This window comes from Copidosoma floridanum, unplaced genomic scaffold (genome assembly GCF_036245765.1).
Source record: "Copidosoma floridanum isolate Cflo_tuat_1 unplaced genomic scaffold, Cflo_Japanese_pri ptg000040l, whole genome shotgun sequence".
In the NCBI taxonomy this organism is placed as follows: Eukaryota; Metazoa; Arthropoda; class Insecta; order Hymenoptera; family Encyrtidae; genus Copidosoma; species Copidosoma floridanum.
The window spans coordinates 4,917,939-5,062,117 of NW_028321917.1; the positions used below are offsets into that span (position 1 = coordinate 4,917,939).

At 39.3% G+C, this 144,179-nt stretch overlaps 1 protein-coding gene across 4 annotated transcripts; it reads right to left on the reverse strand.

Moving 5' to 3' along the window:
• Window positions 1-19,265: 19,265 nt before the first annotated feature.
• Window positions 19,266-115,140, reverse strand: LOC106641553 (protein couch potato). 4 transcript variants are annotated; one of them, XM_089597819.1, is made up of 8 exons: window positions 114,043-115,140; window positions 52,223-52,300; window positions 50,226-50,279; window positions 46,265-46,327; window positions 44,079-44,217; window positions 40,904-40,963; window positions 38,071-38,273; window positions 37,140-37,231 (listed from the first exon to the last, which is right to left on the reverse strand). In XM_089597819.1, exons 1-7 carry the CDS (start codon window positions 114,103-114,105, stop codon window positions 38,119-38,121), a joined length of 612 nt encoding a protein of 203 aa, XP_089453945.1. In that variant the 5' UTR covers window positions 114,106-115,140; the 3' UTR covers window positions 37,140-37,231; window positions 38,071-38,118. The 4 variants fall into 4 exon arrangements, with proteins under 4 accessions (XP_089453947.1, XP_089453945.1, XP_089453944.1 ...); XM_089597818.1 differs by having other exon boundaries at window positions 44,079-44,220; XM_089597820.1 differs by lacking the exon at window positions 40,904-40,963 and having other exon boundaries at window positions 44,079-44,220.
• Between the last annotated feature and the right edge of the window lie 29,039 nt (window positions 115,141-144,179).

A 144,179-nucleotide genomic window follows, 5' to 3' on the forward strand; every position in this document is an offset into this window, starting at 1 on the left:
AATTAAATAAGTGTGGTTATTAAAGGCTGCAGCGTCTCCATAATGTTGTAGTCGAACTTCGGCAATTCAACGAGCTGAATTGAGAATGCAGATGATAGTCTTGCAGCCGGGTATCCCGGTTACGGACAACACTCTTCTCTAAAGGGGAAGGGACCTACGTGTCCATTCACCCTGAATCTCGACGAGTTCCTTAAGCTTAAAAAAATATATTAAAAAATTTTTGTCAATCCTAAAATTTTATCACCAGAGCAAAAAAGTCATGGAGCCTCATCTCTTGCCACAATAAATACAAATACATATTCTACCTATATAAAAAGCTAAAAGATTTAAGTGATAACTTTCAGGGCTCTATAATGGAAATCTGATCTCTCACGTAATGGATTCTTTATTTGTCGAATTTGACACTGCTGTTTCAATCTCGGTGAATGTTCTGCGTCAGTTTCTCAAAAATTTGATACATTCGAAGCATTTAAAGTTTTCCTTCCAAATAACCCTCTTGCGAGTGTAGGCATTGTTAAAACTTTTGTGAATTCTAAGAGCTGTTTTTTTTTCAACTTTGTTAAGTTGTAATATATTTGTTGCCAAGGCAGTTCGACGTCAGATGACCCTGAAAAGGACCAGTGAGCTTCTTAAGTAAACTCTTTCTTGACTGAAGTTTACAGCAATTGTGACTGCCTGGATAACTCAGGGTGATCTTCTCTGGCTTGCTGTTAAAGCCCCAGACTGATCGGGAGAAAAATTACAAAGTCCGAAGCTTTGGAGCTTAGTGTAGAGCTCTTTTCCAACGTCTCCTGGTGTTACGTCCGAGACGATGTCTAAAGCACCTTATTTTTTTGCAGAGCTCAGTCGTTTTGGTGATCTAAGGTGGAGAGGTTGGTTCGTGACGCTTGCCCATTGGAGACTGTCCCGTTTGCTCAAGTTTATTTTTCCTTTATAGCTTCACTGTGAAGTTTACCCAGTGCAGACCTCGGAGAGGATCGGTAATTCCTGATTGAATGCTCAGAGCCGAGCGGGTATACTGAGAGAAAAAAGCAGTGAGCATACCTCTTATTATTCCGTAACAGCTACTACACGACTTTTAAGGCGATTTACTAACGGTGTGTAGCAAATTCAATCACATGATATAGTTTTTTTTTTATATTACAGTGCTCTACGTCCGGCTCCTTTGATAAGGGCACTACTATAATGGGCACTTAGCACTTGGGAGAGGGACAAGGGAAGGGATGCGAGGCCACCTAATTAAAGGAGGAGAGTAGGGGGAAATTAGGCAATTTTGCTGCGAGAAGGTCGCCTAAAACCCTCCTCGAGGAGCATTACGTGGTGGAAAAAGCACATGTGAAAAATCACAGAGGTACTTGCCCGAAAAGTCGCACTGGCCGGGAATCGAACCATGAAGTGCGTTCCGTAAGCTCCAGCAGTCTTCAAGTATATCGGTATCCTAGATGACATTTGAGTGCAGGGTGAAAAGTATGACATGATATCTCTCTCACACTCATAAGTTATCTACGCATTGTCTAAATACTTAGATTAAACGGCCAGTGCCTACGGAACGCATCCACGGTCTCCCATGTGCCAATCCACGACCTAGCCAACTGAGCCACCGCGCGCTCTACACGCTATAACTTTAAAAAAAAAATATTTTATAGCCATTTTTTGAGAACGATGCCTTATAGGCTTTGCAATGCTGTATTACTATGCATTTACATGCTATCGTCATTGGCATAGTAAAAAACCGCCTCAGATTTAATTGTGACATCAATCACTTACACAGCAAAGGGGACCTTATTTAACATGGCTTCGGAACCATTTGGCCACAGTTGGTAATACGCACTTAAGAAATAAGTTTCTCAGAGGTGCGAGCCAAGTGAGTGAAGGCCGAGTCTCGAACTCGTGAGCATGTGTTACCAAGCCTCCGAGCTACAAGAACTACAGCCTTTACCACTGTGCTACCGTGGCTGCTACACGATATAGGTAGCTAGAAGCACGCAATGCCGAATGCCGAATAAGACACAAACATATATATGTAGATGTATTGCGCGGCCACGGTAGCACAGTGGTAAAGGCTGTAGTTCTTGTACTTAGCTCGGGGGGGCTTGGTAACACATGCTCACGAGTTCAAGACTCGGCCTTCACTCACTTGGCTCGCACCTCTGAGAAACTTATTTCTTATAAGTGCGTATTACCAACTGTGGCCAAATGGTTCCGAAGCCATCTTATCTTACTAATATATAAAGCAGAAGCGCTAAAACCGTTGTAATCGCTAACCGCGAAAACTACTGAACCGATTTCGTTGAAATTTTGCACACTGATTCATGATACTTCCTAGATGGTTTTAGCATAGTTTTTATCTTAAAAAATTTAATAACAATAGCAATAAATGAGCTCAAAGTTTTGCAAAAATATGCCAGCTTTTCTCTTTAGTTCAGTAAAATCCGCTAGGTGGCGTTGACATACAATCGAAGCTACCTGCAACATAATTAAATAAGTGTGGTTATAATAGGCTGGAGCGTATCCATAGTGTTGTAGTCGAGTTTCGGCAACCCAACGAGCTGCATAGAGAATGCTTATGATAGTCTTGCAGCTGGGTATCCCGGTTACGGACGACACTTTTCTCTAAGGATGAAGGGACCTAGGTGTCCATTTACCCTGAATCTCAAAGAGTGCGATCGAAAAAAAAGCTAATTCCAACCGATGCCATCTCTGCCACAATACCAGGAGACATATGTAGCCAGAGCACAATCTGGTTCAACTCATCAGAGTTGTGAGGGAGTCCCACCATCCTACCTAGTGCAGTTAGAGAATTTTTGGCTACAAATGTAAGCAAGGGAAAACAGCTCTGAGCTCTGACGGGCATGGGCAGCCACAACGGCTACCTTCTTGGTCGTCGCGTCCCCAATGCGCTTACCCACATGTTCCCATCGAACGATGAGCGGTTGGTTATCCGGGGAACGACCCGAAGACGAGATATTCTTTGGTCAGCAGCGTACCTTCCTCCATCACAGTCTCCGTACATCGAGACTCCCAGGGTAAGAATCAAGCAACCGTAGCCAGCTCTTCATCATCAGGAATAAGAATAGCCTGGAAGTTTCACCACTGGCGCTTTTTAGCGCCATTATAAGTATTTACGTCCCCTACTTAACCATCAATTTCATCGGTTCTTTTTAGGATCCACCTAAGTGTAAACTACCTTGCCAACAAATACATTTTTATTACCATTTCCGGAAGCGATTCGTCGACTAAAAGACTATATTAACTAAAGACGGGCACTATTAAACCAAGTCAGCCATTCACTAGCAGATGTCACCTGCGGAGTTGTTCTTCGCAAGGCTGGAAAACCCGGTGACCGACGACCCTATACTACCCTCTCGACTCTAAGTATCAACCAGGAATCACTGATCTTCTCCAAGGTCTGCGCTGGGAAAACCTATAACAGCTATGAAGGAAAAAAAAATTGAGCCAACGGAACAGCCTCCACTGGACAAGTATCACTAACCAATCTTCCCATCTAAGATCACCAAAACAACTGAATCTGCAAATAAAAAAGGTGCTTTAGACACCAACGTCTTCGACGTTATACCGGGAGACGTTGGGAAAGAGCACTACAACTAGCCCCAAAGCTTCGGACTTTGTAATTTTTCTCCCAATCAGTCTGGATCTTCAACAGCAAGCCAGAGAAGATCACCCTGAGGTATCCAGGCAGTCACAATTGCTGTTAACTGCAGTCAAGAAAGAGTTAACTTAAAAAGCTCACCGGTCTTTTTTAGGGCCATCGGACGTCGAACTACCTTGCCAAAAAATATATTAGAACTTAACAAAGTTGACAGAAAACACACTTTAGGGGTCACACAAATTTTAAGCATGCCAAAAGTCGCAAGAGGGTGAATCGGAAGAAAAACTTCAAGTGTATCTAATAAATACAATTTTACTTAGGCGTCACGAAACTGACGCAGAAAATTTATCGAGATTGAAACAGCAGCGTCAAAATCGACAACTAAAGAGTCCATTACGTGAGAGATCAGCTTTTCATTGTACCCTCACAGCAATCTCTGAAATCTTTAAAGATCCTACTTCAGATTTTTTAATGAGTAGAAAATGTATTTGTGTTTTTGTGGCAATAAAAATGTAGAGTTTAAGGTCCAGGACTTTGTTGCTCTGGTAATAAAGTTGTGAGATATGAGAAAAAAATTTTTTTTTTAATATAAATTTTTTGGGGGTTTAAAATCTTAACAGCTTTAAAAAATAGCCGTTTTCGTGAATTACACGGGAAAAACTGTAAATCAACGGCTTCTTATAGCCACCGATTATTTTATGGCATAAAGAACGCACGGTACTTTTCAGCTTAATAATTTTTTTGAATTTTCACACCTCATTATTTAACCAAATAAACTACATGGATTCCGAAAAAATATGTTTTTAATTAGAAGATTTTTGTTCTGAGATGTATCAGGAACATGTGTAAAATTTCTAACTGAAAATGTTTCACATTACATGTCAACACACTACAGTGTTTTATTTAGTAAGTCTCGGGCGAAGCCGAGACGGGGGGCTGCTAGTGTTAAATAAGGTCCCCTTTGCTGTGTAAGTGATTGATGTCACAATTAAATCTGAGGCGGTTTTTTACTATGCCAATGACGATAGCATGTAAATGCATAGTAACACAGCATTACAGAGCCTATAGGGCATAGTTCTCAAAAAATGGCTGTAAAATATTGAAAAAAAAAAAAAAATATATGTATATGTATACGAGCCAAGCAAAAGCTATTGCATGAGCTCTGTCGATAACCACGCAAAAAAATTCATAATTTGCTAACTGTTACATAACAACTGCATTAATTTTCTTTAACCACATCTCAATAGCCATTTTTTCTAAATTCATACAGTGTCATCAATGCAGCGTTTGGTACAAAAAAACAGGTACTTTTGAGGTTAAACATTTTTTCAACTTGTTTTCGCTTTTTCCGGTATAAAGTGTAAAGAAATTTTGTTTACATTTTGGTCCCAACAAAAGATTGACTTTATATTTTCTATTTCATGTATGTAATTGATACCATTAATTATTTTTTAACTAAAAGCCAACTACTCTACACTTCGTAGTAGAAACTACTACACAGAGTTAGTTAACGTCACTCCAACCCCCTTACTACAGTTACGAAGTAGCAACAACCGAATATTAACATAAACTTTACTACATTTTTCTCTCAGTGTAATACAGGGTTGTCGGTAGTCGGGGTATCCAACCTTACGGTGAAAAACTCCGCTTGTGACGTCTGCCAGTGAATAACTGCCTTGGTTTAATAATGGCCGGCTTTATATAGTCTATTAATGGACAAATCGTTGCCAGAAATGGGAGTAAAAATTTATTTGTTGGCAAGATAGTGTAACGTTAATTGGCCCTAAAAAGAACCGATAAGATTGATGGTTAATTAGGCAACGTAAATACTTATAATGGCCCTGAAAAGGGCCAGTAGTGACACTTCCAGTCATTCCTCATTATGATTCTTGATAATGAAGAGCCAGCTGTGGGTAGCTTGACTCTTACCCTCGGAGTCTCTACGTACGGAGATCGTGCAGGAGGGAGGTATGCTGCTGACCAAAGAATATCTTTGTCTTCGAGTAGTTCCCCGGATAACCAACCGCTCATCGTCAGTCAGGAAAGTGGGCCTGGAGAATAACTTCTCTGTGGGTATGCCGTTGGGACGGCAAGTGAGAAGGAGACCGTTGTGGCTGCCTGAACCAGAGCTGCATAGCAAATTATTCGCGATGTCCCAATCGAACTGAATTTGCGCTATCGATAGTAAGCAGCACCGTTCAGTACGATTGGGACAAAATTCAAAAGTGCATCCAGAATCCCGTGAAAATCAAAAAACTTTGACCTAAAATCTTAAGCTCAATAACCCCAAAGTATTTAACCCCTGAGCTCAGAAATCCTTAAGCCTTTAACCACATAACCCAATTTTTAATGATCTATGTAACCCCATTACCTGTTGCCATAAACAGTCAAATTAATTATACGAGCGCAAATTACTAAATAACCTAGGGCACCTACTGTCTACTTTATTATATAATAAAATACCATTAAACAACAACACGAGTGCCAATCCCTAGACAACCCGGGTCACCTACTGGCCACTTTATTAAATAATAAAGTACAATTACACAAGTGCCAATCACCAAATAACCGATGTACCTACTGGTCACCTTATTATATAATAAAATAAGACTAAGCCACATATGTGCCAATCACCAGATAACCCAGGGTACTTACTGCCACTTTATTAAATAACAAAGTACGATTGTACAAGTTCCAATCACCAGATAACCTGGGGTACCTACTGGCTACTTTATTAAATAATAAAGTACGATTACACAAGTGTCAATCACCAGATAACCCAGGGCAGCTACAGGCTACTTCATTAATTAATAAAGTAAGATTTAACAACACAAATGCCAATCACCAGAGAACTCGTGGGACCTACAGGCTGCTCCGTTAATTAATAAAGTACGATTAAACAACACAAGTGCCTATTACAAGATAACCCAGGGCACTTACTGGCCACTTTGTTAAATACAAAAGCACAACTAAATAACACAAGTTGTAATCAATAGGTATTTTGAGACTTGCTACTTAAATTAATAAAAAAATCGATATATAACATTCATCACCAATAACCAAGTATTTCAAAATGTTTACTGCTAAATTTATTAATTAATAAAGTGTCAATTGGAAACACAAGCACCAGATACCAGATGACCCTGGACGTCTTCTGACTACTTCATTGGCTAATAAAGCATTACTTTTGGCGCTTGTTTTTTAAGAAGTGATTTATTAATTTATTTAGATGCCAGCAAGCGCCCCAAGTTATCTCGTGATTAGCATTTATGTTACGAAGTATGGCTTCATAATCAGATAAAGTGTTTATAGGGAGCACTCCGAGTTTTCTGGTGTATGGTGCTTACATCAATAATTGATGGTTCATATTTGAATAATGTTGCCCAAAAAGGATCCAGCTCACCTGGTTACTAGTGCTTGTATTATTAATCCATACTTTATATATATTATAAGGTATCCAGGCAATAACCAGAGTTATCTGGTGATTGATGATTGCGTTATTGAATAGTTTTTATAATAATTGATTAAGCTTCTTACAAGTGCTCTTTAATGATTAGCACTTGAATTACAAAGTAATAATCTATAAAATAATAAAGCTGCCAGTAAGCATTCAGAGTTACCTAGTAATTGGTACTTGTGTTGTTTAATCGTAATTTATTATTTAAGAAAGTGGCAGTAGGTGCCCCGGGTTATCTGGTGATTGGCACTTGTGTTGTTTAATCGTATTTTATTACATAATAAAGTAGACAGTAGGTGTCCCGGGTTATCTAGTAATTTGCGCTTGCATAATTAATTTGACTGTTTATGGGAACAGGTAATAGGGTTAAATGGATCATAAAAAATTGGGTTATGTGGTTAAAGGCTTTGAGATTTCTGGGCTTAGGGGTTAAATACTTTGGAGTTATTGGGTTTAAAAGCTCAGGTCAAAGTTTTTTGATTTTCACGGGATTCGGTATCCACTTTTGAGTTTTGTCTAAATCGTACTGAACGGTGCTGCTTACTATCGATAGTGCAAATTCAGTTCGATTGGGACATCGGAAATAATTTGCTATGCAGCTCTGGCCTGAACTCCTCAGTAATGTTTTCCCTGGCTTGCTATTGTAGCAAAATCTGCTCTGGTATCCCCAGGACGGTTGTAAGAATGGCCATGACCCCACATTGTTGGAGCAGATTGTGCTCAGGCTAGACGTTTCCTAGTATTACGCCAGAAATGTTGGCGTTCAGAACGCCTTTTATTTGTGTCACTCGTTTATTTTAGTGGTTTGTGATGGAATTCGACATAAGTCTATCGTCCATTGGATAATAATGTTTTCAGTAACCAGGATACCCAGCTGCACGACTCACAATTCTATTCTCCATGAACCGCTGATGAACAACTGTGATAAACCGCAATTTTCTCGGGGGTATTGTAACCAGATCCACTTACTTCTGTTGCAGGTAGTTTCGATTTTATTTTTAAGCCACCTAGCGGATATTACTGAACTAAAGTGAAAAGTTAGCGTAATTTTGCAAAACTGAGCTTATTTATTGTTATTGTTATTAATTTTTTCAAGATAAAAACTATACGAAAACCATCTAGGAAGAATAATTAGGCAAGATCTCAGCAAGATCGGTTGATTGATTTTGCGGTTAGCGATTACAACGGTCTTAGCGACTTTGCTTTATATCTCAGTAAGATAAGATAAGATTCATGAAACTTTATAAAAAACGTAATTTCAGTATATTCAAAACATTTAAAGTTCTACTTACACAGCATTATTGTGTTTAACAGAAAAAAATTGTAACTTGTTCTCTAAAATCATATAAATTACTCGATGAAGTTTGGTATCATAATATATAAATATTACAATATAGGTTATGTTTCTATCTATGAAATCATCTTTAAAACTAATCGTTTATATAATGTATTAGAGAGCTCTGCCTTCTGCGCGATTAGCGCGCTAACCCCCGAAATTTCATCAAATCCTAATATTTTATATAGTTTTTTGCAAAATTACGTAAAAAAATAATTTCTAAACAAATTTCTTTATCATTATGCATGTATGTAACCTACTGATTTAACTTATTTTTTAATTTGATTTTCTCAAAATTTATTTTTTTAATTTTTCCACTTTAAAAACTAGGTGATTTGTCTCAACTAATAAGACAAAAGTAAGCTAGTAGTCAGTAACCAATGCAATTGAAGCTGTGCTTTAAGGCAATCAATTTTTTTAAATAGGATAATAAAACTTTTTTTTGTGAGTTCATAAAGATACATAAATTACACAACTATTATAATATTTTTATAAAGTAAATCACTAAATAAATACATGAATTCTCATATTCCATAAATAGGGACATTTACCGTATTAAGTTTATGATATCACCGGCTAGTTCTATGTACAATCTACCTCCTCCCATCCCTTTTCTATATTACTTTTCCTAGTGTCAAGTGGTGCAAAGGAAGGTTGCAGTACACGCCATTACATTGTTAAAAAAATTTAAGTCTACTTATGTCCTCTCTCTATCTACGAAAGCTTCAACATCCCTGTTTGTAATAAGCAGTCTATCCTTTAAATGTCTATGGTTTTCAGGAGAAAATGGTTAAGAAGCTGGGGGTTCCCCCAGAGCTAAGTTGTACTTGCAGCCAGTGCCAGTGCTGTATAATTTTAGTACAGTTTGCGTTCTATAACTCTATCTACAACCTTTGACATCGTGAGCGGGAGGTGTGCCCTGCCCCGTTGTCTAAGTCTGTAGCTTAGACGCCAGGTCAGAAATGAGGCAGATACACCGAGTTGTTCTGGATCAGATTTATCCTACGGGCGATATCCTGGGGGTTTCCTGATCTACATGACAATTGTCATGGGCGAATGCGGAGCAGTTGTTAGGGCCCTCCCCCTTCCAATCCCATCCCGATTCCTTCCCAATCCCAAGTGCTAAGTGCCCTAGGCACTACAAGAGAGCCGGACGAAGAGCACTATGATAAAAAAAAATTCTATTTACAAGAAACATTTAATAGGCGCAGACTGGAATTCCACACAAGGTGTAGATCAGTGTGCCCTGGATGCGGAAATGGATTCTGGATTTTGAATAATAGAAAAAAATTAATGATAACAACTACATAATAAAAGAATTATGATAATTATAATAATCATTTTATTAATTAATTAATCATTAGTAAGCTAATCCTTGCCCAGACACACACATGTATTGTTATGCCATGTTTTACAATGAATTTATCGCTGCTTATATGATTCTTTAAATATATAATATATATACTTCGGCAATTATGCACTTGAGTCGACGCTTACACGGGGCGTTATTATAAATAGAATATATCTTATTGCTTAAGTGATCCTCTCACTCTAATTTTACCATACTTTCTCTCTCTCTCTCTCTCTCCCTCAATCTCTTGCTCTTTTCTTTTTTACTTTTTTTCGCTGTTCTAATCATTTTTAATTTGTGTTCAATCACCATAAGTTACTTTCTTATTAATTCTGACGCGCTTGTTACTGTGAATCTTGCTTATCTTCTGTTCTACATATTTCATCTTTCATCACTCATTACACTAATAGGTACTCTTGCTTTGAAATACATCGCCCATACATATAGGTACCTACCGTTTTTTTCACTCTCTCTTGCATTTAACATTGTATATTTTTTTTTCTCACTCTCACACTTTTTCTCGCTCATACTGACTCCTTTTTTACTCTGTCATTTTAAATAGTAAATAATTCGTAATATATTATATATAATATACGTATCGTCATAGTCATAAGAAGTATATATATATAATAATAATAATAATCATTGATGATAATCATTAATAGTAATATAATTGTAATCGCTTTCGATAATTTTTTATTTTTTTCTTTTTTTCCATCTCTTATCATTTAATTAAATCGTTAGTCATTACAGCTTTACGATGATATGTATTTTTGTAGTCCCAATGATTAATATGCACTCATTTGTGCGGCGCACCGCCCGCACCGCGTCGACAATGCTTGAGTTCGCACGTGTGCGGGCCGCACTTATGGACGGATTTATGTGGTTTTTTTAGCTTACTCTATTTTATCGTACGTTATTAAAATTATTCCTCTATATATTTTTTTTCTTTATTTTATTTTATTTTTTTACTTTTTTTTTTTTTTTTTAAGTTCTTCGTCTTCATTGAGTTAGAATGTGTGCGCTTGACCAGAAACTTGTTCAGGTTTGTTATTTCCACGTGTTCCTTTACACGTTAATTTTTTTATTGGTTGACATTAACGACAAAATATTTGATGTTTTTTTTTTCAGTGCATCGTTACCACGATGATAACATTCCGACAGTTTGATATTACGCACATCATCGACGAAGCCTCGGATTGTCTTTTCAACTTTTTTTTTTTCGTTTCATTGGTTTTTCACCCTAATTTCTGACACGTTACCTACTTTATTATTTTTCTAGAACACTACGGGATTTAATGAGCACAATTTTCTCCTGACCCAGCCAAATACTCGCACTTTTTTACGTACATACAAAAAAAAAAAAAAATGTCCCCTCGCCTCCTGAGGATCCTCCGTTTTTACCAATGACAATCTTCAAATTCGAAGTCGTCGGGGGTGTGATTTTTTGCCTAAGCAAAATTAAATGGTTCGGTCCTTCGCGAGCTTAGAGGACATTTTTTTCCGGCGTGTAATCCAATGATTTTTTTGTAAATCAATCGAGCCGTGCGAGCGTCCCTATTATTAGGTAACTCCTATCCGTACATTGCCAAAACAAAAAGTCAATCGATTTTATTATGGTAGGGCCTGATTGCGATCTTCGTTTTGTATATAAACCCCACCACGGTAAATCTACATTAACGCTAACTTAATCACACTGAACAGCTCTTTTTTTTGTTTATTTATTTTTTTTTTTTTCATTTCCTACTTATTTTGCTTACATATAATTAATAAATATTTCATCGCTTACTTGAATATAGTTCATATAGTAATTCTATGTGAATATTCATGTTCTAAAGCGTCACCTATGACGCCAGGATTATGCTATTGCAGAACTGTATTTTTTTTATATTCTTAAGTATCACAATAACCTCACACAGAAAGCTGCAACTATATTTATTACTTTTTTACCATCCCCTTTCCTTTTTTTTTTTTTCTTTTTTTTGTAATTGTTATGTCTTCGCTTGTCTTCCGTCTTATTTCACAGAGCAAGGATAATTTTATTTGCAAATAATTAGTTTGAATTACAATAGTCTAGTTACATCAGTAGGTTAACCCTTGAAAATTAAACTTTAATGATATATTACGAACTTGTATTTGCTGAACAGCTTTTTCTATTAAACAATGTTTGATATTTTACTGGTACACGTGAAAATACTTTAGAATGAGTAATTAAATTTACGAATGTACGTTAACGAAACGAGAATATTTGGTACCACTTTCTTTTCAGAGGGTCGTGTTAATGTTCTCGCTCGTAGGCGTAGTCATGATAATTAAAATAGTGAATTAACATATATTACTCGCTGCTGAGAGCAAAAATCAGGTATGAACGAGCGAAATTTCATTTAACTTATTGGCAGAGCTGCGGAATGATGACCACGTAATGTTGATTCTCGAGTAATAAGGGGGGGGGGGGACATGCGCACGACCTTGTTTTATTAATCGTATTTCTTTTAATTTTTTATGTCATAGACGAGCTTTCCATTTTCGAATTTGCGCTCAGATGCGCTAGGCACGTTTTATACACACACGAACGAGACGCGCCTGTGATCGTCTGATCTTTGTTTACTATCAATATTACTTTCATATTTTTATACACAATACACGTAGTAATAATTGCTCTGAAACACCCTTTCCAACACAAGCGAAGAAACAATGGAAAAAAAAACAATATCTCACAACAATCGCAATAAAGAAACAGTGTGTATAATAATGTATATGAAGAAATCCACAAAAAATATCCCGTTTTTGTCCCTCATTTTGATAAAAAAAATTGTTTTTGAGGCACACCCTTTAAACCGGACTCATTTTACTTGTAAGGTCAGGTACTGCGAGGTAAAAATTTCGAATACGGGTTTCATTGAGGGTGACACTTTTTTTCCGTGATTCGCTTATTAAAATTACATATATAGCTATCACATATACAGATATAATTTTAACATGTAAATCATGAAAAAAGGGCATCACCCTCACTGAAACCAGTGTTCAAAATGTTTACCTCACAGTACATGATATTACGAGTAAAATGAGCCCAGGTTCAAAATTGTGGCTCGAAAAAAATTTTTTTAATAAAATGGGGGACTAAAAGGGATATTTTTTGTGGATTTTCTCATATAATAAGCTTTTTTATATATATATCGATCAATAGCAATCGAGAGTTTCTTTACTTTCAATCGTTTCAACTGTAGTTTCAATTTACCATTCATATCAAATTTTTCTAATTTTCAATTTTATTTTCACGCTTTATGAGGCGTGAAAGAAGTACAAAACTCGGCATTTTCGAACGGCCGATCGTTTTAACAGGTTTTACGCAAGGTACATCATAATATACGCTTGTAACAGTCGATTACTTTCTTTGTTTGGTCTAATTATTTTTTTTTAGATTTAAAAAATCATAGTAATGGGCTCTGTTGATGCTCGAAAATTTTGGAGCAACAAAGCAACCATTGGATTATCCTAATAGATTTTTCTTTAAATATTTTAACAAATCAAAGTCAGCTAATAACACGGATTTCCCATCCATTTTCGAGGCTCTTATCTGTTATACAAAGTACATTAGACAAAATTTTCTCTCCATCATTGAATTGACACTTGTATTATTTTTTAACTTTCATTGAATAAGTCACTTAATAATTAACATACGCCCCTCCCCCTCTTTTTTCCTTGCCGTACAATAAACAGTTAAATCAAAAAATTCCACTTATCCGTGTTACAATAGACATGTGTCAATATACTTTCATTCGTTTCATTACACTGATTGTTCACCTTCGTACAATAAACGCACTTAAAAATTGCCTTTTTTAATAAAAGTTGACCAGATGCTCATTAAACGTGGATAAAAAGCAAATGGTTTATGTGAGTCACAATATAAGTGCCTCGGAAATTTTGCAAATTGCCTGTCCCACCCTATTGTTTCTTTCATCCTCATCCACGAATATTGACTTTATCACATCGACGCGACGAATAATCGCGACTATACTTTCATTTATTTCGCATCATTATTTTTTTTCCAATAACATCTACTTAAAACCTATACGATAAATTGCAATATACAATTTTTTCTCTCTCCGTTTAAAAAACACTAAAATTATAAACCATATTTTTTTTCAAACTCACAGCTGGCGATGCTATCGCTGTACAACATGAACAAAGCCACTTTTTTTCTACTTGCATTCTTACATTGCCATCAAATTTATTTATGTTTTTTCATACTGTTCTTTTTTTTTTTTTTTTACGTCTTTGGGTCAACATCTTTGGTGATTCATCAACGCACAATCGAAATTTCCATTCCACAGACAACATCGTCATGCTTCACTTCAATGTACTTTCATCGGTTTCGTTTGATCACATAATAATTATATCCATACCTACATAATTAATATACACCAGCATATCATCGGCATTGACCATACAAAAAAAATGAGTAAAATTTTCGCACGTGTGTATATATATTTTCGCTTACACCTATGATAATAATTATATATTATAAACCCTATACACGATTACAATTAACATGATACTTTCAACTCTTTACTTCCATCAAAATAAGCTTGTCCCTTTTTTTTATTTATTATTATTATTTTTTTAAAAATCATTTTAAGCTCGTCACTCGATAAAGAGAAAACAAAAACACGCACGGACAGATCTATAGATATATATTTAATTATATGTAGCGCTCGCGTTCGTGTGGATGTGCACGCATGTGTTGGTATGATTTGTAGTGTACCTTTTATTAAAACTTTGTTTTCGTCGTGATAAAAATCTTTACGTAGGCATTAGATTGCACGTACGTTTTCACTATCTTTATAACAATCATCAGGTATTTCGCGAAAGTTTTGTTTAACGTTGGTTTCGACGTACGTAGGTGTATATGCAATAAATAGTGCGCGCTGCGTATCAATTTTTCCTATCGTCATTATTTCGCGATGTTGCTGCTTATCGGAGTGAAAAAAAAAAAAATCAGACAAAGATTCGGTGAGGAAGGTGATTGTAAAAGAAAAAAAAAAAGAAACAGGTTGGGGGAGGGGGGAGGCGACTCATTACAACGACATTTAACGTACTGCTAGATTGACACGGTATAAAACAGATTATTGACATGTAAACCTTATTTACGGTTTTTGGTTGCTCTCATGCATCTTTTTTTTTTTTTTTTTTTTTTTTTTTTTATATACTTTTTTTTCATTTAATTAGTTATTACTATATTTGTTGCTTTTTTTATTTACTCTCGTTTAACTTTTAAATTTAACCCGTTATGCGACCACAGCTTACGTCCTATTATAATTTCATCTATGAGCGATTACGTTTACATTGCTTCGGTTTTGTTTTTTTTTCACTTTCTCATTTTTACACATCCATGTCGAAGAGGAATACAATTTTGAGGACCATTTTTGAAAAAGATCGACGTGGGTTTGTATGCGTACACTCGATCTTTTTCGACATTTATGCTGCCGTTACTTTAACGTTCAAATAGTACTACGTTTTCGTTTGCTTAATGAATTTTTTTTCATTCAATATCTTTCATCTCCCATAATTGTAAAGAAAAATGCAAGTATCGCTAACAACCATCTATACAGAATACACGTACATCGAAGTGATCTGGATAGGAAAAAAAAAAAATGACGTACCGAGTTGAAATCTCATTGTGACGTGACATCCCGCGTGCGACATGTAAACAAACATATATTACATCACGCGCACCGTCACGATTAATCTTACGAACTTACACGATTAAAAAAGACACGATACAGCTCAGTTCGACGTCCTCTAGTTTACTTTTTTTTTTCCACTTCTCGGCTTCCGTTCTAATTTTTTTCATCCCCTTCAATTAAATTGCTGTACTTTCCACTGCTCTCTTAAAAAGTATAAGAATATACACACATATGCGTAACGAATCGTCATCGTGAATGAGACACATTTTCATATACATACGCGTGTGTCAATAATGTATACAGTATTACGATTAGGGCACGCGATAGCGCGTTCAAAGTCACGCGCACAATGTAAACGCAATCAGGTACGAAAAAAGAAACGTATATATCGTGTAAATAACTTTCCATATATATATATATATATACTTTTTTTGTCATAATAGTAAAACTTACGCGCGAATAGCCGCTCTAAATTCTTTCATCTCATTTTTTCTTTACTATTCATAATAATTTTACTTTCTATATAATTTTTTTTTTGTTTTTTTTTGTTTTTGTTTTTGTTTTTTGTTTTTTTTTAACCTTTTACTCTTGTTAATAATATATAGCGTTCACTAAGCCTACTGATATGGGTTAGTTCTTTTTTAAAGCACTTTAAATCCAACCTACGCAGATACCTCCCTTTCCTCTCGTCCACCCCAAAAGCCTTCCGATGATCGTACAGCGCGTAACATATAGGTACTCACCCCGCGTTTTCGGAAATTCATTATTCCATCTGTCTCCCCCACACCCCGGAGTGTAAAATCTGTACACTCTCGGTCCCGTTGTTATCACCGCTAAAGCCCCGTGTTCCTATACCGATCTGTCTCTTCTCGCGGGAATCAATAGCACAATACATCGAGCGGCTGTGTCGATTTTTTGTTCAGTGTATACGCCAACAGGACATCATAGGGAAAATCTGAAGAATCGCCAAGTTTAACAGCCCATAAAATCTGTTTTGCGAAAAAAAAGCCTCGCCTATCTATTTAACATAGGAATTTAGAAAGGAGGGTGGGGGGGGGAGTTCTGATGATGATCTCAGAGGAAAAGTACAATGGCACGAGGGGGAGAAACGAGCGTGAGGTATCTGGACCGTGGAGGAGTGCAGCCGAGCGTGAAATGGAGGAGCCGCTGCAGTGCGCCTCTCTCACGTTCCTCTTCCTTCCTTCCTTTGCCCCTCCCCCCCCGTGCCGAGCGGGAAGGAGCCTCTGTGATACCCTGTACACCCGATGAGGTGGTCGAGGACACTATACCGGGGCATTTCCTTCCTCCTTCCTGCCCCAAAGTGCGGTCCCTTTTTCCCCTTTGTATGCTGGCGCTCGTCAAAATCGACCCAAATTGGGTTATTTTTTGTTTTCGTTTCGTTGTCAAAAGGTGCAATTTGAAAATTTACTTTCCCAGTTTTCCCGCCCTCGTGGCGTGGCGGTCGCTTTTTTTCGTTCCGAATCGAGTTCGAGTCCTTCTCCCCCATCTTTCCCCGCGCACGCGTTCATGCAGTAGCCGCACGAGTATACACGGCCAGCGCGGCTAATTCAGTCCCGAGATGAGTTTGAGAGATTTTTTACCGAACTCATAAAGTACTTTGCCCGTACCCCCGTTTTTTGATGGGTCCGTCGCACGACGTGGCCTTTCTCGGTCAACTGGAGAATCTAAAACGCCGTAAACCGCTGGTTGACAGTTTCCGTTCCAGGTGCCACGAGGTAGGACGAATCGACTATACGCGACTCGTACGGAGCGCGGATGAGACTCTTTCTCACGATGAAACGGGCCTACGGGGCACGATGGTTTTGCCCCGCCAATGAAGAACTTCCTTCTCCGTTCCGACTCGGGGCACTTTGACTCGTGGAAAAAACAACAAAAAATACAACAACAAAAAAAGCGCAGTCGAACGTACAAGACAGCTTGAACGGAGGAAAAACTTCTGTGATGCCACTTGCACCTTTTAGTCCCTGGAACCGCAACGTGGTACACTCGCGGAGAGACAAGCGCAGCGGTACATAGGAGAGAGAGAGAGAGACTCGCCGACGGAGTGTACAGAGTCACGTTTGAATTCGACCGGTCGTTGAACCTCGTACTTTGCACTCCCTGCTTGAGTCGGAAGGAGAGATTTTCTTTCTCCGCGGGGCCCAAGGTTTCCGGGCAAAAGGGCCCCGGTCCCGTCAGACGAGGACAAGGAGAGGGCAAGGGGCACTCGTGGGTGTACGACAAAAAAAGTCGCGGTGATTCCTCCCTGCGATCGGAGACAGATGTATCGCTATACCTTTTTACCTGCCTTGGACTTTGTCGTTGTGGTTGTCACGAACGTGCCACGTGCTGTCTCGTGCTCTATTGCTCCGTTACACCTTTTTTTGTCTCACTCTACGCGCGCAAAAACCCGATGCGTTCAGTCGTCGGGTTTACGGGTTTGTTATTTTTTATTTTTTTTTTCGTTTCGGTCGATAGTAGAGCCACGGAAGATGACGACCCGGTGATTGTTGGACCACGGCTAGCCGATTGCTAGTCCATATTGACTGTATTCGCGATCGCCCTTCCGAGATGTGGGTAGCGGTGTGTATGCCACGGTTCATTCCGAGTATCGGAGCAGATATTCTACTCGGGGATGTAGTTGACCCGAGCGTTTTGGTACAGACAAAGATATTGGTTTATCTTTCCCGTAAGCTTGACGGAGCAAATTTTGCAAACAGATGGTGTGCAGGTACAGTTTGACGCTGTTGAAGTTTCCAAGTGAGAGGGACGGAAAAATGAAATTCAATGCACAATAATCGCGCGTCACGTCGTTATATGTATTATATATACGCGGTACACGGTAAAAGTGGTCAGTCTCTTCGGACGAGGCTACAAACATCTATAGGTAGGTATATATATATATGTATATACGCGTGTGTACATACGCCTTCATTTAGCTTGCCGAAGTGGTTCTTTCGTAACATTCGCGCGGGCGAGTTACGCATAGGAACATCGAAAATTGTTGAGTTTCAGAAAAATCGTTATTTTCTCCTTTCTTGTACAAAAGTCAACTGTCCGGTACACTAATCTTTTTTTTTTTTTTTTTTTTTTTTTTTTCATTGTATCCGAAAAACCACACGAGACAGCACGCAAATACACATCGCTTTTCTCGCATCCCTGCGTGTACGCTATACGCTTCATCCAACTACACTTCCATGTCGAGAAGGGAAATTTATTTTTTTTTTTTCACCTTGTCATTTTGTTCTTCCCCGTTTCCTTCGTATGATAATATATATATATATAGCATTTAAGTTTCGCCTATGACAATATATACGATATACATATGATAAATAAGTGTATGCACTTAAACGCGATTCCCGCTATTAAAGACTTAAGCCTACTGATATGTTCGCATTCGTTTACATAGTAATATCATAATTGTAATGTTTTCCTTATACTCGTCGACCGATATCTGTCACCATCGTTCGCAAATCCCAACTACGGCATCATCCCCGTGACGATGTCCCATTACACCGCTATACCATTATTATTATTTTATAATAGTACGCGTGTCCTGATGCATTCTACGATACTTACTTACGCTCCCGCAAAGCTAGTCCCTCCTCGCAAGGTTGAATTCAGCCTCCCGACCCTTCTAGCTATGCATAGGACATTTTTCCTGCACACATTGATGCACGTTCTCGTCCTCGCTTCCCCCAATACTTTACATCCCCAATAACAAGACGCGACAAAACGTTAAACACTTGTTACAATTTTTTATTTGTTTATTTAATTTTTTTTTTTATTTACTTATTTTTTTTTTTTTATTTATTTTTTTTTTTTTCTTAGGGCACCTTTGGTATTAAGCTTGATGTTCGCCTCTCCAACTACATAGTTTAAACACAGCGTGCTCCGACACCGGCGTTCTTTTCTTTTTCCTCAACGATCACTCGCGGACAATGAAAAATCATGTCGTCTATACTCTTCCCGTCGATCCACATCGACGCCTCACGCGTGTGTATATAATAAGGACCTCGGGCATTGAGCAAAAGTCGAGCGCGCCGGCGCCGGAAACCGAAAAAGAGTTACCTGTTCGCCCCCGTCCGTCTTTTGCTCTTTTTTCCTCTCTGCAGATCTCTGGCTCGCATTCATACGTGTCACGTTAACTCTTTTTCGACTCGGCACGATCTTATAAAAGGTATTATATTCTCGTTACTTTATTTTTTTATTCCTCTTCTCTCCTCTTCCCGTTACTTAATTGCGTGTAATATGTGAACTTTTTTTCCCTTACGTGTGTGTACGTGTGTGTGTCTTTGTGACCTTAACAGTGCCTTTTTACATTCACTTACGACCAACGAAACGTTTTTTTTTTTTCTGTCCTAATTTTTTTTCTCTTTTTTATCTTTTTCTTCATTCATCTCAAAGTTTGGGCGCGCGGCCTTTCGCGTCTCGTGATCAACCGATCGCTTCTAATTTCAATTCGCTTTGCTCTCCGAGCGTTAATTTTTTCTTTCTTCTATTAGTTCGCTGTGCGCCGCGCGCGCGACTCGAAGGCCCCGTTTCATCATTACTTTCATTCGTTTTCAACTTTTACTTTCATCGGTTTCCGCGCACTCCCCGATGCGCTTCTCACTACCTTCTACTTCATATACTTTCAATGTTACTTTATACTTTCAATTTTTACTTTCATCGAGTGATATTTTTTTTTTTTTTTTTTCCTTACTTTCGATACGATTAATCTATACCCTTACCGTTACACAGTTGGTCAGAGTTTGATACAAATCACCAAGAGCTCGAGGACTCGCGAGAATGCCCTGACCGTCCCTACAAATACACTAATCCCCCAACAACCGCTCAAACGCTTGTATACATCGATGAAAATTTGACTAATAATAAACAGCGGTTTAACTGTAACTTTTCCATCGTACGGCCATAATTACAATAATGATACAATAAACGAACAAGCGAACGAACCAAGCGGTATTTAATGCGCTTAAATTAACTCTACGCTCAATAATAATGGAAATAATAATAATAATAATAATAATAATAATAATAATAATATCGATACTTATGTATATACTACAAACAAGTAGCCAAAAAAAGGAAGAAAGGAAAAATATTCGAGCGAGACCGAAGAACCTGCCGGTCTCCCTATTCCTGTACTCGCTTATACACGTTCCCCGACAAAGCTGATAAAAAAGCCGCGAATCAGTCCCACGGTCCTCCTTTTTTTTTTTTTTTTTTTTTTTTTTTTTGTAACTCTCGGCTAACTGCAGTTCTCCAAGCTCCTTCGTCCCGTTGCATTACCATACTACGCGCCCCGTGCGCGCGAAACGTCACCCTCGCGCCCCAGTGACGTCGCGACAACCCTGATGGTACATCTGTTGGCCTCTTCGCAGTAGCTGTGACGGCGCTTTGCTGCGATAATCGTAGCAGTGGTAATTGTCGTAGCTGTTGTTCTCGTGGTCATAATGATCGGCCGTGGTGGTATCGTTTGCCTCGAGTTGGTGTTGCTGCAGCTGTTGTTCGAGCGACACGACTCGGCGGCTCCTTTCGCGCCGCGGTAGCCTCACATGCCGTTTATGTCGATCTTAAAGTTGCCCGTTTTCTTCTCCCTTGGATCCCTGGAACGAGACAACATTCATTATTATCTGGCACGCAGATGTATATACTGTTTGACATTGTGCCCTGATTGATTTTTTTTTTTTTTTTTTTTTTATTAGCAAAGCAAAAAAACGGTCGGAAATGTGGTTTGGATCGTATAATGGGTAGCTTTCAACACCGTAATAACTATAATACGTAAGAAATTAACTACGCGATAACTCCAAATGTTCCGCTTAAGTTGAAGAAAATAAGCAAAAGAAACGTTAAAAGTTCGATCTAATGTATTAGGAGTGGGGCAGTATTTAACAGAGTTGAAACACTTTGAGATAAGTTTGTTTTAATTTTGATTGAAATTATTTCAACTCTTCATTAAATTGTTCTAATTAAATCTGTACTTAGATTGTCCCTGTGTTTTTAACAGTAGATCAAACAAAATACTTTAAACGAGTATTCCGTTTCGAATAAAATATTTGAAATGTTCAAAATTCCAAGTAAAAATTTATTTAAAACGCAAAAATGTCAAGTATTTTCATTTAAAATGAATGTGAAAAACGTAATTATTTTTATCAAAGTGTATAAGCAGGGAGTTATCAGATAAAAGTAAAATTAATGTTTCAATTTATTAAATTTTATACTTTATTTATTTTGTGACAGGAGAAAACATGTTCGAGTTTTGTATCAGTTGGGCCAAATTTAAATATTAATTTTCAGATTAAAACTAAATTTTATTTAAAATACATTATTAAAAATACGTTCTTCAACTTAATTTTATATTAAATTTTTTTTCATTCTTTTTCAAATAAATATTTTTCCAACATTATCCAGTGTATACTACTATTAGTATGTATTGAGGTGGTTGATAAGTCTCAGTGTATAACTAATTAAGCTCAATTATCATTTTTAAGTATTAAATACCGTTGAAAACCTTTACATTTGAAAATCAATCAAAAATATAAATTTTTACAAAAATGCAATTACTTGGTAATAATTTCAGGGATTTATGAATGTACAAAAAGCACAGAAAATTGTTTTGAAAGTAGGATAACTTAAAACCGACACACAAAAACCTATGTATTTATGTTTTTTACGTGTATATTGATTTAATCTATCGTACACGAGTTTTTTACAAGAATAGCAAGAACGATTTTCACGTAAGATAGAAAAATGTCTCTTTATGGCACCCTTGGTATATTGCTACATGGGAAAACGGTAGCTTGGGGTGCACTTGGAAAAAGAGACAACTAAAAGACTTACTATTCATATTTTTGTATGTGACAGCTTGTCAAAATATACAGCCGGATACGTGATTATAAATTTCGCAATTTGAAATACTTGCAATTATAATTAAAAAGAAGTAACCTTATTTCAAGTACCGTATCATCAAATCATAAAAAAGTTTTTTTTTTTTAATATTTAATGGGACATTTCACAAAAACTGTAATATTTTGATGCATAAAATGAATTTTTCACTATTCAGTGACCAGAAAATTTTAATTAATTTTTCTACGTTAAATTTTAATAAGGGCCAAATAAGTTGAAAAATTGAACATGTTATGTTAATAATTAATGGAATTCAAAAGCGTGAAAATTAAGCTTCGCAATTCTTACGAGAAGAACTTTTTCAAAAAAATTTTTTATAGCTCTAAAGTACAAGAAAATTTGTCCAACACTTGAAACTTTTAGATTACAAAGAGAAAAATATTAAAAACCCATTATTTAGGTGCCATAAGCCGATAAAATGAAATTTTTAAACGGTTCGCGTAACGGTAATTGTATTTTCGTCTATTTTTTGCATCTCTCAGCCACGTGAAAAATTATCTACTGACTTGATTCCAAAACCGTATCCAGGGATAATTAATGTACACCTTTTAAAGTAAAGTTTCACCTCAAAGTAATTACATCCGTCATTTTAAGATAGTTCTTTCATGACTCCCGAATCAAAGGTGTGACTATCAAGTTGATGTTAATTAATACTCCTTAAATTTAAAACGATTACTTGTAAATATTGTTTAGTAAATCAAATTAAGGAGGCTTCCTCGAACTAAGACCAGATGAATTTAATAGTTAAAAATTTACTGAATCCAATGAAATAATTATTTATATCTCTTACTCTGCAAAATTTCGAGATATTATTAATTTAATGTAGCGCTTTCTAACACGTATTCTTATGATGGAGCTCGCACACGCGATGAAAAAAACTTAAAAACTCGAATAAATCGACAGTTTCCGTAATTAGCGCACACGTTTTGTAGAAAAAAACCTCCTCTTTCTAATGACGCCTAGCAAAGTAAATGTTACCCTGGAAGATTTCGAGATATTCTATTAAAAATAATTGATCAAGTCATTGTATTTCCACAGGTTAGCCTATGTTTTCTTGCGTCAGTGATGCCAACTATACCTTACTTTGTAGCCTACAACTTAAGTTGGCATCTCTGCACGAGGGAGCTTCCTTTATAAAAGTTAGTAGGAATGATTATGTAAAATTTGCGCTTAAACTCAAAATACCAGCAGTTGATGCTTACCTATTATACGACATAAATATACGCTTTCAACATAGGAGACGAAAATGTATGCCTGTGTTTCTTTAAATATCTTCTGATTAAGTCCGTGAACATGTATATTTCGAGATAGCAGTACATTTGTAATTGCACAAGCTTTATTGTGCTAGTTTTTTACTTAATTACGTTTACTAAATAAATAACTAAGCTACAATTTTCAGTAAAAAATGCTTAGTTGCCATAAGAGCATATGTTTAGAATTTACTTTTTATTCATCGTTTTTTTGCGTTTATATTCGTCAGCCTACTCTAAAATTTGGAGGGCTAGAGTAATGTAACTTAATAATTAAATGATTCCTCAAGGTTTATGTTATTCTGTTCATAATCATTTCGTGAAAGAATCAGCTTGAAAGCCACAGATATCATGGAATGTCGCAATTTTCGTGAAATGATCCATGTACGGCTTTGCCCAAGTCTAAATACGTGTATCTGCTGCTCCTCGACGGAACATTGACGTTTTTACGGTCGTACAATGATACAAGCGCAAAGTACGTATATATAGGTGTCACGGATAGAAAAAAAACGGGCGGTGGCGCAAAACGAGCGACGCTTGGAGGCGCGCGAGTTAACGTCGGAGACTTGATGTAGAGCACCGATTGTGGCGAGAGCACTGGAGCACATAGCACTGCTTAACTGTGCTTTTCTACTTATTCTTTTCTGTGCTTATTGTCAGGCTCGTCGGCGACGGACGCGAAGCGCGAAAAATACGAGGCAGACAATTATGGGATAACAGTAACGTCGGTGTCCGAGCGTAAGAAAAGTAGCGGATCACGAGCTTCCAGTTGTACGGTCGTGGGAGCGAAAGATTTGCTGTTTTGGCGGGGCTTCGTGACTGAGGGAAAGAAGTAGCCGAGGATAACAGAAAAACCATGTACAAATAAAGGATACAGAGGCCTCGGAAATTAAATAAGCAGCGCAGGTTGAAAACAAATTTTTCTCATCCCTCTCGCGTCGCGATCGTGGGTGTAAGGACATCCGGAAGAAAATAGGTCATTTTTTTGCTATAAATTCTTGATCCAGCGAAAGCAATAAAACGCTCTGAAGACCGAGGTATTTGGGTCTCTAAACATACACTTTTAAAAATTTTTTTTCATTTGCAAAGTTTTATTCAAAACGAATTTTTTAATTTCTTTCAACGCTGCTTTAAATGGTTGATTACCTTAAGAAGTTAACAGACATTTTCAGATTAAAACGTTATTTATAGATTTAGAAAAGATTCAAGTGCGTCAGGTTTCAAGACCTTTGTTTCGTCTAAGCCACGAAATCGATAAAACATATTTTTCAACTTCAGCACGGCCTCTCATGGAAAATTGTAAAAGAAACTAGTCCCTCGTTATGAAATTAAGGGCATGCATAAGTATAGCCTATTGCAACTTTTTTCTCAAGTTTTCAAGCAGTTGTTGACAAATATGGGTGCCCAAACCATGTTTTTCACTTGATTCAAATCAAAGATGTGCAAATACTTCATTTTTAATTTTACGACTATGAGACCTTTGCATTGTCAATTTCCAATAAATAAAGCGGTTCCGAGAAGGAAAGTTTATTCAGATTTGTTTTGACGCTATCATACGCAAAACTATATTTGAGGTAAGGGCCTGTTTACAGCGGAGACAGCAACCGACAGCAAAAGTCAGCAAAGGTTAGGGAAAAGTAGGTAATCAGCGCCACTGGCTGTTGCTGACGTTTCCTGAGTTTTGTTGCATGTTCCTAGCAAATGTATTCCCTTCTTGATACTACTCTGTATACCTATATACAAGAGAGAAACAGCTAGCAACATAAACAGTGGCGCTGATTACCTATGCCTTTCCTTAACCTTTGCCGAGTTTTGCTGTTGGTTGCTGTCTCCGCTGTAAACGGGGCCTAAGTCGATACAGTAGACCATATATGCGTGCCCTTCAGATGAAATTATGGTAATGCTAAAGTCGGGCATTCTCTCATACTCCCCATCAAATCAATCTCTTAAAACTCAAAAGATTGTACGCGCAGTTCACGTGCTCAAGACATTATTCGGAAATGATGATGTTTCGTTAGGTCGGCATTTACCCCACTTTTACGTAATCAACCGAGAGGATGTATTGTTTACGCACTATAGACGTTAATTAATCAGCCAATTCAAAACCACGTGCCTTAGAAACTTAGAGCCCTAAATACTGCTCAAAATACTACAAACCCGCGTGGTTTTGAATAAATTAGATGGTGAGCGTAGTTCTAGTGCAATATACTTAGATGCTTGTGCCATGTACGTATGTGCGTTTAGGTTATGAGAACAGCCCACTGGTGACTTTCCTTTTTACGCTTATATTGGGATTCCAAAAGGTCACGTGACTCTCGCGATAAATATAGCCAATTGGGGGAAAAAAGACAGGTCTTATGGGTGCAGTTCTATTTTTGTTTTTTTTACACGTTCAACGATTGTAACACGATTAAAGCTTTTCAATAACATGTATTCGAGAAGATGACGATACTTTAGCTATTTTTTATCTTTTAGAAGGCTTTTATCTTATTACGATCGTTGAACGTGTACACAAAATATAAATAGAATTACACCCATAAGGCCTGTCTTATTTTTCCCCCTATTGGTTATATACCATTGCGAGAGCCGCGTGACCATTTGGAATCTCAATACCTCTAAGACTAGGTGGACATGACTCACATGACCAATTTTTGAGAACAATTTTTTAAAGTATGCCAATTGTTAGGGGACGCATTTGAGATCCAAAACAACAATTTTAAGCAATAAAATTTTCCCCGATTACGTCACAAGAAATATAATTGCAAACAGTTAATGTAATAAAATATAGTATCTCTGGTCAATTTTTTAAAGTATGCCAAGTATATAATTGCTAATTTCTACTTGGCACACTCTTTGCTGGTATAAAAAATTTGTAGATAAATTGCTAATTTGTATTAAGTATTCTAAGTTTGTTAAAAAATTAAAAAATTTGTAGTAATTAGCAGTTGTTGTTACAGGAATGGTTAGAACTTTACTTGGCATACTTTAAAAAATTGTTTTCTAATGGTACTTTTGTAATGCATTTTGATTTAAATACAAACTATAAACGTATATATTGAAACAGTATGCCTGTAGCATTGGATGGATTGTTTTATGGTTAAGTTGTGTCAAATATACTTGGTATACTTTAAAAAATTGGTATGAGATACTATATTTTGTTACGTTTTGCAATTAACTTTTTTTATGGCGTAACAGTGGGCAAATTAATTTTGTTAATTTAATTTGTCGTTTTGGCTCTCAAATGCATCCCCTGACCCCCAAAAATTGGTTTACTTTAACAAACTGTTCACGAAAATTGGTGATATCCGCCTGGTCTACCTACACATGATTTTAACTAACAATAGAAAGGCGAGAGTTCAAAGATAATTATTCAATTTTTATTTAATTATTCAATTTAATTTAGCTTGATTAGGTTTTTTAAAATTTAATAATTAAGGCCAATGGAACCACCTGTCTACAGTGCCCGAATATACACTCGATCAGTTGGGTAGAAGAGGGGGTAGATACCAACTTAAGAGCTGACCAAAGAATCATTTCCGAATGGAACTTAGGAAAAGATGGTACCGTGATGAAAAAAAGCTTTTTTTCATTTTTAATCGTTCAAAAAAAAGAGTATATCTTAAAATTTATAGCTCGCAAAACTTCGAAGATTAAAATAATATCGTTAAATTCGTGTAATTTTCCACAAAATCGAATGCTTACTTCTGATGCCTCACACTGAGTTTGAGACGTTCCAAAAAATAGATCTTTTTTCAAGTACTTTAATTTCTTCTCTGAACAATTTCATAAAACTTTTTCAAACAACGTTATAAAAGGAGTTGATAAAAAAAATAGAAAAATTCGATTCAAAGTTGAACATTAACAACTTGAAAAAAAGCCGAAACATGATCGACGGTTCTCAGAAAGAGAAAACTAACTCGAAATTGCAGCTAACTCGGATTTTGGTTGAAGAAGTAGCTAACTTGCATAAGTTTTTTTTCCTTAAATTTTGTAGTTTTCTGTATTCTTCTTATTCACTGTATCATTCAAAGTTGCCACGACAAAATTAAAAAGAAAAAATTATCTTCAAATTAGCGAATTTATCGTTAGCTTTTTCTTTACTGTAATTTCGCGTTTTACTGTTTCTTTCACCGAGCCAACGCTTAAACGACTTGTCCAAAGTATTTTATTTATTCTGTATAAAATCCCCAAAATGAGAAAAACGTAATTCTGAAGATGGGGTTTAAATAAAGCCTCATTTTTGGGTATCGAAAACGTAATTTTCTCTGGATTTCCTTGTGTACGCAGTAGTATAGTCGTGAGAAAAGCTTCCGGCCAGAGTTTTAATCTCTGCGTTCGAGCAAATAAAAAACAAAAAACAAAAAAAAAGATAGGAATAAAACCTACTTCCATCCAGAGATTAGTTACGCCCACCTCGGCCATTTTCGACTTTGCGTATTCGATTCTTATGGCTCCCCGGTCGGAGGAGACTAGGAGGGAGCCCTGGAGCGTGGCCATCGCTTGCGCGGCGTAGCGCACGTCTTGAAATTCGACAAAAGCCACCGGCGAGCCGCCCTTACTGTGCATACGAAGCCGGGAGAAACCAGGAAAACTGTGCACAAAGTTTTTTTTCAGAGTATATTTATTACAGAAATACAAGCGGTATACAGTGGTAGAGCGTAATGACGTGTGTGCATCAACGATTATAGCATGAACACTGTAGGTAGAAGGGGACAGATATTTGCCGACTAACATTAACAATAATAATAATAATAATAATCATATCTGTTCCCTCACTGTACTCATCTACTGCGTGCGATTTTTAAGTGTTCTATCGAGTTGTATGGGTTACTTGCATAATAACTGCTGTAACGTATACACAGAGAAAGGATTTAAAAAAAAAAAAAATTTTTCATATTGTTTTGCCAGCGCAAAAAATTTTTTTGAATCACAAGATTTTTAGTATGTACCCGAAACAGTATAAAATTATCGGCGACCGGTTGCAGTAACCAACAATTGACAGACAGTATATAAAATTACAGTATACGGTTTTTTTTTTTTTTTTATTTTAAATTTTCTTTCTCCGTGATGTCTATCAGTAGTGGATATTGACGCCTCGAACTAAAAAAGTGCTAATTCAAAATTGCCGTTAAAAAAAACGCTAACTAAATATTTTGACAATAAGACATTTTTGAGTTGGCGCTTTCTTTGACTTAAATTTCTACCGATCGGAGGAAGAACGCGCCATTTTGGAAAACTCAAACTGTTCTAAAATGCTTGTGCTGCACGATGACAAGTTTTCCAAACTAGCCTTCAGATTTTTAGTCTCAAGATCCATAAATAGAAAGTTTGAGGGAAAAAACCACGTTTCTGCCATAGCACTTTCTCTCTCCGAATCGCACATCTATTATTTTTCTCTTTTTTTAAACTTTTATTTAAACAGTTCTAAGGAGTAAGTGTACAGTGCTAAAAATGTTTTCCCAGTCGAAAAGCAGACGTAAGCTTCTAGATAACTGCAATTAGATAATAACCTCGCGATACAGGTATTCATCGTACCGTACAAGTTGCCTTTTTTTTGTTTTTTGTTTTTTAATTTAAACAATACTTTCAAGAAGCAAAGCAAACTTTACCTCCAATTAAATTATTTATAGTTCAACATACAGTCCGAACATGTAGCTTTTACTCTCCCATATAAGATCAGCGGAAACGATATCGTACCTGGTAGGTACTTTGTAAGTTTTGTTTGCCAGCCATGAGTATTACAAAAATATACGAACTGTTATGTAAAATCCCTGGATATCACTTGGTCAACTTCTGACCATGGTGATCGTCGCGTTACCTCGTGTATTATGCGAGTGTTTTGCATTCCAGAACTGTACACTTTATATTTATAACTTGCAACATCGATAAAAGGAAGCGTTTGCACGTGCAACATGTCATACAATGATTGTACCGGAGCTACAAAACATCAATGATAATTTAACACACGTAAATGCAGGAATAAAAGCGTCTTTCGCCACTGTGGTATGGAAAGTGGATAAAACTAAAAAAAAAAAAAAAAAAAAAAAAAAAAAAACAAAAGAGTAAATAAACAAAATAAGAGTAACAGTATTCCATAAGTGGACCAGACAAAGCAATATTGCAGCAGGGAAGTGCCATTGGAAGTACGAGACTGCTACTGGTAACGTGAACTTATCACGATAAGGAGACGACACTAAAAATATTAATTTACACTACTATAGATTGGTGGTCGGGTGAAGGTGCATAATGACTCTCTCGTATTGGATTTATCTTTCCGGCAAATAATTTTTGTTTGTATGATTTTCAGTTGTTGCATTAGGCATCGCTAAAAAATATTTTACCTACCATGAGCGTTTTTGAGAGGCTGGTGTGCCCTCGGTAGGAAAAATAGTATTCGCCACATAAGCTCCATAAGCCGCAAAATAGCCCCAGAGGCGATGGCGCTTATCCGACAAAAACTACCATTACTACTTGATCGATCAACCAAAATGGAGTCTATTATTATCTATATCGAAATATTATTTTTATTTCTCTGTTTGAAATAATAATCAGCACAATATTGCGTAACGTAAAAGTTTTCGCAAGAATCAATAGAGAAATCGGTGGTTATATTCAAATAGGATTGTTCGGCAGAGCTGTCAGTAAATGGGAGTATTTTCCCGATGAATTGTTTGTCATCCGGATGAAAGAAAAGCCAAACGAATATTGGCGTGCTCGCAAATGGAAAACGCAAAGTATGATTAACAGTCCTATGGGTATGCTGTATCAAATCAGTTGGTGAAAATAACATTTGAAAATGGAAAAAGCATGTTATAGAGCGGAAAGCTCTTATCGATTCGCGGGCTGTACGAATATAGAACGCTCCGTTTCCAGTCTTTCGTTATTCCGTTTCGTTATTGATTTACGCCACATTGGGCGCGTCGAAGTCGAAAGTTTATTTCCATGTATACACACAAAGTACAAAATTGTCAAAAGATTGGCAAGCAAAAATAACAAAGTATATTTATATAATTTTATGTCACGATACTGCAATGGTTTGGAGGAAAATTAAAGTACGTACTTCATTTGTAATGAAAAAGGTCGTATCTCTGTTTTTGGTGGTAAAAAAAGGTATTACTATAAATGGAAGAGTAATAGTAGATTTTGTCACTATTGCACATCTCTTCCAGGGGGCTGGGGTCAAATTGCGTCCTTTAAGATAACACTAATGACTTCTAAGGTCGAGTTGCGTCCCCGTTAATTTTATCTTATGGTCGAGTTCCACCCTGGTTATTACGCCGATGAGTCATAACTATTTTTTCGCCACACTTTATCTAGGCTTCGGACTACCAGTATAAGTACTTGGGGTGTTTAAAAAAAGTTTCTAAGATGAAGACATTCTAATATTGAACGGTAGCAATCACTGAATTGGCTAAAATTTTTTGGACACTTCCTAAAAAAATTTGATATTTGAAAATTACATATTATAATATTAAAAACGTTGTTAGTTGTTTTACAAATGGAACTATCAAATCTTGTCCAAATCGATGGAGGGGTAGGCATGTCATTTTCGATATAATTATTCAAAATATAGTCACAAAAGTTCTCTTTACTTAGACCAAGCTCTTGAATTTTATACCACCAACTTTCGCCTTGGAGGAAACGGCAACCACGAATTTGTGTTTTCCGTAAGGTTTCACTTATTGCATTATGAATTGCTAATTCAAATTCTAAAAAAACAGTAGATGGGTTAAATGATGAATATGATTTTTCACACTCAGACTTTAAAATACAAAAGACTTTGCAATAACTTTCTGTGGATTTATTACTTTACAAAGTAATGATAAGTAAGTTAAAAGAAATGAATAAACATGTTTACAATTTTTATTATAATTAATACATTTTCGTGTTATGTAAATTTCAAGTTTGAAGCCTAGATAAAATGTGCTAAAAAAATTGTTATGACTCATCGGTTTAATGACCGGGACAGAACTCGACCATAAGATGAGAAAATAAACGTGGACGCAACTTGACCATAAGATAAAATCATTGAGGACGCAACTTAACCATGAGATAAAATCGGCGATTTTATCTCACAACTCGACCCTTTTTATCTACATGGAACGCGACTCGACATTTGCCTTACAGGGCAGTTACTGGCTTGAAGGGCGCTTGACAAGTAAAACCCGGGAGACTGCTGTGGTCCACCTGGCTGGAAGCGCATCGGTGGCGAACGCTATTTTTCTGTCAAGAGTGCAGTATAAACGTCCAAATGTGACGAAAAACGCCCCAAGGTAGGAAAAATAATAGATCGCAAGACTTATTGAAGGAATCGGTTTTTTTTTCTGAGATACAAATAAAGACCACATTAAATACGCTTTTCTTGCTAGTGGGTATCTGTCACCAAATAAATTTTTTCAATATTTTTGAAATGAGGTAGTATTGTGGAGACAAACTTTGGTCCATAAAGGCGGTAGGGGCCTCAGTCAATGACGCCTGACGTCAATGCGTTATTGGTTTATGTGTGGTAAACATGACCAATAGCAGGTTAATAAGAAAGAGGCCCACAACATACATGCCTGGGTAAGAGTACAGGTAGCATCTCTACTGGTCATTACTGAAACTGACAAACAAACCAAATTAACATAGTTAAGATAGGTCATGATTTAATTTTTTTGATATCCCTTGTACTTGTTTCATTTTTTTTTTTCTTTTTTTTTTTTCTAAAGCTACTAATTTTTTCTCATCGAATCAAAAAAAAAATCACGATTTTATCAGTCACCATAACTATTGTAAAATTAATTTTAGGTATAGTGAAGAGTTACGTGTGTATGTTATGACAGAAAAACAATAGTATTATAGCACATGTATTATATAAGCACAGCTGGTAAAAATAAGGTACCAGAGCCAAAAAATGGAAGTTAAATGCAAAACTGGTAAAAAAAAAATTTCTGTGCATTAGTGTTGCGTACCCTAATATAAGGTAAATATTAGTTCATTTACGCATTATTTTTCTAAAAACAATAAGCTCCGAAAAAATAGATTATTGCCTGGAGAATTGGCAAACGTATCAGCCAAAATGTGGTAGTTTGTGGAATGCATTTTCGGAAAAACAACTTCTTCAGACCCGACCCAGCACTACAGTACACCTGATTTGACAAAATAAGATAAGCCCTACATTACAAACTTGCTTCCCTTCTTGTAAAGTTCTTACACCCCCGTTTACATATTGTACAATATAAAGCTGAGATCTAATACATATAAATCTTTCTCTATCACAGCCATTTTTCATGATCTGACAGCTGTGTTTGTACCTATATAAGTCTTGCCTGTGATAACATAGGCACCTAATCTTCACTATATTAAAAATTTATTTTACAGCAGTTATAGCAACTAATAAAATCGTGACTTTTTTTTCAATGAAAAAAAATGAATAACTTGAAAAAAAAAAAAAAGTACGAAGGATATTAATAAATATCGAAAAATTAAATCATGACCCTATTTCAACCGTGTTAACTTGGTTTGTTTGCCTACACTAAGCCAGAGGTGCTACTTGTATCTTTACCAAGGTGGAGTGGATTTATACGCATCTCACGTCATCTTGACTGAGGTCCCCATGTTTCTCTTATACGGGCCAGAACTTGTCTGCGATACTACCTCCATTCGAATTTAAAGTTTCGTGAAATTGAGAGAATTCATTTCTTAGATGACCAGTTCCTCTTTTTACACCACAAAACGAGATGGCACCTTCTTCAACTTGAAAAGTAAGATACTACCTTTTTGCTCGTGGGTGTCGATCGGTTGTGTATGGTTCTACAGTTCACAAGTTTGCAAGCTACTGGATGTAGCACAAAATTAGGTACGTTATTACATTATCCGGTTTCGTGCAATCAACATTCAATCAGACGGGTGATAATGAGCATGGATATGAAACAATAAAATCACTATTCGCTTTGAGCGCAATTCCGAAATCGCGCCCCCACTGGGCACTTTGAAAACTATTGGTCATGATTAAAAGAGGTAATTATTGTGAAATCGAGCTTCCGGCTCCATTCACTAGGTGGCCAACCCTTTAATGTCGCTTCTCTACAAGCATATGGAAATCAATCCATAGTACTGTCCTTTTCTAATCACGACCAATTGTTCTCAAAGTGCTCAGTGGGGGGCGCGATTTCGGAATTGCGCTCAAAGCGAATAGTGAGATGGTGAGAAGTGGTGCAAAAGCTTACACATTAAGTGTAATCCTCCTACCCTCCTTCTGCTCCTACGTGTCAAGGGTCTTAAAAAAAAAAAAAAAAAAAAAAAAAAAAAAAAAAAAAAAAATGTAATTTCTAACCCATTCTCATATTGCATTGTTAAAATGAGAAATTGTAGGTATGTATCACCGAGTTTACTGCCATTACTCTATTTCGTGGAAAAAGTAATTTATCTCCTTTAACAAATAGTACGTCATTACGGAGATACGCACGGATGTCCGCACGAAAGTTGTTCCAACGAAAGTAGCCAATAAGTATACTGACAAACAGCTGCAAGTGAGCATTAGTGCAAAAATTCCACGCAAGTAGGTATGTTATAGTATATTACGCACCTAGTGAGCGAGGTTAAGAATGTCGCAGATTTCACGTAAATAAACGCCCGAGGCGAAGCCGAGGGTAATTAACGTGAAATATAGGGCATTTCTTAACCTCCGAACGTGACGCGTATACTATTTTTCTGCATAACCTCGTCGAAAGAGCTGATTATCTGTTTTGGAGCAGGGCAGATATGAAGCACTTTCGGTGGGGGTATACAGAAAAATGCAATTTTGTCTCGCGCGCACGGAAAGTGAGCAAGTAGCAGTTGTCGTGCGGCAAAAAAAAGCACGCACACCCACGCGATGATTTGAGGTTAGAAAAGTCGTGGAAAAGCCGTCATACATTTGTCGCGCACCATGTACAACTCGGAAGCGAAAGTCGAAGCTTGGCTTTCACATGTCTTACACGTGCATGTGCAGTGAGCATAGCACGCGAGGTACACGTACATTGAGAGAAAGGGGGAACGAGAATACTTATATATTATGATGTATATATGCTCGCTGGTGCGATTAGTCTTATCGTGCAGCTGAGTGCGATTAAGGCCACGCGCGTATATGTACGTATACATATTATGTATCGCACGTATATTATTATAAGTACAGTACGTTTCAAACGTGCGTGGCTACGGAGGTTTCGTTCCATCTTTCACGCAAGTGCAAATCGTATAGGTCAAAATCTCCGAAAAATTGATCTTTAGATGCATCACTTTGGCCATCACTTTGCAACCTCTCGCTCCTTTAGGGTTCATGGAATCGTGGTTGTACTGATTTAACTGTGGTTCAACTCTGCATGGAATGTCACGATATGTACTTGTAAAGAAGTCAACCGAGTTTTAATTCGAGCACTCCCTGTTTAGTCGAAAATATTGATCAGGAGGGGTATAACGATCGTTTGAAAAATGAGGGTAAATGTCTTCTGCGTGAAAATTAGCGTGTTTCATCTCGCTTCAGCCATTTTCCAGATTTAATTGATGACTCTCGTAATTTTTCTTCTGCTTGACCTCTCTAGGGTGTGCTATTATGTTTTTTAATGTAAATGAAAAGCTCAGAAGTTCCCAATGAAAAAACCATACCTTTTTCGACATGGTTTAAATTGTAGAGGAACTGTCGGTACAGTTCTCCGGACATGAAATCTCAAAGCTTATTGATCGAATCCTGGCTCTTATGAGAAAACGTAGTTATGAACTGTGGACTTAATCAATCGTAACATAAACAATTTAATTGAACAGCTCAATGTTTAAACAACTAGTATGTTGTTCCACATCATTAAGGACACATATTTACAATGATAAACTGATATTTTCAAATTAACAGCGTTAAAATTTAGGAAATACTTTGATTAAAAGTTTGAAAAACTTGTGCATGCGTTTGGTTTCGTAGCACTCATTTTAAAGTTTTTTAGTAGATTTCTACCTTCTATTCTTTTATACGATGAGGCAATATTATTCTCACGATTCACCAAGAATTATCGTCCTAACTTTTGAAATTGGCTGTACCGTAATAACTCCATTGACCAACCCTCAAATGCAAACTCTTTTGAACCGTTACCTATTCCTTTTCACACGAGTATTCCAAGCAACCTCCAAAATAGTACTACATGTCAACCTGATTCACACCGAATTTTGCTCATTTCTGTGCGACAATTTATTGCCGGGTAGAAAAAAGGGGATGGAGGCAAATGGGGCCTTGACACAAGAGCATCCATGTACTTGCGATTCGACGATGAACCCAACTTAGAAATTACTTTTGTCGGAAAAAAAGGACACGTCTAGTCCTCATTTTTTCAGAGATTTTGACTCGTACATGCCTCTTTCCTTCCCTTTCGCGTACACGCGCGTATTTTTCTTTCTAAAATCACCAGTTCCCCTTCCCACGCGTTCCCCCGCGCACGGCGTCGCGATAGCCAAACGTGAGAAGCGCGACGTCCGCAACGGGTATACATATACACTTCCACATAAATAATGCAAAGGTACATCACCCGTAACAGCAAGAGCCGGCTCGTCAATTAAATATATACATTATTGCCCCAGCACTGCAGTCGTGGTGCTAATAATACCAAAGTCACAATGACTGACAGGCAGCCTCTCGTATGTATGCTCATTCCAACTCGCAATTAAAGCGGTACGTAAGGGCATGTACTAATATATTCTCCTCCCCGGTGATGCGAAATGTCGCGTTAGTCTGTCGGACAGCACTGGCTGCTACAGTATGAGTGATGTACGCGATTTCCAATAAACTTCACGATTATTCGAGTAAATTTTCCGAGTCTCCGTTACTCTTGGCAATCACTACGATTGGAATGCAGGACGCATTTTTTGGGAAAAAGTTTTGTCACACAACTTTTCGGTTTTGCCACTACGCGCTAACAAAGGCACTCGGATACTTTCGATCGACGCGAAAGTTGTGACGAGTTTTCCTTTCCTTTTTTTTTTTCCTATAAAGCGTCATTAGTATTGTAGGGGGGAAAGTCGATGGGCTTCTGGTGATAAAGGCAAGTCGAAGGAAAAAAAAAAAAAAAATTATCATAAGCCCAACTGGACGAGGTACCAAAGCAGTAGTATAATAATCGAGTCAAAGGAGGCGGGAAAACGGGGAACAGCAGCAGCTGGTCTCGCCTTGGCCAACGCGTCCCCCTTAAAAAAAAGGGGGGGGGACAGCCGTTACACCTACCACACAGCGGTATAATATATAGCAGCAGCAGCAGGTTGGCACGTTATAAGTATAAAGTACAAACACACAGAACATCGAACGAGTACGGAGGAAGAGAAAAAGAAAAAAACAGAACATAATAGAAGAAAAAGAATATTGGGCGAACAGTATATAATAGGTAAGTATACTTGAGGTGGACAACGGTTGGGAGTACTGACCTGTTGAAAATTTCCTTGAGCTCGTGTTCGGAGACAAATTGGCCGAGGTTGGCGACGAACAGGGTGGAGCAGGGCGCGTTGCTGACGGCGATGCTCGGCTGGGACGAGGACGAGCCAACGGGCGAGGCGAGCGCCGGCGACGACAAGAAGTGCGGCATCGAGGCGTGGATCGACGTCAGGGCTGTCGGATGGGGCAAAGACATGGGCGCCTGCTGCAAGTGGTGAATCACCCCCGCACCGACGAATCGATCAGTTTTATTTTTTCATTTTCTTTTTTATACTCTTTACGTGCAACAAATATTGGTGAGGTATGCTTTTTGGGGGGGGGGGGCATTAGATAAACTCATTTGTGGGTTACTGTTAAAGTGCAGCGTCAGCACTACACACGTGTGGCCTTTTTTCCTTTTGTTCGCGTGTGTGCCGGTCTCGTGACTTGGTGCTTTTACGCTCCGAGTACCCTCATGTGGGAACATTTCTAGGATTCATTTGTTTCTTCGGTTACGTATAAAAAAAAAAAACACATTGATCTACAACACGTGAGAGGAAAAAGATTCATTTGCACGAGTTTGTACCTATATGTAAACGTTAAATGAAAACAAAAAATGTCGTTTCCGATACATCTAAGCTTTTTGATTTGCGAGTGCAGTGAAACTCGTTGTCTTTTGTAAATCTTTGATACTTTTCTGTTTTGTATGATAAAAAAAAAAAAAAAAAAAAAAAAAAAAAAAAGTTTGATTTTTAACGAATGTTTAATTCGTGTACCTAGAGTTTCCACGTTGTTTTGTTTGCTTGCAGCATTCGAGCAACAGTAAAAGTGCTCTCTGAATTTCTTGGGGTGAAAGCGAGCTTGTTCTTGATGTTGAGAAAAACAGCGTGCGCAATAAGAAACAAGCGCAATTTCCCAAGAAAGTAAAAAAACAATAGGGGCGTTGACAAACAGAGGAGACTGTAACATGCGTACAGTATGAATAGTAATGGGGGGGAAAAAAAAAAGAAAAAGGAAAAAACGTGGCAGTAAAAATAAGAGCATCGGAGTTGTATAGTCACTAACGTGCATCGGGGCGCTCGTCGGCGGTTCCAGAGCTTTGTCCGCAGATAGTCAAAGGTAGGAACGTACGGGGACCTGTGGATGTAACGCGGGATGCACTAGGGTGGCGTGTTGCAGCGTGGCGGGCAACTCCCCCGCCGCGGTCGAGTAAGCCAATGGATGGTGCCAGAGCTCGGGTCCACCCGGGAAGAACGGGCTTCCTAGGGCTGTGAACAGAAAAAAAAGGGCCGGGCCGTCCAGAGTGCCCGGTGTTAGTTTTTCTTTTTTTTTTTAAATTTTATCTCGTTCATGCGCACCTGTACCACGCGTGTATTCCGATAAAACTATAGAGTGACATTTTTTGTTCTTTCCCACGAGCGGCGCAAAGAATATTTTTTGATATTAACAAAAGTGCCGAGAGGACTCCTCTCTTTTTTTTTTTTTATTTTCATTCCTCCTGATCTAAAGTTGCGCCGCTGTGTCGGAGACTTTCCAACTCGGCAGTTCCGCAGCCTCGGTTGAACAAGAAAATAAGAAAACAAGATCTCCGAGCTCGCAACTACATCAAAGTGCAAAACTCCGTGCCCCGGGAAAAGCCGGAGGAACTCACTTTTGCGTTTTTCGCGTTTTCAAAGCCAACCCCGGTGGTACTTTGCTCCGAATAAATTTCAGCATCCGTCTCGAGGCAATCCAATTCGAAGGACCGTCCGCGCGCGCTCGACCCAAAGCTCATCCGCTCGGCGATCACATGCAACAGCCATAATTGATGTGTATGTAATCGTCAACACGAGCGCTACACGTAATCGAAACAACGGCATTACGATTTGACGGCGTGGAACCGGGTCAACTGTTGATCGAGAGCCGAAAGAGCGCACGGAGAAAAAAAAAAAGAGTGTAGCGCCCAAACAATCGAGAGGCGCGTCGGCAAACGTAATTATGATGATGCAACTGATGCGTCCCCGGCAGCAGTGCTTTTCATTAACTAACGCGATGACGTGCACGTATTCGCGGAGGATCCATTCCCGGCTCGATCGCTTCATTAATGGAATACACTTCCCTAATTATCGAATCTCTTTCTCTCTATTTCGGTGTTTTCGGACTATCGGCGCGTCGCCCCCGTTTCAATTGCGCGCTTAAGTATACCAACCTTTGCGTTCACCCAAATTGGAACAAAAAATGACCACCGGACATCGAAAGCTTGTACGAGCAAAGAACAAATTTATTCAAAACCTCGCTCTTTGCCTATTATCGATACACATTACGGCAACAAATGTACATTACCATGTTATTCGATCGAAGGGACTTGGTTGTTTTTTGTCCATTCTCTCTTTCTCTCTAGTTTCTCCCAAGAGGAAAAAAAAAAAAAAAAAAAAAAAGAATACAACAATAAAACCCTCGCCTTCGGTGCACGATATATTAAACACTCTTCCTCCCCCACGTGTAAGCACACGCGCGCACCTACACGAGCTCTCACGGCACCGCCTCCTCGAAGCGTCGCGTGACGCGTATGTATATATACACGTCGCATCGATGCATCATGCTTTATTAACGTGTGCGGCCCCCTCCCTCCCGGCCACCCACGCACATACACACGGGAGCCCGTCACGTATAAAGTTGACGTTCACACGCAAGCTTTCCCCCGTGCACCTATACGTGCACGTATACATGTACACATTGAGCGGTGAACTCTGCTGTCATTGCTTTATCGAGGATAGTCCGTACAGTCCGCACAATGTACGGCATGTATCCACCTTAAGTATATATACCCCCTCGCGTAATCAGAGTTAAATAACATGTAGGTCGTGGGTGTACGACCGCGTGTCGCGTGTGCGTCGGGCTCGCTTTTTTACCCTTCGATCGGCGTTATGACAACCCCCACGCGCGCGCAAAACTGTCTATATATACACTTGGGTGCTTGTATACAGAAGGAGGTAAGGACGGAGCTTTTCATTTTTCTTGTGCGCGAATCGAGGTTATCGCGCGCATGCACACACGTGTACGAGGTATTCGTCAGCCGCGTGTACTGCAAATCGTTGGAATCGTGCTTGGTTGTCGCGTTACGGTATATGCAAAGAGTCGCGATGAATATTGAGGGGAACGCTATCGAATTCCACCGGTACTGATGCAATCGCGGGGGTGCTCGGATTGTTTTCATGTACGCAAAACGTTTTTTCTCCTTAATTATCGTTCCAAAGAAATCAAAGTACTAGAACCTTCGTTAAGTGTCAACTAAACCAACTATAACTTTTATCGCGCACTTGATTCAATTTTAGCTATAGGTATCTTCTCTCTTAATTTGAAATAATGATAAGTATACAACTTTTTCAAAATAGTGCATGAACACTGTAAAATAGTGAATAATATACAATATTTTAACGGAGAAACAGGCTATTTCACAATTTCAAAGTTGTGTACTTATTTGAACCAGTAAATATTCACTATTTAACCAAGTCAACGTTTCTTCATTTAAATTAGTTGGTTAACTTGTTGTTGGTATCACTTGAAATAATGCGTGAGGGTTGTACAATTATTTTTATTTGGATGAAGAAGATCTTCGTTGGATTACTGATAAATGTTTGGAATTGAAATTTATATCGACTGGGCGTGAATAAACGATCCTAATTTTTCACTATTTCGCCAATGAAAATGTTGTTCACTTTCGCAAATAGTGAAATTTTCACTATATCAAATTTAGAGAGATTCGATCATATTTTTGTACAGCATAGTCATGAACTAAGTTCGAGAGAGCGATTTTTAATTTTCTCCGATAAACCCTCAACTTTTGTTCCGTGTCCCATCAACATTTTTTTAAAGACTAAAGCACTTTTTTGTTTTTGTTAAATATAAAATAATTTACCATTTGCTTTCACCCACTGCAACTCGTGCTCTTGGTTTCTCCTTGTTTCAACGTAAGTATCTATTTAAAGAAAAAGAAAAAAACAGACAAGACATTGAATGCCGGGAAAACAATACATGATTTACATAGTTTATTCTCTGAAATATCATATTCATCTCTTAAGATACCTATCATACAACCAACATACTTTGGTAATAATTCCATTAGAAAAAAAAAAAAAAAAAAAAATACACACACACAATCCCATTTTTTTGCGATACAAGGTAATCACGAAATGATTTACGTGAGCGAGATGTTAATCGTATCATCTAATTGTTCATCTAGCGTTGGATGCAACATCGAGTTCATAACGACTTGAGTAAATCTTTGATACAAATAATGGCATTGCACAACACCCCGGCGCGCATCGTTAATCCTCCCCGGAGACACGTCTGACCTAACACCGCGTCCGCAGTACGCGAAATGGGTATTGATTTCGGGCGACGCGATTCACCCACTTTCCCGTTCCTCGTAATTTCCTCAACTTATTGGACTTTTCGTTTATCCAACTGCGCGAGTTTGGGATTCCAGTGGTGGGCGTTGAAAATTAATCTGTTACGGAAATTGATTTCATTTCTTTTTCTTTTTTTGTTGTTGTTGCATGATGCATCGTTATTTTTTTGTTTTTCCTACGTGCAGAGTGACTGTGCCAGAGATATTTCTAAAAGGAACGCCTATATATACTTGGTGCTGGGCTCAACTCTTTTACACAACATTCCAAATCAAAAGACGTAGTGCCGTGGGAGCGAACCACAAAAAGGTTACTACTGCAACAGTTATACTATTACACACTCACGCACGTCCCGAACATTTTTTTATTTTTTCTTCGTAAAAAACTTTGTCTATTCGCGAGTCGCTAAAAAATGTCGAAGAAAAAAAAGCCACGCGAGCAATTACTAGACTCTCATTCGCTTGAGGAAAGGACAATGTATCCTTTACATCGACTTTCCAGCTAAACTCCCGATTAGTATATACAAACGGCATGTTGGCAAGTACGCGTTAAAATACGCAAAAGGACCGAAAAAGAGAGAGAGAGAGAGAGAGAATAAACGATGTCGGCGACGTTTGAGCTCGAGTGAGAAAAATAGACTATTTGATGGAGCAAAAAAAATAAAATAAAATGAACTTGATGGCGTGAAAGTGAGAGAGACTTTGGTATGTTGTGCGAGCGAATAAAACTACACGATCGACCAACCAACTAAAAAACAAACTATGTAAGAAATTTACAGGGCGGAGATATATTATATACGAGAGACTAGAAGAACAAGAGATGTAAGTAAGTGATATCATATCAAGAGAAGAGATATTGGAAATATGGGAAGGATTTGTACAGGGATGTATGGGTAAATCAATGAACGTGTACCTCTCAAATCGGACCAAGGTAAACATTAACCTTTTTCTCAACACGCGCTCCACGAAGCTACTAAGCAAAGTTTAATGCAATCGTAATTATACATCTATAAAAGGACAGGTGGTTGTCGAAATTTTCGTTAGGTTACGTTGTTGGCCCAGTATACTATATAGGCTTAGATGCTACCCGGAAGCACACCCTTATACAAATCTTTTAGGATTAAATAATCCGCTGGTATTAAATTACAGTCTAGACCACTTTACCATTAAAAAAGCAAGAAAAAATTGGTTAAGGATTGTGCCTTTTACGTATGAGCTGTTGTGGTGATTTGGCTTGTTTGGTATACAAGAAGTGCAGTGCTCTCTATGAAAATCATACATCTTAGTAACATCTTCGATTGTAATTATGATCAATCAATTACTAAAAAAAGTGGTAAAATATGTCAATATTAATAAATTTCTTTTCAACAGCAGTTGACATAAGAATATGTACTTGATTTTTTGAAGTTTATCGCGTACGTAAGGCTACGTGTAAAACTTTGGAAGCAATTTGCTCGAAAATCGTATCGATGAACTCGGTATTTTCTTACTGCAAATAAATTAAGCATTTTATCAATATAATTTCTAAATTTCATAGACTTGTTTCATGCAGTTTAGAATAGCCGAAGCCACCTTAAGCCCATACTATTGTCCTTGACATTATTCGAAAAGTTGCTAGGTATATATATATATATATCTAAATGGAATTTCACGTTTTCGTCACCCCATGTCACGGGTATCATTTTCACACTGATAACTCCAATTGTTAATATTTCCGGATGTAATTTTACGTTCGAGCGACCTTTGTTCCCGTCCGCGGTGCATACACGGTTTTCCGTACCCCAAAAGCGTCCACAGGAAGCAAAACTTTCCAAAAACATTTTTGGTAAAAACACTTTTGAAGCATTTATAAGTTAAAAAAAAAATTACCTTGGGCAGAAATATAAAAATCAACAACTCTATGCAAGAGTCAAAGTTAAAGCCATCAACTTTTAAAACCGACCATTCGTTGGAACTCCGGACGAAAATCAACGACGTGATCCAAATCCGTTACCACAAGTTGAGCCGAACGCGATCCCGTGATTTTCACGTCCATGCAAGAACTACCTCGAAAATTGTATTGTTATGCCCATTCGTTTCGACTTACGGTCGAGCTTCCGCGTTACTCGCGCACGACTCACGGTCGCTGAACTCGACCGAATTATTCCGGGTCCGCGTAAATTAACGTTTCGACGGACGTGCCCGATCGAACGCACAACTGCCATTACTTTCGTTTTAGATTGATTTAGCCAGGCGGGGATGAATTACGATACCCCAATGGTATCGGCTACGAGCGCGGTAGACGTGACGGATGGCATCGGAGAGGAAAAACAAAAAAAAGAATCTTAAAGTAATAAATATTGGATTATCTTTCGTCATCGCTTTCGTCGGTCAATTAAAAGAAGAAGCAGAGTACCAACTTGTAAACTCGACGTAAATTGGCGTGTACGTGACAACGTTTTTCTCTCGAAAACACAAATGTTTATCTATATAGTCCGGGCAGTGTAGGTACACAGGGATGCTAAAAAAGGGAGCTTAGAGAAGGAGGGGGTGGAGGGAAGAGCTGGTGGTACGAGAAAATTGAAGAGTAGCCGAGAAAGTAGAGCAAAGAGAGAGAGAGAGAGAGAGAGAGAGGGGTAAGGAAAGAAAAGAAAAGAGACAAAACGTATAATCATCAGCGAGTGTACGAGTGGCGGTGCATACTTACGTCCAGTTAGAGGGTGCATCAGAGCGGGGTGCGAGGTGGCTGCTGCAGCGGCTGGTTGCTTGGGTTTGCTAACCTTTGTGTTACTTTTTGCAAATTCCAAACGTATGGTTTGTGGCATGTCAGGATCGAATCTAACCCCCTGCTGCAAAGATAGAGCCCTAAATTAGTAAACTGGGGTGGGAAAAGTGACGGTGGGGGGTGATTTTGGTGGTTGGGCTTGTGACTTTTTTTGTTGGATTTTTCAGGTATAATACTTAATTTACACGTGTAAGGGTATCATACATGGAAATATATGGTAGGCGCACACTGTGCTCGTACCTTGTATAAATCACATACTGTGAGTATATAATATAAGTATACAAGAATCGTCAAACGGAGAGTATACGTATATATACATACTTGTGGTGCAGTTCAAACTTGTTGTTGGTTGTACGGGATAAGAGTATGGTGCAAATTGTACTTTGATCTTTTTCCCTCTCTCCTCTTTTATACGTACGTGCGGTTTTTTTTTTTTTTTTTCATCGCAAGCTCTCAAAGTCGATGAAAGTTTTTTCGCTTTTCGACTTTTACGAGAGCAAAATTCATTTTCAATGCAATACCAGCTTAAAGCTTTATTCTTTTTTTTATTTTATTTTTTTTGTTGTTTTCCATCGTCCTATATCAAAATTACCATCACGTACACAAGCTGTTCATGTGCACAAACGTGGAAAATATAAGTATAGAAATGTCATTGTGTGCTTCATCGATTCAATGATGACGTTGTACGTACACATAAATACGTGCTTTCGCGTTTTACGGACGGTAATACAAAAGAGAAAGAGGGAGCAAGAGGAAAAAAGTTAGTTTTTTACGGGCATCTATTTATTGATTGTAATTGTGTGTATGTAATAATACGTTTTTATATATATGCGTGATCTTTCAGTGGGCTTGATTATCAATTGTGAGGTAAAGAGGAGGAGCTTACATACATATACAGTATATGCGTAAATATAAAGTACAAAGAAAAAAAAAAAAAAAAAAAAAACGCGAGCCTCTGCTTCTCGGTGTTTAATCGAGATTGGCTCGCTTCTTCGTTCATCTTCGAGCGAGTTTCCAAAAATCCATTGTCCCCCAGTCGGGTGGTTGTGCGCACATATTGTAATGAATATACAAATGAATATATATATAAATTTCTCTCGCGCGCTCGTTTATTATTATGGTTGCCCATTGTTTCTCGGCTATGCAGCTTAGTTTTTTTATTTTATTATTAATGGCTTTACCGAAACAAAGGGCGATCCGCAACTTTGTTGCAAAACGCGTTTTCAAATGTGTTTCGGGGGGGGGGGGGTAAGGTCGTTTCGGAAATTCGCTCGGACACTCGGATGTTGTGGTACAAGTGGTGCGACCAAAGTTAATAATGCCAATCGATACTGCATTTGTAGCCGTGCAAGCTGTTTGTCATTTCGTTCGAAATTCGTCGTGTAGGTATACATGGAATTGCTTTTGCACTGCAAAAAGTACAAGTACAGGAGAGAAAAAGCTTGCACGTTTTTTGCTCTAACAACGCAATACTTTGTTAGATAACAATGTATAAACGATACGGGGAGCAAACGGTTGTCAAAGTATGAAAAAAACCAATAGCTGGTGTAGCATCAACCCGTGCCGGCTACGAGATTTAGGCAACTCGATGATGCTGGACATCTACAGGGAGGATAAACGTCATGGTTGCAAAATAGTAATCATCGTATGGTGTGAATAGTATAGGTGATTCAAGTATGTGTGGAAAAAAACTGCATACGATGTCAAATTGTGTAGGGTATACAGGAGGCAAAAGAAAACAGAGAAAGAGTTAAAGAGGGTCGAGGGAAGGGGGTGCTGAGGCGCGACGTATGACGGGCGCGTCTTATCTCCCGCGGAAGAGTACAGCTCAGAGGAGAGTCTACATTGATTGATTTTTCGTTTTTTTTTCCTCCCCCTTTCGACATCAGAGCCGAGGAGGGTCGGGCTTTGATGTTGATGTTCACGGCTTTATGGAAGCTCGATAAGTTCGCTTCTGTGGTAAGACCATGTTTGAGGGGGTTGAAAATTAAACTTTTTTTTTTTTCTTTCCAAATTGTGTTTGGAAATGGTCGAACGAGAAAATATACATGTATCACGGGTATTTTGTCCATGTCGAGCTAAAGTCCAACAGCAGGAACGAAATTTACCTGAAGGTCCTGTTTTGCAGCCTCGGCGCCAGCCCTCGTGTGAAAGGTCACGAAGCCCACCGGCTGAAAATACAAAAACAAACACGTCGTGTCGTTCATATTTTTTTTCTTTTTTTTTTTTTTTTTTCATCGTGTTGCATAATATTAAATTTTAATGAAAAATAGTTGCATTCAAAAATTATTCTCTAAAAACAAAACAAAAAGTTGGCTGAGTACAATTAAATTGCGTTATGCGCTATATCGTGTCCTTAAAATGGCTAATAATACGAAATGAATTGTACAGTAATCAACTTATGCATCGGTCGACGAGTATGAGACGAATGAATATTACATTTTCATAATAGCGGTCGGGTATAAAGTAAATGCTACCATTAAGTGAATCGATTGCAGTTTAATACTATTAAATTGCCTTGCTCTACATTTTCCTCCTTTCTTTCTTTCTGTACGTGTATAAAAGCTTTCGGTGTGAATATTTCAAATGTTTTTCCACAAGCCGAGCAAAGTTTTCGCATCGATTTTCCCATTCTATTGTTATCAGCGATGAGGTAGAGCTTTCAGTTGGTCAAGCGACACTATATGTCTCTGTTATCCAGCACATGAACTGCTCTTTGGATCTGATAATATTGTTTTCTATAGGTATCGATAAAATCTATAATTACGTATTATTCGGGCAATTAAAATTAAGAGTTAATTAGGAGGACGATAAAGAAATATAAGCACAAAAATCTAAAGTTTTACGTGCTCTTATTTTAACGGAGAGGTTATTTCATTTCATTAATCTAGAGCGAGTTTATACGTTTGTGAATTTTCCAATCCGCAATGATTGAGAAGTGTGATAAATTAGTGCATCGCACGTGAATGTCAGTTTTTCAATTCTCACTAACAAGTGGTTTTTTAAACTACAAAAGTTAATAAGTTGGAAATGGTCAGAATCAGTTTATATATAATTCATTGACAGAAAAATTCATACGGCGATGTATTTTACGTAATTTGAACTAGAATTTTTGTTCGAAAAAAAAGATACAGTAAAAAATAAATGCATTTTTTCGCAGTGGATTAAATAAGACATTATTTACTCTGGCTTCTGACACATATAAATTATCGTACTTCAAGCTTTTGAAACAACAAAATCCAGTAATCTTCATCCTCCAAGCTCTTATAATCTTGAAACCTCGTAAGTTTTATACTTCAAGCTTTCATAACCTAAAAATCTAGTGAGTCTCATACTTAAAGCTGTTATACTCATAAAGCCTAGAAAAATGTTATCCTTCAAATACAACCTCAAATGCAAGTAAGTTTTGTGCTTAAAGTTTAAATAACCTCAAAACCCGGTATTTTTTTCCTCGAAGATTTCATAACTGAAAAACTCGGTAAGTTTCGTGATTTAAACTTTTATTACTTCAAACTCTATAAAGTTGCATATTCTTATAACTTTAATGATTCATGCTCTTGTAACCTCAAAACCTAATAAGTTTAATACTTGAAAATCTTACAATAAGCTGAAACTAGGAATTGTTATTCTCTAAACTCACATAACCTCAAAACCCTGTGAGCCTTATTCTCAAGTTTTCATAATATAAAAATCCAATAAGTTAAACGCTTTGGGCTTTTATAGTCTCAAAACTCAGAGAATTTAGGTTAGTGAGTTTTTGGGTTCAAATTCATTGCATTTCTAGGATGTATGAGCTTGAAAGATAAACGTCAGTGGATTTCGTGATTATAAAAGCTTGAACCATGAAACTTACTAAATTTCAAGTGTGTGTTAGCTTGATCATGTAACTTACTAGGTTTTAAAGGTTATAAATATAGGCACATGAGAAATGCTAAACATAGACGTATAAGAAAAGACGGCTCACCCCCATGTACTGCGCTGAAGCTCACGTATAGAAGGGAACGTATCATCGAATGTGTCTGTCTCATGCACGTAGCAGACGGTGAGACGGTATGGGAGTTTTTATTGGTTTTAGTCAGGACAGTTCCTTATAATCCTTATTACCCCCTACACCGTCGGCCATGTGCTATACAAACAGGCACCCACGCCCGGTGATATATATTTTTTTCTACCTGAGGCTTAGCGTATCACATTGGGATGAGCAGTCTATTTTATGTGGATATTTCCATGGTTATGAGAACTCAATGCATATTACACTCATCGAGGGTTTTTCAGTTAAGAAAGCCCGAAGTACACAACTAATTGCATTTTGAGGGTCTGAGAGCTTCGGGGATAAGAGTTACTAGATGTTTAGGTTACGAGAGATTAATTTTGAAGTAAACATTTGATTCAACCGACTTTTGAAAGAAAATCCATGCACTTATTCTGAATTAAAAATTATAGCTAATGAATTTAACGATAGGTATATTACATTACGGTCCTGAAAAATAAAAAGCGCAATAAATTTCACCAAAACAAATGTTTGGTAAACTATCAGCTAACTACCTTTTGGATTATTGGGTTATGGTTTCTCGGACTCAAGAGCTTAAGTAGTAGTATTATTGTTAATCTGAAATTAGCAGCCGGCTCTTCTAATCTTACAACGCATAGAACCGTTTTAAAGAATTATGTTGTAAGATCATACAAATGAAACCCCCTGTACACATAAAATTTTCCGTATAGCTCGTACTTATAATAGTAGGACTTTAATTTGTTGAGCGGGAAATTGAATCATGAATTACCATCGGCTGGTTCCATAACATAACCTCTCCCATTAGTGTCCGGACAATGTATTGCCAGATGTCGGCTATTTCAAAAAAGCACCCTTCACAGCATTGACCACACGTTCAGGTACACAGGGAGTAAAACAAAAACGAAAAGTTAAAAAAGTGCAGCGGCCGATATCGTTCTTCGAATTTCTGGCAACCGGTTCGCTGAACAAATGATTCAACAAATTCTGACAAGCCCCGGTGCATGAAACATTCACGAGTATATCAATTATTGAAGCTTTCTTGGCTCGAAGACTCCCGGCTGCACCGGTTAAATATTTGAAAGGCGCGCGCGGGGCTCCCGAAAAATCGATTTTCCGCAAAAATTCCGCGCACGCGTCGGACCGGGAATAAACAAATTCCCCCTTTTCCGGCTCTGCTGCTGGTTTTATTATTTTTTACCTTTCCCCCGTGCCTCTCTCATCTCATCTAATTCACTTGGCTCCAGCGCGCGAGATGGAAAAAGCGCGGCCAAGAGTCCGACAGACGGAATAATTGGTGCTCCGCGGCTGGGGTCACTGTACTATACTTTTGTACGTACACACCGAGTACGGCGGCTCTGTTCGGAGTCAAAAGGAGAGCGAGACAGGCCGGAAAGTGATTCCGGAAAATCCGATCGAATCTCCATCGTTGTGACCGCCGACTGCGATAGCTGCGACGACGACTATGGAGGTGCTTGCGGATAAAGAGTATCGATTCGCGAGGCCGCGTGTGCTCTTGGGTGGTGGTTGTACGGCGCTTATACGGTATAGGCGTATAGGTGACGCGGTGGTCGGTCGATGAAAAAAAAAAAAAAAAAAGTTCTCGATTCTGTTGTCAGACTTACACTGTCAGGTATCGAGTATTTTCGTTGTGGGAGATTTTACTCGTTTTCTCGGTAGACTTTTTTTTTTTCTTTTCGACCTTTGATTCCGCACCTTTTTGTAAGCGGAGTATGCGATATTCATGGATCAGTTTCAGGCTGTCAGATTTGAAATAGTTATGTTCGAAAAATCGCACGAGCTGTCAGGTTTGTTCCTATTTTTTCGCTACATCGGTTTTTGACGTTGGTTCATTTTGAATTCTCGTGTTTCGATTTTTTACCAAAAAAAAGAGAAAATAATATCTCCATCATGCCCTTATTTCTTTATCGTCTTCCTAATACGCTATTTGATAAAAAACAAAATATGTACTTAAACGTAAAAGTTTAATTGATCGAAGAGGAAAAGAATTGCCTGACTTGTTAGGAAACAAAAAAAAGCTATCGTGTCAATGTACTTACCGAGGCTGTCTTTCCATTTTTGTTCGTGACTTTCAGCAGAGAGCCTTCGTAGCCCTGTGAAACAGAAAAATTTATTGAGCACGCGCAACTTTAATTGCGTCAGCGAGACTTTTGTTTTTTTATTCAGATTTTTTTTCTTACAGTTACGACATTGATATAATTACAGCTTAATTAGTGGGATGAAAAACAAGTCAATATGACATTTTTTTTATTACAAAAGATTATTTCTTGCGTGAAAAATAATGCAACATCATCGGAAAACATCCCTCGAGGAATAAAAACATTTCTCTTTCTATGATGGAGACAATGATTTTTCAAAACTTTAAAAAAAGTACCGTGGGTGCAAAGTGATTTAAGGGATCTCAGTGATTTTTGTTACTTAAAAAACTACTCAAACTTACTTTTACAGTTGATTGACAAATGGAGATTAGATTAGGTTATGTCACTCAACTCTCGTACGTAAGTTATTTCATTATACATTTCCCAGACCCAGAATTGATTAGTGTGATGCATCAATCAAATCAGCGCCCGCACACATCTAATCTCACAAGAAAGTCCGTGAATATCTGTCCCCGAAGGGAACCCAAGATAATGCAGCGTTCGATTTAGCCGTCCGTTTGTACTTCTTACCTCGTTCGGATCAAATCGTGCTGTATCAGAGTTGGTTCACCATTCCACGCATTCCTTATAACATCAGTTCCTTATTGTGCATTAAACGACCTTACTATTTCTAACGTGTATATATATATACATATATATATATATATAGATAGATAGATAGACAATTTTGTATTTGAAATATAGCTTCACAAAGTAAATCTTACTTGTGAATAAATGTTTACAATTGTTAGTTGTGCTAAAAATTAATATCAATGGATGCAGGAAAGGTGTCACAGTGAAGCATTACCGATCAACGTGTGATTGTAAACAAAATTAAACTCAATTTTTTTCCATATTCAATCTTAACGAAATAATTTAGGAACAACGGATATTTTCTTTCATTATTCGACAGTTGATAAATATTGTAATATTTCTTCATTGTAAACATCAGGCATAAATACGTATTTTCAAACAAAATCATCTAGGTGTATATGATAGTAAATTCGTTCGCTGCATAATAAGGAATTAACATTAGGAACGCATGGACTATGATGGGTCGGCTCTAGTACGGTACGATTAGGTACGAACAACATAATGAACGACGGCTAAATCGAACGAACTATTTAAGTCATTTTACAAAAATATACAATACTTTGATGCTTATAACATTTTCGAAGTTTAGGTGCAATAAGTAATATGAGATTTCGGCCTTTTTTTCACCTTATGGCCATGAATAAAAGATTTTTCCTACTTGATCTCGAAAACGTAATGAGGATATAATACAACTAAACAGTTTTTAAGAAAAGTTTTTTACATCCATCGTTTTTAAATACAGACTTTGTGGAATATCGCAGTGTCTGTGAAATGAATGTCTTATTTAGGAACGGTATGGCGTGTAAGTCACTGTTCCAAAATAAGTTCTAGGACAGACCTCAGTTCCACTGAGTGTAACATCCTTGCAACATATTCTTCAAAACTAAATTCTTACAATATTTCAGAAAATCCGAGCACGTAAAGCAAAATCCGACATCGCAACATGTACCTTATTACGTTGCAGTAGCTTTTCAAAAAGTATACACACCTTTTCCGATAGGTAGTCGTAGGGGGTTGTACTTGAAATTCCAAAGTTACCGTTCAAAGTAAAAAAAAAAAAAAAAAAAAAAAAAAAGAGAAACAGCAAAAGCTCGTGCAACCAAAGAAACTCGATGGATATTAAAAATAACGTGCGTCTAGAACGAAAAAAAACAACATGAATCGCGGAAAAACTTGGTATATACCCGTCCATAATTGAAGCAAGAAATGAATATAAGAAAAAAAAGGCCGCAGGCTGCACTCGACTCGTCGTCATATAGATGTGCAGGTACTCCGAATGGAAAGAAAGAAAGAAAGACACGAACCTCGTACGCTCTGAAGAGAAGGTAGAGCTCCCTCGGCTTGGCATCCATCGGCAGGCCACTGACGAACAGGGTGCGCACCTGAAAGCACAGAAAGCAAGAAGGGAAAATTAATTCGATTAATTAAGCTAATTGCCACCGACGCCAAAGAAATCGGCAAACTATAGGTGGGCTGAGGTGGGGAGAGAGGGTTGGTAATGTACCGATTGTCGAGATTAATAGAAGGGGGCGCTCGCTGTCCCCTCTCTTTTATCCCCCCGCGCATCTGCTGATAAATTCGTTCGACCTAACCAAGTTCCCTTCCCCCCCGCCCCCGCCCTTCCCGAGCCACGGACGTTTTCCTTTCGAAAACATCGTTCCACTCTCTTCAATGTGCGAGAGCTTTTGGTGGACGAGGAGCTTTTTTTCCTACGAAAATTCAGTTTAAACCCACATATAAGGTATCCGACTTGCGAAAGCGAGTGCAGATTTTTTCGTTCCGGGCGCCCACTCCCACCCCCCTCCCTGACACCCAACACCCATATACGTGCAGCTCGGTGCGCTCATCCCTGCTAATTAGAAGACACTTGGCCGTATCTCGGTTAATTTGTTAGCTCTCGCGTGAGCTCGCTCTCTCGCGCCCTCGAGTATAAGTACTTACGTAGACGACTGAGTTTTTTTTTTCTCCTCCTCCTCCTACTCCTCGCTCCGTGAAAAATAATAATACACCCCCTGTATTATAACTGTCACCTGGGAGCTTTCGTTTGAAATTGAGAACGAAGAGGCAATTGTGATCGCGTGCTATATATATATATATATATATATATATATATATATATATATCTCCCTTTTTTCCCGTATCCTTCGAGGTAAATGACCATGGAACGTATTATTATGACAATCTCACCCCTTTCGTATGATACCGTCACGTCCCTGAAACTTTGTCCTCCCGTCTTCATTGCCGCCACTGTCCCTCTTTGGCATTAAAACGAGGAGTCGAGAGGAATGACAAATAAAAAAAAAGGATAACTAAAAAAAACTCCCAAAAACCAGGAGAGCTCGTCGCGCGGTGGAGGACTTCCGGTTTATTATGTTGGGCGCCGAGCCGGGTTCTCGTGTGTTTTTCAAAGCCGGACACGCGCTGTGGGGGCTCGGGCGGAGAGCGGGTTACCGGAGCCGAGCTCCGCTTTATTTTTCACGCGCTCGGGACTACAGCATATACCCACTTCGTGTGCGTCTACATGTACACGCATATATGTGTTTTATACCCCGGAGGGAGGAGGGGAGGGACGGAAGCACGCTTGGCGATCGCCGGAAGTCGCCCTCCCTCTCGCGTTGCTCCTGACGTGTGTCCTCCTCCTGATGTTGCTGCTGTGTTGGGTGTACTTATGTGACGTGTGCGTGTGTACAATTGTAGCGTAGAGCTTGAGTCGGAGGGAGCGGGAGCGCCCCATTAATGTATACCGAGCGACTATTTCGCTCATCGCGCCTTTGTCTCAATCGACATATTTTAGTGATGTTTTTCCTTATTTTTTTTTTAATGCAAAAGTGAGTGATGGCACAACCTAATTGGACGGGCAAAGTTATAACAAATGCACGCAAAAAAAAAGGGAGACGCGAGGTACGCAGGGGGAGCGGAGCCTATTACTCCCTCGATCGAGCTTTGCCTTGTTTGTTTCCGCTGAGCTTGCGGTAAGAGCGTGTAAGATCGTTCACTCGTGTATGGGTAGCTGCAACATCGTCGCCTCGTGCATAACAGGTAAGACGAGCTTGCGTTGCGGCCGATGAGGTGCAGCTGCTGAAGTATGTATACAAGTGCTCTAATACTCGCTGCCGCGCTTGCGGGGGATTACACCGGGAGGCGATACCCAAGGCTTGTTTGGAAAATTCAAGGCCTTAACGACTACTTAATTGTTCGCTACTCCGCTTGGTTACATGTATGCACACGTAAACACACACACGTGTATGGTACGATACTCTTGAGTTTGAGTGTGTGGATGGGGGAGTTTTTGTAGTGTCTACTTCGGCGCCGGGAATATGATAATAACAACAATATTGTGTTCAATTGACGGTGTCGCGTTGGTAAGATACTTGTATCGTCTACAGTGGTAGTGTAACTTTAGCCGAGGATGAGGAGGTTTTCTGTTTCAATCTAATCACGTTTGAAGAGCACATAATATATCACGTACGATACGTGGAGTCTCAACGAAATCTGTAGAGATGGCTATTGTTTTTTTTTTTTGTTTTTTTTTTTTTTTTCTTATTTCCGTTTCATATCAAAAAATTGAGATGAAAAACACCAACCTCTCGCACTTTTGATATTACTTTTCGGAGCCTCGGTGGCGAAAAACTTTGTATGCCTCGATATCGCGAAAGGTCCAATTTCCTAAATGCCCTCGCGCCCCCGAATCTTTTTTCGCGCACTCGACTTTTATCGTACTTTTCGCTTTCATCTCGATCTATTTTAGCCAAAGGGGTACACTTTTTTTATTTTCTTGCTCGCTGCACGTCAACTTTGAAAAACGCCATAAACGTATCTCTGTATGAGTCCAGGGAGCGTTTCGCGTCGGTCCAAGGGCTACGTTGACGAACGAAAAAACGCTCACACGCGTATACATGTTTATGCGTACATAAAGAATAATAATAATAATGCATGGTTATTATCACTTGACGCATCGAGTGCCACACCTCGCGATGAGTACAAAGAGGGAAAACCATGCACGGTTCGGCCCAAACGATTTTGCGGTGGCGTGGCAGTCAAGCGCAGCGATGGCATGCCAAATTGTACTTAATTATGCTCGATTGCAAACTAATTGCAGTAGACCTCGAACTACAGTGACTGAATAAACTGCGACAACAACAAAAGTAGATAAGTGCAACTCGAAAGTGACACATACTCTTGTGCTTGTGTGTAACGAAAGAAGACTCCTGCATATAGGCGAGATGAGTAGAAGAAGAAGAAGAAGTGAAGAAGACAACATACATATAGGTGTAAGTATACTCGCGGGAAAGATTTAATTAACCCGCAGGAACGTGACACCTTGGTGAACAAATTGTACTTGTACGTACATAATTATGTTTGTTCGCATCAGCAAATGGGCGAAAGTTTGAGTTTTCTGTACATAAGAACTGACGAAATGTGCATCATGCACACACAGTGGTGCGATCCAAACGTTGTAACCCAAAACGTCATTATAATAATCATACACGGCCACAATGTGTATAGCTGTATATATCATACCGTACCGTGGGTGCTGCTCAGCAGCTTCTTTAATTGGGTACAATATCGTAAAAGCACCGCGGCTGGCTCAGCGCGCGCGTACACATACGTGCGCAAAAGTAAGTACAATGTGTTATGACGAAGATCCGCTCGGATCGGGCTGAAGCTATGTATTGCGCGATGGTGCAAGCCTTCGCGTTGGGAGCGCGTATACGTGTATACATGTTAACAGTGTATCATACACGAGCACTCGTGTGTGCTGAAATATATTGATGCATCTGTATACGTGAAACTTTGCGCGATATATAATGAATGTGGTACACCGAAGAGTCGGGGAAAATGGGGTAATAATTAGAAGCTCAAGAGTATATCATAGACGTATAAGGTATACGGTATGTAATGTAGGTTCGCTTTTCACGATGAATTAGTTACATCATTACCTACACACGCGCTGTGCGCCGCCGAGTGCCATCAATGCGCGCATAATATACGCTCTTGGATATCCCACGCCGACACGATTGTGCATACATACCTACATATATATTTATGTAGCACAGCCTGCACAGCTCGTCCGGACTATGTACGCTCGTGTGCGAGCGTTTCCGTGAAAAGTGTATACGTAACGCGTTGTTTGAAAAATAAATTTTAATGATGTGTTTTTGCAAAAAGAAAATTGAAAAACCTGTACGTGGTAACAAAATTCAATCGTTTAGCGGCTATCGCGATATATTTTTTACGGAATATTTAGCGATAAATAAATTACCATTAATAAGCACACAAAAGAACGATATTTTTATTTTATTTTATTTTTTTTTCCTTTGATAATCCAAAAGCTGATTTTTCGTGGAATAGCTTGCACTCGCGTATAAGGCATGTGAGCTTGTATGTAGTGGTATACACTTATTAAGTAGGTGTTGTACAGTGGGAGTGGAGAGTATAAAAAAAAAAAAGCAAACGGGCACTGGACAAACGAGGACGCGCGGAAGAGGCGTCAACGCGCTCGTGTGTTATACAATTGATTCGACCTCGTGCGATTTTATTATTGGTACCCACTGGTTGGGTGTGTGTGTGTGTATTTTATGTACTCGTTTCTCACCAATATGCATTTTAAAACAATTTATAGCATTTTTTTTATATCGAGTGTGTTTTGTTGGATTCCGCAGAGTTAATGTTCATTTCGTTTATGCATAAAATTGAATGTTGTATTGACTTTTCCGCAGGATTTTCTCGGCGTGCCTTACCAAACTTGGACTTTATCTACTTGCCAGTAGAAAACTGCGCATACTTTTTTTTTTTAGTACATAGGATAAAAATTTTTCTCCTGGAATAAAAGTTACATCATTTAAAATAGAAAATACCATTTGTTAGCATTCCATAAAATTATAGTTAAATATTTTACGAAAAAAATCAAAATTACTCGTATGCTATGAACATTAGATCATAAGCTTAAGAGTAGCAACATAAAAATTACGTGAAAAAGTGAAGAGACTGTATGTATACATAATTCGTTATGAATACTGAAATTGTAGGTTGGTACAATAATCCTTCAAAAAAAACATATAAATTGTATGTAATTTTGACAAGTAATTTATGTAATTTAATGTCGTACACGAAATATTGAACTTTTATGACCCTGTCTTTTAATAAATCATCTCTTCCGTAAAAAAAAAAATTCAGAAGACCATATACTTCCAAAAAAATATAGAAGCCTCGATTCGAATCCTTCCAACCGCAAAGTTGAACAAACAAACCGTCGTTCCCTCGACAGAAACTGACACTCAACCCGCAAAACAAACAGTCTCGTCGTGCACACACCTACCCATATCTATACCTCCAACAAAAGTACAAACAACAACAACAATCCAACTCAGAACATAATAGGTACACGACTATAGACCCACCCACCCGACAAAATGACAAGTAGAGCGCATAATATAACGTATAAGTATACAAATATGATGTACGAGAACATAAAATATGTGTATATTCTAGATGATGTCCGAGAAAGAGCATCTCGCTTGGCCCAGCACTCGAATTACCACCGTTTAGTCAATGCATACTTAACAGAGGTAATAGGGATTCCATACAAATCGGTCCCGCGATCGGTCAATGAAAATGGTTCGGTCGAAACAATCACGTACTCAGCCGCAATTCAGTAGCTTGCACGTGATGCAATATACACGCAGTTATATGTATATATGCGTTTACCTATAGGTGCCAAATTCATTCCTCATCTTTATTATATCTCGACGTATAGGTTATGTACACCACAAGACTCCAGCCAATAAGATTGAAAAACATGAATCACACTTTCTGTATATCTATATACATGACATTTTAACCTTCTGCTCACTGTCCACTACGTCCTAAAATAATATTCAGCCTACTCGCTTTGAGCGTAATATTATGAAATCGAGCTTCTGGCTCCATTCACTAGGTGGCCAACCCTTTAATGTCGCTTCTCTACAAGCATGTGGAAATCAATTCATAGTACTGTCCTTTTCTAATCACGACCAATCGTTCTCAAAGTGCCCAGTGGGGGACGCGATTTCGGAATTGCGCTCAAAGCGAATATGCTTTCGATCTAAAATTAAATATTGTTACAGTTAATTGGTGGCACAGTTAAATGATTCAAAAAATTCATTATTAATCATACCAACATTCTAAAAATACTTTTTTAATAAACATTTGAATTGAAATTTCAAACTGCCTCTCATTCTTCTCATTGGCTGGAGTATCTCCTCCCTGCTGCCCTCTCGGGTGCGAACTATGTCGGTTGGTCGCAATCCTCATAGCATAGCCACATATGTGTGTACCTAAACTACATGTCTATTCGTATATAATACTGGTGATTCCCCTCACAACTTTCGCCAATTTAGTAGTCCGAGGAATGTAGTTCAAAAACAATGTTAACGAGCCATCGAGTTTCCAATGGCGTGGTTCTATATGAAAAAACAACTTTTAAAAACTTGAAAGGTTCGCATCTCGAGAGGACGGTCACTAGTATTGAACCGCCGGGGGCTGCGCGCGGAGGACTCTGGGACGCTTTTTCGCAGAAACTTCTTGGCTACCTATTTCGTGCTCATGAAAATCGAGCGCCAAGTTATTCCCTCTGCAACTTTATGTATCCAAGTAGGTGCACGCGCTTTTGCCACGAGTCCCGCACAAAACCGTTTTTCGACACGCAGGTATCTCCGTTTCCGGGGTACGAGCCATTGGAACTTTTGCAAGTCATTTTCGTACACGTGAAACTACAACGTCGGCACGACTGCTCGACTAAAAAATGTATAACCACCCGGAGATAGGCTGTATTCGGCGGCTTGAACAAGTTTCACCGTGTGTGTGCTCACGTCTTTGGATTATTTCGAAATAATTTACAACCGTTTGGCTAAAATTGTGCGAACAGCTTTGTATTTGTACCACAACCTGATGGTTTTAAATCACTAAAATTTTTGTCGAAGGCAAATGTTTTACCGAGTATGTGGCCACAAAGCTGCGGATTGAACAAATTCATACACCTGAAAAATACTACTTTTTACCCGTACAAGAAAAATGCTTTTCACGCGTAATAGTGGAAAAAAAAATTTTTCAAGAACCCTCGAAATTAATTTTTCTTGCTATACCTCGAAAATTTAAACTCATTTGGCTAAAAAAAAAGGTATTTTTGTTTTACTATTTTTAATTACTTTTTTAAAAAACATCTTGATGTTTTTAAAGTTAAAGAAAAACATCGAAAAATGTAAAAAAAAAAAAAAAAAAATTCGATTTTTTGGCTATAAGTATATTGGCAACTTATATTTTTAAGCTTATGAAGGTAAAAGGTAGACCTCGAAAGGGAAGCCGAGAGAACGAACGGTGAAGTTACAATGTAGTAATTAAAGACACAAAAGATTGAGAATCAAGACTTGGTAAACAATATGCAAAATTTTGTATCGATAAAACTAGAAATGCCAGTGGTAGTCGAGAAGGCGTAAGTATTTGGTGAAAAAAAACACAGGACAATTACGGCAGAATAATATGGTACAGTGGCACCGTGAAAAGGTTCAAAAAGAAAATTTACGAAAAAAATGATGAAGCTGCCAGCGGGAGTTTTTATACATATGCACGGCCGAGTCGTACAGGACACCAATGTCAAGCGATCATTATCTTCGCCTATAGTCGCCAATGACAATATTTCGTCGTGCTATCGTCGTCGATTTGGCTATACATGCCTACATACGCGTATGTATTTATCGCTCGAAATATCCAATTAGTTTTCCGCTACATATCGAGGACACAGGTAAGCCCAACAATTCCCAGCCCCGAGTACAAACTGAATACACCTATACCATATATTATATATATGTACCGCATGTCTGGCTTGTGTATCGCTCGCGTTCGTCCCACGTCGTAACTATAGCAATGAATCCACGACAGGTACATCGGACACGACGAAAAATCGAAAAGAAGCAAAAAGGTTTTCGGTAACGATGAAAACGAGGCCGACGGACTCGATATTTACTTCAAACAAAAATGAAACGAAAGCCACGGACAAAGTAGTGCTTCATCATCGAGCTCCTACACGTGAAGCATCTTAAGGCCCCCTCACGAAAAAAAAAAAAAATTGAAATAAAAACAAAGCACTGGACAAAGCAGTTGTGGTCTCCTTTTTGGCTCTCGAGTCAAAGTGTAGGTACAAGGAAAAGCCGCCCTGACTTGTGTATATGCGAGCCACATACACACACACACGGAAGAGGGTGTGTATAGGAGCGAAGGGAGGGTCCCGTGGCACCAGCGACGCCAGCAAGTCTGCCCCGATGCTATACAATATGTGTACGATACAGCTGGCGGTGCGCGTATATATATACACGTCCGTGTAAGTAGAAGGCGTGCGCCGCCGCCACCGATCACTTATTCATGGCTCGGGAAACGATTCCTCCGAGCACTGCAGCTCCCCTCTGTTTTTTTCTTTTTTTTTTTTTTTTTTTTTTCACCACCGCTGCGTTTAGTTTCCCCCATTGTAACGCTCGCTATCTGTCCCTCCGTCTCAGCACCGAGCGCGTCTTTTTTGCGATACGGTATACACATACACACGTGCAGGGCTGTTTCCTGCTCCTTGGCAAGTGGTCTCCTCGTTCCTTGCGCAGATGTCTGAATTTTTCAGGGCATAAGCCCCGCTCCGGCCGGTGAGAGAGAAAATTGCCCGGATCCGCTTGCACTGCGCGAGCGAGGTTCCGCGAGAGGGGGAGAGCGAAGGACGAAGAAAAAACGAAAGTGGGTGCGTGCACAAAAAGTTTGCCGTGTGGGTGTTTTTTTTTTTTTTTTTTTTTTTCCCTTGCCCAAAAGTTTTATCGAGTCTTGCTGTAAGTTATACCTACGCGAATTTCAGAAAATGTGATGTATAGTTCAGCTTTATTACCGCTGTTGAATAACTACTTACGCTTGCGTGGATAACTACTTACTGTATTATAGGCCTTTGCGTTTAAACACGCCTATATCACATAGGAAATCCATCAGGTGGATGGATGCGTGTACATTTTTGTCTTTTTTCAAGAAGGAGAGTACGAGGTCTCAGAGACATGGAAATTCACGTGCGACATCATAATTACTCCCCACCCCCGAACTGCTATGAAAGGTGTAAAAACAATCGAGCTGTCTATATACACTGTAACGTAATTTTAAATACCCAAAACGCAACTGAAACATGCCGATTGCTTTTACAAAAAAAAAATAAAAAAAAAAATGGTCGTATTTTCTTTACGAATAGTTATTCGAATTACAATTTTTTTCTTTATTGATTCTGCCTATATACTTAGAAAGAACAATGAAGTGGAGAACCCGCGGGTAGGGGGGGAGTTTGGTGACGCTGGCTCGACACCCATAAGCAAAGCTACACGCGCGTCGAATCGTCCACATATGTATACCGATAAAACATAAGGGCTCGAAAACGCGATGATCCCCCCCCAAATTGGAAGCACATATATAAACGCGCGCGTACGTCGGATTACTCTGACGTGAAATCAAGAGCGCGACTGTGAATCGGCTAACTCGATTGTCACTCATTAGAAACCGGGCGGGCGCGTCGTGCCCCGAAATTTCCGTCCGTCTCCCATTCGTTACTTCTTTTTCCATACGTACACGCTCGCCGGTGATGGCCCGAGCCAGCTCTATTCTCACCCGGGACCCCCTTCTCCCCGCGTTATAAATCGACAATCAAATTTCACCGACCCTGCCGGATTCACTCTCTCTTGCTGGATTTGAGAGCTCGTTCACCCCTGTCTCTACGGTGCATATAGGTATATATTGTCACTTTTGTCGGATGAAAAGTATATAACTTTGGCTATTTTTAAAAACGCTTCGCGTGGTGTGTAGCCGCGGTTTTCAAAGTATTGATTTCCCGCGATTCGCCCCTAGCGCCGCGAGCGCTCGTTATTCATTTATGGTCTTGTATACCGATGACGTGTAACGCGCAGGGAATAGGCTGTTACGGTCAATAATATTGCACGCGTATCGTGAAAGGTGAGCATGTGTATAATACAATATGATAGGCAGTGCTCGACGTAAACTCCTGAGTTACGAAAGTACAGGGTCGTACCACACGTATATATCTTTGATATCGCGTATATGAAAACGTATGAATTTTCCCTTGTATATACAAATGGATACAGTCTTTTGTCTGCCGATGTAATGATTTTAAAGACGGAATGGGGAAAAACGCCGTAAGTTTTTTTTTTATGTCTCCCCACGTTCGGACGTTCCAACTTGTACAGGTAATTGTGTGTGACTGTCATTTCAACGAGTCATAGAGAAAACAAGTAAACCAAAGACACGAATCTACAGAAAAATAAAAACTCGTACATTGTTTTTCACCTTCCCCCCCCCCCCCGAGATGTACCCTCTTGCCCCTCACTCGCACATGTAATGACCTTACCATCTCCTGCTCGTTCTCCCTTTTTTTGTTCTCGGGCCTCTCGCATTGTAATCACCCCCAGATCTAAGACACGGGCGCGCACGCGTGGAGCTAGCGATGGGCATACAAAATGCGCTCAAGCCTATACACACACGCGTGATTTTATGCCCTCCGAAGCGTTGCGCGTGCTTTTTTCCTCAAAGAGCCAACGAACGAGATGGCGATAGGGACGGACCCTGCGTAAAGACGAGAGCGAGAGAGATGATCTCTTTACGCGTATGAACCAACCCACTGTATACTGCCGGCCGGCCGGAAACTTGTACGAGCGTATAGATACACACACACGCGCGCGTACAGCTCGAGGCTGCGCTACAGTGTATACACCGTCGTATACGTGGGTGCAATCGCAATGCGTAAGATTACCTACGTAGGTATAAATATGTTTATTGTACGCGCCCACGCGCGTGTCCATTTAAACGAAGGGAGCTCCGTATATAGCTCGGTGTATTATTATATATACACAACGCGTGCACTCGTTACGGCTCTTTCGGCGTTTTACCGCCGGGTTCCTCCACCCCCTGAAACGTATACATTTACTTGCACAGTGTGTTTTTCCACCGGCGGGGATATTGATTAGAGGCTATGGCTCCCTGGGGAAGGGGTCCGAGGGCAAGTTTTACTTTTCACCGGCGGCGCTCGAGCGTCAAAACTTTCGCGCTGCGAGTGCATACCATATTTTTATACTCGCTTCGAAAGTTGTATATACGCCGCGGTTACGGTACATACCACGTATATATACATATATGTGGCGTGTTCCAAAGAGAACAGGAAATAAAGTACAGAGAGGAGAGTGAGCGGCCTATAGCCTATACTGCATAATGCATGTGCGAGCGTTCGCGGAAATGGTAAATGGCACGGTTGGTTTAATAAGTTAACGATCCGTCGATACGTACGTGGCGAGCGCGTGGCGCCCGAGTATCTTTTTTTTTTCTTTCCCGAGCCTCCTCGCGAGCTTGATATCGTATATGGTATATATAAAACACACAGCTGAGGTTTGAGTTTTCATGCCCCGGTGGGTTGATGCGGTGGGCGTTTTATCTTTTTTCCTTTACTACTGTATGCGGTATATAGGTGATTCCAAAGTGCTGTGAGGAGAAGCTTATAGTTGCAAGCTCATTTTGAAGTGAATCACGCCATCAAAGTGTAAAAATGTATGTATGATGCACCTTCGCACACCTGGGCAACGACTCTGTCCAACAAATGGTTTTCTTTTGACGCGGGTACGTAACGAAGAAATGGGAGTTTTCGTGGCATTTTCGATCGTGTGACTGGAAAAAGGAAACTGGCTCGCGTGAAAAGTGCTCAAACGTACATCCTGTGCTCTGATTTTACAATTTCTCCCTTTTGCTTTCTCAAGTGCTTGCGTAGTCAAGGCTTATGGTCAAAGTTGACTTCGATTGGGCGTTTCAAGGCTGGATTTGTTTATTTCAGCACGAAATTACCCAACGATTCTCACATGTGTTACTTTAATTTGAATGACGGGATACTTTCTGAAAATTTAAATTCTTGCTCTGAGAAAAAACTTCTTAGGATCAAGAAAATATTCACTAGTTTAGTTCCGAGTGAATAGTATCTTGAAATGAGACAATGATTGTATCACTTTTTAAAACAATATTCTCACAATCAGTGTAAAAAAACTATTATCCTGTTTCAAGAGAACACGTGCTTGATTATACTTACCGTTCTATAGTGAATATTTTTCCGATTTTGTTTGCATCTGTATAAATATGCACATGTCACTACTAAGTAGAAGAAAAGATTCAACCGCATGATTCCGCTCGATGGAGTACGCAAAATTAATCACGCAAACAAAAGCCCGTGGAACATCAAACGCTCGGCTAATGGGTGTACCTACACCCGCAAAAACCCGCCCCCGTAAACAAACGACTAGAATATCGAAGCATTAGCCTCGCAGGGGTCGTTCCGCACCGGAGCGAAAGGGCGCGAAAGGGAAGGACTGGCTCAGCAGGAGCTGAAAAAAACACACGTCCGCGAAAAGACCATCGCTGCACAAGAACGCGTCCGCACCCACGATTTCGCGCACATACGCGTCGGTCTGTTAATTGCGGGTGTATATAAAAAAAAAAAAACTCCCCACGATATACATGTGCGTGCGCGCATTGTGCACACTGAGTGAAACAACAATAGATATAGGTGCATGGCGTACAACATAATATACGTACACGAGGGTATAATATACGGAGCATACTATATACGTAGTGGCGACCCTCCTTTACTGCACGTGCCTTTTTGGAAGAGGCTTTCCCCCTATTTTTTCTACCGTACCCTCCCTCTGGCGTGCGTGCACCCATTCCGTAACCATATATACGCGTTGTGTACCCATGTATGCGTACAACATATTATGCGAATAATAACAATATAATGTAACAGACTCTGCAATTTTACGATATATATTCGTATGCAACTGTATACCTGTATGGATAACGCAACGGATTATCTCAACTGTATGTTATACGTGGGCTCAACATAACGCACGTATACTTAATCCGGTTTTCTCGGTGGTCAAGTGGAGCTCACAGCTCGTGTCGTTAGGTACACACTGCAGATATGGAAGCGTGTGTATTATATAGCGATGATCCGCGCGGGACGGCCTCTTTTTGCGGGCATCGCGATCTCCGGGCGCAACGACGCGAGTCGCCTTCGCTCGTCCGCTTCGCGTAAGTTCGCGAGCGCCCAAGTACACAGCGAAACGGGAACTTGAGCGGGAGAGTTTGTTCGCTCGAGTATGTTAGTGCAAAGTACAACTGCACGTGGGTGCGAATGAGAACGCATATGAGAGCTTATACCTATATGCCGTGGGTTGCGGAACTATTTTTAAAGGTATTTTTTTTTACAGAAATGCCAAGATTTGAGGTGCCCCTCCTACGGGCTTGCAGCCTATTGTAATCTCATTTCTATACTGTTCGTTTTTACACGCACAAAATACAGTGATTTTCGTACCGCATATAGGCTTGTATGCATGGTGCTAGCACGGTAATATTAATTCTTTCGTTTTATATGTTCCATTTGCAATAATTTTGAAATCATTTGGCGTGCTTGTATTATGTACATTGATGTGTAATACGTAACCATAAAGTTCACTGTTTGTTGTATTGTATAAACTATTTAATTTTTTTTTGTTCCCGTGAACCAAAAATTGTAAAAATTTTTCCGGTGATGACAAAGAAATGTAGAAAATCGACTTGTACTAAACCAGCCTAACCGATTCAATCGGTCTTTTTTATAAAAAATCAACACTGCATAGCCATTTTCTTTTAAAAAAGTTTTCAATCCATTTTACAAACTCGGAAAAGATTTTACCAACGCTGAACTTCGTCCAAACCCATACTGATGGTATGCCGCTTTGTTTGCTCCTCTTCAAATACACGCTCGGATAAGCTTTTGCTCGTTCAAAGAGATCGGATTTTAACAGCCGCGGTTCAATACGGGCGATAAGAGTCTGTTTTGTTCTTAAATTATAAAAACCCCGGCAAAGGGCGCGCTCTCTTGCAATGCATTGCCTACGTATATACATATATGCTTGCATGTACACGCTCAGCGACCTTTGATGCCGACCGCACCCGAGAAACAAAGCATATTTCTCCTTTCAATGACCCATGCACTTGTGCTGCTATTGAGTTATTACTATGGCGTTACACCAGCTAACTTGGGCTCGCACTTTTAGTTTAGTCGAATGCTAAATCCTTACAAAATCCATGAGGTTGGATTGCACAATTGCAAGACAGAACACGAGGCGATCCCTCGGACAACAATTTTGTTTGTTCCGCCCCTACAAAGTGGACAAGCCACAACTTTGGCCATCAAAGCCACCACCTCATTTTACGCAGAACATCCGCGCAGAAGCAAGTGTATACCTATACGCTGAACTACAAGCCCTGCATCCTTAAACCCCCGGGCCCGTTGATCTCCCAAACGCCAACCCCGATGAATTATTCGCTCGTGTACATACGCGTACACGGACATCCATGGGCACCTATTATAGCTGCGCCCTTCCGGCACCGGCAACATCCACCCATCCATAAATCTCCAAACTAAACTTGATCGATGCCACTTCGATGCATACATACGCATGACTCGCGACGGTAATAACGCGTGTTGACGATGACGCGAGCCGATGTTGCGAGATGATCTTGCGCCACGTATATAGGTACGCCCACGCCTGCAGTCGCGTGGAACAGTAGCAACGTTTATACGTAATGATAATATACCGCGATGCAGCAGTTGAAGCTGTAGGTATACGAAGTAAAAGGTGATGGCAGTGCTACGGGGCGATCGGCACCAAGGAAAGAGCGCTAAGACGGAGAAGAAGAACAAGGAGGCATCAGAGAAGGAGGAGGAGAAGAGTGACGGGAGGTGGATCAGGGTCATTGAACTCGAGTAAACAGCCGCTGCAGGCAGCAGCAACGGAGCTGTGACGCTGCATCAGCCTCTGTGTATACGTAACACACACAACACTCTGCTGCATCTCCTACTTTGCCTTCGCCGTCTTATTCTATGTACATTATCTGCTATACACTCGCCGTGTCGCTCTCTTGTACAAAAGTGACGCGCGGATGAGTCACTCTTGAAATTGCCCTTCTGCCCTTCCTCTCCCCCCCCTGCTTTACCCTATCCGGATGGACAATGCCTTCTATTGCTTCTTCTTCTTTTATTTCTTCCCTCGCTTCGAACGGTATTGACTCTTACGCGAGCGGTACAAAAACGCTCCCTCGATCCTTCCGTTTCCGTTTTCCTATAAATTTATACTTATCGAGTGTTGACCACGGTTACAGGTTACGGTTCACCTGTTTTATCTTTTTTTTTTTTTATCATTCGGATGCAGTGACGGAAAACGGATGCACTTTTCATTCTGCTCGGGAGTCCTGCGCGTATAGGGACTTTTTGCCTAGCGACTATTTTGTCATTCTAGGGATTTTAGGGAATCCCCCTTCTCCGTGAAACCGTACAAGCGACGCCGGCTGCCTGAACTACTCGAAGCTCGATTTTCCAGCCAAACAATTTCAAGTCTCGTACACAAGCCGGGTTGACGATGAAATCAAGGATAAAACAATAAAAGTTGAGCCAAGTCGTCGCGAACAGGTGTCGTAAAATTTATCTTCCGGAGAAACGGGAGCGGGCAAAAACACCGTGTACTTATGTAGGTGCACTCGGCTATGGAAACAGGAGCAGGTAGCTGATCTCCCGATCGACGCGGCTGCCATGCATTTTTCACCATACCCGCTCGAGAGCGCAACTTGCGGACTGAAATATTTACAACGGACGGGGCATGCACACGTGCCACCGTGTCCTAGGTATATGTGTATATGTATGGTGCAGGCGCACACTCGCCGGCTGGCGTCCCGACAGAATTGCCCCGTTCCACCTTTGTTCCCCTCTGCACACTATATGCACACGTACATCCTATATATACATATACACTGCAGCTGCTGTTACTGCAAGCGCGGACACATTCGATTTTCCAAGCGGGAGAAATTATTCACGTCCGCCACTGCTACGCATGGCAGCCCGTTGGGGCGGTCGAGGAGAAGGGGTGGTGATGGCAGAAGAGCCCTTTTCAAGTTTGGCTCTCCAAGTAATTAGCCCGACGTCGCCGTCGTCGTGAAGCCGGGGCAGCACTGCCGGGTGGCTTTGAGCACACGGTCTCTCCACGGACTGTGCGGAGCTAGGGGTTTTTCTTTACGACCCATTGGAATTCTGCCCACCGCGTAAAGTGGCCTGCTCCGTTTCGTAACGTGGTCAAAGTGACTTTTTTTTTTTTTTTTTTTTTCATCTGACGTACTCTTTGCGCGAGGATGAAGTTTGTCGAGTCGCTAGAGCGGATGGAAAAGTAATTGATGGTATACATGCGTTTTTGCGTAACCTTTTTTTTTTAGGAGCCGAGGGGACATTTATTTTTTACTTTTCGACTGCTGCGATGCTGCGATTGAGAAATTCACGGCGTCATCGTGACTCTCGAATTTATTAACGTTCTCCATTGTACTTAGTTGCGCAGATCAACATAGTGGGGGAAATAGTATTGATAAGTTGATGATTGCTTCCGAGTAAGAAATGACATTTGATGAATATTTCAACTTGACATTTCCATTACCTGTAGCTGTGAAATACTCCATTAAAACTGGCAAATTGTTCACCTGTAGAAAAAATTATGGATTCGGAGAATAAGGTGTAAGGGGGATTCAAGTGAGGACTTGTGCAAGAGACTACGCCGAGGGCTACGATACATGAAACGTGATCGTTTCCATCTGACAATATTGTTTTTGTGCACAAACATGTAGAAAAAGTTGATAAGCTCCTTTCAAATTTTTTTCCCGATTTTTCCATTTATATAGTTATTATTCGGTACGGGCACAATTTTGAAATAGCGCCCTCGTAAAATTTTACAGCTATTGGTTAACCTTAGTGGAATATCGATATATGTATATACAAACGTTTAGGAATGTACACCATATACATGCAAATGTATTGATCCTTTGCTCATAGGCCAACACATGGTAGTCAAATCTCACGGTGAGGGCGCTATTCGATAATAATTGTAAACTGCAAACTGGTCAAAAAACGGTGAAATACGGAAAAGATGTATAAAATGGTATTATATAGTTATATGTAAACAATTCAAGTTTCAGCGTCTCAAAGTATTAAAATTATTCTTACACGATTAAACGCGTGATAGCCTCAAACTTCACTAGGATTAATGCATGAAGTAGGCTGAAAAGATACCTTTTACCCAGCACATTACATGTGTGGATATTGAGTGCAATGACTTTTTCTTTGGACAGCTCAACGAAGAGAGAAAAGTCTATAGCCCGGTGAACCGATGACAAAAGACATCGAGTGGAGGAGGTACATCTCGTGCTATTTCGAGCGGAAAATGTTTTTTTTTCCCTCGCTGAAAAATCAGGTGTATACGGGAAAACAATGGTTCCCGTTGCCCGAGGCTGTTTTTTCATCGTGCCCCACACACTATACACATACACCCAGAGCGGTGTTGGTTCGAGTCCCTCTATCACGCGTTTAAAGGGTGATTGTGTTAGCCGAAATTGTTCTGGCTAATGCAAGCTGTTGCGTCGTAAAGATTCATTGTGCTATTGTGCGTGTGTGCGAGAGAATATACATGGCCCAGTGATGGGGCAGGGGAGAGAGGTGTGGGTAACAAAAGTTGGCCGGATTATCCGGAGCGCCTGACGAGTTGGCGAGTAGTTGTAACGACAGAGCAGTCTCCCTCCTTTCTATCCGGCAGCGCGTTTCCCTTCGATTTTGTTTGTTAATTGAAATTTAACGATCTCTTTCTCTCCCTCTCTCTCTCTCGCGTTTTAATTACAACATGAAAACGGGGTACAAACGGCTTCTGTGATGATAACGCGCAATTGGAGCGTTTCGGTAAAATGTAATGGAAATGCAACTTTTAATAACAAGCGTAATGGGAACGGGAGGGATCGCAGAGAACATGCACAAACGGGGAAAAAAGAGTTTACAGAATGTTTTCCGTTAAAAGTACGGTGAAATCGCTTGTACCGAGCCAATCGTAAAAAATGATTCCCACATAAATCACAATGACGCTCCATGTTCTGAGCCAATATAACTCTTACTGTATAGCACTTAAAGGTAATTTTTCTCATTGTGCAAAATTTTAGATAACAAAGGGTTTATATGAATTTTCGTTGGATTCCAATAGGACTACTGTTTCAGCTTAGAAATCGTTATAAAAGTATCCTGAATGTTTTTTCTAATGACTCGTGTTCTATTTTTTGTTATGGATCACAAAAAGGCTTATAGTAAATTAAATCGCCAAATGACATAAATCTACCATGATTTTTCTTACAGTTCAGCATTTAACTAACTGTTTGCAATCGTTAAAAAATTCAAGCCACTTGAAAACGCTTTCCGTGTTTTCAAGTCTGACAGCGATGTAATGAGAGTAAATTTTATTTCCAACCTAATAATATTAATTCAGAACAAGAAATTGTGGTTATTAGGAATTCTTAAGGAACTTTTAGCTCTTCCTGTTGGATATGCTCTACGCCTGAGGATGAGTCGGATGAAAACGAAAAAATCAATGTAAAACTTAGAAAATGAGATTTTCATGGTATCCCGAGTCATCTTTGATTATTTTCTTTAGTATTTTTTAACAGCCCCTTTTGTAAGTAAACAAATATTGGAGTTAAACTCCATGCCACACATTATTATGAGAGTTCACCTTAATTACTTTTCATCAACAAGAACAACAGATTTGTGAAAAAAAAAAAAAACATAATGGATGAATTATTTCTGGATTTAGTCAGCAAAATTTTATGGCTCGTTACAATGCATTTCCATCAAAAACGATTTTCTAAAAGATAAATGGTAAACTTGCCGCCAATAGTGCAAACGAAATTATCTTTTTATTTTACATCTACGAAAATTGTTGCGGCTGGTTTATAATTTATTGTTTGGCTCTAGGGCCAAAAATGCCTAAAACTCTCGTTGAAAATTTTAGGGCTACTTTTTAGTTCAAAAATCCGCAACGCTAGATGGCGCTAATCAAATAAATTGTTACTGATACTTACAGAAGAGCCATTTTATTAATTATAAACCAGCCGCAACTAATCTTGTAAATATTAAACAAAAAGATAACTTTGATTGTACTGTTTGCGGTAAGTTAACAATTTATCTTTTTTCCGAAAATCTACCTCCAAAAGTGTAAATATGTAGGAGGTCGATCACTCAAAAGTGCGCAGCACAATGGTATTTTTAAAAAATGTATACTTTCATAAATAGGTACTACTTGATGTGATAACTGTTTCTTGAAACACGGCTAAAATATAAAATAATAAATAGGCCTCACCACGTGATCTAGACATATTTTAAGAAAAAACGTGAAATTTGTTAATCCAAGTAAAAATCAAAGTTTTTGCGCCTAAGAAAATATATTTATATTGGTACCTACGAGGTTGTATCAAAGTTATTGTTGATTCTGTTAATTTCAAGTAATATTTTTATACTTTGGTGTAAAATATTTTGCCTTTACTCAAAAAAACCCAACTTGTAGCGATTAATTTATAACTTATGTGTGTTTTATAACCACACTTGTTTTCTTGGATGACAAATGGATTGATTGTACGTTTGTATATTAAAGCATATATATTTTTGTTATTAGTACAACAGTCACTGTACCAAATTATACGAAAAATTAAATAGCACAGCATGAAATTTTTATCAGATGTGAAACAAAAACCAAAATCATAAGTAAAGTGGTGTAAAATTTATTTAAAAAAAATATATACATATATAAATATTAGACTGTTACAGGATACGTATTCATGACAAACTGTATCGATTGTAGAACTTAATTGGTTTTAAAATTTTGCAAAGACTACTTGTGTTACTAAAGATGTACATCATTTTGGAGCAAAAAACAAATTGCACCAAATCTTACATGTAACGACATACTTTTCAAAGAGTCTTACAATACAATTCAATTATATGACATAGAAAATCACATATTCTGTTTTACAAAAAAAAATATATACATATATTAAGTACATCGATCTGTACCGATTTAGTTCTCTTATATTTACATACTATACAAGTCACGCACAACGGGTAAAACATAAAATGTCCATTTTTGGCAACGTGGTCAACAATATTGGGAGACCACTGCCTTGAAAATATCAAAAAAAATCGGATTCTGGGTCGACATTAAATCTACAAAATCCGGCCTATTGATGGTATTCTTCGCATTAGTCGCGATAAACCGAAGAGCCCTGTGCCTCAACCTGTCGACGTCGTGTCTATCCGCGAGGACCATGTACTCGACAACGTTGTCGGCGCTCACTTTTTTCACGAGTTTGTCCACACACATCTTTTTCAGCTGCTCGATCTGGTACTTGTCCGCCGCGTACAAAAGGTCAACGGCCACGTCACCCAAACCCTTGACCTCCCCGGTGTACATAAACCGCAGCATTTCCCGCAGAGTTTTGTACTCAATGTCATCGACGTGGATGGTGCTCGTCTTCTGCTCCACCATCAAAGTGCGGAACATGCTGGCGAACACCGGACTCTTCACCGCCAGGACGCACCGGTGGGCGTACATCATTTTACCACCAGCCACGACAACCACGTCGCTAAACTGCTCGTTGTCCAGGAGCATCTTGTAGTCGTCGAACGCCTTGGCTTTTTGCCGCAACAGAGCGTACTTCTTCGGGTGTTCGTCCAACTCCTCCCAGTCGCTTCCCGAATCGTCGTCCTCCTCGACATCCGTCGTCAGATAAACGTCGACCTTGTGGAACCAAAACTCCACCATAAACACCTGTGGCCCGGCCCTCGTGTCGAAGCAATCGCACTCCAGCATCGCGGACTCGCTCGACCATTCGGTCCGTGAGAATTGGAAGCTCCGCGTGCCTGTGTTGTTGAGGAACCGCACTTCCACGTCGCCCTCGATTTTTTCCTCGTTTTTCAAATTACAATGCAATATCTGGTCGTATTCCGTTTTTTCGGAAGACTGTGCAAACGGGAACGATTGGGTGGTCAGTTGGAGCTGCCACTTGTAGCCCAGACAAGGGTCCTTGAACACTGGCGACACTACTCTCCCGTTTTGGCTGATGTCGCTCAGGAATACCGTCCACCGGTAGTGCTTCAGTTTCTGACTGATCACGCCGGACGTGCAATCGGTGTCCAAGTTGAATGATGCCATTTTCTTTCTTGTATTGAAATCGCACTGCACAACCAGTCCTTGGTCAACTGTTTGTTTTGGTGTTCTTTGACTGATGCCTTTGCGATGATTTTCAAAAAGTGAATATTCGAGGTGATACTCGTGGAACAGATAACTATTCTTTGACACTAACCTATTGTGGAGAACGTAAGCTACGACTGATGCCTTTGCAATGATTTTCAACGTACAAATATAACGAAGTGAAAATGGATATTTATCATCGTTCATTTAGTTGGTCGTTAATAGCCAAGTCGGTCTTGGGATTGGTCAGCTACCTGATAAGCGCTTAATGAATTTGGCCCCGGGGCCTTTCTTTTAGACCTCCACGTGCGCTTTCGCTATGAGGTGGCGTACAAACTTCATGCGAAAAATTACGTCAGCTGTTAGTCCGAATTCGCTTCTCGACTTTCTATGCATTCATCGACAACTTTCTTCATGGCTATACTGATAAATGCAGATACGATGCAAACAGCCCAATGCGCCTATCTTCGAATATCTTGTATTCACTAATATTTCAAACTTTTCGCAAGAATATTGAATCTAACGGCCTTTATTTGTCAATTGTTTTATCAAAACTTGGTACAACTGATGGAGTAGTCGACAAAAAATTGGTCTGGTTACTTGTAGGAAACACTACACAGTATTTATGGAAAAAGATATTATTATAAACTAGAGTTTAACCAATGTGCAAGCTTATAAGGACCATAATATGACTATATTTTTATACTTTTATTAAAAAGAGCAATGTATACTTTTATTAATAAATATTAATAATGTTATGAATATTATTAGAAAGTCGAGAAGCAAATTCGGACTAACAGTTGACGTAATTTTTCGCATGAAGTTTGTACGCCACCTCATAGCAAAAGCGCACGTGGAGGTCTAAAAGAAAGGCCCCGGGGCCAAATTCATTAAGCGCTTATCAGGTAGCTGACCAATCCCAAGACCGACTTGGCTATTAACGACCAACTAAATGAACGATGATAAATATCCATTTTCACTTCGTTACATTCTTACGTTGAAAATCATTGCAAAGGCATCAGTCGTAGCTTACGTTCTTCACAATAAGTTAGTGTCAAAAAATAGTTATCTGTTCCACGAGTATCACCTCGAATATTCACTTTTTGAAAATCATCGCAAAGGCATCAGTCAAAGAATACCAAAAAAAAACAGTTGACCAAGGACTGGTTGTGCAGTGCGATTTCAATACAAGAAAGAAAATGGCATCATTCAACTTGGACACCGATTGCACGTCCGGCGTGATCGGTCAGAAACTGAACCACTACCGGTGGACGGTATTCCTGAGCGACATCAGCCAAAATGGGAGAGTAGTGTCGCCAGTGTTCAAGGACCCTTGTCTGGGCTACAAGTGGCAGCTCCAACTGACCACCCAATCGTTCACGTTTGCACAGTCTTCCGAAAAAACGGAATACGACCAGATATTGCATTGTAATTTGAAAAACGAGGAAAAAATCGAGGGCGACGTGGAAGTGCGGTTCCTCAACAACACAGGCACGCGGAGCTTCCAATTCTCACGGACCGAATGGTCGAGCGAGTCCACGATGCTGGAGTGCGATTGCTTCGACACGAGGGCCGGGCCACAGGTGTTCATGGTGGAGTTTTGGTTCCACAAGGTCGACGTTTATCTGACAACGGATGTCGAAGAGGACGACGATTCGGGAAGCGACTGGAAGGAGTTGGACGAACACCCGAAGAAGTACGCTCTGTTGCGGCAAAAAGCCAAGGCGTTCGACGACTACAAGATGCTCCTGGACAACGAGCAGTTCAGCGACGTGGTTGTCGTGGCTGGTGGTAAAATGATGTACGCCCACCGGTGCGTCCTGGCGGTGAAGAGTCCGGTGTTCGCCAGCATGTTCCGCACTTTGATGGTGGAGCAGAAGACGAGCACCATCCACGTCGATGACATTGAGTACAAAACTCTGCGGGAAATGCTGCGGTTCATGTACACCGGGGAGGTCAAGGGTTTGGGTGACGTGGCCGTTGACCTTTTGTACGCGGCGGACAAGTACCAGATCGAGCAGCTGAAAAAGATGTGTGTGGACAAACTCGTGAAAAAAGTGAGCGCCGACAACGTTGTCGAGTACATGGTCCTCGCGGATAGACACGACGTCGACAGGTTGAGGCACAGGGCTCTTCGGTTTATCGCGACTAATGCGAAGAATATCATCAATAGGCCGGATTTTGTAGATTTAATGTCGACCCAGCATCCGATTTTTTTTGATATTTTCAAGGCAGTGGTCTCCCAATGTTGTTGACCACGTTGCCAAAAATGGACATTTTATGTTTTACCCGTTGTGCGTGACTTGTATAGTATGTAAATATAAGAGAACTAAATCGGTACAGATCGATGTACTTAATATATGTTTATATTTTTTTATGTAAAACAGAATATGTGATTTTCTATGTCATATAATTGAATTGTATTGTAAGACTCTTTGAAAAGTATGTCGTTACATGTAAGATTTGGTGCAATTTGTTTTTTGCTCCAAAATGATGTACATCTTTAGTAACACAAGTAGTCTTTGCAAAATTTTAAAACCAATTAAGTTCTACAATCGATACAGTTTGTCATGAATACGTATCCTGTAACAGTCTAATATTTATATATGTATATATTTTTTTAAAATAAATTTTACACCACTTTACTTATGATTTTGGTTTTTGTTTCACATCTGATAAAAATTTCATGCTGTGCTATTTAATTTTTCGTATAATTTGGTACAGTGACTGTTGTACTGATAACAAAAATATATATGCTTTAATATACAAACGTACAATCAATCCATTTGTCATCCAAGAAAACAAGTGTGGTTATAAAACACACATAAGTTTTAAATTAATCGCTACAAGTTGGGTTTTTTTGAGTAAAGGCAAAATATTTTACACCAAAATATAAAAATATTACTTGAAATTAACAGAATTAACAATAACTTTGATACAACCTCGTAGGTAACAATTTAAATATATTTTCTTAGGCGCAAAAACTTTGATTTTTACTTGGATTGACAAATTTCACGTTTTTTCTTAAAATACGTCTAGATCACGTGGTGAGGCCTATTTATTATTTTATATTTTAGCCGTGTTTTAAGAAACAGTTATCACATCAAGTAGTACCTATTTATGAAAGTATACATTTTTTAAAAATACCATTGTGCTGCGCACTTTTGAGTGATCGACCTCCTACATATTTACACTTTTGGAGGTAGATTTTCGGAAAAAAGATAAATTGTTAACTTACCGCAAACAGTACAGTAAAAGTTATCTTTTTGTTTTATGTCTACAAGATTAGTTGCGGCTGGTTTATAATCAATAAAATGGCTCTTCTGTAAGTATAAGTAACAATTTATTTGATCAGCGCCATCTAGCGTTGCGGATTTTTGAACTAAAAAGTAGCCCTAAAATTCTCAACGAGAGTTTTAGGCATTTTTGACCCTAGAGCCAAACAATAAATTATAAACTAGCCGCAACAATTTTCATAGATGTAAAATAAAAAGATAATTTTGTTTGCACTATTGGCGGCAAGTTTACTATCCATCTTTTACCCGAAAGTACAAATATATAAAAGATCAACATTTAGGTAGAAAATGTATTGAAAACTTGCTGCAAACATCACAAACAACGTTAAATTTTTATTTTATATCGACGATAGAAGTGGCGGCTGGTTTATAACTTATCTTTTACCTAAATATCGACCTCTTATGTATTTATACTTTCGGGTAAAAGATAAATTGTAAACTTGCCGCCACCAGCATAAACAATGTAAACTTTTTATTTTGTATTCACATAATTACTGCCGTGCAAGCAGAAAATGTCTAACGCTGGTATGCTGCAGAAAAACTGATATATTCGTTTGTATAGGAAGTAATGTACTTAAAGATCAAAAGAACTAGATTATTGTTTTAGAATAACTTCATCAAGCCTCGTAAGTAAATAACAAAAATTTTGACTAAGTGGTGTTTTTAATTGTCGAGCAAAATTTGCGTATCATTTCGTAATTAACAAAATAATAGTCTTGTTATACACAATTTTTTGGTTTAATTATTTTTGGGATTGAATTTTTCGGAATATTATAATGACAAATCCTTATTTCAAGACCAAAAATTAAAAATTTGAGAATTCCATTCGAGTAGTTACAATATTTTGTCATTTCATTAATTAATAATAGTAATCATATTAAGTTTTATTATTATTATTATTATTATTATTATTATTGTAATAATAATAATTTTATTGTTATAATTATCATTATTATTATTACTATAGATCATATAGTATTGCTGTACTATAATAGCAACTTTATAAATAACAAAAATAGTTATGGTTAACATCTATGAGGCTCTTTTACCGTCAAGCTTGAATCAGATGGCGCCAGGGTACGTCGCGGCTGTCATGGCCGTCTCACTCACACAACATTACTTTTCAGTATTGTATGTACATAGGAAATTAAAGTGTAGTGGTAAAGCGCAATATTTGAAATTTTGAAATGAATAAGGAAGACAAGAAAGAATATTATGGGAGCTTAAAAGTTTCAGAATTGAAGAAGCTTTTAAAAGGGAAAGGAGCAAGAGTCAGTGGAAGAAAAGCAGAACTCGTGGACAGGTAAGTGTACATTTTAGTTTATATTTACAAGGCTATTTATGTATTTGTTTACTAATGATTGGTCTCCCAATTGCTTCGAGCCACTTTTTTTTATCACACTATCAGAAGGAAATTTAAATTGCATTTTCTTATCGCAGGATATTACACTGCACTTCATTTTTCCTACTATCTTTAAACGTAAATGCAAACAAAAATTGTCTGCAAACAACAGCAATCATTTACAAAGGTTATGTCTTATGCTTTGCTCATCACACAGATAGGCTCACGGACACAATACACTACTACTGTAAATTTGACGGTGTGTAAGTGCAACGGCCATGACAGCCGCGACGTGCCCTGGCACCATGTGATTCAAGCTTGACGGTAAAAGAGCCTCATTGAAATCGAATATTAGGTTATGTATTAGTAATTATACAAATATATTTATAAATTATACATTACTGCTCTCTAATGCAATTTGCACTTGCTTCCCTATGATTATACATTTTTTTTTTTTCAAGTGTCTATAAATTGTAATTCAAATTCTCGCGCTTTAGAACGGGAGCGGTTTGGACTTGGGAACTGGAATCGGAGATGCAAGGTGCTACCAACTTAAACCTTGCATCCTCGGAAAAAATATTTTGTCTCCGAGCGCGAAAATATTTGAGCTCCGAGGTACACAGTGTACCATACACCTGCTCTGAAACTGTGAAAAATTGCGAGACGCGCGTAAGAAACCGGGAGTACGGGTTCTGAGCGCGCGTGTGCGTTACTACGTCGAGTAGCCCGCGGTTGCGTCATGATCAACGTTGCATTGCGTGCCGTGCTTTTACTAGTTTACCATTGTTATTCGAACTTTTGGTTTCGGAGTAAAACTGGTACAATAGACGATAAATTTTACGTACTGGTCAATGTGTGTCTAATGTTCATTGTAGGCGATCGGGTGATTAGTTTAATTAAATGTGATACGACAACACTATATTTATATTAACTGTAGTTTTTTGATTAAGGTAGATTGAATACTTAGAAAAAATTATGTTGTATTCTCATAGATATTTCATTTCTTATAATCTTTGCTAGAGCTAAGGGTCAAAATGATCAATTGTTCACCAGCAAAAATCTCAACCAAACTGGAATTAGGAGAGAAAATTGAGAGAAACAGCATATTTTTGCAATGCATTTTTCTTTTAGGGTCAAACCGCGTATGAAATCTGAATTCATTTATCTTTTAACGTTTACTCCCCATTATTCTTCGACCGACTCTATCAACTCGTACTTTTCAAGATACCGCGTTCGGAATAATTATCGCTCGTGCGAATACTCTTTATTTCAATAAAAATTTCCATCAAGATTCAGTTGAAAGCTCTGTACATATAATACCCGTAAAAAACACCCATAAAAACTCGAAGCTGTTTTTACAAGAAGTGAGAAACAAGAGGGCGTCCGATCTCTTGCAGTTGGACGAGTATCGGTTTCCATTCGTTGACTCGACGACTTGGTCCCTTGCACTCGGCAAACCCACCAACACAAGCTACAATCGCACACAGACAATAAAATAAGCAAACGAATGACCCCGTGAACCCTGAGAATGGCACAAAACGGCTCCAACGCGGTGAGCGCGAATTAATCAAAAAGAAGGGGCCAGAACCGCACCAAAGAGAGACCCGTGCAGACCCTGCCTTGATATTACGTACGAGTGCACTCTTGCCCGGAAAAGTATAAGCAGCGCAAACACCGAGGGCGGATGAAAAACGCGCCCTAACGAGGAGCCAGCGGTAAAAAAGAAAAACAATACCAGGACCTCCTCGAGAGGAGCCTCGCTGAAAACAAAGAAAAAAAAAATAGAACGAGGAAACGAGTAGCAATACAATGGCAGAGCAAGATGGGGTGAGCTAGATTCCGCGGCATGAAATATTCAATTACGCCCCCCCCCTTCCTGCACTTAGCTTTGGACGGATATACATATATATATATATAGACACGTGTACGAGCGAGCCCATGTACAGTTTATCCCGGCACAGCGAAAATATATAAAGAAGGTCCGCGGCGGTGCTTGCATCAACCGCGGGCGTTTGTTCGACCAGTGGCACGGTTTCGCGGCCCTAAAATAGACTCTTGGTTAAATAATTCAGCGAGATGCATCCACCCTCGTACTCGAGGCTATTAGAGGTATCGTTGTCGAGCGCTGATTCGATCGCGGGGGGCGGAGAGGATCGATGAATCCGCCAGGACGCTTCGGCAGATCAATGGGAGACTGGATAATGCAGAGGTATATATACGCTTATGTGGGTATAATTGTATATATGTATATACGTGTGAGAGCACGGTGTTTCCAGCTCCCCGTATATCGTAGATGTAGGTATGTGATCAGTGAGCGCGTGTGTGATGGATGCCAGTGCGCGTCGCTCGAGATCGATCGATCACTCATCGGCCCTTGTGTACCCGTTGCGGTCGGTCGATGGAAGGCCGAACCCTTTGGCCCCTCACGACTCTCCCTCGTTTGTGCATGTACGTCTGTCCCAAAGGTTCTCTCCCATCGCTTCGACGGTCAAAATAAAATCTGGTGCCCTCGTAACCAGTAGTTTATGTATAGGTACAGGTTACCACGTGTGCACCAAAAAGGTACAGACTTACAGAGAGGGGGAGGGCCAAGGCGTGCAAAAGGGTGGAAATATGATAATTTTTTCGGAGCACCGGAGGTTCAACCCACACCCAAGCAAGTATACCTACTTCTTTTCTCGATCGGTGCTGTGTTTCACCCGCACGGCCTTCGGAACGGCTCTCGGTATGTGCAGGATAGATCGCGACGATACACGTCACCTCCCTCGCGAGTATACATATGTACATGTGTATTATTATGCGGCTAGTATTCATGAGCCCGGGGGAAAGAGTGATGATGCACGTGTACACCTGTGCGCGTATCGGCTGATTTCTCTTGCTCCGAATGCGAGCGACAGGAGGCGCGGAAGATTGCTTCTTTACGATTGCGCTGCGCGGGGATTCATGGCACGGGGCTGTGTTCTGTGTTTTGTTACAGCGGACTCGTAAATTTGGCTCGTTAGAGGCGTAGCGTCAAATGATGTTTTTTTTTCACCGGACACGCTTTCACAACTCGGGAGGTTTTTCCGGACTTTGGGAGCGGCCGGATTTTCGTGCAGTGCGCTTTAATTGGGATTATTTAATTTACCGGGGTAATTGCAGTCGTCCGGTACTGTATGACTGTGACCCCCATCTCACGTCTTCATGATTTGGTTTAACGGGAGTACGGGATGCCTATCGTTCGTTAGGACCCGTCGAGCTGTGCCTTCGTGCTGGAAGATTTTAGGGCTTTTTGGAAGAGTCATAGTTTGAATATTAATACGGTAGGTACAGCGTACAAATATTTCCGTCCCTAATTTGGGCACTGAAGCTTCTTCGATCTTTCTGAAGAATAATTTTTTGTTGTAAAGTGTCATTTTTTAGATTAAAAATACAGTGCTGAATAGTTTATTTTTCAAATATAAGAGTCCAAAGGCAAACCAACTAAATATACAAAATCAACAAATACGCGAAATTGCCCTACCCTCTCTGATACACGTGTGTAATAAAATGAAAAAGGAAGAAAAATTTATAAGAATAAAACGAAATTGCGTTTTCAGAGCTATACGAGTCTTCGAATAGTAATCAAATACTAGAAGCTTTACCCTCAGAAAAGAGAAATTTTCATCTAAAAAGACTCAGGATTCGGGAAGAAATAGTAACAAAAAAAAAGGAGAATTGGATTGATTTTATATACTCGGTCTCGTACTTTGGTTCTGCGCGAAGCCCCCGGAAAACGACTTGCTTCTATCCGAGCGCATCGTTTGATCAAATCAGATATTCGTTCGCTCCGAATTAGACCTGGACTCGGAGGAAAAAAAAACATCGCTTCCGCGTTCAGATATAGAACGTTTTATTGTTTCAATAAAATAAAATAAAAAGTAGTCACCACAAAAAATATAAAATATTCCATGTTCTCGCGTGCGTATACCCGTCAACTGCTGTTACAAACGCGGACAAACGACATTAATCAACGAGAGAGAAAGATCAGATTTAAAAACCTCTTGGCCGACTAATTAAAAGCCAAAGTGCAACAATGAAAAATAATACGGGCACCTGCACATACGCAAGTAAAAAAAAAGGGGCTAGAGTTTAGCAAAGCCCTCATCCTCCTCGACACGATGTGTGTCGCGCCTCATTACTCACGCGGTGAACTTACCCGCAATCAAAATCACGGCGTATACAGGCACTCTCACGCGCTCAATCCAGGCCTTCCCGCAAAATTTTTCACTTTCATCAAACGAAGAAATAAAAAAAACAACGTACAAAAATCTCCAGGTCATATAATGATTACACGCGCGCCGCGATGGATACTCGATAGAGCCTCGGATTTGTTTTCCCCTCCGCCTTATATATACGTATATACATAATAGCGTGCGACTCTTATGTAAAGTGTATAAGTACATGTACATGGGATAGGTGTACGTGCGCGCGACTCTCGTAACTTTATTTTTTTTCTTCTTTTTCACTCGCGTGGTCGTCGTGGCAGTCCGTCGCAAGGTAAAACGAAAATCGATACGCGCTCGCTCGCGTAGCTAAATCTACGTGCACCTACATACGCATGTATATAGAGGAACTATATATGGACGACCAGTACACGTATAGAGGTATACATGAGAATATACGGGGGATTATGACTGATGCGGATAAAATAACCAAAAGCGAGGTCACTTTGAATTTTTTCCTCGGTATAAGTTTATCTTGGCTTTCCTGCACAGCTTTTTATTTTCTTCCATCCAAGGTTTTGATAAATTTCCAATGGAAATGCGTTGTACTTTTAGGAAACCAGCTGCTTGCAAGGATAACGTTCAGATGAGATCATATGAATATATGATCAAACGCAAAAAGGCCACCGGGGCTTTTAAAATGAGCAAAGGTGTGCTAAAAAGTGAAAAAAACAGTCCACAGCTTCGCGTAGCCCAATAAATAACTCATCGCCGTAATATCACTCGTCGCGAGTAGTATTCCTCCCGCTGCAGCAGCGCACTCGCGTATATACACACACACGCGCGATAAGTACCTCGGCAGCCGGCAGCGTGAGGCCAACCTCCGGAACTCTCCTCCTCCCACACTATTGCTCAACAATCGCCGGGGTTATTCTTTACGATCGTGAAACACGAGCTCGTAAAATGAGTTACTCCATGCCTGTGTGCACTTTTTCGCGGGAGCGCGATAAAAATCGATTCGCGTTTTTCCGCGTGACTCTTGGGCAGGTGCGCTGTACCGCGTGTATACATGCGCTCACATATTATACCCGCGAATCTCACGTGCGGAGCTCGCATTATGCACACGGGTGATGGCGCACTGAAAATGTAACGCAATTATAACATGCCTACTTGCTCCGATTGATGCTCTTCCGTGAAAAACAATACGCGCCCCGTGCGTGTGTGTTGTAGAGGATACTTGACTGTTTTTTTCTCTTTAATTTGCTACCGTGAAAGTCTGCTGCGAATCGAGGAACGTAAAAGCTCGCGATGGGTGCAGTATATTTATTATACCCTTTTTCTTTCCAAACTCGAGTTTGTGTCCATACGGTGCGACGCCCGCATTGTCTTAGGTCGCGATGGCAAAAAAGTCGAGTGCTTCGTTGTATTTGCATACTTTAATGAATCTGCAGTGCCGTGGATGGACGGTCCTCCTCCCCCTTTTTTCGAGCGAAATCGATCCAAGTCTATAGTCGCTTCCAACGCTGTTACACGTATGTATAAATAGGTACGCGTCGATAGTGTATCGATTGAGCTGCATGTAATATTCAAATTAAACGATGCCGGGAAAAACTATGCGGATAATGGATGGGTAGATGTTATATTCACTCGTACAATTTGAAAACAGCAATTACAAAGGCATCACAGTTCGTTTACATGCATCTTTGATCATCCTAACGTAGGTATAAAACATCACAACGGATAAGTCTACGATGTGAGACTCGACACGTCATCGTAAAAATATTGCTTAGCTCATGTTTCCCGCGTCCGTCGGTCATTCGTGACAAAACGTATGAAAGCACGCTTTTTGGGGACATTCATGAATTACTTAATCGTAGGGGGAAAAAAATACGAGTCATTCATACGCATTTGGTCAATAAATGTAGGTATTCGTATTACTTGATTGAAGGTAATACACGTGAAAAAAGGTTATAGCAATTCGAACTAAAAAGTTGGGAGCACCGAATCGTAACTACATTCTGAGTGAATTTTTGACCTTAGGTTCACGGTAACATTTTTCTCATTACAGTAATTACTTTGTCTTAGCTGTATACTTTTTACCTTGAGGTATATAGCTCCCTTGTCTACTGCTCTAGTCAAGTAGGAGAATTTAACTCGTATGTATATATATACACGTACAGAAGTGTCGGTATCCTGCTACCATCTGTCACATAACCATGAAACTGATTTTTACGTCTTTCTTGGCAAATATCTTTTAAAATTGACCGATTACCAGTATTGTCCAAAGTAGAATTGAAAAGAACGGAGTTTTGCCTACAAGTACATCATAAAATATCTGCTCAGATTTTTGATTTTGAGTCGGAAAATGCTTGTACAGCTGGTTTTTGAATGAAACGGTTTTACTGTGAGCTAGAATTTCTCGAAATTTTGTCCGATTTGGAGTAGAAACAGAGATACCATTGGATTCAGCAGATTTTAATCTACCAAATTAAACATATTTTGTTTCTCAAGTTTTCGCAAATGAGCTACCTTAAAGCTACGGTAATTATGTTTCACGAATTGAGGTTACGAATAAGATAAGTATCTCTATTATCGACACATGTTTGTTATTTTTCACGTCATCTTTTTCCCTAATCATGTTACAGGGTAGCTGCAAGGCGAGATGATTTCAATTGAAATAAACTTGGAGCTGTACTGTAAAAATGAGAGAAAATTTTCCTGTAATTGCTTTCTCTTTTGTTAAAAGCCTCCTGATCTCGCTGACCTGCTTTCGTGAGCGTTTTCTGTTTAACAAAAACAGCTTTTCGCTGGAAAATTTCAGTTTTCGCGCGCGCAGGTGTCAAGGCGAGTCTCTTTTGTTTCCCCGAACGAAGTCTCGGGCGCCAACAAAAGCGTCCATCAGCCGACATTATCTTGAATCGCTGTAAAAAGCACACCGCCGCTGGGACGAAAAACACCAGGTTTCTTTTGATGCTCCTAATGGCACTTGCTGGATCGAGAAAAATAAGTAAACGCTCGGATGGACGGCTTTACGATTTTCTTCACGGAAACCACGTTTTCGCGCAACTCTTTCGACGCGCAGTTAAAATTCAATGGATATTGTAATGGAGTTACCAACGAGGCACTGCAATTTATTCCGGAGCTCTGGTTCTTCCATCAACTTGCAAGGTGAGATTTGCACGAACTTAACTACTGCGAATTTTCAGCTTTCCAATTATGAGTATAAAATTTTAGGGAAAACAACATCAACGACGATTCATTCCAGTGTTGAGCAAGTGTGCAAATTATGAAGCAGATGACGACGAGGTTAGAGCGAAAAAACGCACTTTCTCTCTCGATCCTCTACCAATTGAATTTTCCAAAACGAGCTCTTGAACGAGAATCTTACTGAAGATAAAAAAAAAAAAAAAAATTCATCCGATCCATGCATTCCAGAACCGAAGGCTAGTCTAAAAAACAGCTATACGGAGGGGGGTCGATAGAGTCGAGTACTGCACATTTGGCGTCGTATCGACGAGGTGGCTGGAAAACGCTCAGGACTCCCGAAGATAGCCTCGTGTGCATATGTAACGAGGAGGTGGCGTCCTCGAGCGAAAAATTGAATATTTCATCAAACGAGGACTGGAAAGGGGGAAAGTTTTTGAACCGACGGCTATTGATTTGATGGCTTCAACCCTCCCCCCTTCCCCATCGTTGGGTCGCGATCTGTAATTTATGCGGGAAAAGTTTTCCTGGAATAAGTTCCGATGAAACTTTTCGCGTGTGTGTTGCGCTCATGCCCTGCGCTACTGGAATATTAATTTTTTATTAGATGCGGAGTTGAGTGTTTGCGTTTAGGATAATTTGTCGCTTTACATTGGGTTATCGTGTACCATCCATCTATAGCTCGAAAAAATACAGTTCACAATCGATTCACGAGATATGAGCATGTGGATGCGTAAAAAATGAGAAATTCAAGGGGTTACAAACAAATTACATTTTGGTAAGTAAGTTGGATGTACACTGGGAAAAAGAAATCGTAAAAATTACTATGCTGGAATGGTATGGTCTTCCACTGCTTCGTAGTCTAAAGCCTCTTTACTGTATATGCACACGCTTTATAACTTTTGGTATAATCATTTTTACTTTTACAAGCAGTACAGTGATATTTGTTGTTTGCACAGTAGAAATTACTTTTCGGCATAGTTAAAGTTACATATCCAAAAGGAAAAAGTCCATAAACGGCTGAATGATACCAGATTGCTATTCAGTACAGTTTTTAATTATTTTTTTTCTTCTTATTGTAAACACGCATAAGTATGAGGACACAAAAAAATTCAGAGAAATAACATTGGGAGCACGAAATTAAAAAAAATTCACTGAAAAGAATTGAAAGTTGATAACAAATTAATGCACAAAGTGCTATGCAAAGTGTTCTCCGTACTATTTTCATACCGATGATAAACGCGATTGGAAAATTGTTTCGTGTGAAGGCAATGTACGAAATGATTATGCATATATATTTCTCACCACCAAAGTCGCTCTCACGCCATAAAATCGTGTGCAAATTTGCCCAACGATAGAGTAGATGTTCCTGAGATCTAGCGGCACGAATGAGGTGTTCTAGATACTGTAAATGCAATAATAGCGATGGGCAAAGGGCAAATAAAAACGAACGGATGGCTATCTCAGTCACGAAGATTATGGAAATGTCAGTCATCCATCGCCAATTTTTTTGTTTTTTCGACCTACTCGGCATGTTTATATTTTTACCGAGCCGATGTATATTTGTATACCGAGCGATGGGCGTGGGAGGGAAAAATCCCCAAGTCACTTAAAAATACAAGACCGCCGGTAAAGGGAACAATTTAATGTGCCATTGTCCGGCAATAATCCTCCCGTATGAATTTGAAAGCAGCGATGGTTTTTCCAAAAGTATGTATACCTGCTAAAAAACAAAAGGGTGGCACCAGCAGAAAAATCTAAAATTGACCCCCTCGTACCCAACGCTGCAGGTACATCCGTCCAATCTGCGTGTAACGATCCCAAGCAGCAATAGTCTATCAAAAAAGGATTAGGGGAAGCAACCCTACATCAACAGCACCACGAAAAATCAATTTCCCCATTAATCTCAAAATAAGCGTGTAACGTCGTTACATACCCACACAGATATGACGCTTGCGTATACACAAACACAAAGTGGAGAGGGTAAAAGGGGGGGGTCATAATCATATCTCGTCGTTCACGGCCCCCAATTCGTTTCTTACTCGGCTCGATCCTTCGCACCGCACGCACAAGTACATTACAAACCCGTGCGACACATCCTGCCCATTACAACCCCGCGCCGCGCTCGTGCATCTGTCCAACTCATTGCTGTACAATATACACACACTCGAACACCAGACACGAAAATTCCATACATGACTATGTATAGGTATACACATACGAACCAACCCCCCGAGTAAATACAAATTCACCCACCATAGAGACTCTTATCATCTATATACCAATACTCCCCTCTCTCCCCCTTTTCATTGCCTCTACTCTGTAATGTACAACTTGCCGTGTGACCCTCTTATCCCGCTGCTGTATGTGTGTATGTATATACCTGTTATTGTACTGTTGGCCACGTGCTCCCGAGCTGTGTATCGTGTACACTCGTATCAAAAATCGAAGGGCCGGAAAAAAGAAAATAGGAATAATAAGTGACTATCGTATAAGTACATCGGAAGAAAAACGGGAGGGTTCCTCGGGTCCCGGGAACCCAAAGGGGGCGCATCGACTCGGTCTCCTCGCGATACCAGGGGTATCTCCTTGGAATAGCGCCATGTATGTACGTATCGGTTTGTAATTTAGCATCAAGCGGGTACAAGGTGCATAATATATCCATCCAGACTGTACGTGGTATATATGTACGAGTATAAGTAATAGGTAGGTATAGGCGATTACGTTATATAACGAGAGCTGCCCGAGAGAGACAATGGAATAGAACGTTGATATATATATATATATATATATATATATATATATAAATGTAATGTGTGCCTGTACGTGCACACGTTTGCGTACGTCGTGTTGTTTATAGTTGGTGTTGCTTGACGACTGGGACGGTACGCGTCGAAGTGGTGGTGGTGGAGGAGGTACGGCAAAAGCAACGTGGTGCGACGGTGAGCGGATGTTGTATAACGGTTAGCCAGCCAAGAGGAACGCCGGGAGTAGCAAGCCGTAAATGCACGCCGTAAGGTACACCGGCAGTCGCGACTATACTCCGGTATCATTACGGGGTGTATCGATGGAGAGCCAATATTTTTTTTTTTTTTTCGTTCCATAGCTCAGTCGCACTGATTTGCTCGGCGTAGGTGTATATCTCGTCCGCAGGTATACCTGTTGCCCGACGACGAGCTGTTACAGCGAATATTCTTCATTTCTGTTTTACTCACCCAGGAGTGAATTTACACGAAAATTTGCCTTATCAAAATGTGAAAAATCTTTTCTTTCGTGCAAATTGATTCACTAGAGAAGGTAACTTTACGTGATTCATGAATGTTGCAAAAGGCGTGGTACAAGGTGCATTCGAGTCATACACGGTTCAATTTAATTTCACGCCACTCGGAAACTCGGGGGTATAGCGTGTAGGGTGGCATCCCTTATATACTTGGTTGCAAGCTCCAATTAAAAATTATTTCGCGCATACGTTATCAAGAGATCGTCTTCAGCTTTGCGTATTCGCGTATACAAGAGTACTCGGGTATAAAAAATTATTTCAAGACGCACATTCATGGGCTCGACGGAATTAATTTTTAATTAGTTTTTTTCTTTTTTGTTCCCCCGTTTGAAACGTGTCGTGTTACGGACACAGGAAATTGATACTGTTGTGCTTCCGTCGAAGCGATCGATGTATAATTTTACGATATGTACCTGTACACACCTGAATAATTTATGCGAACAGCACGAAAGCACCATCGGAACGAGTTCTTTTTTTTTTTTTTTTTTTTCATTTGTCATCGTGTCCCCCATGAAATTGGTGCACGAAAAAGGCACCAAGCAATCCAAAGCACATCGACCCCGCCGACTGAAAATTCTAATGTTACTTATGTGAAGTAAAGTTGTTTCCCCAATCGCATATTTTATTCCACACTCCATATTATAGAGGGTACGTAAGTACTTGGGATCGTTGAAAAATCTCCCAACCGCGAGCAGCGAACCAGATGAGAGACGTATACGCTCTACCTGCTGGAGGCGATAAAAACGCCACCTCGGCCGGTGTACGGTTCTCTCTTGCGGACGCGCTCGACGCTTCCTTACGTATATATATATATATATATATATATATATATATATGTATATACATATATATGGTATTATGTACGTGTGCCCTGTACACACAGTCCAACCTCCCCGTCATCAGCGGACAGCGTCCAGCGCAGCTATACTTTTCGCCGTCATCTGCCATATACCTATACGTGTAATGGGTACGTACACCGTCGTCGTTCCGGTTCCGCGGCGACCGCGTCAAAGCGAGGAGAGAAACTCCAGGCGCGCTTTCGAAGGGAAAACGAGCTCTCTCTCTCGTATAGCCTTTGGCTATTTTATTTTGCCCCCTCGCATTTTTCCCTCCGTAGTTCCCGGGTTTGTTTTTCTTTCCTTTGGTCTGTATTTTTTTAGAGCTCGGCATGTACACGTGTATGATACGCGCGAATGAATGGTCCCCCTGGTAACCTGAAAAATAGGGGGGGAAGATACGCCATCAGCTTTCTGTGTGTGTACGTAATATGTGTATGTAGGCGAGCGAGGGGCACCCGGAAATGGTGTTGATTTCAGGTAAATCCTCTGCGTACACGTATACCTTTTTTATGTTGTACCGCGGAAGCAAAAGCGACGTTTTTTTTGTGTGTGTATGTGTACTCGCATTTTGAGGAAAATGGAATTATACTCGAGCTGAAAAGTTGTTTTCGTTTGTATAATGTATATATACATAATATATGTGTGCAGGAAGAGGTAGGTATATAATGAGGTACCCGCGGAGCTTATAGGTTGAATTACACGCGTGAATAATTAAATAGCCGTACATGTATACATGGAATTGCCGCGAGATGATGAATAATAAAAGTAGATGATACCTTACGCGCGAGAAGGGGAGTATACCCAAGGTAATATACTACCCATACAGAGCTATCCATTGTTTTATTGCAGCAATAATATATCGTATAGGGGGGTTGCGTATATGTTTTGTATTGATTGCCACACCCGTACAGACGAATGTCCCGAGCTATTGTGTGTGCGGTAGGTGAGTCTGAATATTTTATTCTATTTTGTTCCCTTAGAAATCATGTCCAGAGTTTTTCATATATATACCCTATATATACTCACACACGTTACACATGTAAATCTTTTAGAGTGCGGCTTTTCTAGATATGTAACATGTACATATAATCGTACGTTTGAATACGTCGATGAAACTTTTGTACGGCAATAAATAATAAACAGTGCTTCTAAATTCGGTGTCTTGCGTAATTTTGCGTGAACACGCGAAGAAAGAACGTTAACACGCGCGAGTATACGACAGCGTGCGATTTACGAACGTTCCGTGAAACTTATATATGTGAAATCAAAAAAGGTAGTTCATTGGGGTAATACATATATACGGTATTACGCGCTATAAACTTTGTACGCTAACATGTGGTAAAAAAAAAAAATCCGTAACATCTTAGTTCCTTCACATATGCAGTAGCGCGGAGCTCAAAACCGCGTGACTCAAAAAAAAAAAAAAAAAAAAAAAAAAACGAAAATAAAATAAATGATCGAAATGAATGGTTGAGTAAAAAAAAGGGCTGGGAAACCGCGCCCCATTGACGTGCATTGACTAAGCGCGTATACCTACGTAACAAAAGGTAATACTCTTGCGTCCAATTAGACGTGTACGGAGGAAGCGAGAAAGAGGGGGATGAATAAAGTTCCCGTATCCTCTTGCGTCTCGCACATGGAGGTATATAATATATATGATCGCGTAGAGTATATAGAGAGACACGCCCGCGACGTGTAAGTAGTGCAACAGCACCAGAGCAAGAAGCGTTTGGCCTCTCGAAGAGGCAGCCTAGCGAGAGACTTATAACGAGGCAGAGCCGATGCCAATTGTCGCATGTACCATTACTATCTCCCTCCCCCCTCTCTCTCTGTGTCTATACACGCGAGTGTACCTATACAATATTTATGGGACCGCTGGTGTGCGAGGGAGCTCTCTGATGCATGCTGGTCTTACTTTGCCTCCCTACCAACTGTACAGTTTTTATATTCCATCGTGTTTAGTTTTTCCTCAAGGAAATTTTATTCCACAAGAAATTTATGTGGTTTTAGGTGGACTTATATAAAAAAAATCTTCGTATGTAATAGAATAACAAAAACGAAAGTCTTTTGGTTTTTCCTTAATTTTATTGAGTTATTCAATTTTTTTGGAATGCGATTCCTTTTTAAAAGTATAATGTACTACAACATAATATCTTAAACTATTTTTTTTAACAAAAAAAAAAAAAAAAAAAAATACACTTTATTCCAGGTTTTTTTCAAGTGCTTGAAAATCTTTGAAATAGTTGTGCCGAAGTCTAAAAATATGTATCATTTGAGTGGATATACGTGAAAAAATTCAAAAAGAGTTGAAGAACGTGTTTACTATATAAAAACTCTTCTTAGAAACTGCACATAAGTACATGGATAATATTGTTCTATCACCTTTCCGTCAAAAAAAAATTTATTAATTTAACTCGCTACTTTACAAAATATCAAATAAACTTGAAAAAAAAAAAAATCCTACAATCTTCCATAAAACATAAAGTTTGTTTGTGGAAAAAAATAAAAAATTTTGACTTCGTACTCAAAGAGGGAGGTGAAATAACACATGACTCCAAACCAAAGCTTTTCTCTTCGAGAAAGCCAAAAAAGGAGGGCATATACGATTCAAGCCCTGCAGTATACAACCCACCCCCGCCTAGGGATAAAAAAATAGGGACGAAGGGAAGGAGCCCGTCCATAGCTCGAGGGGGAAATCAGAAAAATGGGAAATCCGATTACGCGTACCGCACTGATTTTCCGATTACGAGGCACACGCCAGCTCGAAAACTTTGCGCATTTTGGAGGGTATACGTGTACGTACCTACCCACAACAAGATAAGCAGGTTTCAGTTTGGGTTATCCGCAGTCCCGTGCATCATACTAGTGCTACCACTGCTCATCTACATATACATCCACCCCATGGCACACCCATGCTCCCGGCTAGATCCATCTAATTTTCCAGCTGGATTAATTTCCTAAACTGCACCGAGTCACCCCGCCCCCCCCTTGCCCCCTTGCATGTACAAAATTATCCGATAATCGCTCCTGCCCTGCGGTCGTCTCTTCGTCACTTTAATGCGCTCACATACTTTTGCCTATATGTATGCAACTTGTCGTATCACGTGCCGTATGTACTTATCTTACAGCGACGTCGTCGTGGTATTTAGTTTTATCTAGCTGTTGCGGGATGGCAAAATTTGTCACTGTTAACGACCCCTGGAACTTTTGTCCCTGTTCTCGTAGGAAGCGCGAGTCTTTTGAGAAAAAACATCTTTGGAATCGATTACTTGGAGCTTATTTGTGTTAAGCGTTTCATCACGTATAACAATACGTTCGTCACAAAAGAGTGAAAAACTAACTCATATTGTGTTATAAGTTAAGTTTACAGTTGAGCAAAAATTTTTGAATCCGAAACAGTACCAATTTCCATTTTTTTTCAAGTATACAATACTGTGATATAGTGACACATATGTCTGGATAATGTGGAAAACAATCTTAGACTTCATGGGTTAATGTCATAAAAGTAATCCCAAAAAATAATTATTTTGTATAGTTATCTTGTGGGGTACCATTAAATTACATAAAATCTTATGAAAATTTTAGTGCCATACATATAAGGCAGTATAAAATATTATGCTCAGTTAATGTCATTTGACATTTGAAAAATTAGACTATTTTAGTTAGCTGCATGTTTGCTTATCAATGTTAACCCAATGTTAACATAAAATGTATTCCAATCATGTTAGTAAGAATTTTAGGAGTCACCAAATGAACGGTGCAGCAACTGTTTCATTAGCTCTGCTGCATCGGACACTTTTCGAAGGAAAAAAATTTTTCGGTTCAATAGAACAGACGAAATAGTTTACGTTGCATTAGTTTTGTTTATTTATATAAAACGCATGTCATCACCATTACTGCAACGCACGTTGTAAAAAACAGGAATTTTAACTACACGCTTTGAACGTGTAATTCGACGCACCTGGACTTACAGCGATAGCTTTTAAACTGCGGGGTTTTCCCACTATTTAAACTTTAAAGGGTATCCATTTCCAACAGCAGCGGCACAATCTCGCAGTGGTCGGTGGACGATTCAGTGGTTTCAAAAAACAAAACAAAAAACACACTCCTCGGCAAGCAGACGCTCGAAATTTCCACACAGCGCGTACCTGTAATGTGCGCACAGAGCGACGCTTAATACACTGTGGCCCCGTTGTCCTATTATTACTGTTGTTGTCGTTGCAACTTTTTCATCGTTGCTCAGTCGTAGGAAACAAGTGTGCAGCGTTGCGTTCGTGGATTTTCGAAATACCGTCTTTTCGTTCCATCGCTTGAAAATAATAAGGGGGTTTAGGGGAGAGGACTGTTTGCGCTCGACTCTATCCTGGTTCTCCATTTAATTTCAATTTGCACATCGCAATGACTTAAGTACGAATTAACGGTTTTTGTCAAACGAGTTACGGTTGCATAGAATGTTTTTTTTATTTTTATTTTTAGATGTAGTTTTCATTCATCCGCAGTAAATCGGTATGTATACCTACATTATACACCGTCATATTTGTACTTTGCAGTTTTATGGGACCAAAAGGTTAAAAGCCGATAATTGATCACCCAACTTCGTTCCAAAAACTCAAAAATAAAACAAAAATCCACACGCCAGTGGTAAAAAAAGGAAATTTCCCCTTTGCTCGTTGTAATTTTCATCAAACAGACTACAGCGCGCATACACAAACATGCGTATCCTATCCAACCCTTTTCGGCCTCCGCTGGATTTTCGATAACCCAATTACCTCCAACCCCCCCCCCCATCAAGTTTGGAGGGCATTTAAATTTCCCGCGCTCTCGAGTTAATTACCTTGATTGAGTAATTGTATCGTTTACTCTTGTCCAGGTAAACATACTATTCGAGTGTGCGAAATTGGCCTCTCTGTACCCGGAACCTAAGCGATCACTTGTTTCGGTAAAAATCCGGAAATCCAAAGCGATCGATTCCTGTATGTCGAAATCTTTCATCGGCAAATCGTCGCACATGACGATTATGCAAAGCGAGCGTTTGATCTCTCAACTTGACGATTGATTTCAATAGAGGCGCGTGCGCCCTCGACGGAAAAGAATGAGGCGTCCGCTTAACGAGGGACACGAGTACCTATAGTGCACAATTCACACAAGGGCATCGGAGCCCCTAAGATGGAAAGGGACGGACTCTGCTGTACACATATACACGTACGAGAGCACGTATTTGCTTTTGGCAAACAGGGAGGCTTTTGTCCGCGATCTCTGCACGTCCGTATATATATGCACGATGTGTGTGAGTGCAGCACGTTTGAGCGTCCGATCATTATAGGGTCCTCCAATTACGATCCCTCATCTCTCTCTTTTTATATAGGTATATAAAGTATTGTGCTAAAATGTTGTAACCACCATGTGTTGAAAGGAGTTTATGAGCAAAAGGTGTGGGTCTCGCTCCGAGAGTGCATCGATGATGAACTTGAGAAGTAGTGGCCGATGCTTTTAATTTAATTGGTTCGGGGCTCGAAAAGAGCCTACACGCGCGCTAGCGTGTTGTGTAAGTATATTACTCCACGTCGATTGCGTGCAATATGGTATTGTAATAGATGAAATGTGCTATTTGGAGGAAGTATACTGCACAGAGTTGTAAGGAAGAAGAACTACCGGTTGTGGCGCGATAGATATGCATCTACGATGATCGCAACAACGTATGCCATTACCGCACATATGGTTTACATTCGTTAATTGGACACGTTGTAAGTTTATTGCTCAACAATGCGTATTATACGATGCTGTTGACCGTGGATGTTTTTTTACACGTTGTAGGTAGTGAATTTTTACGTAGAGCTCAATCCAGAAAAACTTTCATACTCCATATAGCCTGACTGAGAACGTTGATAATCTCCATTAGAAAGTGTTCGATGTAATAAAACTAATCTATATGATGTCCATCCATCATTCGTTGATTCTTAAAATTGATATGAGCTTTCAGAATTGAGTATCCAAAAAACAATTCTAAATTAAGCTTAAAGCACCTTAGTACTCCGTACTTCAAAGTAAAATGAAGAATTAAGTTAGAAGTAACACATACTCTGAGGTGGAATTGAGCATTAAGATATGGATACACTATATTTAAAATAAAAATAAGAGTTGAATACCTGGCGCATCAAAATGGAATTAAGATTGAATGACTTTAGACTCGCTAGAATGAGGAATAAGGAAATAGACTTGAATTACATCGTACCTGGAAGTAGAATTCTGAATTGGATTCAAATCTTGCTCTATTCTTCGAGTCAGTGTTCAGAAGTGACTTAAAGCTAGTCGTATACTCTAAAGTGTTGTTCAGAATTAAACCTTGGGTACTCCGTACAATAGAGTTGAAACTGTACTCCAAAGTGTTGTTCAGAATTAAGTTCAGATTACTTCATCCGTACTCCAACCTCAAGATGGATTATGGAATTGGAGTTCCCTATTGGAGAATGGTTCCAATACCTCAAGATGGATTATGGAATTGAGCATGGAGGATTTTTTACTCCAAATACTTTGTTTTCCAATGTGGAATTTAGGATATTTTTGTGGAATCCAATGTGGAATTGGAATCAAGCTTAAAATACTCTTCAAAAATGTAATTAAGACTTACGGATTTCATGAATTCCAAAACAGCTGGAAACCTTGGTTGCAACCTTGGTTAGCACTGGTGTACAGCAAAATCATTGTTTGGCGCATAAGTCTTATATGAAAAATGTAAAGTAAGAACTAATGGAAGTGGCTCGTGGTTCTTATACCTTTTCGTCCTCCTTTTCTTTTTTTGCTAATCCTGTGTGACGATCGATGGAACGGAAATAAGTAATGCCGCATTAATTTACCCTCTCAAGGTCCGTGCAAAGTACAAAGTCGTCGCTCAATGAAACACCGCGAACAACCTTTCGATTTTATTCTCCGGAGTATCATCGTTTGGATCGCCCATGCGCATCAGCAGAGGGGGAAAACAGTCTAATGGCCCCATTGACTTTGAATACATAATTCAAAGACCACGACCGCTCGAATATACATTTCTGCGAGCACGTATCCATATCAAAGTATAGACACAATACACTTTTGCACTCGATTGGCGCAACGTTTTCCTTTCCCTTCGATCCATACAGTGCAGGTTATTCTCACACACAGCCATTAGAGACCCGGTCCCAGCACAGGCTTGGGAGAAAACCAAGCTTCAGAGCGATGATCGAACAAGACAAAAGAAACGAATCGTAAAGTATTACCTGTACGTACACCTGCCCCACCTAACTGCATGCCTTTCTCGCAAGTTGTTCCAACCACATAAGTACGAAGAAAAGGTAAATATGTGTGCAATCTCTCGATCTTTCTCCAGTCACTGGAGCCCAGATCTAAGTAAGTACGTGCGTACGGACGGACCCAATCCCTCCCCCTCTAAGATCTATGATCGGCTGCAGTGCATAAAATGAGCACTCGCGTTTTCCCAAGGCGCGGTCGGTCGATCGGTCCGCGTACAGCTGCTCATAGCTCTCTACGGCTCGACGCGAGGAAATTCAAGGATGGATAATATAAATAAGTACATCGATGAAGCGTATGAGTCCGCACGGAGAAATTGTCATTGGGTTATGTATACAACTGCTTGGACGACGATTGGGATCGATCTGAGTGGACTACAGAGTGTCCCTTTTTACTTGTAACTTGTGTTATATACTCTCTGTTGTTCTTTTTTCTTTCAATCTATTTGGTGTTATTGATAAACTTGACTTTGGTGTATGAACGCAAACACATTAAAAGATAACATCGAGACAACTCATCGAGGGAATAGTCTTTAACGTTCTACCAAGAGTGTTACACCTAGTACAAGTAAATGTGTTATGTACATCCTGTGAAGTATAAACGTAAAGAACCGAAAACATATTTTTGAGGTATAGGTACTTTTGTCTCGTGCTCAGTAAGTAACGAGGCGGATATAGTGTACTCTTTATGCGAGGAAAACTGCGGGAACCAAAAGCTGGCTTTGCAATGCATTGCTGATCGAGTGCGCATACACTTTATACACGGATCTATACTATACGTACAGTATGTATTTGTGGTTTCTACTGTTGCAGTTGAGTATACAGGGTATGGGTAGGAATTAGCGGATAGTCACGAGGGAGATGCTGGGAGTTTACGGCGCAGTTGCCTGTGTATACATGTACGTGGAGTTTACGGTATTAACGCCCTGTTGAATATTCATAACGCGAATATATAGGTGATAACGTAAAGGTACCGTGTTTCCTCGGTGCTTTTCTCCTCCTTCCCGTTTTCTTCGCCACAAAGCTTTTTGCCCATGCATATCTCGTCTCTTTGTCATCGGAGAGCACATCATTTGCTGGTGGTGGTGAGGAAATTAATTGAATAGGGGCTACATGTTTATGTGCATGAACGTATGTATAGTGGAAAGTAATGGTTTATATGTGTGGATGTAGAAAACCTAGATTTTTAAGGGAAAGAGTAATGAAAATAACAGTAATTGCCGATCTCATGTACGTTATTACTTTTTTCCACAAGTATTCGGTAGATTTGAACGTCTGCAATCGCACACCAGTACTCTCAGAAGTAACTCCAGACCCTCGCGAAATTCAAACATGAACTTTAACCCGAGCCTTTTAACCCCATAACCCTATAATCCCAGAGCCTTCAACCCTATTACCCGGTAACCACAGAGTTTTTTTATTATATAACATAGGGAAAATGCATGTATCACGGCCCATGGCGTTTATAAACTCCGAGGTTACCGCGGGGATATGGGATTAAAAGCTTCAGGATTCATGGGGTAATGGAGTTAAAGGCTCTGGGATTATGGGGTGAAAGACTCTAAGATTATAGGGTTATAGGGTTCAAGTACATTTTTAAATTTCCCGGGTGTTTGGAGTCACTTTTGAGAGAGCTCTGCCACACACTGAACGGGAAAAGGTAGGTTCATTCAATTTCTAAAATAACTTAGGTAGGTAACTTGTATAATCTGAGATAATTTAAAGCTGGTTAGTGGGGTTAAGTGATTCTGAAACTATATAATTTATAAGGTGGTTAATAATTTTCATAGTAATGATTGATAACTCAAGTAACTCAACACAAAAACACCCTTTAATATTTTTAATTCACATATGTCATTACAAATACTTGAAAATTTCGATTAAGTATAAAAATTTGAGAAAAACTTTATCTCTGCAAGGATGTACTAAAACTCTAATGACACGACACAATACAAAAATAATTAAATTTACGTACATGATATGGCTAAATGATTTTAATTCAAATAGGTTGTTCTAGAAGGCATTGGAAATAATATGTTAGTTTTTTAAAATCCATTGTAATATATAATTTTTTTTCATACGGTTCAACCACACTTCACTTTTTTTATCTTTGAAACGGCACGAGCAATCTTTGTGAAATTTTAACCACTAATGTATGGCAACATTGCAAAGTGATGTCTAACATTTGGGATATTTCTGTTGAAGGTAGATATTAGACCAACTAACTTATGAGACAAAGAAAAACAGGAACCATCCAACTATACTTTTCTTTAATTTTATAAAAAGATATCTTATTGCTCTACATCAATTGCGAATTCATGCGATTCATGTACGCACAATAGCGCGAAAGTGAAAATCGAAAAGGTGCCGGGAAGAACTCGTCGAGCCGTGGAGAACCACCTCGTTGATTTCTATAGAAAAACAAGCGAGTCTCGAAATATACAGGCATACATAACACATTACAAATGATGCATATAGTCCATAGAGCGTGCTCGACGTTCAATTATCCAGAACTTTCTAGAAAAAAAAAAAAAAAAAAAAAGAGTCCAATTAGGAGAAAAATGGTATTTTTTCGCGGAAAAACACGGTAAAAGGCGCTCGCACTACGGTTATACGTATTTCCTGGTAGTCTAAATGAAGTGCTCAAAGGAAAAAGGCAATTCGCAGGCTTCAGTCGCAGGCATGATCCTAAACCGTACCTGTACGCAAAGGTCGCGAAAATGCTTTCGCGGAAACGTGAAAACGAGTTTCGCACACGACTCTTTGTGCGGAAGGCACTGTACTATGTCCTTGTGTGTGTCACCTCATGGTACATGCGTAGATAGACATCGACTTGTGGAAACGCAAGGCTTGCGTACCGCAGGACATCCGACAACGCCGAGGCGGTGCTACGCTTTCTCCAAGCAGGTACGTATGGGTAGATATAGCGCGCGTGTGCGGCTTTCGCGGTCGACTCCCCTGGCTAACAGTATCGCCGTCGTGCTCCAGAATCGAGTTTCAATCTTCCTAGCTCGGCTTCGGTAATCCAACCTCCCGCTTGACGATCTCTCTATGTATATTTTTCCTCGCAGTGCTTTTGAATTCGTACATGTACGCGCGCAAAACTTTAACCACACTTGGCTGAAGTTGACGCGCACACGCGTAGACCAGTCCTACTGTAGGTATCAGCTGCTTGTGAAGACAGCCTGGAAATAATTAAAGTTCCTTATCTTATCGATCTTGCCGTTATCACTCGATGGAGTAATTTTGTTATTTGTTGAATGAAAACCTTTTTGGTGCGAGAATAAAGCCTGAAGGAGAAGACAAGTTGATAAGTCAAGTAGAAAAGTAGGAAGTACGGTGTATATACGGTGTCGCATGAGTAACATGAGGGGTGCAAGGTGTGAGTTCTGTCTTTACACCTTAAAATATCAAGAATGCTCACCAACTTTTTTCTAAACCAACGAAATAGCTATTTATCTGATGAATTGAAAAAAGGACTTTCTTGAGCCAAGTCGAAATTAAACGGTTGTTAATGTTTCGATCCATAAGAATATCGTTGTGCCATTGGTGGACTCCGAAGGGCTGGTTTGTCTGGTTAATCGATAACCAACCAAATAACGTTGTGAATTAAAAACTGCGTGATCGGTAAGGTAAATGGCAGAAAACTTCAATCACATCTGGACATGAACCTAGAATCTAGCAGCTACATTCGTAGTACTTGTCTGCCAAGTTCATGATTTTGTGTCATACGTTGGAGGGAACATAAAAGAAAATTAAATGTTTGACTATAATTATGTCACTGCTTGATTCAGGTTCATCGCCTGGGCTGTCTTTATAAAAGGAATACGTGAAAAACACATGTTAAAGTTAACCGTTGTTATTCATGTTTGTAGTAAGATCATATCACTTTGTACACTTCAAGTGGCATTGTTAGAGTTTAATGAAATGTAAGCTGGTATTTTTTGATGAATTTTCAAAAAAGACATAAAAAAATCCCCTACAAACAGGTCTCTGCTCTGCATTAAGGTGAAGTACATATATATATATATATATATATATATATATATATATATATATATATATATATTATGTGGACCACGCAACACCTGCCTTATCTGTACTATTGAACAGACGATCACTTCTCCGAATGTCAACGATGCCCCGGATATTGATTCTTTTACGCTGTAGTTTTCCTGGTGACGCTTTGCTGATAACAACGAGCTTCAATAGAAGATTTTCGACGCTTTGTGATGTATTTATGCGCTGAAGAAGAGGAGAAGACACCATAATTAGTTCATAATTAGTCGCTGCTATTGTTGTCAACGATAACTTTTTTGTGTTCCGCGAATACATTAATAAGTAATGTTCTCCAGCTCACTGGATGAGTTGTATGGAAACCATTGTCCTGAAGCCAAATTTAACCAGAGTTTATTTGTGTTTAATTATAATGAAAATCTATTGTAATCGTCATTTAAAAGTCAAGGAGCTAAACCACAGCTGCCGGACAATCGATGCACAATTCAGTTTCTATTATTGTATCAATGGTGAACTACAATGCCTTTATAAAGGGTATACCCTCTTTGCGAAAGGAGGCGAACGTAAGCTACGACAACAATATGGTTAATTTAGCCATCGGATTCCAATTATGGAAATGCAGAATCGTATAATTGGGTCCTATTATATTCGGTCGCGATCAAAAACATCAGCGTTACTGAACGATTCTTCTTGGCTTTCGTTCGCTACACGGAAAATCTGCGATAGCGATGAGGATATTTTAAGGCATCACGTTTCGAGACGTACGTGCGTGTCTACGGTCACCTCCCCTTCCGTGAGATGTAATTGCAAATCAGAGAAAAGAGAGGACATCTCACCTTGAAGGATGAAACAGCTGTTTGTGGATTTCACAGCAAATGCCAGCACTTTGATGGAGAGTTGAAACGGGCCTTCTGGCAGTGAACCACGACGGGGTCTTTGTTTTAGTTTTGTTGCGCACACTACGTAAAAAACGTGTAACCAAACAAAACAAAAAAAAAAAAAAAGACGCGCAAGGGCCCCAACCGCGCATAGTAGCGTTTTGCCGCTCATCAGTATTTATCGCGACGCGCGCCCTCGTCCATATTTTTTTTTTTTTTTTTTTCTATTCTCCGTGGAACAGGCAGTGCTGCAGTACCAGACAAGTCGAGCGCGAGGAGCACAATGTGGCAAGCCAACGCGGTGACGGGGCTCTTTTTTTTCTCATTCTTCCTCGCCGCGCTTTCCTTCCTCTGTGCTTGCCTCCTTTTCCAGCTCACCCTCCCCCTCGTCCTTCCTCTTTCTTTATTCCTGTCCACCTCTGCGGCGCTCGTGCCCCCCCCTCCCTTTTTCGTCGTCGTCCTCTCTTTTCTTAATCGAGAATTACCTTTGTACGTGTGACGGCACGGATTCTAAGCGCTTCCCCTTTCTGTGTACCGCACAAAAAGGCTTTCCTTGGCGATGAAATCGTGAAAAGGCTTACGTGTACGAGTATGATGCATATACATACACGTAACGAGGAAGGGGTAAAACAACTCGTGCACAGTCGATGGTGATGGGGCGAACGATTGATTTCTGTTTTTGTTGAGTACTTTGGTATATGCTATTGGGTGTAGGGCTTTTAGATTCATTGTCTAATATAGTGTATTGAATTGCAATATCATCGCAATATCAAGGGACATTGCCGCCCTTTTTTTAATATACTCTTCTTCCTAACGATTTCCATTCCAAATATAAGTACAAACTCTCGAAGGAATATGCTAAACTGGTCTTATTATTGGAGATTGATTTTGTATTTGCTACAGTTGTTTTATAATGAATTGAGTGTAGGTTAGCCGAGCGTCTCTCGGTTTACATTAGCTGGAGGAATTTAAATGTATAGGGCAACCGGAGAACACGAAGAAGCATTTACACTTAATTTGATCAAATGCTTGTTTTATTTTTAAAGGGAGCTTGAAGTAATACAGTAGGTATCGAAAAGCTTGATTTTTTTGGCTACTCTTTGAATGAGTGAAAAATATTTGGAAAGTGCAAAATTGCCATCAATTAACCCTCGACAAGAGAAATGACTTTGTCATTTAGGTAAAAATACCAAATAAATACTAAACGTATACACACTTTAAAAAAAAGGCTCGATCAATCATTCACTAAAAGTGACTCTAAACTTTGGTTCTGTAATAAGTAAATGGTTTTTAACGTTCACTTAAAGTCGTAATGGAGTAATTACAACAAGATTTTTCATTTCAATACTGATGCCATTACGAGCTTTAACAAGATATAACCAAGGACGGTATATCCAAATCACTTCGTACATCTAATTTAAAACATCAGGGGTTTTTATTAACAGTCTTTGCAAAGTTTATTTTTCGTTTATTGAAAAATTAGAAGAAAAAAAACTAGGAACGACAAGAAGTTAAACTTCAAAATGATGTCCCCTTCCCAAAAACGACCCAAAGCATATCCCCAAGCACCGGGAAAAGGGCACCCGATGCGATAACCCTCGAAGAAAAAAAACCTCGGTCGTTCGCGTACCAAACGAGCATCAGAACGACTTCGAGTCAAGTGCGCGATGCGCTCCGTTGCGCGGAAAAAGCCGTCGTCCTTTCATCCCCCCGGAGTGAGTCAAACCACTGAAAAACTGAGAAATTGAAGAAAAAAAGCCAGCGCCACGTGCCACCCCCCCGGCTTGCCTGCACATATATGTATACGTGTAAGCCAAAACGAGGAGCGAATAATCCGAGGGAAAGCGTAGACCCGCGAAACCATAAAGTGCGGCGACGGCGGCGAGGTAGTATATATAGGTATCGCGGATTGATTGCACACACACACCCACTCATACATATATACACTCCGAAACATACAGGTAAGCGCGTATTAGAAGCTCCGTCCTCTGGCCTCTACTCCCTTAAGCCTTTTATACACCCTCCCTCCCTCCTTGACGTGCGGATCGGACGGACCATTCGATACGTGCACATGTGTGCACGCGTATATAAACCTACGTCCCTCCCCCCCCCCTCGCGGCTTATTCCCTTTCTTGCGTCTTACGTACGTGGGTGCGAGAAAGAGGATGCGACACGAGAAGCGGAGGGCGAGGGGTGGCTTGACAGACAGCCGAGGGACGCCCGGAGAAACAGAAAACCCCCCTGGCTATGGGCTCTCTCGCGGGGAATTCGATTACTAATTCCTATATACATATATATGTATACACATGCCAAAGAGAGAGAGAGACGTGTATACCCACGCAGAGTGTCTCTGTAGGTATATAGTTACATCCCTCTGTGCTCGAAGCGGATTTGCATTCTCGTGTATTATACGCAGAGCACTTTATACATTATGCACGTGGTGACACGAGCTCAGATCGTTGTTGTTGTTGTTGCCCGTCGTCTTCGATATTAAACGTCTGCAATGGACTGGCGCTCTCGACGGGCGTCTTTGCTTATTGTTACCACTACGTATGTATATAGGTACAATGTTGTTGTTGTTGTTGTCGTACACGTACAAGTGCATCATTCGTACCGATGGCCCGTGAGCGGATTACATTCGAGTAATTAGATTTGGCTTTCGCTGCCTTTTATTTCGCGCACACGTGTCGCACGGTACTGGTGTACGTGGTGGATATGGATTTTCGAGCTTACTTTCCTCGCAATCTCTGCACCTGTCGTTTCAAAGGACCACTGCATCGTCTCGATTTCGTCAAATCGAGCTTTTTCTCGCTGGTTTACTTTTGCACGTATACCATATGATAGTACACATTCACGCGAGCTCACGTTGATCCACAAGTACCAGAGCTCATTTCAACTCGCGCGTGAGAGAAAAAAAAATTGCGTGTCCGATACGCGAAATTCATCGATCTGGTATGACTTTCGTTGCTGGATACGTGCACTTGGGCGTGAGCTTTGCTATGTATGTGCATTATCTGATTGATATAATTCGACCTTAGAACCGAGAGAGCTGGTTAAGCATTTTGGGATCGAATAATTTTTCTCTCATTCCCGAGATCTCTAAAAATATAAATGTGGGTCCATCCACTTGTTACGACACGAGGCCCCCCTATAGCGAATACCCCCAAACGTCTCGTCGAGGTATCACAAGCGTAGTAGCGGAATAGCCGCTTTCAATATCCCTAAAAAAATGCATTCAATACGCATGGACGCGTGATGTGTCTAGCACTGCAAGGTGGGACCGGATTTGCGATGAATTCAGTGCACGACTGCGAGAAAAATATATGGAGAGCCCCCCTTTCTTCGACGTAGCCCGAGGGTTTTTCTCACCCCCACTATTGCCCATTAATTTTTTTTCCTTCCCGCTTACAAACACATAAATAACAAAACGGAGGCATCACGAGCTGATGGCCCGATGGACTTGCGGGGGGGTCGAAAAACCCAGAAAAGATGCTAACTTTGCTGCTGTATGTATAGGCACACGCACACGCGTATACCAGTTGAGAAAGGAAGGGACGCAGTATAATAAATGTATACGAGCAAAAAGGCGGTGGAAAGGAAAAAAAAAAAAAAAAAAAGAAGGAATGGTCGAAAAGAGGGATGGTGTAATAGTATACGCAACGTGTGTGCTGACGAAAGGAAAACAATACCCGTAGAGTCTGGAATAATGGCACACGAAAACCGTGATAATCTGAGTGTTTCTACTCAACACCAACGTTTACAAATGTACATATTATGTACATTACAGTAAATTAATGCTAATGAAATTTAAATATGAAAATGATGAACCATACGGTGTAGATTGGATAAGTTGATCGATACCTAATATGTATGGTTACTTGTTGTAGCAAATTTTAAAACAGTCGAGAAAAAAGTAACACATCAAAGCTGTACGTGGCATCACAGCGTTCGAACAAACTCGGACGGAGTGGGTGAGAAAAAGAGGGCAAATGACAAGAATCTAAAAAGCAACAGCATGAGTACCTATGTGACAGAGGTATAATGTAATGACGCGCGTGCCTCGTCAGGTGTACGTATATATATTTATGGAAAGCCCTGCTCCGTTATTTCGTCTATAATACAAAAAGTAAAGTATATGAGCAGAACGATACACATCGACGCGCCTGTAATCCTATAGGACCGGGAAGCAGCATTGTCTCGTGTTTTCAGGTGTAAAGAAGAAGAGCAGCTGTGTCTTGACTAACTCTTACGTGTACAAGTAAGTGCATCGACGAAAATTAAGAACAGAAAAAAAAAAAAAAACTTTTCCTTCCCTCCCCAGACCTAATTGAGACAGTCCTGATGTGGGTCCCGCAGGTGTCGACGCACCCGGTGCCCTGGCCCCAAAACAGACACATCTACACCTGTTTTGAAAATACCTCATGATAATAACAACCATGCTAAAATACGTCCCCCCTCCCTCCTCTCCACAGATACACACGTATACACAGCGGGTACTACACCTGCTATATGCTATATGGTGCTATATGTACACACACACGCGCGCGCGCGCGCGCATAACGTCTCCCTCCCTCTTCCTCCGGCTCGCGAGGAGAAAAATCAATAACGGGGAAGCATGGTGGTGGTGGCTGGCCGGCGCGTCAGCGCCAGACAGAGAGAGCCCCGTCGTCTCATCCGCCTCTCTCTCTCTCTCTCTCTCTCTTCCTCCCTTATGCTCGCTTTTTGCTTGTATATAATATATACGTATATGTTGTATCTACGCTCTATCTCTCAGGTGGCACGAGGCGCCGCTCGTCGAGTGTCGTGGTGCGCATGAGATGCCCGCGAGCTAGGGCCGAACGAGGACGGAAACACGTCGGTGGGGCATGTGCGTGTATATTGCATACACCAGTGCGAGGGTGTATAGAGCACAGAAAACCAAGAGGGGCAGAGGGCGGGAGGGAGGCTAGAAGCGCGCACGGCCGTAGAGGAGGGCGAGACTCTCTCTCTCTGCCACCCCCGAGCAAAGGCCACCCTACCCCACAACTCTCTCTCTCTCTCTCTCTTTCCTTCCTTCCTTCCTTTGCTTTTCACCGTGTGTTCGTGTATATACAGGGTGTACCTCGTATACACAGCCTCACCCCCTCGAATCGACACTGCCAGCCGAGCAGTCGATGTATGTACTTACGTATAGGTGTGTATGCATGTATACCCAACGTTCGCACTGCGCGCCACGCGATCGAATTCGCCAAGCGAGAATGTGTATGTATATATATACGAGGTCGTCCTCGGTCTCAGCCCCTTTTCGTTGCTTTCGGTTGCCCGTATAGGGACGCACTACGTGCATGGGCCCGTATGAGGTCGTACGAGGCTCAAGAGGGTGCACCCACATTATAATATATATAAATATACTACACGCGGCTTACTCTGTCACCTAACATAACACGACACGTGCCAGAGTATGTCTGACCGTATCTCTGTCGGTTCGTCTGTCTGCTTATTGTCTGTATCATTCGGTTGTGCTGCTACTTATTGTGGGTGCAGGTTGCCAGGCTCACTCGTCGAATCGCAGGCAGCATGGATTCCGCCCTTCTTGCGCACCGGTTTTACAGCCTTTTGAGCGTATATATGGTCTGGTTATTTTTGAGATGAAAAATGAGTTTTTTTCCCCTCTTGGAGTGTTCTTTTTTTTTGTTTTTCTACTTGTAGCTTTACAAGCTTCGGTTTTAATATTGGATCTTTCATTTTTTTTTTTTTTTTCTCTTTGTGAAGGTTTTTAAACCACTTGATGATTAATAAATCATATTCGGTAGCGTAAAAACTTGTCGGGTCAGTTTTTCTTATAAGGCTTTTTTCAGATAAAAAAAAAATTAGAGGATCAATTCTATGGCCTAAGAACGCTTTAAAAAATTAAGTAGGTAATTCTTATTTGTGCTCAACTTGATAATTTTTGAGCAAACTAAAAACAGTTGAAAAGAATCATCTCTCAAAATCGTTGCTAACATAATCAAAATGCATCTGGTGACCCAAGTTGATTTATTATTTGTTTGAGTTTTATGATGGTGGTATTTATTTTGGGTTATTACGAAGAGATTTCAGTGAGTAGATGAGTAAAAAATAACATTTTGGTAGTGACGGACACCCACATTAAAGTGTAAGATCATAGGATCATTTGAATAATTGTGTTATTGTACAATTTTTATTTTCATGCAAGTACGATTCTAGTTTTTGAAGAATAATTTATCGTATTTGTAGAAACATCCAAGCCACATGGCGTCAAGCACAAAACCTCTATTCAAGTCGCTCTCGAAATAATCAAACGATGAATAAATTAACCGTGAAATGTTGTGCTTCCTTCATTAGTTCTCACAACTGAAAACCTTATTTCACGTTTAAAGTGAAGGTTTATCTCAAGTTCAATTTTTTTCAAAGAACATAATTAGGAAAACTTTCATACATCTCTTGTAAGTCGAGAGAGGCAGTACGAACAGGCGCAACGGATGCGAGAAATGTCGCCACGAATTTCTACATGTGTGTATGATGCATACCTGAAAGCTTCTCTACTGATGGTCATAATATATTATATGCTACTCAAGGTGTGACGATACAACACGCAACAGTGGGAGACTTGCAAGCGTGAAACAATCGATAAACAAATGAAAAAATCACGAGTACTTTAACTCATCGATGGAACCCCCGGTGCAACAATATTGCACTTTGAGGTTTAGTCGGGCATGAATTAATCATCCTCCGCGGCGTTGTTCCCGTATACACAGAGCGCACGTGCTCGAGGTCAAGAGATTATAGCTTCACTCGATCGGACACACGCCGCGTTTATTTGGCCGAGCGACGGTGCAACAAAAATACAATCCGCACAGACGATTCTCATCATCGTCATTATGGCAACGATCTCGCGTTCCGTTCCCAACACCGGCCGTAAACAAAAAAACGCCAAGGGAATCAGAGCGACGTGAGAAAGACAATACAATCGGCTTGCGAAAATCGGCCCGGGAAGAAAAAAAGGGGAAAAAAATGTGACTCGCCGGACCCGCGAACAGATACGTCTCGCACCTATATATACCTACCTACACACAATTGCGTAACATCACGACGAGGGATACACACAGCTGTCAAAGAGACTCGCAGACGCGAATCCCACCCGTGTAAGCGCAACGTCGTACACGTACACGTGTACACTTATTATTCGCGTTACGCAATCAAGCGCGTTATTTAGTTATGACTAGTTTAGACATGCGGACGATGGGAACGCGAGTAAGTGCCGCTCTGGGATGATGCTGGTCTCTCTCTCTCTCGATGGTTGCATTTTCCGCGAGTGTAACACATAATATTATACGGGTGTAGGAGTACATTGTTGTCTATACTGGAGCGAGCGAAATGGCTTTCCACCTCCGGGCTATAGCCGGACGAATGCGAGCGCGTTCGAGGGTGCGTATAGTACAATGTGTACACATGCGCGCACACACGCCGCGATTTCTCGATCGATCGTTGGCGTTTCAACGCAACATCCGTCTATAGCCATGGTAATTAGATTTGTTTTCCAAATTAAGTTGTTTATCGCGCGATGCGCAACAACATTTGAATTTTACACATGTCGCGCATGCATGGCTATCGAGGCAAACAGTCGGCACGGAAGAACCAAGGTTGTATACATATAGATCCGCGCGCGAACAACATCCGCGTCTAATAGCACGAAGAAGGAGAGGAGAGAGCACCGCCAGCACTCCCAAAGTACCTAACGAGGGAGCGGCAAACGGGCGGGCGGACGATTACCTCTCGAACCCTCCTTTTCCTTCCCCTGCCCCGACGCGCATCTCGCGCGCACTTCTCCATTGTGACGTTTAATTATGCGCTCCAGGAAACAAATGTGCCACTAGGTCTGACAAATCGCCATGAGCATCGTATTACTTTATCTACATTTTTTAACTCGTGTATATATATATATGTATAGGTGTGAATGATGTGTATATATTTATCGCGCGTATATAACTAACTCGTGCGTAATCCGGTAAATTGATGTATACGGAAGACGAGGAGGTGTGTACGAGTGCAAGAGGTAAGAGGTGAGAAAGGGGTAGGGGGTGCGCCAATGGGGCATGTGGGGGGGAAAGCAAAAGGCGCGACAATGAGAGAACGAGGGTATGGGTACGAACCCTTTGCAATGTGTACGTGCCCACGCATATGTGTGGCCGTAAAATATGGCAAGCGCCTTTTGATCTAAGAGTATGTTGTACCTGTACATGTGTATTGTATATATATACGCGTGTGGACACCTGATGGCTTATACATACCCCATTTATTTTATATACGTATTGGTAGTACGTGCACCAGCTATCGACTCTTTTGAAGGGTAAAAAAACAGAGTAGGGAATTAGAGGTCTCTATTATCGATGTGTGTGTGTGTGTGTGTGTGTGTGTGTGTTTCGTTGTTACGAAGAATTGCTTTTTATTGGCGGAAGCGTTGATTGCTCGTTAGGCTGTATAGTACACTGTTGTGTGTTTTGAAAGCGAGAGGCGTGACTCTCTCTCTTGAGGGTACACGTAGTCCATAGGTCGTAGTCTGGAATTCGTTGAAAAAAACATTTGATATTGAAGAACTTTGGCAACATTAACATTTTGATGGTTTTCCGTATTGTTTTTCTTGAATGAAAATGGCCGTTTTCGCATTTTTTTGAACTTTAAATAATTGTTATCTCGGAAAGTACTGACTGTAAAGAGACCTTTTTTGTTTGTTAAGTCCAAAGAACCTTTAAAAAAAAAAAAAAAAAAAAAAAAAAAAAAAAAAAAAAAAAAATTCCCGGGGTGTAATAAACAGTTTTGAACTCTTAGGCCTGGACGTTTTTTTCAGGGATCAACTCACACAAGACCATACAAAAAAAACCGAATCCAAATATTTTTTTCAACGAATTCCAGGTCACGACCTCGGTTAACATTACTTTTGCGAGGATTGTTATTCCGTTTCGCGCTTATTCGAACGGACTGTTTGCTCGTAATACACGTTTCAAAATGCCGAGCAAGCCTTTTGTATAGTTGTAAGCGTTACATTTTCTCATTGCCAATAAATTGTTGTTCTGTGAGTGCTGCATTTGCGCGCCTCGTGCAAAATTAGTTTATGCGGTGTATCGCCGTTTGCTTTTCTTCAGAAGGTTTTTCGACTGATGTTTTGAGATTGGTTCTACGTTACATGGCCAAAATTGGCCATTACTCACGTGAGAATAAAAAAAACATGGATGTTTTTGGGCTGGAAAAGAGTTAAAAAAATATTTACGGTACTCAATATCGTCCAGAAAATTATTTATTGTTCACGGCAAGTCGGATAAACAGTCAAATATACTTAGTTTGGCACAGTCAAGCTCAGCGCTACTGGAGACAGCAGAAGTCTTGGCCAAAGGTGCCCCACGTTAAATATGCTAACATATGATGTTCACCATCATTCATGATATTGTGTTTTTTTCTTATACTTTTTGTATTTTCGCGTGTGGTGTAAGTACAGGCAACCAATTTACATCCAACTCCGTAAGTTTTCCATATTGGTAATGGTAATGGAGTATAGAGCAACGGAAAAAAGTTGATAAATGTAATTTTATCTCCCAGTCATCGATGCAATCGCTAATCGTAATTAAAGGAGCGGTACATACGACTTGCAAGTGCCTGGAACGTACAGTACCGCGAAACATCTTGATACATACGCGAATCGGGTAAATCTTCGTGTGCCCGTGTAATCTGATCGTTCCGTAATAATTAGCACGTGTGCCAACAATGTAATCTCCCTCCCGAGGATTTATCTCTCGACTGCTCGTGCATTGTGCGAAAAATATCCACCACCTTTTCCATTTTTCGAAATTATCAAGCAACGTTTCGTTGAACGTTGCTGAAACGCTTTCTGAGAAAGAAAATTTTTTTTCGCTTGCTCAAGACGGTCGAGTTCTAACTTGTGCATTCAGCGGGAAAACTGGCACCCGATCGATGCCATTTAAACTTCTCGTACGACTGTGGGTGGAAAAAAATTATGATCGAAAGGATGGGATGACGAAGCGATTTGTTATGCGAATGGATATTTTGGGGTCGCGGTGGACGGAAGTATCAATCAATTTCAATGTAGACGCGAGGGGGAGGTTGAATGTTTCATTTATGCTAATCGTAAGCGACAGTTGTTGACTCGTTATTTAAACGTAGATTTTTGGTGGGCAATGTTTGGTACGAAAAAACACAAAAATTGTCTGATTGACGTTAACCACCAAATGAAATTTTGGAAAATTAAATTGATCAAACAAACGGTCAATGCGTAGCGGAAAACAAGTAAGTGGGGTACAATCGAACGTAGATTAGGCATCAATTAATTTCACTCGGCGGCACCTGCGTGGCGATCGATGATTTTCAATTATTCATCGCGGCCGCGCACCAAATTTTCCAAAGCAAATCGTGTAATTTCAAAGAGCTGAATGCACATAACTTTGAGTTTCCACTAGATTAAAAAACTGCACTGGAACGTAAAAAGCTCGGCGTTTCACACCGAAAGGAGTTGTTTCCGTTTAGCGTTTGAAATCAGGTATCCCGACCAACTTTCAGCGTCGAAACGCTACTCGCGAACCAAAGCAACTTGTGCCCGAGTAATTCAAAGCTGCGCCAAATTCCACTAATTATCCGGGGTGCCAACGTACGAAATTTGCAACTTCTTTCTTCGGCCAAACACCCCCTCTCTCCGTAAAAAAAAAAAAAAAAAAAAAAAAAAAATCCAAAGTACGTTCCACCCCTAGGCGAGAGCAAGCGCGTTATTTTTTGAGCCACTAATTGGAATTTAAAAAGAGGCTGTTGGTTCTTAGGGTTAACTGGAGCACGAATGAAACTGTTTTGGCCGACAACTGCTGGGTGCATTGCTGCGCTCGTTGTCCATACTCGTGCGATTTGGAGGAGAACGAGATAAGTGCGTTTTCGAGTCGTTGAACTTGTTGCGCTGAAATACTCCTTTGTGCGATTAAAATCAGCAGTCGACCGATGGTACGTGCAGCGACCGTTAGATTGGATGGAAAAAAAGAAAAAAATGAAGCTACGCTCGAAAATAGACGCAAAGTGTGGGTTCCATGACGCGCTATAGGTTACACGTCAATAATGCCCGACAAAGGTGTATTTAAGAACACACACGTGTAGATCGATGAAAGCTCACCCACGGCGAGGAGGATAAAGTTTTCGGATCGTCAAAGTAGATAGGTGTATACATCTATATGCAACCCTCGCACGCGTGCTCGCGCGCTCGCGTGAGTGTACGTGAGTCGACGTTGAATTTTCGTAATCCAAGTCAGTGGGAAGAGGGGGGTCGAAGAGCGCGGTACGTACCAGCCTTTTAACCTATTTTTCTCATCCCCCCCGATATACATTATTTTCCATGGTAGGGTCGACTTTCGGTAAAATTCACGCTCTCCCATGTATATTATTATATACACCTGCACGTATGCGATTAGCGTTACCCTTCTCGAGTTGATTCGCTTTGTCAACGTATCGCAATCGCTAGATTATCCTTTTAATTCCCTAGTTTCCATTGCGAGGAGGCGTACATGATAATTTGACTGATTTTTTTCTCGCGTTTCGCCTATCACATCAAAAAATGCATACACACGGAGAAATTGCTCGACAAATATTACTCTTATGATTGTTATTATTATTAGTACACGCTTATCGCACTTTCACCAGCTCAACTAGCGCGCGAAGAGGTCACGCGTTATACAGGGAGAAAGTAGTACCATACTCCCTATCGACACACACACACACACACACACACACACACACACACACAGAGGGAGTTGCGACGAAATAAATGTATAAATATTCCCAACGACTCCTTCCATCATCCACGTGATAATTTGTAGCTACATGTGGGCGCGCGAGCATACGAAGCTAATACACGAGTGTATATAAAGTTGAGAAGGGTCGGAATCACATTTGCCGAGTCATCATATCCCACTGATGTGCTCGTGTTCTTCCTTGCCCCCCCCCCCATCACTCCCATCGTCATTGGAATCAACGCCCGGATGACTCAACGAGGGTGAAAGAACCGCTGGTATTTTGAAAGGTGTTACTAAATAATTATTTCACGTACGCGCCCCCAAACACAACAGATGCGCCCATCGACCATCGAAAAGAGACATACATGTAGCATGGCATCGGGGGAGCGATCGATTTCGAGACTAGATAGCACTAACACGCGCATTGGATATCATCCATCCAAATATACATATACACGTACACCCTGTGCCCTTTTGAATTTCGATCCGTCTATATAACCAATGGTGTGTACGCACATATGTATATCTATGTTATAACAGTGACGTTCGATAGTTGTGGGTTACACGGTTCTCAAGAACACGTATAGCACACTGCCCCGTGAAGTAGATATACCCGTGTAAAGTAAATGTGTGTATCCCCTTTCGCGCAATAATTATCGACGTTGGCACTCTAATTACACTGAATGGTAGAGCACGGGATTAATGTGAGCTCAAAGGAGTACCAACGTGGAGCTGGGAATAAAGGGGGGAGGGTGAAAGCTCTCGAAAAAAATGAAATTTTACGGGCCCTCGATAGAGTAAAATTAAAAAAAAAAAATAAGGGAAGGGGGTAAATAAAAAGTTACTTACCTCATCCTCGCAGGTGGCCACGGTGTTGACCGAGTCCATGCTCTGCGAAAGCGGTGCTTCCATGATGCAGCCGGCTGCGGTAGCTTGCTGCTGCTCGGAGGGACAGGAGGGCACGGACGGTGCAGCCGCTGCACCGTTACTCTGAGCGACTACTGTCACCGGGGTGCTGCTACTACCGTTGTTGTTATTGTTGATGTTGTTACTATTGGAGGTTGCCAGTTGAAGTAGCTGCTGGTGATGCAGGTGATGGTGGTGGTGGTGATGGTGCTGACCAGCGACAACCGCGGTGCTGGCCGGAGGCGGCGACGAGGATGACGACGACGAGGAGGAGGTAGCTGGGACGGCGGCGGCGGCGAGGACGGTGGCCTCCTCTGGACTACAAACAGAGGTGTCCCGCCTGGGTCGTTTGAGCGCCGGAGGCGCTATGGTCGTCGCTACGCTCGTCGCGGCGAAGCTCGCGCCGGCTGCGAAGCTACCGCCCCTGCAAGCCTGAAGGGGCGAGCTCGGGGCGATCGGCAGTGCACTCGCTGCCGATATGGTGGCTGCCGTCGGCAGGATACCCGGCCCACTGCCGGGCTCCAGGACGGCTCGGCCTGCCGCCGCCGCCGCCAAGATCGCTTGGACCGAGCGCGCCGTCAACCTCTGGTGCGCGTTACTATCCAGCTCCCCACCTCCGAGCTGCTGCAGGTGATGCTGTTGGATCAGAGCACTGCCACCCGGACCACCAGGGCTACCAATGTTTGCCGCTGCAATCGCCGAGTTTAATTGCTGTTGCTGTTGTTGTTGTTGTTGTTGTTGTTGTTGTTGATGATGGTACTGGTGTTGGCGCTGCAAGCTCTGGAGGTAAGGGTGCCCGGCCAGGAGCTGATGAGCGTTCGCTGAGCTAGCGATTGCGGCGCTGATAGCTGCAGACTGGTGGTGATGGTGATGATGGGTGGCCGGCCAGGGCCGCCTACGGTAAATGAGAGCCGCCTGCTGGTGAGCTGCTGCTGCTGCTGCTGCTGCAGCAGCGGCCGCCGCGGCCGCCTGTTCTTGGTGCTGCTGCTGCTCCAGTCGTAGCCGTAGCTGCTGCTGTTGCTCCTCGAGCTCCAGAGCTGCTCAGGCTTGCCGGGGGGCCCCCTAAGCTGCTGCAGGCGCTCTCTCGCGCACACGGTTCCCTCGCACAGCCGACACTGTGCGCGCGCTAGTCTGGCTACCGCTCCTGATGCACCAGCAACGGTGGTAGTAGCAGCACCAGCAGCACCACCACCACCAGCGGGTTGTCGTTTTTTTCTCCTCCTCTTTCTCCACCTCCGCGAGCGGTGGCAGCAGCAGCGGCGGCGGCGGCAACCTCCACCTTCTCCACAGTCCTCCACCTCCTGCTCGCGATGACGACGACGACAACGACGACGACGCCGCCGTGGCGGATTCGCGCACGCCTCCCCTCTATTTCGCTCTCCTCCTTTGCTGCTCCAACTTCCCCTCCTCTAGGTACACCGTCCGTCCGTACTGCTCTTGGACACTATCTACTATTATCGCTGCCTTTGCTGATTCTACTGATTCAAGCGCATGCCTCGGAGCACCGTTCGACTTTTACGTACACGCGCAAGTGGTTTACGTATCCACCGATCGAGTGCTGCTGCTGGTGTGTGCTGTCGGCTCGCGCGCGGCAGGTACTACTGTGGCCAGGCAGGTAGGCTTACCCTACTGGACGACAGACTGGCGCACCTGTCAGGTTCGCGGAGCAGCAGCGGCGGTGGTGGTGGCGACGGCGGCGGCAATGCCTCGGCGCACACACGAGCAAGTTCATATATATATATGTATATATACGTATATATGTATATATGTAGATGTACAGGTGTGTACGTGGGTAGGTAAAGGTAAGTACAGAAAGACTCTGATGATGGTGTCTGGCGCGCGCCTCCAATTGACGACTACGAAGCCAACAGCAGTAGCAACAACAGTGGCAGTGCAGGCGGTGGTCCCAGGTAGCAGGGAGGAAAGAGGGAGGAGGGTGTGCTGGTGCACATCGACGAGGGCACCGGGATTCTCTCTCCCTCTTTCTATCTACCGTTGCACGTATACAGGTGGGTAAGTATGCGTGCAAGTGTGGCGTACAGAGCGCGTTGGTGCAGCCGCCAGGTGTGTTCCGTTCCCACGCGTCTATTTCCGCGAGTAATCGATAAGGGTATGTGCATACGCTAGTAGGTGTGGGTAGCGTATACAGGATCCAAGTAGGTGTGCAATACACTAGCACCTATACATTTGCAGGGGTGACCCTTCTTTCCTCCTATTTTTCCTGTTTTTGGGCTGGCCACGGCTTAGTCGTTCTCCGATGGTCTTTGCGCGCGTGCGCTTGCGGCATATTATACGCGCCCAATGTAGAACACACGAGCTTCCGAGCGGTGGGCGACCTCGCCTGCTCGTTGTCCTCGTCGTCTAGGCGACCGCGTTAGACTGCAGCTATTACGTACACGACGCGCCGGCTATCTATCCCCCGAGACAAAGCGCACTCTCCTTTTTCTCCTTCTTTCTTTCTTTCTTTCCTCCTGTCTCCTTCGTGTACGCCAACTCGAGGGGGTTGATTATCTCTCCCTCCACGAGCAGCTGTTCTATACCACCAACGAGCGTCGTGCGTGCTTTCACACGTCTTTTTTCCGCATCCGCGATTTTTGGCCCTTGCGAAGGGGGTGCAACGGAAACGTTGTGAGCGTACGAGCCACGGGTGATCGTAACAACGGTTTGGACACTCGGACCCACGTTGCACGAAAAAATCGGGCGATGATTCTCTCTACTCCTTACTTGCGAGCTTGCAGTCTTACACGAGCGTGTTGTGCGACAACAGCTGCAAGGCCTCAAGTCAACGTATACTATGCATGTAGGATGTAAAAGTCCGCCTGCACGCCGGCTCTCCTTGTTCCCTCTCCTCCTTGTACATAAATATATATTTGCCCGCTCGGCCGACAACTGTCACACTACTGGCTGGAACACGCGCGCACAGACACTTTTATATAGGTATACACTCACTCCTCGCTGTATATATATATATGCGCAATACTTAATTGACGACCGCTGAATTCTCGGGCGCAAGCTTTGCTCGAGCTTTTTTTTTTTTTTTTTTTTTCTCTCTCGTTTCCGTCAATGAGCTGCTGCTGCAGCAGCCACTGCCCTCTGAATCCACCTCCTACTCCTTATCGAGAGCTGCCGCGGCTGCGCTCTTAGCACACACAGCGGTGGGGTGGACGTGCGATAGCACGCGCGACGCGAGAACGTTGAACTTGACTGGAGGCTCGCTCAACCGTCGCTTCTCTCTGCCGCGGAAAAGCCGCTAAGCGCGTTTGCACGTTTCGCGCCGGTGAGCTTTAATTTTTTCCTTTTCCTTTTTTATCGCGATTATTCCATACTCGTTCGATCTTTCGTTTTTCTCCTTATCGTGTCATTCGGCGATGGCAACAACGTGCCTTCGCTCGGCTGCGGTGTAACAACAAAGTCGGGCTATAGGGTGCACGTGGTTTTGCGTGTACCTATATACGTATAATCGAGCGAGCTTCGGTCGCGCGGGAGGGATGGGACGCGGGATAAAGATAGTATTACGGTCGGGGGGCGAAAACAAGAGGTGGGGAGAAAAAGAGGGACCATGTGTTCGAGTGGGTGTGTCTTGTGTTCGTATGGATATACACGTGTATCCGTAATTGTATAAATATATATATGTATATGGAGAATTTGTATAAAAAAGGGGGAGAGAAGCGAACACTGCGACGCGACGGGTACGCAAGTTGCCGATAGACTGACGAGGAAGAGAGAGCTTGAACCGAATCGAGGCTCTGAGGGCGACGACGGCTGCTGCAGCACGTATTACCGGACTCATACACACACGGCATACATAAAACGTGGAGTTGGTACACCAGCAATACAACAAGCGGGCCTCTTGACTACCATCGCTGGAGTAAACGGCCACGTATACATATATATATATATATATATATATATACACATACTTGGGCACCTATATATCTATTGTGCGCTCCGATACGAGCGAGGGAGCGAGACGCGCACGCTTCTCTCTCTTTTGCTCCCTCTGTTCTTCTGTACTATGTTGTATACGAGTGTACACACGGGGCAAACTGTATAGGTACGTACAGCATAAAGAGGGTACAGCGAGGACAAGAGGGAGAGGAGCTAAAGGAGGAGGCGGCACGAACGGATGGAGAAAGATGGTTGCATCAGAAGCAACGGGGGGAGGGAGAAGGAGGAAAGGAGTACACTGATATGTGTATGGGAGCCAGTGTACGTACACATAACACGCGATCAAGAGAGGAAGAGGATGAGAGAGAATTCTCGCACACACTTATGAAACTCCAGCTCTCCCCCTTTTCTTTATGTTTTTCTTCAGAGAGAAAGAGCGTGTGTAGTGCACGCGCGAGTGCATAAATGCAATGGTACGTACTTGCTGCGCTATCGCGTTCTCTCTCCTTCTTCTCTCTCGTTCCTTATGGCTGTCGTTCGTTTGTTTGCGAAAGCACGGAAAAGATCGAGCAAGAGTAAAAAAATGAAACGACAGATGTATACCTATGTATACGTGTCTTGTAGTAGTGGAGGGTAAAAAAGGGAAGCACGAGAAGGAGAAGAAAAAAAGAGAAGGAACAATTTAAAGAGTTAGGGTTACCTTCGTAGCCAACGAACTACGGTGATTACTTGACGTTTTATGTTATTCATCTGTGTGTGGGAGTTAGAGACGATGGGAAGGGTGATGGGCGATGCGATGCGGTAGGAAAATCCGTAGGGTCATCCTTTATTAACGAATCTAGCGCTTTACTATCCTTTTGTCTGCTCGTACATATGACTGAAAGGTAGAAGGAACAGAGAGAAAGAGATAGAAAGTCAACTGCAGCAGCCTGTGGCTAACAGCCGTCTGATTAACTGAGGGTCTACTGTAAAACTTGGGAATGCACGGGAATGTAATAGGAAATATCAAATTAGGATTTAGGGTGATAAATAAAGTTTCAGTTTTTTAAGCAATGAACTATGAACAGCCAAAGAACTGCATTTTGTCTTGTCATAAAAGTTATCCGAAGAATATCATCGTAATAGCTAAATAAATTTTTCCGCTCTCGGGTGGTTTTGGGAGGCTGGTACTTCCTCGGGCGAAAAAGCAGTTTTCCGGAACTCGTTCGAAAAGTCTCCTCTACGAACCTCATTACGGACCTCGCCTTCGGCTCGGGCCGCAAACCTCTCGGTTCGCAAACAGAGACTTTTTAAACTCGTAGGAAAACTACTATTTTACCATACTGTGCCGAAAGAAGGAACTTTCATCCCGCTTCACGTAACAAAAATTTCTTCTCCTGGCGCAGGATTGAGGAAATAGTATATTACGCCACAAAGGACGAAAGTACGGCATTATCAGGAGTTGATGCCATACTTTCGTCGTGTGTAGCACATATAGTTTTTTACCTTCCTCCGTCGAAATATGACCTATTTCCCTAATTGCAAGGGGGAGAGGGCAACATGAACTCCCAGGTAAAACTCGTATTATTTGCATTATAGAAAAGTGCCTTGGCAGAAGCTGCATATAAATTGCCTCCCAAGCCGTATATGAGTAATGTAATACACCGTAACAAACTCTTTTCAATGTAACAGATAAACGGATTTCGTCTTAGTTCTTCGGATTAGTAAGAAAGTTCGCCTAGTTGCCCCACTCCCTCTGCCCCCCCCGTATAGCTATACATTTTGTGTTTATTTTTTATATTAAAGTATACAGACTTACTGAAGGTGTACACTTTTCTTTTATCATTGAACATATATCGCTTTACGTAATATATCGTATCATCACTATAATTATTATTCATTTCTTTTTCTTTTCACTGTCATTACATTGTCCTTTTATTCGCATATTGTAATCTTATTTTCCCGGTCACGCATGGCCGTTTGTCGAGAACTTATATGATTTTTTCAATCACCTATTTTTTTATTTTATCTTAAATTCTAAGTCAGTGTCGTGGATTCGATACCTGATAAGAAAAATCAGAAAAAACAGAAAGAACCAGAGTATCCTGACTAGAAATTGAAATCTCGATTTCTTCAGCTTTGTCGTTTCAATGGCTAGCAAATTTTTCCATATAATAAGGAAAATATGCTTTTTTTTTGTGGCATATATTAAATTTGGTTCTCCAACACTGCCTAACAATATCTTTATTTTTTGTAACCTAATGAAGGCCTAACAGCGTTTGACTTCTCTTAAAAATTAAGAAAAAATTCTGCTGTTTTCCTGTTCTTCAAAATTTTTCGCCTTCTACCGCTCCTCATATTTTAGATTACAATTATCGCTCCCATACTGCAAATGGGATTATATCAGGATAGAAAGAAAATCTGTAAATGTAGCACTACTTTTGGAAGAGATATATACATATATACAATCTATTAGAAACTGTAAGCTCCTCTCTCTAGTACCTTTTGAGACGAGCTTGCCAACTCGCTAGCCCCAATTCACCCTGTGTAAGAGATCTACCGTTTTGGTGAAAACTCACAGATACTACAGAAAAAAAAATTTTTTCATAAAAAATTAACCTAGACTTTTAAATATCCGTCTTCAGGAACAGCTAAATTTTTTTGGATCAAAGTTTAAGAAATTCGTAAAGTGAAAACAATTGGTTTTTTTGAAATAGCACAAAAAGTATAGATCGTACGAAAAATTGGTCTGCATGCAAAATGTAGCTCTTAAAAAGATCTACAATATAAAAAAAAGTTAATTGCAATAAAAAAAAACACTAAAAATAGTATAATTTTCGATTGTTAATAAAAAATAGCCCCTTCAACCAAATACTTCCAAAACTAATGAAAGTTGTGTGTCTTGGTGGCATTAATAAACGCTCAAAATTTCAAATCGATATAGTTAACAGTTATCGTGAAAAGTCATTTGTTTATCACAAAGATGCTTTTGTAAAATTGCTGTCATTTTTTTTTGCATGTTACACTAATAATTTTGATTTAATTCTCTTCTTAAAGAGTTACTTTATCAACTACAATTTTTATTTTATTAATTTTCGCAAATAATATTATTGAAAAATGTATTCGAAAAAAAGGTACATTTTAACATTATAAATAAATGGAATAACTTTTATTTTTTCAGTCGTACAATGTTCGAAGCAGGTGCATATTTTAGGTGCTATTTCTACAAATTAAAAAAAAAAGTTGCTCTAACTAAGTCAGGAGCTGAAATAATTTTTTTTTTAGTTAGATTGTATCTCTTCGAAAAATAATATTTTTCTTTGAAATTTTTACAGCGCACACATCGGTTGCTTATCTTCTTAATAAATAAATCCCATACAAAAGTTGCTGGCTGTTATTGCATAACGGCATTAGAAATAGTAATGATTTTCCCATCGATAACGGAGGATTCGCAAGTGATGACGTTACTGTTCTACAGAGGCGCGCAGATATCTTTCTGTCCGCTTTAAAAACAAACCGGCCGTAAAAAATTGCATTACTTATCTCACCGCTCTTGGTATCCTACCACAAACAACGTATTCAGAAAGTACAGGTTAAAGAAGTATTTATGAAACTTGTACTATAATTAAAAAGTTTTACAGTTAACAGAGAAATATCTTTAAAGAATGATAAATATCATTTATACGATTATTGTATACATAATATGTAAAAAAATAATGTAAGTTCATTACGATAAAAAATCTAATTGCGAGATTTCTTTGTAGCATACTAGCGGCCCCCCGTCTCGGCTTCGCCTGAGACTTTCTAAATGGAACACCGTAGTGTGTTAACATGTAATTTGAAACCTTTTCAGTCAGAAATTTTATATCTATTACTGACACTTCTCACAACAAAAATCTTTTTATTAAAAAATATATTGGTTCGGAATCCACACAGTTTATTTAGTCAAATAATAAGCTGTAAAAAAAAAAAAAAAAAGAAAAATTATGCTGAAAAGTACCGTGCGTTCCTTATGCCATAAAATAATCATTGGCCGTTGATTTGCAGTTTCTCCCGTATAATTTACGAAAAGGGCTATTTTTAGAAGCTGTTAAGATTTAAAACTCCTAAAAAATATATATTAAAAAAAAAATTTTTTTTTTCCTTATCTCACAAATTAATTACCAGAGCAACTAAGTCCTGGGGCTTAATCTCTACATTTTTTATCGCCACAAAAATACAATTACATTTTCTACTTATTTAAAAATCTGAATGATTTCAGAGGTTACCGTGAGGGTACAATTAAAAGCTGATCTCGCACGTAATGGATTCTTTATTTGTCGATTTAGACACTGCTGTTCCAATCTCGATAAATTTTCTGCGTCAGTTTCTTGACGCCTAAAATTGAATTCATTAGATACATTTGAAGTTTTCCTTCCAATTCACCCTCTTTTGACATTTGGCATGCTTAAGACTTTTGTGACCCCTCAAGGCTGTTTTCTGTCAACTTTGTTAAGTTCTAATATATTTGTTGGCAAGGTAGTTCAACGTCCGATGGCCCTAAAAAAGACCGGTGAGCTTTTTAAGTTAACTCTTTTTTGACTGCAGTTAACAGCAATTGTGACTGCCTGGATACCTCAGGGTGATTTTTTCTGGCCTGCTGTTGAAGCCCTAGACTGATCGGGAGAAAAATTACAAAGTCCGAAGCTTTGGAGCTAGTTGTAGTGCTCTTTCCTAACGTCTTCTGGTATAACGTCGAAGACGTTGATGTCCAAAGCACCTTCTATTTTTGCAGACTCAGTTGTTTTGGTGATCTGAGGTGGAGAGATCGGTTCGTGATGCTTGCCCGTTGAAGACTGTCCCGTTGGCTCAAGTTTTTTTCCCTTCATAGCTGTTATAGGTTTTCCCAGCGCAGACCTTGGAGAGGATCAGTGATTCCTGGTTGATACTTAGAGTCGAGAGGGTAGTATAGGGTCGTCGGTCACCGGGTTTTCCAGCCTTGCGAAGAACAACTCCGCAGGTGACGTCTGACAGTGAATGGCTGACTTGGTTTAATAGTGCCCGTCTTTAGTTAACATAGTCTTTTAGTCGACGAATCACTTCCGGAAATGGTAGTAAAAATGTATTTGTTGGCAAGGTAGTTTAAATTTAGGGGTCCCTTAAAAGAACCGATGAGATTTATGGTGAAGTAGGGAACGTAAATACTTATAATGGCCCTGAAAAGGGCCAGTGGTGAAACTTCCAGTTATTCCTTATTATTATTCTTGATGATGAAGAGCTGGCTACGGGTAGCTTGACTCTTACCCTTAAAGTCTCTGTGTACGGAGACTGTGATGGAGGAAGGTACACAGCTGACCAAAGAATATTTTGTCTTCGGGTCGTTCCTCGGATAACCAACCGCTCATCGTTAGTCGGAAAAGTGGGCCTAGAGAATACCTTTTCTGTGGGTATGCCGTGGGACAACCACTGAGAAGGAAGCCGTTGTAGCTGCCCGTGCTCCTCAGGGCCGTCTCCCCTGACTTACATTTGTAGTAAAAAATTCTCTGTCGGCATCAGGCTGGATGGTGACGGTCACATAACTCTGATGTGTTGTGCTCTGGCTAGACACGTCTCTTGGTATTCCGCCGAAGACGTTATCGGTTTGAATAATTATTTATTGGTTGCACTCGTCAATCCTGGAGGTTCAGGGTGGAAGTAGACCTAGGTCACTTGTCCATTGGAGAAGAGTGTCGACGGTAACCGGGATGCCCAGCTGCACGACTATCATCTACATTCTCGATGCAGCTCGACGAACTGCCGGTAGACGACTGCAGAAATTTTAGTTTTTAGTTAGTTTTTCAAAGCACTTTAGTTGGAAGATAACTGTTTACAGATATAGATGCTAGTGTACATGGTTGCACACCAGCTTACAATCAGAGTAACAAAGTTTGAAGGTAAAGTAGGCGCCCATGTTGTCCACTAGCCATATACATGATGTGTAGCTTATTATTCGATGAGAACAGTTTGTTGCGTGTTATTGTATATACATACGAAGTGTAGCATACAACTATGGAAAAGCTTATTAAAAAAAATCATATAGATTTGTTTTACTTAAATTAGCCTTAAAATTAGCCTTAAATTAAACAATATATATATATACACTGTACACAAGTATTGCTTGCTCGGCACTATTTATCAAATCATGACATAAGTATGTGATGTGGTAGTTTATGTTTGATTTTGAACGGAGCATTTGTGTTATTATATTTCCCTATGTTTTCAAGGGCTTTTAAATTAGTAGTCTGAAAATGAAAAATTTTTTTGTGAGATCTAAAACTCGTTTTTTAATAGATTCAATAGCTAAGTTGTTTTTGTATATCTTTGTTTTTTGTTCGCGGTTTAGCATTTGTGATCATTCGTAGAAATTTATTTTGATATATTTGCAGAGACTTGAAGTTACTTTTACATGTCGAGCTCCATACTAGATCAGCATTTAATACTAATGGTCTAATTATGGTTTTATATATTATTAATTTATTCTTTACAGATGACTCTTTCTACTTATTAAGTTATAGAGTTAGGCTTTTGACATATTGCCTTTTTTAATAATGTGTTTGATATGTTCTATAAAATTTAATTTATTATCTAGAATTACTTCCAGGTATTTAACTACTTTAACTGGTTCAATTTTTGTACCATTCATATGTATGTGATATGTTATTTCTGCCTTTGTTCTCTTGAAAAAAATAATTAATTCAGTTTTGCTCTCATTTATTTCGATTTTCCATAATTCATAGTAGGGCATTAGTACGTCAATGAGTCTTTGAAGATATTCAAGTGCTTTCGGTGTGTTCTAAGATGAAGCAAAAAATGCGGAGTCATCAGCAAAAAAAGCCCAGAGTTTGAAGATAAGCCCATTATGCCAGATCGTTTCAAAGACTTTTTCTATATCTAGAAGATCCTTTGCTGTAATTTTGTTTTTATTAAAATTTTCAGCAACATGATTTGTTATGCTGACTAGCTGTTGCACCGTGTTATGGCCTACCCTAAATCCGAACTGCTCACCAACTAGAGTTTGATCGCGTGTTATATGATATGTTAGTCTGTTGAACACAATTTTTTTTAAAACTTTGTTAGATGTGGTAAGTAAGCTAATAGGCCTATAGTTGGATGGTAATTTGTTATCTTTGCTGGGCTTAGGGAAGGCCAGGACACTAGCCAGCTTCCATTTGTTTGGAAAATACGACAGTTTAAGTGCAGCATTAAATATATTTACTTGCATCACCATTGCTTTTTTTGGTAAATTTTTTAGCAAGATATTTTGAATACCATCATAACCTGGTGCTTTTTTGGCCTTTAGTTTTTTGAGAACGGTGTGTAGTTCTCATGTAGATACGTATTTTATTGAGCCAAAGTCTATTATTTTTTCATTAATCTCTTTAACTTTTGTATCCACCAGGTTTTGATGGTGTTCATTTACAACTATATGAGTTAGGTGATGTACTTTCTCAAAGTGATCTGCCAGAGCCTCAAATCTACATCAGAACAGGTTATGCCAGCAGAAGTTTGTATTATTTGTTATTTTTGAGCAATTTCGTTCTTTAGTCTTCACTGAAAAGTTCAATGATAGCTGACACTTTGTCAGCTTTTTTTGTAGCAGATTGGAGTTTTTGGTTTAAGATTTTGAAGGAGGTTAGGATTTCTGAAAGTTTGCACATTTGGTTTAACTTCTTGACTTCCTCTTTGATTTGTAGATATAGTTTAATAGTGTCAGCCACCATGGGCATGTCTTCTTTTTCCGTGTACAGAGAATTTGTTCCATTTATGAAAGGTAGATTGTTCCAAGCATTGAATTTTTGAATTTGTTGTACTCTGACGGTTATCTTGAGTTTCGGGAAGTCTTTCTGGTCTTCTAATTTTGGATATTGCCACTGATTTCGTCTTTTCTTGTTAAGCAATTGCTGTCTTCTTTCCTTGATTTTTTCAATGTTTTTTATGTACACTGGGCAGCAAGTGCTGTTTGCTCTATGTTCGCCTTCGCAGTTTACGCAGTAAGCTTTTTGCTCACTGGTTTTCATGCATTTGTCTGTGGTATGCTCTTGATTGCATTTGACACACCTTGGTGGTAGGTTACAGTTGTTGGATCCATGACCAAATTGTTGATATCGATGGCATTGCGTTATTCCTTTGGGGTTTTTGTAGTTTTCCCATCTGATTTTGACATTCAGTATACTTTTGATTTTACGTACTTTGTTTACCTTTATGTCCTTGTATAGTGCTACCATACATACCGGGCTAGTCAAGACAAGGGTGGCCTTACTATCAAGATTAGTTTTACTTTTTAATTTGGAAAGTTTATCAGTTTTTATTCCCTAGTCTAGCAAATCTTGACTAATATCCTTTTCATCCAGATGTGGGAGTCCTTTTACAACCAGCTTGGCAGTTTTGTCTTGCGGTAGTGTGTATATGTAGAATCGAGCTTTGGATTCTGTAAGTCGATTTTTAAGTTCATTAAAATCATTTAGTGTCTGCGTAAAGACTTTGAGCCCCTGGTTGGTAATTTGAAGCGCGAACTCGCTTTTAAGGAATAATTTTAGAGTTTTACGATTACTAGCATAGTGGTATTGTGCGCCTAGTGTATTAACAGGAGGTATTTTAACTTTTCCTGGCTTAGGAACTTTGGCTTCCTTTCCCTGTGAAGATTGGCTTTGTGCGCGTAAATTGTCACACGTGAGATTTTTGAGGTTATCCTCTGGGCTAATTATTTGTAGTGGGCCGAATTGGTTAGTTGTTGTGATGCTAAATTGTATTTTTCTAGTTCTGGGTTTTTTATCAGAAGTTATTTAACTTTCGTTAACGGTTGAGCCGTTTTGTGAACTCTGTACTGTTTTACGGTCCCACATAACGGGGTCGCCCATGCCTCACCTCTCGTACGATGTGGAGATTTCTATTCGACACGTCCATGCGGCACGAGTGTTCCACCGTAACCCAGCAGAAATTTTGAGACGCTCCAGCCTATTATAACCACACTTATTTTATTCTGTTGCAGATAGCTTCGATTTTAAGTCGACGCCACCTAGTGGATCCTACTGAACTAAAGTGAAAAGCTGGCGTATTTTTGTAAAACTTTGAGCTTATTTATTGCTATTATTATTAAATTTTTCGAGATACAAACTAAACTAAAACCATCTAGGAAGTGTCAAGAATCGGTATGCCAAATTTCAGCAAAATCGGTTCAGTAGTTTTCGCGGTTAGCGATTACAACGGTTTTAGCGACTTTGCTTTATATATTAGTAAGATAAGATAAGATAAGATAACTGAGCATCTCATTGTTCTGTACAATGAATTAAAATCTACGCCTATTGAATTAATATTACAATTTTATGTCACTAAATAATATTAAGTAACGGGAGACGAATACGTATGAAATGTTTTATGTTCAAGGTATACACAAAAACAGTAATTTTCAAATAATCTTAAGTCTAAAACAATGATTTCATAACACTTTATGTTTAACGGCTTGTTGTATAAGTGTTTTTGCAATTTACTTTTTTGTATGAAAATTATTGTATAATTAGAAAGCTTAAGCATGTCAGAACCAACTACAATAGTTAAATTATTTATATTGAACATAAGTTATAATACAAATTTAAAAGAGTACATGGAAGTCAAAGTAGTAGTATATAAATAAAACTAAGTAAATTCAAGAAAGTAAAGTTTCTCACAAGATTCTTTGATAAAATCATTATCTGTTCGTTGGTGTGTAGAAATTGTCAGGGGCGAAGCCCCACTAAAACATACATAGTTGTAAATTTAAAATCCCTTCAACAATTCCTCTACTCTAACTCCCCACAACATTTTACTACTATATTAGCAGAAACTAAAAAAGGTTTTAAGACAGTAAAAATACAGAAATTAAGATACAGGTTAATCATCAGGAACAGAGGTACCTGAACAATAATAGTGTCTGTTTTTTCAAAACTTTTTATTCTTTAGTCATATAATGCGTATACTATAATCTGATTCAGGGACCATAGGCTCCCACTCAAAAATCAGCTGTTTTGTGTTTATATAATTTTTCTAAAAGTTGTAAAGGTTACTTGAAGACACAATGGAAATTATAAGAAGTATGGATGTAAAAGATTGTTAGTTTGACATTTTTGTTCTCCTCTTCATTTTCTTCGTCATCCAGTTTATCTTATGTTGACATCAGTTCTGCACCATCTCTTGATCTTGAAGAGTTTGATTTTTCGGAACTGATATTTATGAAGCGTTCGATGAAAAAAAAGAAAGGAATAGTGCAAAAAATTTTGAATTAACTATAGAAAGATTCAACGATGCAGAATTTACAAGTCATTTAAGAATTACTCAAGATGTTTTAAATATCAGCTGATTAAATCGTATGTTGATTCTGATTATTGCAAAGCTTTGATAAGTAGAAAGAATTATTAGTATAAAATTTAAAAATCCGTTTTTAAAACAAATATATACAGAATTCATTTATTTAATTAATTTATAAAACATGTAAAGCTTAAGTCATTGCAGAAAGAAATGTATTAATATCACTGGTTCATCGTATATTAAGTTGCATTGTAAAAGGAAGTGACCAACATATATCAAAAAGCAACTCGTTTGACATAATATCTAAACAGTCAGATTTTGTTCGAAGTCTAGCTCCAATGTTTATAAAGTGGCTTAGCGATGAAGAGTCTGGCTACTAAATCACACTATCTACAGAAGTATGACTCTCTGGATGTTATTGGATGAATAGATGAAACACATATCAAGATTGACAGGGCCAAGGAGAGTCCTAACAGTTAATAAAGCAGAAAATATTATTTTTCATTTCAACTGCAAATCGTGTACTACTATAATCTCTACATCATCTACATGTACGCTGGATACCCTGACTTAGTGCTCGATGCTAGAAGCATTCAAAAACTACTCTGAGTATAAAAGAGTGACCGAGACTGATTTCAGTACCTAATTATGTTTTACTTATTCGAAATTTCGAGAATACACATCAGTACACTCATCAATATAATTATGTAAAAAAAATCTATATAAAATGGACATTTACTTTGTGATGCAGCTTCTCTTTGTATAAACAGCTCAACACTCTTTTTAAATATAATGGTCATACAGAAAAAGTTGGTAGAAAGTTTTATCCATATCCATCCCAATTGTCAGTATCTGTGGAATATACAATTAGAATTCTAAAACAAAGGTATTGATTGAACATATTTTTGATAAGAAATTATTTGCATGACAGTGGTAATTTTTTTATTAATGTAGGATTAGATGTATCTACTGCTTGTGATTGATAAATTGCATATACGATCTTACAAGAGGATATTATTCACTTTGAGTCAGCGTTTGAAGCACATAATAACTGACAAAATGGCACTTGTGACAATGCTGAGTTTGTCGATGGTATTCACTTTTACGAAAATGGACATGACAGAAAAAATAGTATTTCATATTGATTTCTATGAACTTCAAACTATTTATTTGTTTCTTTGGTTTCGTCTCCATTGTTTGATAAAAGTTAACTTATTCACTCCAGACAAAAACAGTCTTACCTGCTTTGGTTTTCCACAGCTCGACAGTACAAAATATCGTTACTCGCATAGACCGCAGTAAATAAAGTTAAATGACAAATATTAATACTTATTTTACTATTGCAGAAGTCTAAAATTCGAAAACACAAAAATACCATAGGTTGTCATCAATGTCTAAATTAACGGCTACAAGTGATTATTGTGATCCTTTAACTTTAATTTCATTTTTTTTAACGTCAGAACTTGCCTGTAAACTTCTTTAGCTTCGTACTCCTATTTTTCAAATTAATTAATTCGTCTTTCTTCTTGTTATTTTCAATGTGTAACTGCACTCTGAGATCTTTTTTCGATGCTCTCAATGTTACACTGCATTTTGGTGAAGTTGGGAATTTGTAGCCTCTCTTTGTTTCTCTACAAACATCTATATAATTCACAATGTATATTCATAAATACCACAATTTAATAAAATTAATGCGACAAAGTGAAATAAAACTTACTTGCTTGCGTTCTGTATACTTTCATACAGCAGTTATTGTTAACAAGGAGAAGTGACATTTTCTTCAACTTCTTGATATGAATTGTTCATTACAGATGAGTTAACGTATATTGTGTTTACATTGATGATCATGGAGGGATTTACTGTATGGTTATTTTCAAAAGCGTTGGAAAGTTCTTTGTAAATAAAACCTTATTTATTTGTATCAATTTCTAGAAAATTTTAACGTTTTACTCACTTTTTATACGGTATTTTTTAGCGACCACGTCCTGATTACTTGTGGCCCTTATTATCTACTTTTTTATATTGATCTTTCAAGTGTCGTATTTTCTTATCAACTTGGCTCAATTCCAAGTCACAATCGCACTTTTTCATCTCTACACTAATACTCCAGTGAAATTGTTATTTGATCAGAATAAAGCCGCTACCATCGTAAGCCTTGTTGATTTACGCAAAACTATTTAAAAGTAACTTTACTCTTTCAGTGGTCTACAATTTTTCAACGTCATTTCTATTAATTGAGTCTGGCTAACCACAGCAAATGGAGACTTGTTTTCTAATGGGTCCGACAACTGATCATTATTGCTTCCATGTTTATTATTATAAACTAAATTGTTGTTAGAAATGATAATATCATTTACTGGAAAAGCTTTCTCAAACGCTTGTAAAGTAACGTGACCATTTTTTATCAAACATATAGAATTTCTTTTAACTGCCAACTGTACAGCATCTGCAATGAGTAATTTAACAGCTACCTCATAATGTGTTTATGCCACAAAGGTTACTTTAAAAATGTATTTTGATTACCGTTTAGAGTAAAATAGACAAAGTTACCAGCTACTTTCAAGAAGCAATACCTTATGTAACAAGGATGATGATGAAGAGAGTTTTTGTGAATATCGTACACACACTTACCACATTTGATGTTAGCATAGTTTTTTTACAGTAAACATCACAATAACATAAATAAACATAAGTATTTAAAGATAAAATATAACAATATAAGATTTTTAATGATTATAAGAAATGATTTTTTTTATTGTTCTAATAATTTTTAATCGCCTTAAAAATTATATCACATAGAGTCGAGTTGGAACTATTTCTTGAATTTTTTTCTAGCTTTTTTAGGCTTAGTAAAGTACTAGAAAAAAATACTGAATTCATAGAGCCAGGTGATGTAGTCAGAGTTGACGCACGAAATTTTATTCACATTCGAAATCCACAAGTTAACCTTCAACTTTTGTTAATCTCAGATTTCTAAAAGAACTAGCGGAAAGAGGTTTTTTTTTTAATCAGGAATGGTAACAAAAGTATGGATCATAGTAGTGAGAAAAAAAGAAAGATGGAAAAGATAAAAAAAGTACTGTCAGGCATTACAAACTATAAAAAACATAGTGGGGCAAGTCTTCTAAACTTAAAAAAAGAAAGATAAAAATAGTCTACTTTTTACAGAGATAGAAGAATGGTAATAAAGCAGTATATTTGAAAGAAAGGAGAGGATGGAAAGAACATTTCAAAATAACAGGAAAACGATTTCTTAGTAGAACAGTGAAAATAATGTCTTAGGCCGCTTATTCATAGCAGTATTAAGAAGAAGGTAGATACAAAGAGATAATTGTATAAGACTGATATGTATGAAGTGGGCGGTCATAAAGTAATGTCAGTAATAAGTTGGGTGCAACTGGTCGTGTACGTCATCTGTTAGTAACACTTCCAGTCTCAGTGGTGACTAAAACACACGTAGTTGCTTTGATTTCAGATGAGAAATATTTTTTTGTAAACAAACAAGCATTTTTAAGATTACGAAAATTACGTAAGTAATAAATAGTTTTTTTTACTTTACTAATACTTTTCTATTATTTATGATTATATTCTTTTCTGCAGGAGCTTCTTACTATCTAAATATATCACGTCTGTTTTTCAGCAGGCCTGCTTAAACTATACATAGTGAAAACTGCTTAAGTATTAAAAACATTATGTCTCGGAGAAATTATTGTGTAAAAAATTGTTAAAATAGAAGTATAAAAATGGAAGGCACTCTAGAAAAATCCTCTTTCTTTCGATTTCCAAAAAAAAAAAAAATCCATGGTAGGTACCACAACGCCAAAAATATGGATTGATACCATAATCAAACGCAAGTAAGTGATGAGTTGAATGATTTTTAAATAACATTATCGACAATAAACATATGCCCTTCTTTATTTTAGCAATTCTAAAGAAAGCTAGCAACCTACAAATTACATGTACGTTTGTAATTAATATTTAGCTGGTGTCAGACCCATTCATACGCCTACTCATCCAGCACCTTTTCCAACAGTATTTAGGGAGATCAGTGGTAAATATTTTCTCAGTAACAAATAATCTAGATAAGTACGTATGACACTAAACGATAGTAATCTGTATGGTAAACAAAATTATGTTGAAAGTGAGAAAAGTAATCTAGAATATGTATGAGCATAAATCATAAGCAAGCTCAACCGCCACAGGGCAGCAGGACAAGCTGCTATCAAGAGATGTATAGATATATTATTTGAATACGGTTTATTTACATTGTCTCATAAAAAAATCCATTAAAATTATTTACATTGTTGCTTTTAGCAGTTTCTTAATTGACTTATATTTAAAGTACTATAATAGTTCTCCTTGGAAATTTGCTCTTTCATCCTTTAAACTTAAAATCTCCCGCTCTCTCACATACAAGTAACGATAAGAGTGTTTTAATGAGACGCCATGATAAAAAAAAAGCTTGTACCAGAATGCAAAACAAGAGGTGACGCGCGAGCTGTTAACTCTGACCACGCCACCGTCATTGTGTACCATGCGATGAAGCCTAATAAGAACAAGGACGAATGAAAGGGGTTGTGCAAATTTGTCGGCCAATTAATCTTAGATATCACGTTAGTAAGGTAGAACTGTCGATAGTAGCTAGTAAATTAACAATTTTTCTTTCTTGTTTTAAATGATCTGTAGATGTGGCATAGCTGTACTTATGTGTGCGTTTAGCAAACACTCAGTGTAGGATAGTAGGATCACTACCGTAACCGTGTATTTGTAGTAGCTGTGTCAGTATTGGTATACGCAAACATGAAATAATTACAATTGCATTATTAAATTTATGTGTACTTAACGTTTATACATTTTTATTTTATGAAGCTACATTTATAAAAAAGATGAAAAAAAAAAAAAAGGCTTGAACCTAAATGCAAAACAAGACGTGACGCGCGAGCTGTTAACTCTGACCACGCCACCGTCGATGTGTACGGTGCGTTAAAGCCTAATAAGGACAAGAATGAATGACTAGAGTCGTGCAAATTTGCCGGCCAATTTATTTTAGATATCACGGTAGTAAGTTAGAACCGTCGATAGTAGCTAGTAAATTAATAATTTCTCTTTCTTGTCTTAAGTAATTTGTACACATGGTGTAGTTGCACTTACGTGCGCATTTAGCAGACACCTGCGTGATTTTTTGTTAAGTGATGGTCAAAATAAATCAAACTTCACAAAAAGTTAACTAAAGTTGATGAAAATATTATACCGCTTAGTAAAACCTCATTAAAATAGTTTTTAACAAAACTAAAAGGTAAGGTAAGTTTGATGTGTTTGGTAAGTTTGAGTTAATATTTTGTAATGAATTATTGTACCATGAATCTGTAGCCTTGAAAAGTTTTGAAATTAAAATATGAAAACGGTAATGTCTTCTTTTTTTTTTTTTTGGCGCAACATACATTTTGTATGACACTCGTAGTATAATACTGCCTACTAAGTACTCGTCCTTTAACAAAATCAAACTAAGTGATATTTACTTTTGACTGGCACTTTACACAAACCTCACATTAAAAAAATTAGTACCTTGCTATGTCGAAAGGACATAAAAATATTAAGGCAACATCCTTGTTACTTAGTTTGAATTTGCGAGTATTATAACATCAGTATTATACTACGAGTGTAATACAAAATGCATGTTGCGCCAAGAAAAAGACTACCGTTTTTATATTTTAACTAGCAGCCCCCCGTCTCGGCTTCGCCCGAGACTTACTAAATAAAACACCGTAGTGTGTTGACATGTAATGTGAAACATTTTCAGTTAGAAATTTTACACATATTCCTGATACATCTTAAAACAAAAATCTTCTTATTAAAAACATATTTTTTCGGAATCCATATGGTGTTTATTTGGTCTAATAATAAGGTGTAAGAATTCAAAAAAATTATTATGCTGAAAAGTACCGTGCGTTCTTTATGCCATAAAATAATCGGTGGCCATAAGAAGCCGTTGATTTACAGTTTCTCCCGTGTAATTCACGAAAACGGCTATTTTTTAAAGCTGTTATGATTTTAAGCCCCCAAAAAATTTATATTAAAAAAAAAATTTTTTTTCCTCATGTCTCACAACTTTATTACCAGGGCAACAAAGTCCTGGACCTTAAACCCTACACTTTTATTGCCACAAAAACACAAATACATTTTCTACTCATTAAAAAATCTGAAGTAGGATCTTTAAAGATTTCAGAGATTGCTGTGAGGGTACAATGAAAAGCTGATCTCTCACGTAATGGACTCTTTAGTTGTCAATTTTGACGCTGCTGTTTTAATCTCGATAAATTTTCTGCGTCAGTTTCTTCACGCCTAAGTAAAATTGTATTTATTAGATACACTTGAAGTTTTTCTTCCGATTTACCCTCTTGCGACTTTTGGCATGCTTAAAATTTTTGTGACCCCTAAGGTGAGTTTTCTGTCAACTTTGTTAAGTTCTAATATATTTGTTGGCAAGGTAGTTCGACGTCCGATGGCCCTAAAAAAGACCGGTGAGCTTTTTAAGTTAACTCTTTTTTGACTGCAGTTAACAGCAATTGTGACCTGGATATCTCAGGGTGATCTTTTCTGGCTTGCTGTTGAAGACCCAGACTGATTGGGAGAAAAATTACAAAGTCCGAAGCTTTGGGGCTAGTTGTAGTGCTCTTTCTCAACGTCTCCCGGTATAACGTCAAAGACGTTGGTGTCTAAAGCACCTTTTTTATTTACAGTTTCAGTTGTTTTGGTGATCTTAGATGGGGAGATTGGTTAGTGATACTTGTCCAGTGGAGGCTGTCCCGTTTGCTCAAGTTTTTTTTCCTTCATAGCTGTTGTAGGTTTGCCCAACGCAGACCTTGGAGAGGATCAGTGATTCCTGGTTGATACTTAAAGTCGAGAGGGTAGTATAGGGTCGTCAGTCACCGGATTTTCCAGCCTTGCGAAGAACAACTCCGCAGGTGATGTCTGCTAGTGAATGGCTGACTTGGTTTGATAGTGCCCGTCTTTAGTTAATATAGTCTTTTAGTCGACAAATCGCTTCCGGAAATGGTAATAAAAATGTATTTGTTGGCAAGGTAGTTTACACTTAGGTGGATCCTAAAAAGAACCGATGAAATTGATGGTTAAGTAGGGAACGTAAATACTTATAATGGCCCTAAAAAGCGCCAGTGGTGAAACTTTCAGGCTATTCTTATTCCTGATGATGAAAAGCTGGCTACGGTTGCTTGATTCTCACCCTGGGAGTCTCGATATACGGAGACTGTGATGGAGGGAGGTACGCTGCTGACCAAAGAATATCTCGTCTCGGGTCGTTCTCCGGATAACCAACCGCTCATCGTTAGACGGGAACATGTGGGTAAGCGCATTGGGGACGTGACGACCAAGAAGGTAGCCGTTGTGGCTTCCCGTGCCCCTCAGAGCTGTTTTCCCTTGCTTAAATTTGTAGCCACACATTCTCTAACTACACCAGGTGGGAAGGTGGGACTGCCACACAACTCTAAAGAGTTGGTGCAGATTGTGCTCTGGCTAGATATGTCTCCTAGTAATTCTGACAGAGACGGCATCGGTTGGAAGTAATTAATTTTTCTTTGATTGCACTCATCAAGATTCAGGGTAAATGGACATCTAGGTCCCTTCCCCCTTAGAGAAGAGTGTCGTCCGTAACCGGGATACCCAGCTGCAAGACTATCATCAGCATTCTCTGTACAGCTCGTTGAATTGCCGAAACTCGACTACAACACTATGGAGACGCTCCAGCGTTTTATAAACACACTTATTTAATCATGTTGCAGGTAGCTTCGATTTTATGTCGACGCCACCTAGCGGATTTTACTGAACTAAAGTGAAAAGCTGGCATATTTTTGCAAAACTTTGAGCTCATTTATTGCTATTGTTATTAAATTTTTTAAGATAAAAACTATACTAAAACCATCTAGGAAGTATCATGAATCAGTGTGCAAAATTTCAACAAAATCGGTTCAGTAGTTATCGCGGTTAGCGATTACAACGGTTTTAGCACTTCTGCTTTATATATTAGTAAGATAAGATAAGATTTCAGAACTTTTTATGGCTATAGATTCAGGGTACAGAAATTCTTTACAAAATATTACCTCAAACTTACCAAACCTTTTAGTTTTGTTAAAAGGTATTTTAATGAGGTTTTACTAAGCGGTATAATATTTTCATTAACTTTAGTTATCTTTTTGTGAAGTTTAATTTATTTTGACCATCACTTAACATAAAATCACGTAGGTATCTGCTAAACGCGCACGTAAGGGCAACTACACCATGTCTACAAATCACTCGAGACAAGAAAGAGAAATGATTAATTTACTAGTTACTATCGACAGTTCTACTTTACTAACGTGATATCTAAGATAAATCGGCCGACAAATTTGCACGACCCTACTTATTCGTTCTTGTGCTTATTAAGCTTCGCCGCACGGTACACATTGACTGTGGCGTGGTCAGAGCTAACAGCTCGCGCGTCAACTCTTGTTTTGCATTTACGTTTAAGCCTTTTTTTTATTTTATCTTAGTATAAATGTTGCTTCATAAAATAAAAATGTATGAGTGTTTAGTACAGATAAATTTAATGATATAATTGCATTCACCCCATAAAGAAACCCGTAAAAAAAACTAAAAGGTTAGGTAAGTATTATGTATTGAGTTAATATTTTATTAGGAATTTCTGAAGACTTCATCTACTGGCAATGAATAGCATTGTTCGTAATGAATCGATATTCTTGAAAAGATGTGATTCAATGTATAAATACGGCAGTTTTTTTGGTGCAACATACATTTTGTATGATACTCGTAGTTTTATACTATTTAGTATTCGTACTTTAACAAAATTCAACTAAGTTGTGTTGACTTTTGCTGTAATATTTTCATATCGTTTCAATATATTGAGGCATTAAATGTATTTGATGTGAGGTTTGCATAAAGTACCAGTTAAAAGTCAAAACTCCTTAGTTTGATTTTGTTAAAGTACGAGTACTAACTAGGCAGTATTTTACTAAGAGTGTCATATAAAATTAATGTTACGCCAATTAAAAACTTTACCTATTATATACTTGGATTTCAGAAGTTCTTAGGACTACCGATTTATTAGAAAAAATACTATTCATTACTAGTGTATAAAGGCTTCAAAAATTCCTTAAAATATTTTAACTGAATACATTAAACTTACCTAACCTTCTAGATTTGTTAAAAGGTATTTTTATGGTGATATATTTTTTGGCAAAATTACATTTTTCAAATATTTATTTTAAAAAACTATATTACATTAGGCTTTGCTTAAATTAGGAATACTGGATTGAAACAAAGCCTATACAATTAAGCTACGGTGATCTACATTGGTACTAAATTTCTACTTAAACTTGCTCATATAAATATTGTTTTGAATACATGAATGTGTGCAGAGGTTAATTTGTACAAATAGTTAACAAATTTACAGAATGGTGTAAATTTTCTTTGAAAATACAGTTTCAGGATTTTTATCTATGATGCTTTTTTTTTCTTTTATTGAACTTCTCTGTCGTATAATTTTAAGTATTTTTCTTAAGCTAATTATATAAATTAAATATTCTTTCCCACACAAATTTGAAATAAAATACTAACTCAACGCATTAAAAAGCCCAAATGTGTCATTTATTTAAAATGTGTCTTTTATTAATCATTGTGTCTTTTTTATGTATTAATGAAATCCAAACATTCCAAATGACAGTTATTTTATCACTAAGTAATTCTCACATTAATAATTATTTATTACGAAAATACGTACAAAAACCGTAAAAGCTATGTACAAGTTACTTAAACAATTTTAAGTAGCTATTTTATTGAACCATACGTGAATTAGTAAATTTTTTTATTACGTCTTTGACTCACGACACACGGGTAAAAAAAATGAAAAAAATGAGGTTATGTTTTAATCGTCCATAATCTCATCTTTTTCCTTGAGCTCCAATTATGTCACTAAATTTAGGTTTGATTAATTATGAGAAGCGGTAAAGTTAATCGTATAAAATACTCATTTTTTGAATAAATTTAGTTAATTAACTAGGTACTTAAAATCATCTGATTACTAAACTAGAAAATTTGTAATTTTCTTTGGATTATTTATCATATATTTTGATAATTTACATTTATCAGAAAAATCAAACTCTTTCTACAGTTAATTTGTCTAAAAAGACCGTAAAAAACGGTTTATTAATCTATTATTATTAACAAGTTATAACTTACCTCTGTTACTAAAAAAATTATACAACCCATTGCTGATAACCAATTCATTCATTACAAATCCTTATTTAGATACTGAAATTAAGGTGTTCATGTTTAAGGCGCATGAAATTGAAGGAATATGATAATAGGGTTTGCCGTGTTCGAAATATTTAAATTTCCATGCCTATTTAAAATTTACTGCCGAGTAAGTATCCCACTTTATCAACGCTACGTCTTTACCCACCCCCCTGTTCTGAGACATCGTTGTTCTTTATATTATCTGCAAATCTGCACACTACGTTACAAGGTATTGTACCAGTTGCCTACTTATACGATATCCTAGTAATTTGGTCATAAATAACACCACCATTGTAAGAACACTCTTATCTACACCATGCTAGAAAAATTAGGCTGGCATCAAACTTAACAATAAGACCATTTTTCTACCTTGGGCTACTTTGAGGTTGGGTGTACCCTCGGTAGGAAAAACAGGGTTCGCACCTGGTGCGCATCCAATTAACCAAGGCAAGTATACAAGGAGTCCCTAGGGTCTGGTGCTTGCCCTGGCGATATGCGCCACCAGGTACGAAAGCTACTATTCTCAAACACTGAGCCATGAAAAAATCTTGTATTGAGCGTTTTGAGATACACATGCCTTGTTTTCATTCTTACAACGACTTTCTGACCTATATTTGTTGGTAAAGCTGTGAAATAGGATTTAAAAAATTGAACTAAACCAAAATACATTAGGCTTACCGGCAAAAAAACTTTCACTATGCAACGCCAAAAGTAGGAAGTGTCGTCCCACCTCGCAGAACGAAAATCCCTTCTCTTGGTGCAGGATTGCTGAAAAATGATATACGCGTCACGTTCGGAGGTTAAGAAATACATTAGATTTCACGTTAACCACCCTCGGCTTCGCCTCGAGCGTTTATTTACGTGAAATCTAAGATATTCTTAACCTCGCTAACTAAGTGCGTAATATACCGTATTTTTCGTGATTTGGAAATTCGAGTGTGCAAATCTGAAGTAAATAGTAGCGCGGTCACCGAAAATTAGTCTGATTTCTTAAACTCACCTCGTTGCGCTCCCACGCGACTTGATATTTGGCAAATCACATGGATATAATATGAGTTTCTACTTGCTCAAACCGTATCATTTTACGTGCTCTTAAAATATTGTATAATGTTATATCTTTTAACTAAAAGTGTGAATTTTCATTGAGTTAAAAATTTTGTAATGAAGGTTACAGATTTTACAACTAAATGTATAATACACAACATTTTCAAAAACTCTGACCTCGACTCTGACTTTACACCTCGCGTGTACGAGAGTTAGACTTTTGCAGTGAGTGTAATATACAATAATAAATAATAGCAAAGGTATAGGCATAATCATATAGCCGTACAAATACTCAAAATCTTCTTCCTATGTGTAAGGTAAAACAAATTTGTTTCCATATTTCGTGCGAAAAATGGGACACGTATACAGTATATCTTAATAAAGCAGAGGTAAAGGAAGCTCCTAGAGAGCAGTAGCAGGCTACAAAAATGTTAGGCAAAAAACTCTTACTCACATAGAAAAATTTGTAAATTTACATGTACATGAAATATAAAACAAGCACACCGCAAGAAGAGGAATAAAAGGAAGGTTGAGGCGCCTGTATAAGAGTGTACTATCGTTACACTGACTAGCCGCAACCATGCAACTTCTATGAATTGCAGTCTATAGCCTCAGGGGCACGTATGGTACTGCTACATCTACACTTCTTCTATCCTACTTCTTTTTTCAGCAGAATGAAACAAGCAAGGTGATGATGAGGAGCAACGATACGAGAAAGAAAAAGAGAGGCAAAAGGGTGAGTGGCCTTTTTCATGATAGCCGCGGGGGAAGAACGAAAGGCTAGTGTGGTGCTTTCTTTCTTTCTACCTTTTCCAAGTCAGGAGGAGAGAAGCTCTTCTGCTCTTGCTCTATACGCATGGAATCGCGGAATGAGCTCGATAATGAGTTGTGCCGAAGTCTTGTGAATTTTATGAACGTGTTCGACGACCAACCCGAATACAGCAATACAGCACAAATGATATGACAACGTTAAAAAATGATTATGTCCGTCAATTTTCTGCCAATTACGAGCATTATTTGCTCAACATAATTTTAAGATCATATAATGAATTGGGTGTCAGTAGTTGCTATCAATATGTTTATGTATAATACATGGATGTAGTGTATAAGGTATTTTCACTTGTGACGTCATTCCAAGATGGCGCGATCACTGGGTTTTTTTTTCAAATTTGCACCAAATGTGCAAAACCAGCTGTGAAATTCACGAGGACGTCCCAACTAATGATAATACGTTTAAAAACTTCAGGTTTTAATAAGCTATCGAATGAGCACTAAATTTTTTACATCTTCACTTGGTAAGCAATGCAAAAAAATGAATGAAATTATCGCGGGCATAAAGTTGATTAGAAAAACATTTTATTTTTTGTGCTTACCATGATCCAGTTATAACGAATTTGAAATATAGTCAATAGCGATTCCCGATGCATTAGAGGAAATTTTTCGTTTGTTTGCCAAAAGTGTAGTTTTAATGAAAATCAGTACAGAAAAAAAAGTACTGCAATCAGGCGGATTGTACCCATCTACTACACATATATATATGGTTGCAAGCTTCCTCGCCTCCGTGATCATAACAAAGTCCCATAACCTCTGAGGAGCTGTTAAAATTGAAGCAGTGTGTGGCAAAAACATTAATAAAAGTTGTTGTATAAGTGGTTGTCACGATAAATCTGTGAAATCTTTTTTTCGTATTCCATCTGTGATTTCTCCGGATAATAAAAAATACAAAAGTATCAGTGCAGAGGAACAAAATGAAATTATTTTTTTATCTATGAAAAGACAACATTATTTCGCAGATTTATCGTGACAACCACTTATACAACAACTTTTATTCATGTTTTTGCCACACACTGCTTCAATTTTAACAGCTCGTCAGAGGTTATGGGACTTTGTTATGATCGCGGAGGCGAGGAAGCTTGCAACCATATATATATATGTATAGTAGACGGGTATAATCCGCCTGATTGCAGTACTTTTTTTCTGTACTGATTTTCATTAAAACTACACTTTTGGCAAACAAACGAAAAATTTCCTCTAATGCATCGGGAATCGCTATTGACTATATTTCAAATTCGTTATAACTGGATTATGGTAAGCACAAAAAATAAAATGTTTTTCTAATCAACTTTATGCCCGCGATAATTTCATTCATTTTTTTGCATTGCTTACCAAGTGAAGATGTAAAAAATTTAGTGCTCATTCGATAGCTTATTAAAACCTGAAGTTTTTAAATGCATTATCATTAGTTGGGACGTCCTCGTGAATTTCACAGCTGATTTTGCACATTTGGTGCAAATTTGAAAAAAAAACCCAGTTATCGCGCCATCTTGAAATGACGTTACAAGTGAAAATACCTTATATAGGATTATTTTTTAAGATCTAAGAAAATTTCAAATAATATTAACAGTACCTGTAATCGATAATTTTTTTAAATCCATATTTTAAAATATAACTATTTTTTGAAATATCAGAAGCTTTGTAGGGATCTTCACCACATGGCAATATTTTTATATTCAAGGGTATAAGAGTTTAACAAACAAGTATACTAAATCCCAACGCTTTAATATACAATGCATGGTTAAATATGTTCATGCAGATTACTGTTTGGGCAAAAAAATCATGTACCCAGTCTTAATGCAGGGTTTAGAACCTATGTTATAGAATGTCTTACAGAGAATACAAATGAGTTCAAGTATATATTATGAAGCTGGAATTAAAAGTTAAAAATAAAATATACCTTAGAAGAGAAACCTTATTCTAGTGATTAATGAAGAATACAGACTATTGTAAGTCGTGCATGATTGTTGTGCAATTATTTTCAATTTCATATATCATGAGGTCAACCAAGTAAAACAACAGTAGTAAAACATAAAATACCAACTCGAATCATTTTGTCTGATATTGTCTTGTGGCAGCCCTACCTTTTTTTGTAAATACTAATTGAATACTTTTCAATGTAGATCAGCTGAATGTATTACATTGAATAAACAGTCAAATTTATGATTTATGATGAACTAGCTTCCAGATACAATTTCTGCAGACTTTCTATCAAAAAGATAATGTGGAGAATTCTCAGATCTCAGAAAATGATTACGATAACTATTAAACGCCTTGAAATTCCTTGGAATACTTCAAAAAATTTACAAGGTATGACATACTCAGAGCTTTTACCTCCTAAGATGTTTTCCAAGTTGGAGGAAATCTCTCAACTGATTGTCTAGTTAAAATATAGACCTTTTTATCGTCTTTGACTTCCTCAAGTTGCATCTGATTTTAAATTTTGCTTTAATGTGTTAGAATGGTAATCGAAAAATCCAAGCAAAGACTTGATCAAAAAAAGTTTCTATTCTTTTGATTCAGCGCATACGTCGAATAGAGGTGTGACATGGTTACTCGGTTCATTGCTTCTTCTGTTGCAGCAGGTTAGGCATTAATGGTACCAACAACGAAATAAAGTATTGGCATCATGCTTTTTAAGGTATCAAAATGTTACTTGAGAAGGATGGACACTATTATTAAAGTACCGTGTATTTTATTATAATTTATGTCCCTGATAGATAATGCTGTTATCTGCCCACACACAAAGTTTGAGAGTAGGTCAATGTTGAAAAATGAAAAAAAAATCTAAAGTTTGGACTTTTAACATGGCTTCTTGTGCAGGCCATGCTTTTTATCACTGAAACTACTATGCTTGAACTTCATTAATACCTAGTGTTCCAATAAAAAACTAATCAGCAATAGTTAAAAATGTGTTCTTTTCGAATATTTAAAAATGTGTTGAACTTTAAAAAAGTGTATGTATTTTGCTGTGTATTTTTTAAAGATTTTCGTTGTTAAAATTTCAATTAGGTTACGTCAGCTGAAAAACACGTTGAAAGAGAAGATGATATATTCAAAGTAATGTCTCAAGCAGATAAGAAAAAATATAAATTGATTGCCGTTTTACACTGATTAAGGTAAAAGTACTAGTACGCGAGCATTTCATAAAATTGTACCAGTAGCTTAAACAGCTTGAAAAAAACTATTTTCAATTTAAAGTGAATGGAAAAAAAATTGTTTCTGATACCCTTTGCTCAATTTTTAGATAAAACAAAATTTATATTTTATTAAGTCTTTATAGTCAATGACTTTATAGTCAGCGACTTGTACGAGATGGCTTGTGAGACTATTCAGGTACTGGTACCGTTAGATTTTGCCTTCGGCCAGTACTCGAACACATAAAAATGATTAAAATTCACTATTAATCAATAATAATAGTATGTCAACCCAGCCGTTATAGTTTTAATAAGACGTGACAAATGAAATTAGAAACAAATTTTCCGATGTGGTTATCTAAAATACATGATAAAAACCTCAATCAGTATAAGAAGTAGCTAACATAACCTCTCTCCCATTTTATTAACATGGGATGTTCGAATACTGAATCAAAAATTCGTATAGGCACCAATACCTGAACATGATGTCAATCTACTGGGTCATTGGTAAAAATACTTTAAAATTAATTTATCAATTGTATACACTACCTAAAAAAGATTTTATGTTTTCTATTAATAGGGAAAAATGTA

Coding starts and splice junctions, on each gene's coding strand:
- LOC106641553 (XM_089597818.1), bottom strand. CDS start 114,105: ATGGAAGCACCGCTTTCGCAGAGCATGGACTCGGTCAACACCGTGGCC. Junction 52,301..114,042: donor TGGCCACCTGCGAGGATGAG/GTAAGTAACTTT, acceptor CTGTGCTTTCAG/GTGCGCACCCTGTTCGTCAG. Junction 46,328..50,225: donor AAAATGGAAAGACAGCCTCG/GTAAGTACATTG, acceptor TTGTATTTTCAG/CCGGTGGGCTTCGTGACCTT.